Below are 143,215 nucleotides of genomic sequence, written 5' to 3' on the forward strand. Positions count from 1 at the left end.
ATATTTATGCTGGATATATCAACAAATACGTACCTTATAAATATATAAATGTATGCACGTCAAACTTACTATGACAACAAGCAGACCAATGGGATTCCGAGGCTCCCGCATGCCGTTTCTCCTTATAAAATGTACACAGACCGACCTACATAAAATCGCCAACATCCCGCCTCCCCCGCCCCCTTCCTTCATGAGGTCCGTATCCGAAACTCGGCAGCACCGTTACAGGTGATCAGTGGGGACACCACAGTGACAGGACCACTATAAAAACATTTTCCCCCGCCTCCTAATTCACAAACACCAGCCGGGTATGTTGCAGTTCAGGCCTCCCATCTGCAGGCCAGCTTTGTACATACCAACGCAGCAAAGATTTCCGAAACAAATGACGATGACGTGAAGCAACAAACGAAGACAAAAATAATAGGACACACATTACACACAACAAATAACATCCCAACATGCCTGCATGTTCTAACCAAGACACAAAACTTATCTTATTACTATCAGTCTGTATTTAAACCAAAATAATTTACCTTTTCTTAACTATCCTTCAAAAAAAAACTGCCAAACTGTTACCTTTTCCAGAATGAGATACAGGTAAAAACTTTGGCACAGTGGTGCTGCTCTTGCTGAGGTCCCAGAAAAGCTAAAGAAAACAATATAGACCCTTCCCCCAGACTCAGGATCCACCAAGGGCACGATGTGTCCCAAAACGTGACGGCGATGGCCCCTGAGCACTCGCAGTACACGATGTGCCTTCCAACTGAAGTGCTTATCAGTATTACAGACATACATCCTGGCACGGACGCTCTTATCTGTGATAACTACAGAAGAAACTGAATAATTAAATCCAAAGCAGCTTAAATGACTGGGAATGTGCCAGTAGAATTATAATATAACACAGGAATCAGCGCTTTTATTTTCATTATTTTCCTTGGGCGGAATCGGCCGCGAGCAGATGACAACCTCACTGACCCATCACCTTCTTCTGAAGACACCTCAGAGCGGCAGCTCTTCCAGCTGCCAGCATGACCTCCGACACAAAGCTTTCAGAGCGCGCATGTCCCATCTGAATTTACTACTCCAACAAAGCAGAACAAAACAAAACAACTCTACAGACAATGAAGCAGAACTTCGCAAACCACTTTGTTCTCTCGTCGACATTTTTCCCGAAGGAGACAGGACGTGAAAATGCGGATCGCTGCAGTCCAGGAAATATGGCTTCTGATTTATGGGTCAACCATACAAAAAAGTGACCATTTGGGCACCTCCTCAGCCAAGGGAATATAGGGGCTCAAGGACAGACCAAGTGACACCATTACACCCCCACGGTGTCAATGCCCTTTCCATCTATAAACATCACTAGTCTAGTAATTCTTCCCCTGACAAAAACACACAACCAACCCCCCCCACCCCCCCCCCCCCCCCATTTTTCCGACAGTGATGAATTCCTTCCAGAATGGAAGTGAAAGCAGTCTTAATATCACACCCTCCCCTGGGCTGAACTCCAGTGGATCGCTGCTGATCTCTTGATTCCTCCTTCCATGACAATCGTGACGTGTCCCTCCCCTTCTCTGATTTGCTGTATCCCTCATCAAAAATCCCCAAGATGTCCCTGGCAGTGGAATAAACACACGTCACTCAATACTGGCAACCTCAGAGAGCTCCTTGGGGACTTATTCAGGTGAACTCAGCTGCTCTAAAATATCCTAAGAGTGAGTCTGGCCACAGGTCCCTCTCATGGAACAGCCTCCCCCTTGGCCAATCACAATGAAATGGAACAAGCTACCCATGATGCTTTGCGGCTACAGTACCCACACAATAGAAAGCTGTTTTTAAGTCATGGTGGTTCATTACAAGCAGGGAAAACAAAAATGCATCTACTACTTCTCTTAACAGCTGGTCAGTCTCTAATGGAACTCCTGTGAGGTGTTGGACGGTATTCATCTTCTCCACAGTGGCCTTATGAGCATTGCACATAAGCTATAGGCTTCTAAAGTAAAACACTAAGGTACAGACTTTACGAAAAGCAAACTTCAGTTTGCACAGAACTTCTCACGCCAGTGAAGCGATGTGATTTAGGGATGCCACTTTCGCGTCCTTGCTTCTCATGGAAATTGGTAAGCTTCTGGCGCCCCCTGGGGGCTGTGCTGTGAAACACAAGTCAGGGCAGGAGCAATCCTGCCACAACTGCTATCCAGGAGAGGAATGGGGGAAGGGGAGCGCAAAGGATCTTCAGCCACGGAGGGTTTTCCCTAAGCTCTGTCTTCTGCTGTCCCTCGCTCGCTCTCTTTCTCTCTCTCTCTCGCTTTTTGCATTCTTCCTCCAACATCGACGGCCGAAGGGCTACACCTCTGTGGAGAAGAGAATGCTCTGACGCTTGCTGTCAGGTGTGGGGATGGTCTCCAGCTGCAGAAAGTAGAGAAGCACTTGGACCTGGGACCGAGAGGACAGAAGAACAAGCGTGAGTAAGAGTAGATGCAAGAGGAAGAGTATTACAACCAGACTTCAGAATAGACAGACCCTGCTATACCTGGGACATGACCTCCAGCGACCAGCTGTCACTCATGCTAATGGGCTGCGTGGGATTGGCTGGGATCTTGCTGTCCTTCTCAGAGGGCCGGAGCAAGGTGGGACCAAAGACAGTGGCCAGGTTGTGCAGGGACATCTTGTTGATGCTCTCTTTCTCAGCCACCCTTGCGGAGTTGGGAAAGGGGGAGACAGAGTCAGCAAGGGTGTACGAGCCAAAATATACCTGTGAAATTTTGAGTTATATATTGATTTGGGTTTATGGATTGTAGGTGCAATAGGTCTTGTGTTGCTGATGGAGATTATTTTGTAATTATTATTTACAGTGATATATATATATCAGATTAAGTTCATGCTTGTGCCTTTGTGCATTAATAAGTAATTAGCTGGTCTGTGGAGGACGGAGCCCATGGCCTTTTGACCTCTGTCTCGCACTTTATTTTTGAAGTACCTCAAAAACACTTTGTTACACAGAAAATTTTGCATGTACCGTTATATTATTTAATTTATAAAATAGTTTTAAGTTATGCGAGTGGCTGCGTATTTCTTTCCCTTTTCTGCAGATCAGATGTGAGAGAGAAAGTGTCAACCTAAGGTTCATTTTCGGGATTGGAACCTACGCAGGGTCTCGAATGACAGGGGGAGACAAGAGATCACACCATCATGAAACCAAACCCTCAGTCCACCAGAAATGACCAATGACTGTGCATTCCGGTAGCCGTGGGGAACAAGCCAGGAGAGGTACACGAAAGTCTGATGCCTCGAACCTCTTAAGGTGGTCCAGCAGGAAGAGGAAAGTGACCAGGTTGGGCTCTGGGAGTGACAGCAGCAGGTTCAACATGCAGCTCTCTTTGGCCACGCTGTCAGACAGAGCTGCAGGAATATATGGGAATATGGGGGGGGGGGGGGCAGAGCAAATGAGACACATGCACAGGTGAGACAAACACGAGGACACGAACAGAAAGGTCGTTGCAGGTGACCTTAGCTATTACACATTACTCTCAGCAGATTATAAAATTATAAGTGAAGTACCTTAAATTCACAAACCTACACCTACATGATGCCGGCGACGGGTCAAACGAAACTTAATCCTGTCATTCGGGACAAAGGATGCAGCAAAGGACGGTTGCCTTAAAACAAGCAGTTCATTGGCTATTCCAGGGTGGGCGAGACTGACCGACGCCCACGGCGAAGTTGGAGTACAGCTCGTCGGTGAAGAGCGGCTCCGGAAGGTCCCGGAAGTACAGCTTCAGGGTGCCGGCGATGGCGTTGACGTCCATCTCGCTCATCATCACCGACACGTCTTTGTTATCTGAAAAAACGGGTGGAGAGGGCTGGATCAGTGATGCGGAGGGGTAGCGTTACCATGCCGACTAGCGAGCTGCCCCAGTGAAACCTAGCTGAGCTTCACATAATACGGAAAAAACTAAAATTAAAGCTTCATGTGCCATTTGCACAAGGACACTAAAATGCTTCTTTTGGCATTTCCCATCTTGTTCACCCTTTTGAGACATAAATCCCAAATACAGCTGAGAGTAAAGCTTGGGGTTTGAGTGCAGGGTCAGGCTATTTATCTGGCACTCCTAGAGCATTTTGGGGGATTAAGGGCTTTGCTAAAGGACCCAGCATAGGTGTCACTATTCCACCAATGCCGGGACTCAAACAGGTGACCTTCTGATCATGGGCGTAGGGGCCCAAAGCTGCTGAGCAGCACAGAGCCTCCCATAATATAATCATGGATAAGGTTGGGCGATGTCTACCTAACTTGTATATGACGATGTCAGATTGTAGAGGAGGTGGGTGCAACCAACCAGAGAAGGCAGGACCAATATATTTAATTGGTTGGTCCCGCCTCCACTAGTTGATTGGACACCGCAACTCTACAATGTCATTGGTCATCTCTCTGAACCAATCACTTTTCCTTTTGCCCTCAGAATATTTTTGTGCAAGAAAAATTTTGGGGGCAGCGTGTGGGTCAATTGGGCAAAGCCTGTGTGCCTGTAATTACAAGGTCGCCGGTTCAAACCCAGCCTCAGCATGTCTGCGGGTCCTTGAGCAAGGTCCTTAACCCCCAGCTCCCTGGGCGCCCCAACAGGTGCCTGCCCTTCGCGGACAACTTACTCTACAGAGAGCAAGTTGAGGGAGGCGTAAAGACAATTTCCCCACGGGGATCAATAAAGTATCGATTATTATTATTATTATTATTACTATTACTATTAAGAACTCCCATGAGCTAATCATAAGAACATAAGAACATAAGAAATTTACAAACGAGAGGAAGCCATTCGGCCCATCAAGCTCGTTTGGGGAGAACTTAACTAATAGCTCAGAGTTGTTAAAATCTTATCTAGCTCTGATTTAAAGGAACCCATGGTTTTAGCTTCCGCTACACTAGCAGGAAGACTATTCCATGCTCTAACTACACGCTGTGTAAAGAAGTGCTTCCTCAAATTTGTTTTAAAATGTTCTCCCACTAAGAAGCCAAAACAGCAAGGCTAAACACCAGATGCTAGTCAGCGAGTGTCATGTTCATATACAAAAACAGAAGATGTAATAACAAGCCCATGTAGGGTATGAGACTAAAGAGTGACACAGAGAGCAAAGAGCAAATGTGAGCTGAGGATGGGCTTGGGCTCAGGACTTCAGGGACGCTGCATAAATAGATGAATGGAGACAGCACTCACTGGCGTCGAAGGCGGCCTTCAGGGCCTGGATGTCAGTGGCTACTCCTGACACGCGGTAAATGCCCACTTCCTCCATGCCCCTGCGTTCGATCTCCTCCAGACACTGTCGGACAATGTAGGGCACCTTGGAGTGCTCCCGCCTGGAAGGAGTACACCAAGAACAATCAGGCAACAGCACGACCTTCTGCTTTACCATCGTGCCCAGCTCCCCGTAACCACCCACTCCTTTGCAAGTACCAAGAGAGTAACCAAGACCACAAGCTTAATGATGCAAACTCTGCTGGCCCCAAATTCAACCATGAGAAGCCATTAGAGGCCCCTTCTGGCATGTCATCCTTATCGCCTAGGTTGGCTCTGCTCCGAAATCCACTCTCATCTCCTCCCCAAAAGCCGTCGACACCATAATACCTCAAAGGCCATAAGTAAGAGCTTCAGATGAGCAGAACACTTCCACCCTCTGATCCAAAGAGGGAAGAGTGGTCTGCTTCCCCCCATTCTCTCTTGAGATATTATAGTGAATGACACACGGTCTCAGATCTCAGACCGTTTAACCACAGGTAACTATGTGGGACTTTGAGTTCCATATCCCTCAAAGGAGCACGGAGAACCATGATCCACCCTGTTCCCAGCTATAACAGACTATTCTGTCCCAACCAGATTTTAATACTACTTTCTGAGTGGCTATGGCTTGGAAATGGGAGAGTCGATGCACCTTAGCAGTTCCACAGAGAGCAATACGTCACAGGTGAGATGACGATGACACTCACTTGGTCACCACGGAGATTTTCACCCCGAACACGCCAGCCTGTTTCTGTGACGACAGCCTCTTCAGACTGAACTCACGGCTAGTGAACTTCATGGAGAGCTTCACTTCGATCTAGGAGGGAAGCAAAATCATGCCATCGTGTAGCCAGTTTGTGCATTTGTGCGTGTTGTGTGTATATGTGCATTTGTGCACCCAGTGCTGATTTCCTGCTAATGTGTTTAAGCATGTTTACATGTGTTTAGGTGCTGGACTGAAATTGCCCTGGACGGCAGCCTGTTCCTCCTGTGCGTCTGAAACCACCTTACTCACCCCGTTCATGGGGACCACTGTTCTCTGCCAATCCTTTCCTTGGAGGCTCTGGGGGTCCAGCTATAAAAAAAGAGAGGTCAGCCACCACAGAACTCAATGCAGCGTGACATTTCATGAGCTGGATCTAATTTGATGGTTGGTTTCGTAGACATAAAATGACTAAAACGCACATTAACATTCTCTATCAAAATAAACTATGTATTAATAGCAATAATAGGATATATTTAGGTTGTGTTCAGGAGTTCACACCCCGCCCCCCCCCCACCACCCCCGCCCCAAAGATCACTCAGGTGATCAAGCGTTTGTTCTCAGCTGACCCAGTTTCTGGGACAGTTTAGCCTCAAAATGACACCCCCCCTCCCACAATCCCAGCGTAATGTAATGTCCAGGAAAGCTTCCAATTCCATCAAAATGTGAAGCCAGCAGCCATTAAAATGTGAATTACACAGCTCTGCATAACACCCCAAATCAGGGGTCAAACACCATGATGAATTCTGATGGACATTTTTAGCAAAATGCAATGTTTACCCCAGAAGTGGCGTTTCAAATCGAGGCTTACACAGTATTTTTTTCTCAATCAGAACATTCTGCCACAGACACAGACGGGTCTCGCCACAGACACCTTTGTCCGGGTATGGACAGGTTAACGACCCCCCCCCCCCCGTATGTTAGTACATTACCCACTTATCACATGCTGCCCAGATAAAAGCTACCACTCACGTACACAGCCAGATATTTACAAATCCAATCCAAGTCAAGCTGAAAAACCTCAGCTCCCTCTGCATCCATCGCCGTGGGTCACACCCAGACTCAAACTCACCGGCAGCACATTTATGCCTTATCAGATTATTATGGATCCCATTTTCTCCTGGTTGAGGGACCAGGGGGTAAAGGGAAGCAGATGGTGTGACCTTCATATGACAGCTAGCCAAGGGAAAACAGCACGGAACAACCCAGAAACTCACAGAGGTCAGTACTGAGGTCAGGGAGTGCTGAGGTCAGTGGGCACAGGGGAACCCTGGTAAATGGTTTAGCCAGAGAACAGTAGTACACTGTCTTCACCCCGATGTCCCAGAAGGCTGTGCGGTGACATATTCCGCACCCCGTACACTTACACGTCACAGCGAGTCAGAACCACAGTCAGCTTCTCTCCTGTCTCCCCCAAAACCACACAAATGTTGACACTCTGAACCCCCCCCCCCCCAACCCCCAGACCACACGGGCACCAGCGTCGCCTCCCGTTGCCCCTCCTAGTCCCCGCTTCGCCACTTTACCTTGCGCCTCCGCAGGACATCGCGCACACGCTCCCAGAGCCTCAAACCTGCAGCCGCACCCGGCCCCTCGGCCGCCACAGAGCAGCTGCTGCGCAGGCGTGCGCAGACCCCACCCTGTGTCTGCTCTATGCTCGCCATGGCCTCGGACCCAGGTGGTGACAAAAAAAAAAACGTACAAAAACGATAAAAAAAGAAACTCTGTGGCCCCCGCAGTTCCTCTAAAACAAATGTGGACTAATCCAGAACCTGGACCTCCTGAGCATGCGGTCACTCCAGCGCCGGTGCGTCAGTCTGTCCCGGCTGGCTGGCTTCATTCCCGCAGTGTCCTCCCCCCTCTGCTCCTCCGCAGCCCCTCAACCCCCTCACCTCCCCCCGGAGTGTAACCGCTCTATTGTTCGCCGTCCACCCACCCTCCATCCCTAATCCCCTGCTCAAGTTGGTGTCCAAGCACCCCAGCACGTGCGCACACTAAACCAAGCACACAGAGGCACGCTCTGCTCACCCCCCCTCGATAGATGCTAAACCGCTTACTCATCCCCACCCTGATCATGTGCCTCGGGGCAATGAGATGACCCCCAGTTCATGGATTTGTTCCTGCCGAAAACACGACTGACAAACAGAGGATGGGTCCACCTGAGCCTCAGAAAAGACCGACCCCACCTTGCACTAGAGTTGCAAAATTCTGGGAACTTTCCAATTAATTCCCATACATTCCCATTAATTTCCATGGAAAGTTAATAACTTGGGGTATTTCCAAAATTCCCCATCTTAACTTCCCATGGAATGGAAAGTTTTTGGAAATTAAATTTAAATAATCTGCTGTTAGCATGGCAGCCAGGGGCAGAATCCATATGTCCCTTCGTTGTTTTGCCCTTGAGTGAAATACTAAACATACACAACTTTAGTCCAGAAAGATATCACCAGAAAAAACAGCTATATTAAAATTCACTTCGGATTTACTCAAATAAAATCAATTCCATTCTGAACATAAGTAGCAGGCTACCATATAAATATAAGTACTATTACAGAGCTTCATTAAAGATCTTCAGCTCCCAACCAGAGGTGGAGATTTCAGGTCTATAGAGTACAAATCCAGACCAGGATTTTGTTTCAACCAACCAGATGTGTTTAAAAAGTCACAGAGTACTCAATTGGTTGGTTGAAACAAAATCCTGGTCTGGATTTGTACTTTCTGGACATGAATTTTCCACCTCTGTAACGGATTACTTTTGTGAGTAATTTCCCCAACACTACTGCTATGGATTCTCAGGGATGTTTACTGTGAAAAGCCAGTAAGCCTGAAACGGACGAGGAAGAAGGCCACCCTACCAGGACCTGCCCTTTTCCCATGATCCTATCTGTACTCTCCCCATCGTCCTTGTTCAGACGGCTCTTGCTGTAGCACTTCTCATAGCAAAGCAGCCGCAGCGTCTGCGATCCCTCCAGTTCGATCTCGAACTCCTGAAGGCCAAAGACAAGACTCCGACAGTAAGACTCAGTGATGGAGAGGCAGAAAAACAGAGGTTTGGTGAAAAAAAGAGAACATCATCTCGTGTAACTGCTATAATCTGAATCTGGTAGCTAAGGGAACTGAATTGCAATTTATTAAGCAGTCAAAGAATGCAGCGGATTCATGATATTTTGAATATAAGACCTTTATTTTGTAAGTGATGGTTCCAGGCGATGCTAACAGCTAATCACAGAACATGACAGCAATATTCCAGCACATTCACTGAGTGATGGTGGCACTGAACATGAACCTTTGGGATTCGTCTTCATCTGCGATGGGGACCTAGTTTTTCAGCACATATGACTGCGAATCTCACCTCATTCCAGTTGGGTTCGGTGGTGTAGCGGTAAACCCGCGTCTTGGCCTTGTTCACAAAGTAGCCGAAAGAATCAACCTCCAATGTGCAGTAGAGATCTGGGTGGAAAGGAAGCCATCGGCACAAAGAGAAAGGTCCTCAGAACGTCAAATAAGAAGGATGTTTCACATTTAAAATGTTCAGATAAGATCTATGTGGAAATTCTAGGAAGATCCAGATTCATTATGATCATTTTGGTCCCCTAATTTGTACTGTAAGGCGAGTGGCAGCTTACTTAGGCTCTGCTTTAGGCCAGAAGCTGAATGGACGATCACGTTCAGAAACCCATAGAGTCCAGGATCATCGTCATCTAGGCACAAGGATGGAGAGAAACCAGGTTAAAATAAGGGACAGGGATGCGCGAGCAGGAGCCGAAGGTGCATCTTCCTGCCCGAACGGAACGCAAAGTGCCCCTGTTTTGAGGTCTTAACAGCCTCCTTTCGATCACCGACGATCACATGCATTGCACTAAGGGACCCCCCCCGGGTGGAGCACCTGCTCCTCCAAAAGTCTCCGCACAGCCACGATAGGGGAGACAGACACGCAGGTAAACATGCACATGTGAGCGCGCCAGATGCTCTCCCGTGTTTCACACAGACTAACCCGGTTAGAACCAGGAGGACTGACTTGTTAGATTGTGATGCCTAAACTAGGCCATTTGTCTGGCGCTTTTTCTATCTCCAAATGAAATGAAACACCGCTTTGATCCCATGTATAATAAACATCACGGTAGACAGAACATCTCCACAAGAGAACACGTGAATTACAGATGCATGTTTGTGAGTGTGTGAGTGTGTGTGTGTTTGTGTGTGTGTGTGTAAGAGAGCGAGAACAAACCAGCGAAGATGCTCTTCCAAAGCAGGCAAGTCCCCACAAAACGAAAACTTTTTAATCATAAAATTGAACAAAAGGTGCTTTTAATTTAACGACTTGCATTTGTCCTTTGGGCTCTGCTGCCATGGGTTCAGGAATGTCACGCCGCACTAAAGCGACAGGGGAAGGGAAGGGAAGCAGCTGCAGCCCCAGCATTCATGCCGGTGTCTTGGCCCCTCGCAGTGATGTGTGGGAGTCCTGGCTCTTCTCTAAAGTGCTCTCTGCTTTCCCACTCATCCTGCCACCTACCTTCTTTGTTGGCGGAGAGGGGGATGTGATGATCGGTCTGCAGCTTCATGCATGAGTTGGTCAGCATCTGCAGCTCCATCGAGGACAGCGAGAAGCTTTTGAAACCTGCTAGAGCGACATCCCAGGATTCCCGGTTTAGGTGCGTAGAAATAGAAATACTAGAATGGTAACACCTTTACAGTAGATCCGTGTCTAACATAGTTTCACCTAGTATGCTTCTTACGCTGCAATCTTTCTGAAAAATATGACCCAGCTTCTGATCCATTCTATACTGCTGGTAGATCATGACACATTCATACAGCCAAACAACTGATCAATCTGAGGCTGATTAATTTAATCCGCAGAGAATAATTAATGAAAAAGGCCGTATTCAGGGGACGAGGCCGATGTCCATAAAACCTCACAAAGGGAAATGAAGGGGGTTTAACTATAAAGCAGTCAACTTGTATCTGCTACAAACGTAAGACAATTTAAGTTTAAGCATCACAGAGCAAGCACCAGTAACTCTGCAAGATCTGCAAGGATGCCGAACCAGAAGACGCCCAGACAGCTTCATACGATCGAGAAAAAGGACTGGATCTCTCTTGTGAGCTAACCGACAGTCCCAAGGAGACACCCACACTTCTTCTGCTGCTCACGGATGGTCTCCCTCCACTCCGCCCGCTCGTAGTCTGACGAGATCAGGAACATGTAGCTCTGGAAAGGCAAAGCACCCAGTTTAGGGGCCCCGTCTGTCCGTCACTGTTACGAGGATCCTGCTAAAGCGGGAACCTTTCTTGGCAATTCGGGGACAATGCTCCGCTCTAAGGTACAACAGAGATTCTCACTTTGGGGTACAGGGTAAGAATTTACGTCACTTTTGGCTCAGATGTCTTGCCATCGGCCTTTAAGACAGACTAGCAAGATATTCAACAATCACCGAAGCATTATAAAAGCACAAAACAATACGACTGCTGAATAGGAAGGTATTGCAGTTGCCATGGTGGTTGCCGTGACGATGTCGACGCACCTTGCCGTTGCGATTGTGCACCCGCAGCGCCATGTTGGGCGAGGCCAGCAGAAGGAGTGACTCCTGCTCAGACAGTTTCTTCCTCAGTCGCTCAGCGGCCTTGGTACCCTTGTTGGCCCTCTGCAGACATGCACACACACACACACACACACAAACCAAGGAAGGACACACATTAAATTCAACAAATGGTTTGATGCAAACTTCATCAGCCTATAATACCCAGCCATTGCCTCCTGAAATGGACCCCGCAGGATTTCACCTTTCTCTCTGTGGTAAGATACTCATAAGCTTCCTGTCACATGGTTAGCAGCTTAACTCATGCCACGAGCGCGGATGTGGCGGAGGGCTCTGCCGGTGGCACACCCCACGCGGTCAACCCGGGGGATGAAACCCGAAACCCGTACCTTCTCCCTCTGGATCTCAGCCCTGATCTGGGAGATCTTGACCTTAAGGGCGTCAATCTCCTCGTCCGGGACCTGCGGGATGGGCGGCGGTTCGGACTCGTCGGCAGCCTGAAAGGTCAGGTCAGCCAGGGGGATGTACCACTTGCAGTCATATTGCTGACTCTTCCTGCTCAGAGAAGAGAGAAAGGGAGGGAGATTGGAGCACAGCATACCCAGAGCTGGCAGTGCTGAATATGGGAGAAGACAGACAAGAAAACAGGCATCAAGTAGACAGGGGGGAGGTGTAATTAGACTGCTGAGAGATTAGTGTGACTGGAGGTGGCTTTCAAACGGTCCCCCCCAGCACCCACAAAGGGCAACAGTTCAGGTCCCCGATAGGGACCATGTGCTTGTGGGACACACTCCAGAGAGGAATAAAACACGATGACTGAAAAAAGACACCCCCCCCCCCCACCAAAAAAAAGAATAGCCCATGGCACTGGGATTTCGGGCACACGTGAGCGGGGAGTTCCTCTCCCACAAATAAGGGCTTCTATGATAAAAAGGTGGATCCAAAAAGACTCCGAAGGCCAGGAGGGGGAGCCACTGCTCACCTGATGACAGCAACAGGGCCTGATGTCCTAATGGAGTCCCCCCCCCCCCCCAATCTATCTACATAACCCACGGATCAATGCTTTCTGACTTCAGGCTCATATGACAAAGGAAGGGGGGTTGTATTGAAGAAATCAATCTTAGAACGCAATGCAGGGGGGTGGGGGGGGGATTAATGGAACTATGGCCAGATGGCTTATTTGTACTAAGACTCTGCCTCAATGAGGGTTAGGAGGAGTGGCTGTCAATCAAATCAAGACTATGGGTGACATGACAGTTGGTCCTGATTGCAGGGGCTATGACAGGAGTAAGAGAAGAGGAGGAGGGAGAGAGAAGAGGAGGAGGGAGAGAGAAGAGGAAGGTTTCCATTTTACCCGCCCATCTGCTTCTTCAGCTTGGCGCAGAGCAGCAGGTCGGTGAACAGAAAGACGTGTCTCAGTTTTCGGTTACCCTCCACCAGCTCCACCATGAAGCGGTCCTTCAGGAGCTGCCGGTTCTGGGGGATCCAATCAGGTGTCCAGTTAACCCATCAATCAACCAGCCCACCAATCAAGACCATGCGTGTCATGGATTAGTTAAGAGACTTGAAAGAACATCACCACTGTTAGCATATGAAATGCAATGTGAATCTCTCTGCCAGAAATAATTACCTTAAATTTAGATCAAAACAAACATGATTTTGCCTTTAAGTATTTTAAATCCACTTCTGTCAGGCAAAGAGAAAATCAGCTTCCAGAAGCTGTCAGCTCAACACTGTATAACATTAAAAATTAAAACCATTAATTATTAATAAATAAGCTCTTGTTCATCTGTTGAACAATTCATCTTATAAAACCATTTCAGGGGCCTCCTTTGATAAAAGCTACAAACGAGAGTCTGATTCACAGCCAGCTGCCAGTAGGGGGCAGTGTTGCCTTGGTGGACACAACAAAATGCCAGACATCTAATGACAGATTCTACAACAGCTGACCGTCTACATCAGAATTCCTTTTTTTGCAAGACAAAAGAAATTTTGCTTTAGCGTGCTTGTTAGTCACGACGTCCTAGGAAACTGAGGGGCTGAATATTTTAAGAAAGCCACTTTTTAAAGCTAACATTCCTATTGCCTCCAAACACACATCGTGTATCATGTCTGGCCTTTTGCAGGCACTTAAGCAGCTGGGATACAAAGGATGACGTCATAGCTGCTGTCAACCAATGACAGCTTAGACGGCCCCTGCCCCCCCGCATCGCAACCACAAAGTCATTACCTCACACAGTAGAACTGATGCTGAGAATTTGTTGCGGGGGTGAATCACACTCGCTGTGGACAGACAGTGGCGGTGTACATGCATGCACGTGGGTTCAAAACAGAGGGCACACAAGGCATCGATAATCCCAGCCCCCCCCCATTCCCAGAAATCCCTGGCAGGCAGGGGCAGGGCAGGGATACAGAGAATCCAGCATTAAACCTGTGGGCGTCGGGGGTCGTCTCAGTGTAAACCTTTCCAGGCTCTGCAATTGATCCAGAAGATTCAGAGACCAGTTGAGGTTATTCCTATACTGCACCCCCCCCCCCCCCCAGACAAAGAAGGGAGGAGGAAAGCAGTGGCCTTCCTGCCAGCCACCAGCATGACATGGTATCCCAGCAGGCTGTGCTTTTGTGACGCATATATAAGATTGTTTGTTTTTTTTGTTTTTTTTATGTTGCTAATCTGTCTTAAAGGCTGATGTGAAGAAGTCTGAACCAAAAGAATCACTAAAGTCACTCTGCCTGATGAGAGATGCTGACAGGTTACAGGAGGGGGGATGTCTGGGGAATAGAGCCCAAGTACTTCATGCCTCATTTTATTTTTTCAGAACTAAAACAAAAACGTGTTTTTCTTCTGTCCATCAACAATCTCCCTCTACATCCAGACCCACATCGGCAGATCCAGGCCCGAAGCCATTTTGTACGAGGCCCGCCAGCACGTCCCCACTCAGATCCCCGTGACGGTAGCACCTAGGGTCTGCACCCGCCGAGACAATCACTCCAGCTTACTGTGTATCATGTAGGAAAAAAAGATGAAGCTTGTCAGTCACTGTAACACAGGACCTCAAACCACCCGCGAGCAGTTTTAGCTTAAGACGGAAGCCAACATGTGACCAGCAGCTTGTGAGGTCAAATCCCAGAGATGATGTGTGCCATGCAATTGAGCAGGGTGTTTTGTAGACTTTGGTAACCCATGTGGCAACACAGGACAGTTCAGGATGGAGCCTCCCAGGCAAACAAGCGGCAGCTTAACCGCAGACTCCGCTGCCATGGCGATGGGCACCAGACCCCAGACTGCCTCCCTTTGTCAGTCTCAGATGCTACAACGCTGGCCTCTTCACAGCCCTGCGTGTGAAATACAATAAGCAAAATAAAAAAATGAACTGAAATGAGCCATGTCAGTGAATCAGTTAGCGAGGATATCAACACCAGCTGGGGGGGGTGGGTGGGGGGCAGGGGGTTACGCTCTGAGTCTCTTGGTAATTGTCTAGCGGAGAGTGGCGTGGCTATTGGAGAAGCGCCCGGTGCAGGCAGAGGGCAGCAGCCGCTTTAGACAGCATAGCGGATCAGCGTCCAGACAAACAAAAGCTCTGTGTAAGAACAGGAACCGCGGCATCACCCACTGCGACCCACATCCCGGGCTCTTTTTTGGGTCAGAAGGCGCAGAAAAGCACCCTGGGAAATGTAAGAGCAGCCAGCATGAAGGGAAATACTCTGCCCCAAGGGGGGCAGCTGACTCCACTGCAAAATGAAGCGGGGGGGTCTATTTAATCGCATCCGTTATTTAACACAATAACACAAAAGAGGTTATGGGGCTCAGTCTCCATGTAACAATTTATCTGAAAAGTCAAATCTCATCCGGGCGTGTGTGTGTGTATCTCTGTGTGTGTGTATGTGTGTGTGTGTGTGTGTGTGTGTGCGTGTGTGTGCCTGCACTCGAGCTTAATAAACACAGCAAGAGGTCATGTGTGCAAATTAGATGGGAAAAGGTCAAGTATGGAAGGCGGAGACATTCGATGAATAGGACACTGAGGGGTGAAAGGTCAATGCAGGGAAAGAAGAAATGGTGGGGTGGGGTGGGGGGCTCAACCTTGATGCCCAATCTGTTGCGGGTTTTCTGTGCCCCTCAACATTTCTGTCCCCAAACACAACAAAATAAATTAATCAACCCACATATTTTCCACCGAGACAAACTGTTTGAGAATCTCGTGTTATTTATTCAAAGCACCGGTTCAAATATAAAGACAAAGAGGTAGATTCTCCCAGGTGCTCAAATCAAAAGAGTGTGTAGCTGTGCACTTTTCTCACTCGAGCCCGGGACACAGCAGCTGCATGGCGTGTGCGTGACGCTGCGCAATGTGATGATATTCATTTCTGCACTCATGCTAACAGCTTGTGGCTTTTCTTTTTGTCCTGGGGCCATTCCAGAAAAGAGGAAGTTGCCCAACTTAACAACTTAAGCCACGCGTGCTGTCCAATAGGAGGAGAGATAAGTGACATTCCTATTGGACAATGCTTTCGTTTGGCTTATCCGGCTAATCAAAAATATCCTGCTTTGGGGAATACCCCCCAGGAGTGTATATTCTTGTACATAGAAAATGTTAAAGTTAATGATGCATCGGTTGATGCTGTAAATACACAGACTACTCCGTGTTCTTATTGGTGCAGTGCGATTCGGCGTGGCACCTATTTTTCACGTGGGTGGTAAGCGGTTCTCAGCAAAAAATAGACAGTTAAAAGATCTGTTGATAGTCATACTGACACCTTTCACTATAGCTTCATGTCTAGGAACAAACAGCTCGGCATCCTGCCCACAGCCGGGCCAGTAAAAGCACTGCAGCGTCCCCAGTGTCATCTTCACTGCGTAGTGCCCAGCCCTGATGGCTCTGCTCCGACTTCAGCAGGACAGGCGCAGGCTCCAGGGCACCAGTAACTGCAGTGACTCCCCTGCACTGGCGATCGCCAGCACCTGTACAGCAGGCCCTCATGCTCCTCCAGGATGTCCCACTGGGAGTGGTAGGTCTTGGTCCTCCTGTCCGAGTCGCCTGCCTTCGTCCAGCCACTCCGTCACCATGACAAGCACGGGGTTCGCTGCACTGCTCCACGATGAGCTGCTCCACGACGAGCCCCCTTGTCTGGCACTGTGCAGGGAGCGGCCAACACTGCAGTGAAGTGGTCCCGCTCCTCTGCCTGGCAGTGGTGGCAACTGCTCACAGTGATGGAGAGCCAGCAAGACAGAGTGTCTGTGTCCCAATGCAGCTTCCAGGGGTGATGCTGGACCTCAAAGGCGAACTCTGCCAGCGGCTCTAACTAGCAGGCCAGCTGTCCCTCGGTGTTGCAGAAGCTCTGGAGCCAGGTAAAGCATTAGATTACGCAGTAATTGCACTCCAGTCTACTTAGCGTTTGGCTGAAGTATGCAGCAATGCGCTCCCCTTCGGGCCCTGCCTGTGACAGCACTGTGCCTAGCCACTTGTTGCTTGCATCCGTGTCCGGAACAAATGGAGGGTGAGGTACCAGGTATGCTAACACAGAAGCATCGGTGAACACCCTACAGATTAAAAGCCATGGTGCAGGCATCCGTCCAGAAAAAAACCCCACTTCCCTTCTCTGTAAGAAAGTGCAGTGGTTTTGCAACGCTGAAGACATGGCCTAGGAAGTCTTCGGAGAAAGAAACTTCCAGGGGTTCATCCATAACCCTGCCGGGTGGATCACCACAAATAAAGCATTAGGTTCTGCAAACCCCCGGTAAAATCGGTGGCAAGTACCAGCAGATCGTCCAGGTAGACAATGCACTAGGTCTGAGGGACAAGGGACAGAACACATTCCATTAGACTCTCCAAGGTGGCTGGGGCATCACACAGGCCAAACGGCATGACCCAGAAGTGCCACAGTCCGTGAACAACAGTAAACACAGTCTTGGGGCAAGTATACGGGGACAGTTCAATCTGCCAGTAGGCCCTCTAGAGATCTAGGGAGCTAAACCACACTTATGTAAAAGTTTATATACAAACAATATACATTTTGTGAAGCCTGACATATCATATATGGATAGGATTCCTTCTTTGTCAGTTCAGTCATCAGTACTTGATGAAAAAACACCATGAATCAGTTTCTATGCCGTCAAGCCCTGGCTGCTGCGCTGCCATAATTCCTGGATAGTCTGTACCATCTCGGGAGATGGCCTTGTGGAGTTGCAACCATGTCTCTGCTGGAGACCATCCCTTGGGAGCTGTGGGCTACTCTCCTCCCCTGCTACACGGATGCCTCTCCTTCTCTATTCTTCTGCCGCTGGTCTCTGACTACCATGTCTGTAGTGAGGTAGAAGGCTGCCCCTGGCACATTGATGGTGGCCCCCCAGGCGGAATAGCAAGTTTCATCATTGCTCATCTCCTCCTCCTTGGCGCTCTCCACAGTGCAGGCCTGGCTTCAGGGTGGATTAACCGCTGTGCCTAGAACTTCCACGGCCACCTCCTCTTGCTATAAAGCCCCCATCGGTGGGGATGGCTTCAGCAGGCATACATGTTGGCACAGTTATCCCGGGGAAAGCGCCCACAGAAAAGCATGGAGGACCATGGCACATCTCTGCCAGTCCACAAGCTGCTCCCTTACCCTCCCCATGGACTGTCACCAGCTGAAGTGCCACTCCAACGCCGAGTTCTTTGGGACAGAGGCTGAGGAAAGCCTGCAGCACCTCTCCTTCCAGCCACGTCACCAGGAGGGACCACCTTCTCTCCGGAGGACCACCCATCAAGCCACATCATGAGCCAGACCTGGATCTGGGAGCCAGGGGCCTTTCCCCTTGTACCGGCCTAGTTTCAGGGGAATCTTCGCCGCAACTGGCTGCGTCCTCGCATTGCGGTGCACCCAGTTGTGGCACTGTTGTTCGAGCAGGCGGGGGGGGAGTGCTACTGCCATCAGGTCATCCTGGGAAGGCACAGCACTTGGTTCCTGAGGGTCTCCTCGAGTCTGCTGTGCCCCTTTGCAGGTGTGTTCCCAGAAGCTCTTTGATTTCTTTGCTGAACTCCTGTACCTGCATCTCGAGTTCTGACACCAGAATGGCGCGAGTATTAGACTTCATCCACAGAAAAAATGCAGGAAAGCACAAAAATGGCTTTTGCTGATGTATACCAGTCACTTTAACAACACAGACACACTGCCCACCATGTTGGCCGCCACAACTACCCAACCACACAATGGGCATGCGCAAGCGCACGCGCACACACACACACATGCGCGCGCGCACACACACACACACACACACACACACACCATTATTAAGCAATAACATAAGAGAAAGAGTGTGGTTGTAATAGATCACGACTGTGATTTGATCGTAGGCATGAGGCAGGTCTAGCGTCACCCCTGGAAGCTGCATGGACGCAGACACCGTCTCACTGGCTCTGCATCACTGTCAGCTGTCGCCACCACTGGCAGGCAAAGGAGAAGGTCCAGCTCACTGCGGGGACGTCCACCGCCTGCACAACACATGCTAACTACATACAGCTACTTTCATTATTTACATTTGGCATTAGTCCTGCATGCCAGTTTGTCCGATGAGTACCTCCCAATACAATATTCTGTCACCGGATTCTTCCTTTCAAGATTATCTAATATATCCTCCTGAGACCCGAGGAAAATAGTGTCCTTCAATTGTAGGTTATTTGTCTTTGGAGGAAATAAAACATCTTACAATTTAGATTTTTTCAAATTTATTCTTATTTTAATTTCACAGCATGTCCTCTTTAGTGCAAAACAAGAATAAATACGTTTCCCAACATCATTGAAAAAATAAATGCAAAAATACAATGTCCACTACAATGGACATAAATGAATAGGTCGGGTCTCAGGAGGATATGTTAAAAAAATAAAGTTTACCGCAGCTTCTTTTGCATGAGATCTACATGCATTCTCTGAGACAATCAATCTTTGTCATCCTTGCTGTTTAAATCGCTCATAGACAGGTTTGTGAGACACTTAGCAGTCCTTTTTTGTTGTCTAAATATTGCAATATTTATCACAAAATTTCACATCGCGATACTTGAAATCCAATGTCGTGCAGCAGTAATGCTAAGTATGAAATACTAACTACTACAGAATTTCTGACAACATGCTGCATTCAGCATGAGAAAGTAAAGCGATGCACAAAGTACCAATACCAAATGGGGCAGTAGGTAGAATATAGAGAATCCTGCCTCAGTATGTGCAGAACTAGCATGTCACTGCAGAGACAGCCAGTGTATAACAGTGTATAAGTGCATAACTTAAGAACTTTTTTTATTTAAATGCCTGATACCCCAAAGTTATTAAATATGGTAAATAAGAACACAAATAGCAAAAACATGTTGCCATTTTTATTAAAAATTTGATTCAAATTAAAAACAGAGGGATTATCCTGACCTGGGGCTTATAGTGAAGAATGCTAAAATGATTAAATTTGATGACTAGTATTGTTGAAAAGGTGGCACTCTCGTCTTTATGCTCAAAACATTTTTCAATATACATTGACCTACAGAATATATTTCTAAATTATATACTGAAACCATGAACTTCACGACACAGAGCAGTAGATTTTTTTTCAGTCCATTTATATTTAAAATATAAACAGCAGGATATCTGGCTGATAACTAGCTAGCTAGTGTCTGTTTCACAAGAAGAGTAAAGTAATAAAACTAATTTAAAAGAATCAAACCAGCAGGGGGTAATAACAAAATGCCACTGTATTATTTTCTTTTTTTCTCTTCTTCGTCGTCCCAGTGCCCGAGTTTCTTTTGACCGTTTCATTTTCTTGACAGTCTCGCCAATTCAGTGACTGCGGAATGACGCGTTATTCTAATGCGTAATGGGGTTTGCGGAAGGTCATACTGGCAACTGATGTCATTATTTCAACCGTGCAGATAACTGCAATGTCACGGAACGTAGGCACAGGTATTCCTGCAGATTTTTCCCACTCGCTCATTTGCGCCCCCTAATCAAATGGCTCCCAATTCTATCAGCTATGTCGCTTACAAGGACGGGCTGGCCCTGGTGCTCACGGTTCCGAGCGTTTGTCTGTGTCTGTACCCAGAATGCCCACACACTCCAGAAGCTTCCTGCCAGAGGCCTGGGAGACTGAGAAGCTGTAACAGCAGACAGATTGATTTGCATTTTAATTTATCCCTCCCCCCATCCTGACAGCCCTCCGTTTCCCTCCTCATCCCCTCCGTTCCTCCCCTCCCCAGGGTTTTGGCTGCTCAGCACAAGCTAAATCGCCTCATTTTCTTTGAAAACAACCCGCCTTCTCCACTCCCAGCCTTTAGCGTCCTGCTGCCAGGGGGTAACGAGCAGGGAGCTGGGCAGCGAAGCTAATCGCGTCAGAGCTAAATACTGAGCAACTCTGGGGTCTTGTCAGGTGAGATCTTTCTGGGCTTTGACAAATAAACTTAGTGGTAAAGTGCTTGGCTGTGGAGCAGGTGCACGTGCACATGCACACCCACGCACATGCACACCCACGCATGTGCACGTGCACACCCACGCACATGCACATGCACACCCACACACGTGCACACCCACACACACACACAAAAGGCAGGAGAGTAACCCAAATTCACACAGTAGCTGCCTCTGACACCCATGTCATTGCTGGAACCATCATTAAAAGAGAACAAACCAATTTTTGGACAATAAGTTTTAATTGCCATAAACTGGACCAGGGCAGTGCTCAAAAAAAAAAAAACATTCAAGAACTTTGGAGCCAGAATTCCAAAACAGACCCTCTGCTACCTTCACAATTACAGTAATAATGGTACTGACCAGCCAGGGCCAAAGACACAGAGGAGCAGCTATACAAAAATGCCATAACACATAATGCCTTTTATGCCATAACAGTATGCTGACCAGCCTTTAGTCACATGAAAAGTTTCTCCAATCAAAGCGGGTCTTTCGTTACCGAGGACACACTAAGTGACGATCAAACCGGCGCCCTTCAGCTCTAAGGTCGGTGCTTATCGATGTCAGAAATCCAAAACTGCAACTCATCCAGTACAGTCAGCACTTGGTTGCCATAGCATCCATTCATCTGTTGTGTTAAGATGTACAGATGTTTATGACTAAAATAAACATAAACATATAAAATCAGCATTCCTACATTATTGAACACTGTAACTGGATTTGTAGCTTCTGAGCTATAATCAGATTTGGATGGGCTCTGCTGGTTCCTTTCATGTTTGGGAGATTAACGAGTGTTGATGAGCCCCTCCTTGAACACCATCATATCAGGGTGATCAATTATTCATGACTTGTTTACGGCTGCTTGGCTCAGACTGCAACACTGTAGACTGGTGACATGCGGCCGCCCCCCTTACCACCAAGGGATCGAACCCCAGCCACCTCGCTGAAAACCTGGCAGGGGGGCTGGCGGTGGGGGAAGGGTGTACATGAAGCAGAGAGCCAGGTCGTAGGGCTGCTTGTCACAGAATGGCCGCCTCCCCCTTTTCCAACCCTCCCGGGAGACCAGTCTGGAGGAATGGCAGCAGGAGCCAATCAGCAGCTCAGAATCCACAGCACCAGCACACATTCGCCCGGCTCCCCAGCAGGAGCCAATCAGCAGCCCCGGCACCCCAGCACCAGCACACATTCGCCCAGCTCCCCAGGGATCCAATCAGAATTCATTCCAAATCAATTCGGGGAACAAAACCTCTGTGCATCACCAAATGCTCATTTCAATCCTATTTAACTAAAACTCTTAGACTTAGGAGATGGAATCCTGAGTGATCAGTTTCCTTTGCTCACCACACACTCACAGCAAGCAGTCAAGAAATTGTGATTGGGTGTTTTCACACTGCAGAAACGTTTTTCAGGAACCAAACCTATTTCTGGAACCAGGAAACTTTGTCGTGTTCACTCCGCAGGAACTCGGTCCGGATTGTAGTTCCTTGGAGGCAGTTCTGGAACCCTTTTTTGGTCCCTACTCCAGACTAAGTACTTTTTGTTCGAACACAAACTACTGGGCAGGGGATTACAACAACAAACTTGCTGAATGGTTGATTACAAGCACCAGGGCTAACTTGAGGAGTTATGCAGGAGTACAGGGAAAAGTTATAGAAGTAGCGGAGTAAAAATTGAGCAGATGGAATTATTTTTGCACCTCAATTACATTTAATGCATCAATGAAAACCTTTTTGCTTGCATCTCTATATTTCTACATCAGAAAAATCAACTGATATTCGATATACTTTTGTCTAGTACAGCCGGTGCTGGTGGTGAAATTTACTATTAGCAAAATAACGTTACATCGTTTTTTATTATATGTAAAGCAGAAGGTCAATCTGCTGGCCAGATTTAATAAGAATGTAACAGGTCATATAAATAAAGTATGAATAAAAGGCTGTGTCCTGTTTTGATCATGACTGATCTCCTCAATAACCAACAGAACAACTTGTTCATGTTCCATTGCTTTGGGGTGGTGGTGTAGTTTTGTATAAGATTATGTGTTAATTCTACAAGCTTTTTGAGTCTCTGCTGCTTTTTTAGCATAAAGCTTCCAGTTGCAGTTGTGCAGTGTGAAAGCAACACATGGAAGTAGTCAAGAGCGACAAAAGTTCCTGATCAAGACGACCAGGACCTTGTAAACAGGGGCCAAGTTCTATAACCTTGGTGTGAAAGCGCCCGTTATTTGTCCAGAGGTGGACATTTCAGGTCCAGAAAGTAAAAATCCAAACCAGGATTTTGTTTCAACCAACCAGTTGAGCATAAAGAGTAACAGACACAGAGTACTCAACTGGTTGGTTGGAACAAAATCTTGGTCTGGATTTTTACTTTCTGGACCTGAAATGTCCGCCTCTGTATTTGTCGATGGTGAAGACCCAATCGTAAGATTTCCCCAGCTGGGATTGAAACCGAAAACCCTCAGGCGTGGGGAGCAGCAGTGTCACCCGACTCACCTCCCCCTTCTTGACGGTCATGGACTGGCGCCGGGGCGTGATCTCCTCATTGATGCTGGACAGGAAGTTCTGGGAGATGCGCAGGGCGTCTTGCAGCAAGGGGTGGTCCGGGTGGCTGGGGGGCGTGTGCTTCAGTAGGTCCTGGGCCAATGACACGCGTGACACAGTTCAAAAGCAGAAACCTCCGTGCTGACATTTCACCTTCAGTGTGGCTATACTGTCATAGTGAGGTCATCGCACCCTAAAGCAAAGTACTTAACCAAAGCGCTTCAGCAAAAAGCGGGAAAAATGCATAAAATGTGAAGTACGTGAGGGAAGGATGATGGTGAGTTAGTGCAGGAAGCCAGGAATGTCGCAGGGCTGCTAACCCTTAATCATTTTTATCATATAAAATGCAAATGAAATATAACGGCAGGAATTTAAAATTCATTTCAGATTTTTAACTTGCAAAACATGGCTGGCAGACAGACAGACAGACAGACAGACAGACAGACAGATAAAGAAACGGGTGTGACTTTGCACTCACGTGTAGCACCAGTGTGCTTCTGGTCACTTTGTCCACTGGCTTGTAGAGGAGAGCTGTGGGGGGGGGGGGGGGGGGGCGGGGGGTGAGAATGAGGGAGAGGGGTTGTACATCAACCAGGCTGGCCCCATATCAACACTGTGGGTGCTACTGGTTATCTGAGCCGCCAATCATATCACTGCACGAATCAGAATGCTGAGTAATTTATGTATTTACAGTCTTAAGCAATACATCATTAACTTTAACATACTCAACATACAAGAATACATACTCATGGGCAAAGATGGGCCAAAGTTTAATGTTGTGTAATTTGGGTTTGGCCCTTTTTTTTTGCCCAGGTGTATAAGTGAAATTACTAGTAAATGGATACAGAATTTCATAATAAATGCAAAATCTGAATGCATCAGGGGGGCTGGCTGGGACTGACCTTCCAGAGTGCTCTTGGTGGTCTGATCTCTGCAGTCCTTTGTGGTCCTGACCTTGAGGTTCTGCGGGGCGAGATGCTCCGTGAGCGTGTCCATCGTTTACAGCCACCCATGACTTGCGTATGAACCCAAGCATGAATATTTCTACATCTGCTCTGAGCAGCCACAGCTCTCCAGCCCACACTGAGGCTGCTGTCAATCCCATACGGCAGCTTGGAAAGGAACAGCCAGTAGTGATCCAGCGTGGGGGGTGAAGCCCGTGCATCACAGTCTGTTTTGCTGATCCCAGTTCATTGCTAGTTTCACCAAAAATGTGTACATCTGGCTTCAAAGCAGCCAAGCCTATATTAATACCTCCACACCAACACACACGCACATTATGCAAAACGATATTTGTGCAGACTTTCCCTGGACTCTCGGATCAGTATAATTCGATTCAATTGAATTGCATTAAAATCCAATTCAATGATTCAATTAATCATCCTGAACTCCAAAGCACCATAACAGATTAAATCTGGCGAAAGCCACGTCTTGCGGAAATGTCCCAACATTTGTATTTTTGAGGGTTTGCACGCCTCAGCAGCAATGAAACATTCAATAACAGCTGCTGCATGGCATTTTTCCACATCGTCCGCAATCCACCATTTGTATTCAGTGACCAACAAAGATTTTCATAGCGTTTATGTTATCAGAGTTCCCCCCCCCCCCTCTCTCTTGCTCCTTGAGTGGGTTGAGGCGCAAATTTTTCTGGTAATTGTAGAAACACCTTGAGGCACAGTGTCCAACAGGAAACATCAGGAGACCTATAAATCTCCACCCCCACCTCCTTATTTCTGGTCGCCAAGGCGATAACTATCGGCATGGCAACACCACAGAAACAGGGGCTGCAGGTGAGAGGGTAAACCTTGAATGCAAAGGGGGGGCTGCTTTCCCCCTCAACTCCCAGCACGCCAACAGGACGACTCAGGCCCTTGAAGTCACTTTTGCACTCACCAGGTGGTCGTTTAGAGAACCATTCAAATTTTATCTACTACAGCAAAGTACCATAGATGTGCATGATAAGGTAAGATCAGGGAGTTCTAATTCTTTTTTGTTAAATTAGATGAAACGCTTACTGGACAATGATCTTCGCTTGTCCTTTAGATCTTCAAATTTGAGATGGAAGTTTTGGGCTTTACGTCGGGATCACAGAATGAGTCACAGATTATACATCCCGTCCCATTCCGGCCTGCAGTGACAGCAGCCTTCCCAACCCAACCCTGCAAGACCCAGAGGACGGTTCTGCCCCACAGTTCTTCCTGCTGTTACCTCCGAGATCTCGGCAAACTGCGTGTTGGCCTGGCAGCACCTCTCCGCGGTCTCCACGGCGACCGTGTAGTTATCCACAAAGGCGCGGTAGAGCCCCAGCTGGTTGGCCTGTAGGGGCACAGAAGTCAAAGTGCCGATAGCCGTTGGGAAGCCATTTTACACTGGGGCAGATGTTTCTCCCCCTATAGGAATATGGTGAGAAGATCAGCTGTGCTCCATCCATCATTCAAATATTAAGTATAGTGTTGAGGGGGCTCTGATATGTCCCTCGCAGGATGTCGTACACAACAACAGGCTGGTCACAGTGGCTGTAATGTTCGACCTAACAATTTTATATCTACATCATTTATCCCACTGCGAAACCGCGTGGCAGCCAAAGGATTTGTGTTCGCAATTAAACAGCAGATGCGGATGTTAAAAGAAAAACTTAGATAAAACGTGTGAGAAGTACTAACACTGAACAACATTCAGTGGCATAAAAGAGCAGAGAATTGCTATTCAACCAGTACCCCCCCCCCCCCCCCCCACACACACACACACACACAACCAGACAATCATGTCACCATGGTAGCAAAGAGCGGCTCCTCAGCAATTAATTTCTGTAAACGGCAGCTCTAAGTGCGCATTTGAAAGTTTAATCTCGGCTTTCCAAACTGATCGGTATTATTAGGCGGCAGAATAATGTGTCATCTTAGCACAATCTTAACAGCCTAATCAAGCACTTTGCATGAATATTTAAGAAGCCAGAGATGGGGCGAGAAACGATGATGGTCCGGGAAGAGGGATCGGCCTGGGTTAACCCACACTGACCCGGCTCATTGAAAGTAGCTTCCAGTGAGGTTTCGAGTCTTGCCAGGTGGGAGGGGCCAGACCAACTGAGGACCAACCAATCAGGAGCTGAGATATACTCAGGAACGGTGAGCCGAAGATACTCCGGGAGACAGCTGGGCCCGGGGGACCCAGGATATACGAGTCTGCTTGACAAATATGCTTACAAGTGAAATGAACCATATGTACCCTAATGACAAAATTTACAGGGCCCCACTACACCTGATGTGATCTGTAGCTCTGCTGGTTAGGGTTAGTGGTTTGAGTCCAGAAGGCCACAGGTTCAAATTCCATTGCCACCCGAGTACTGGTGTCCCCATGGGCCTTGAACCACAGCTACTCCAGGCTGCTCTGTGACACTCATTTCTAGGTCAGTTTGAGCAAAAGTATCTGCTACCTGTATATAAATCTTTACAAAAAATACTTCTGCACATTTACAGGGGAGCCGCCTCTGAGCAGGACCATAGCTTCTCCCCACAGAGGCAGACAGAATATCGGGGGACTGTCACGCACGTGGCAGTGGGCAGTCACAAATACCACTGCAAGAGCGTCAACCATTCAGACAATTTAATTCTACAGTCTCCTATGCACGTTACATTATAATCTCACAGTTTGAATGGGGAGCATTTCAATAAATGGCAAGTTCGCTCACTTGCGTGACATAAAACGATTTGCTCTGATCTTTTAGGTCAGCCAGAGGGCAGCAGGGACATGAAGGACACCCTATCGACTGTGAGGTGTCCCTAAGCTAAGGAAGGCCAGTAAGCATGTGTATAATGATTTAGCCAAGCTCACCGCTGAGATGTCACCTGGGACAGGAAGCACAGCCAAAGGCAAACTGCAGGGAGTCAGACGGAGGTAGAGCCCTTACCAGCTTCTGGAAGAGGTCGCCCACCCGCTGGTGGTGATTCCACTGCTGCACCCTGGGTAGGAGCCCATCGTAGAACTCTCTGTGGATCTCATAGAGCTCAGGCACTTTGAAGAAGATGGTTTCAATCTGCTGGATGGTGAGTACTGGTTGGGAGGTGGTGGCCGCTGCCTTCAGAGGCTTCATGGGCTGTAGTGGGAGGGCAAAACATAAGACAAGGGGATGAGTGTGTGGGGGCGGGGCATAAGGGGGTGAGTGCGTGGGGGGGCGGGGCATAAGGGGGTGAGTGTGTGGGGGGGCGGGGCATAAGGCGGTGAGTGTGTGGGGGAACGGGGCATAAGGCAAGGGGGTGAGTGTGTGAGGGGGCGGGGCATAAGGCAAGGGGGTGAGTGTGTGAGGGGGCGGGGCATAAGGGGTGAGTGTGTGAGGGGGCGGGGCATAAGGGGTGAGTGTGTGGGGGGGCGGGGCATAAGACAAGGGGGTGAGTGCCTGAGGGGGCGGGGCATAAGACAAGGGGTGAGTGCGTGAGGGGGCGGGGCATAAGACAAGGGGTGAGTGTGTAGGGGGAGGGGCATAAGACAAGGGGTGAGTGCCTGAGGGGGCGGGGCATAAGACAAGGGGTGAGTGCCTGAGGGGGCGGGGCATAAGACAAGGGGTGAGTGTGTAGGGGGAGGGGCATAAGACAAGGGGTGAGTGTGTAGGGGGAGGGGCATAAGACAAGGGGTGAGTGTGTAGGGGGCGGGGCATAAGACAAGGGGTGAGTGTGTAGGGGGCGGGGCATAAGACAAGGGGTGAGTGTGTAGGGGCGGGGCATAAGACAAGGGGTGAGTGTGTAGGGGGCGGGGCATAAGACAAGGGGTGTGTGTAGGGGGCGGGGCATAAGACAAGGGGTGAGTGTGTAGGGGGAGGGGCATAAGACAAGGTGTGAGTGCATGAGGGGGCAGGGCATGGCATAAGCGTGAGGGGGAGGGGCATAAGACAAGGGGTGAGTGCGTGAGGGGGCAGGGCATGGCATAAGTATGAGGGGGAGGGGCATAAGACAAGGGGTGAGTGTGTAGGGGGCGGGGCATAAGACAAGGGGGCGAGTGCCTGAGGGGGCGGGGCATACGACAAGGGGTGAGTGTGTAGGGGGCGGGGCATAAGACAAGGGGGTGAGTGCCTGAGGGGGCGGGGCATAAGACAAGGGGGTGAGTGCCTGAGGGGGCGGGGCATAAGACAAGGGGTGAGTGCGTGAGGGGAGCTACTTTGGGGTCTGAATTTGGGGATGTGTTTCATGCAATTTTAACTAATGGAAAAGATGACAGACTCTGCAGTCAAATCAGCATCTGCTGAAGAAAGTCGCTGAAGAGGTAAGAGTAGATGGGTTCTCTGGATGGGATACCAGAACATCACAGGGCACCACAAACACACAAAGGGAAATTTAAAGAAACTGATTCACCCAAAACAGCATGTTTAAAGAGAGAGCAAATCAGTGTACCAGGATGAGCTCACAACCATGGAGATCTGAAGCTACAGAGACAGACCAGTAAGAGAACAAGGTACGATTCCACCATTCACCAGTAAAAGCGCCTCCAGGTGACTGAGGTACGTCTCCTCGCTGGCCAGAATGCCGGACAGCACCCACTTTCGCATCTCCAGGCCCTTCTCCAGGTCCAGCTCGGTCTGTGGGATGAGGGAGGGGGGAGACACAAGGCACTTCATTTATGTAACTGTTTAGTTAAAAAAAAAAGGAGGGGGAGTGGAGATGGGTCATGTGAGCAAACCTCAACAGCACCTTACATTAATAATGTCCCGCATTGTTGTGTAATTCCTGATTTTGAGTTTTTTAGTTTCAGATTGAGGTCTGAGTGGAGAGGGCCTGGGCAGTGATCAGCAGCCGCGTCTTTAATACCAGATCAGATCATCTCTCACATAATCGATCCCCGACAAACTAAATTATCGCTGCGAAGAACAAACACAGAATGGTTACTTGTCTTAAAAAGAACCAAGGACACGCGAAATATACTCAGGTGAGCAGCTGATGTTAGGGAGCACGTATCTGATCTAGCTGAATGATTAGGATGGTAGGAGGACTTTACAGGCATCTTCTCATGCCGGAGAACAAAGATGGGGGGGGGGGGGGGGGGAGGAGAGAGAGAGAGAGAGAGAGAGAGAGAGAGAGATATCCTCACTGCACAGCGCCCTCCCCACAAGGCCAGGGACACACTTCCAGCACAGGGGTGTGCTCAAGCAGAGCCGTAGCATTTAAACTCTATAATGTTCACATAAATGCCCAGGGTAGGGGTGGGGGGGATTTACACTCCTCCATAAACCTCCTGGTCATCAAGAAGCAATTATGCTTTTTTTGTTGCTCTGTAGGGTAGATGAGGAAACCCTCAGAAGATCTCTCATCTAGCTTTGTCAAGTCAAGGTGAGATGGAGAAGTAACACTGATTAACTGCAATTCCTCAAGGCTTAATGTCAGAAAGAGCCCCGCCCTGTCATCCTGGGCCCCGCCCCTTACACAGAGCCCCACCCCCTCACTCAGGGCCCCACCCCACCACAGAGCCTCGCCCCCTTCCCCAGATCAAGTAGGTAGAAGGTTTAATCTCCTGGGGTGAACTGATATACTTCTGTTCTTTCACACAGATACAGTCAGACTGAAACGAGCGTGTGGGTTTTGTCAGAGGATGCACAGACATATTTGAATAGTTTGTCTGAAATAAACGTTTGAGGTCCGTGGTGAGTAATATTCTGAGCAATGGTATTGTCATGTTCCAGCATCAACGCAGTATTGGATCAATTATATTGGCCCCTTGGGACAGAGACTCATATAGCTGAGCGAAATAAACTAAATTAGTTCAGAGTCTAAGGGAAAAAAAAGAAACTCATCTAGAAGGAGATGATGAGTTTTTTTCCCCCCTCCCCAAGAGCTCGACTTAGCAATGGACATCTCGCTCCAGAAAGCGATCTTTTATTCATCGCCATTTCGCTCCAAAAATGTTTGTGAAGCAGGGAAGAGACTCATCATGCCGGCCCTTCTGGATAAGGATCGGTGCTAATAATGACTCAATTTATTTGGCCCGCGATGAAATTGAAAAACAATAACAGTAATAATAAAGTGGATGGGAGCAGGAGAGAGAAAGCAAGTCTTCCAGCAGATAACTGTAATTATAACAGCCACTGATGCAACGTGAAATTAGAGCTTCAGGACTGGTGTCAGATTGGCTCACAGCGTTATCAGCTGCCGGGAAGTGGAAACATCTAGAAGGTCTCCCAGGACATCCTGGTGGAACAGGGCGTGTAATTTGATTTTATGTCACTTCTCATATTATATATACGTAATATATTGTAATTCATATACACAGACATACATAAATATGTACACATTTACAACCGATGACCCAAAACGTTATGACCACTATAGCAGATAATGTAGAGCTATACAAAACAGAGCTTTATGTGCTGTGTGTTGAAATGCGTTACTCCTGTAAACATCACCAAAATTATCTGTCACTTGTGCCACAGTAGCCCTTCTTTTGGTTTGTACTACACAGGATAACCTTTGTTTACATCTCACATCGATCTGTCCTGGCTGTCCATCATGTTTTCTTTTCACAGTTTCTTCCCCTCCTCAGACCACTATGAGTAGGTACTCACCCCACAAGCTGTGCTGTTTCGAAGATGATGTGGCCCTTGTCAAAGTCATTCAGATCTTTACCCCCACCTATCGCTTCTGCACCCAACATATCGTCTATGAGTATTCAGCTTTATCTTACGGTCTAATATATCCAAGACATGCACCATTTTCACTTGACAGTCAACATTACTCGCTTCAAACCGGGCTGGCTGTTTTGGCTCATCAATGTATATTTAAATGACACACACATATTTGAATGTATTGGTTCCGATTTCGGGTGATCAAAGTTGATCCACATTTTAGAAGAGGGAGTGATCAGAATCTAATCTGGTGGAGCCGATCACTATGTAACTTTCAAAGGTATTATGACTTTACCTTTAAGGGCCTCCACAATCTAGTTTTAAATAGGATCCTATCTACTGAGCCAGCTTCTCTATGATGAATTGATTTTCTACATGACCTTTATTTTACTGACCTACAAAAATAAATCCATTAAACTGTTTGGAAATGTGCACTGCATCAATAAAAACTACTTATAAAAAACTAATTTCCCAGTGACCAAAAAATACTTTTACAGAATGTTTCCATTCTGTCACCTGGATTTCTTTTACAACTTAGTTCTTCAATCAATCTCGCCGCAAAAAGTTTTCAGCTCTAATTAACAGTCTGATTCATTACGATGTAAAATTCTGGACAAATATACTGAAATGGCATTTCAGCTACTTGACAGCTTATCTAGTATTTGTACATCTAGGGTTATTCCTCAAAGTGAATTCCTAGTGAGGTATGAATCCACTAGTGCTCATTCCAACCCATTCCCTGACTTACCCAGTACAATTATTAGTTAATTATCTCTGCATCTAAGTGTCTCTACTAATTATCTACTACTCAACTTCAAAATGCAGCAGAGAAAGGCGCCCTCACCGACTTGGAGGACTCCAGGGAGCCTGAGGACAGCGTGTCCCGACTGCTGCGGCTCTTGGAGCTGAGGTGGGGGGAGGAGGAGGGCGAGTCGTCGATGTAGGGCATCATGTCGTGGTGGCGGCGCTGCTCCTCGGCGCGATCCGCGTCATATCCGTAGCTGGGCGGCGTCCCGCCCAAGGAAGAGTCTGCAGGTTCGGGGGAAGACTGCTTTAGGGGTCGTCGCCATCCCATACTCACAAGTCTCCATGGCAACAGAGAGCCTTTTCGGCCTCCCTGAGCAACGGGTCCTACATGTTTCCAAGCGGATTTTTAATTAGCGGCCGATTCATCAGCGACGGGAGGGAGGGGTGGTGGGGGGTGTGTGACTAAGTACCGGAATTGTTACGCTTCAGTACAGCATTTAGGAGCTTCTAGGCTGGTCAAGAAGCACCAACGCCAAGTTGGCCTCACCCCATTACCGCCCCCTGTGCCCCGATCCGTGCGTTACACTCGCCGGCTGCTGAGATCGGATAGCAGCACGGCATGAGAAAAAGGGCTTTTTTAGAGGAACAGCAGGATAACGTTTTTCTGGGTGGTCAAGCTGTACCCCCTTTCTCAAGGCTTCCCTGATCCATCTGTAGCCCTGCTGCATGGCAACGGGGGGGGGGGAGAGAAAACAGACGGCCGGTCAGCAATTAGCAAATGCAGTCTGACCACCGTCAAAGAAAACGGAGGGTCATCTAATGCAGATTAAGCAGCCACGTTTGGACAGTCGACGATGCAGATGAGCCTCGGTGGGTGTGTGTGTGTGTTGGGGGAAGACGCTGAACCCATGCGGAGCTGACTTTTAAGCAGGCTGGCCCTGAAACAGGCCCCCTTTCTTGGTCCCACTCATCAATAACTTACGGACAAGAACATTTTCCTGGGGAAGGCAGGGCTAGAGAAGAGTGGCAACTGGACAGCGTAACTCTCCAAAAAAGGTCCAGTCAGGTCCATGACAATCACCATAACATACATTTAAACTCTTAACCTCCAAGGAAAAAAAGAACCAGGGCAATAATGAATAATAAGACTGCAGTCTCAGCTGTAACTATGTACGTCCTGCTACCCAGCAAGAAGTATTGCCTATAACAGTGTTTCCCAACCCGGTCCTCGGGGAACCCGGGACAGTCCACGTTTTTGATTACTCTCAGTTACCAGTGCACCAGTACCAGGTATTCGGTGTTCCTGATTGGTTGGGAGCTGGGAGGGAGCAAAAACGCGGACTGTCCGGGGCTCCCTGAGGACTGGGTTGGGAAACACTGGCCTTGTTAAAGACGCCATGCAGGGAACAGGAAATGCAGAAAAGCATTTTTCCTACGATGTGTCAAACTTTGTTGGTCTCCCACGATTCCTCTAGGGAGAGTCGCCCAGAAAAAGTGGGATAAACCTAATAAAAAACAAAACAGACGCAGAGGAAGGCCTGTATATCCTCTGGAAGGTCAGCCCAAGTGCACAAAACCTGAGTTTCCCGTGATTAAGCAATCCTCCGACAAACCAGAGGTCTCTAAATTAGGGTCAGGGCATAAGTCAAATTCAGACACAGTCAGCACAAAGACACTGGTCCAGTGGTCGGACTGACAGGTAGGCCGCTCTGAGGAGCCTCGGGGCACCGGCACAGCCAAACGTGTGCCCCACATCTGACCACTTGGGGCATGTGAGACTGCTGAGCAACGGTTATTATCAGCATGAGACATTTCTGTCTGTTTCCTTCAGCAGCCTTCACATCCCCATCCAAAATAAGCCCAGGCTGATATATACTGATATACAGTCTCACAAATGCAATAACGCCTTGGTCACCTTCACAGGCTGCTCACTGTAAGACTGCTCGTGGTCTGCTTTCCATACCCTTGGGTGTCTCAGTTTCACTCCCCATCTGCTGGATCCAACAAACCCACAAAGACCGTGTTGAGATATCCAGCTCGACATCGTACTTAATATCCCGACACAGACACAGACACAGGACCCCTTGCCCTTGACCTTATGCGACTGCCATAAAACACAAACACTCCCAGCTGTCACTTGTGCCTGGCACTGCTGCTAACTTGCCGCCCCTGTGGAATCTCACCAAATGAAGGCAGGGTAGGCGTAAGCCTTACACGCCCCACCTTCCCATTACACACTTTTATAGTTCAACGCGTGTCCAAGACCTAAGCTGCAGCTCCCACTCTGTCCTGTAGGGGGTGTGTACCTGCACTTATCGTCCTTAGGGGGACAATAGGCAGTGATGTTCAAAAAAACACAATGGCAATAAATTATATGATTGATTGAAATTGAAAGAGAGGGCCATGGCCCACCAGCTGAAACGCATGCTTGGTAGGAACACAAAGACAGAGATAACAGATCAGCAGACAATGATCATGGAGAAGCAAAGTGATGTCTTTCCAGGAATCCAATCCAGGCACACAGTTTGCATGCTCTCGCTGTGTTAATTCCATTTTAGGAGGTTAGTAGAATCACATGCCATCACAGATTTAAAGGCTCAGTTGTGCAACGCTGAACAAGGCCCGAGGCTTCCTCGTGACGCCTGCGGGGAATTATTACAGAGCAGGGTAATTTAAAAAAAATGACCACATCCCAGCAGCCCTACTCTGATTGGGTACTCAGCTGGGTGGGCGGGGCTCCGGGTACAGCATCTAGCAAATCACCCAGGCGCTGTGTTTATGAGTCTGTGGTGTACTGTTCAGTTTGCCTGACACTGAAAGTCTATCCCTCGTCTGCACCCAAACCCCAACAGCATGAAGATAACAGTGAATCGTAACGTCTCTAAAGAATGAAACGGCCCGACTTTCCCGCTCATCCTCGCGTCGGCACCTTTCGTCTTCGTTTCTCCTTACATGGTGCCATCTTCTGAAAACTAATGAAGCGTTTTATCGTCACGTCGAAGGCCAAAAGAAAGACGGCCCCCGTGATGAAGACATCAGACCAAGAGTGGAGGTCTCTCCTGGTGACGGTGAAAGAAACGACCAGTGATCTCAAAACTAAGGGAGCCAATTAAAACGTGTCAGGCCACCACATAATCACCCATGCAGGGGAACCTCCAGGAGCTGCAGCCAAAATCTCCCCCAGGGCCAATCTGCAAATCCAGGATGGTGGCCAAATAAGACCATTCAAAGGGTTCCACTGGTGTGTCAATGCTTTTGTTCTTCCCATAATTTAAACCCAGAGTCACCTACATTTGAGGGGGGGGGGGAGGGGGGGGACAGAGACTAAACAGCAGCTACTTCAGCTTATTCCTTCAAAAACAGAGGCACTGACAGACTAGCAGGACACACACTGCAGACGCAGCTGCTTGTAGCCTTCTGTCATGATGCCCATAAAGTATAACCTTGTTACCGTCCATGTGCCACATGTCTAATTTTCACCCACAGTGAGAGAACCAGCACATGTAAGCAGCCTACTGATGCATCCAGGTTCGCAACATTAAACACAGTTGAGAAGTATTTGGGTGTTACCATCACAAAGCCAAATCTATAAGCCCTTGATTGGTTTAACAAAGATCCAAACTGTTTTTGGAAGATGAAATCAGGGACACATTGATAACTGTAACTAAGGTTGTGTAAGGTTTAATGGTCAAGTCACCTAACCCTACATAGGACTGTCATTCAGCAACATGCAATGCAAGCATTTAACAACAGTCAACGGGACCCACATGAACGCTGAGGCTTAGGGGAGTTTATAATGCAGCGAGACCCACTAGAGGTAATATGAAGGAACAACTGCATCTCCGGGATGCAGAGATCAACACAAGGAGAGATGCTGCAAAGACCCTGGGCTGCTGAACCGATGCAGACAGCTGATGGCCAACTGCACATGAAGATCACCTGGCTAGAGGATGCAAGACAAGAACAAATGGGTGTCCTCCATTCCCAGAACCCATCTAAGAAGGATACAGATTGGTTGCTCATAGACATAGAACACTGGACAGAAATCCCTTGATGGATGACTTCTTCTGGCGACGTCAATCGGCCATTTTGGGGGGGAGGGGGGGGGGCTTCCAGACCGGTCCCCGACCTTGAGCCACAAAATGCAGCATGACCAGGGAACTGAAGGGTTGCCCTTGAGCAGAGCCCACCCCTGTCTGTAAGTTCAGCCCCCCCCCCCACCTGTGATTGGTGGAACAGAACACCGTCGGCTAGGAAACGAGATGGGAGCCAACGCAGAGGTGGCAGAAGCTCGACTGCACCAAGGGAACAGGGGCTCCTGCTGCCACCAAAGAAACAAAACATTTTTAAAACCTATTTAAAGGGGAAGAGCACAGCCCACAGGGACAGGATCAGCACGACTACGCATCAGCAAGCACAGATATAAAGGAGCAACAGACAACCAAGAAATGCATTTCATGATGGTCAAGAGCGAGGTGGTGCTGGGCTTACTTGGGGATAAGGCTAATTTCACAAGCCCATCAGGACCCTGACTCTGTAATATGGCCTGGGGGGGGGGTCAGGTGTGGCTCTGAGAGCGACCTTTGCCCCCCAGGCAGCAAAGACACACACATGCACGCAATTCCCCACTTCCCATTACACGCTTTCCATTTGCATGTCTCTTAGAAGCCACGTGTTTACACACCATAGCCACTCGTAGCCAGTTTTGTTTCTTAAATCCAAAGCAGTCGACAACTTTCTCCATTTACACAATTTAATACTTCACAGTATTTGCCCCAACAACTGTAATACAGGCTATGCTCAGGCTATACGTTGGTTCTCCACCACCACTGTACCTCTTCCTGAGGTGTGGCACGGTCCACCAATCAGGAAATCAGATGCACTAGCTACACTCGGGGCCCTCGTTTCCAAGCCGGATCCAGTCTTGATGGAAGATGTGTGAAGTGGGACATTCTGGCAACCTTCATGTCCACCCCATAGTGACACACATAAAGCAGCTGCAGGAGAAACCAGGGGACACACACTGACCTCCCCCCTCTTCTGTATCAGCCACAGAACACTCCCCTACCTGGAACTGCCTGGCCCCAGTCCAGGGGAAGGGCAATAGCTGCTGTTTGGTTACTGCCAAGTTCTCAATTAATCTGTCATATTTTAGGAAAACTGACTGCAAAATACGCTTTGGATGGGTATTTGTACAGCCAACACACATCTACTTGCTCATTTGTACATCGTACAATTAATAAAGCTTAGTAACTGTATTCAATTAATAATTATGATTAGGAGTAATCTGAGGACTAAATTTAGAACTATTTATAGTTTTAGCTTGTAAATCAGGAAGCAACAAATTCATCTGAATTATATGTGACACTAACTAGTATGAAACCACCTGATTTAAAAAAAAAAAACATTCCTAAGAAAGACCTTGAGAGTCCTTGGGCGGAGAGTTTGTGATAGTCCTCCCAAATCTAACGAACTCAGATCTCGGCAGATTATACACACAGGCAGTCGGGTATAGCGGTGAAAGAGAGCTAGTAAGGTAACAAGGGCTACTGGAAGATTGTCGGTCACGGTCAAGCCTGGTAGCCAGCGAAATCCACTAGGCACAGGATTTACCTAATTAAATTTTCTGATTGGACTAGCTGGACCAGCAAAGAAAGAGTTCTGAAAAAGCGCAGGATTGCCATTCACAATGACCAGAACGAGGACCCGAAGCAGGACTAGGAGCTGGACCAGGAGTAGGAGCAGAACCAGGACCAGGACCAAGACCAGGACCAGGACCAGGACCAGGACCAGGACCAAGATCAGGACTCCACTCCCCAAGGCAGCAGGAAGGGGCTTTATAGAAGGGTCAGGGAGCTGCCCCAGTCTCTCGAGATATACATTTAGCACCATTTTAAAGTTCCTAGGCATATGACTGTGGGGGGGATTAAGGGCACCTGCACGTACAATTCTGGTCACGGACCACGCAGCCTCTGAAGCAGTCTTTCAGCACATAGCGGGCAGATTTATGAGGAGGGACTGGAAACTTTGTGTTCAGGTCTTTGCTTTCTGGCAGACAGAGCGGGTGAGACATCTAGGAGAGCAGCGGCTGCATTCCCTCGCAGACACGCTAAAACTTTTTCCCTTTTAAATCAGTTCCGCAAATCTGGTGTTGTTACAGAATATTTAAAGCTGAGCCTTTTTAAAATCTAAATACTAATTAAGTACTTACTAAATAAACTAAAACAGAACGCAGTATACCTATCTATCTATTTACTGTTATGTGGTTGCATAAAAATTAGTGTAATCAGATATTGAACCTAAGTGAAAATGCCCTTAAAACTTCATTAATTAATGTCTGTTATTGTTACGATTGTTGTTTCTGTATCCCCCCCCCCCCCTTTTTTTTTCCCTTCACGGTACTAGGACGGGTGAGTTCGGAGCAGCCACACTCTTTGCTCTTGAATTTAATGCAAATTAAAGTTGTCCTCCGAACAGGGGGGTGGGGGGGTTGTGGTGGTGGGCAATTAAAAAAAAAAAAAAAAAACTTCATTCATATATCAGCTTCATCTACCTTAATTTTACAAAGCCTAGGACTTTTGCACAAGGTGTATTTCTGCCCATATATTTCTTGTTTGTTTTGTTGTGCATTTTCTATTTCCAAGGCCGACTGCTTTGAGTTTTCCATCCTGACGCCTGGACGCCTTCCTTGCTCTAACCGTATCTTTTCTTTTTATTACCTTCCAATTTTGCTTACACCTGCACCAAAAGGCACAGCTGACTGGGAACAGCCAGCATCTTTCACAACAGTCTGTGCTGCAGGAGAGTTTCTATGATCTCTCGCCATTTCCTTTCAATTAGCCCAGTCCACCGGCTCGTTAACGTCTGTAAGAACTCACTTGTAACTGCAGATTGATTTGAATTTTTAGACTCACACACGCGTGCATCCCCAAGCCGCACACAGGAGTCCCCTCTCACACGCGCGTGCATCCCCAAGCCGCACACAGGAGTCCCCTCTCACACGCGCGTGCATCCCCAAGCCGCACACAGGAGTCCCCTCTCGCACGCGCGTGCATCCCCACGCCGCACACAGGAGTCCCCTCTCACACGCGCGTGCATCCCCACGCCGCACACAGGAGTCCCCTCTCACACGCGCGTGCATCCCCACGCCGCACACAGGAGTCCCCTCTCGCACGCGCGTGCATCCCCACGCCGCACACAGGAGTCCCCTCTCGCACGCGCGTGCATCCCCACGCCGCACACAGGAGTCCCCTTTTAGCCTACCCATAACTTCAAAATTTTCCACTTCCTCCATGACCTACCATTTTAACAAAGGATAAATAACTCAAACTCTGCAGTCACTTTCTAAAACATTTTATTCAAAATCATATATACTTGCCACATTTGTGCATTCTGTTTGCATTCCATCATTGTGGGATTTGGATCCTGAACGAGTTGAGATCCAAGCTGCCTGTGTTGTGCCGGATGCAGTTTTGGTCACACGGACCAAAGTGGTACACAATACAGAAAAAAAGCAATGTGAAAAAAACTAAGATCTGTCACAATGTTCTTGCAAATAGCAAGCAATGTAACTAGATCTAAATTTTGTAGAATCTATGCCGATGATCTGTATACTCTAAGCCTATGTTGGAAGCTATTGTAAACAATTTTTCCCATATCTCAGGTTAATTTGTGTTACTGCAACAAAACTAATGATTTCATCAAAGTTTGACCTAACATGAAATTATGTCTATTGTAATAAAGCAATAAATTTATGAATGTATCCTCACATAATGTGTGACATTACAGAAAATTCAAACTTGAAACACATCGTACAGAAGACTATATGTTGTTCATGCTGTTGTCTAATACGCCATTTCTAGGTTGTTGGCAATTCCATACAGACAACACTAACATTGTATGTATATTGGCCAGTGTCAATCAAAATGTTCAGTATATTAAATCATTAGCACAAATTGTGCCAAATGCCTCATCAAGCATGGCTGGACAAGCTTAAAAGAAGAGACCTTTCGCTCACTGTCTGGTTCCCCTACAAAAATCTCTCCTGCACCCTTGTATATAAGTGACACCAGAAGCGACGGCTACATCACCCCCAGCCCACAGAGACAAGCTCACTCCACAAGAACAAGTAACCAAACACTGAGAAGATGCTGGTCCTGGTAGCGCCGACAAACAGGAGAGTCGCACAGCCCAGGGAATCGTTTAATCTCCGAACCGAATATTACATGGTCAGCATTCAGGCAAAACACCCCCCCCCCCCCCCCGGCCACCGTGCACCCCCCACTCGACCCTTTGTGTCTTTAATCCGAGGAGTCTTGTCGCCTAGGTTACCTGAAATACAGGAAGGAATCCTGTAATTCCTGCTTAGAGAGCAGCACAAAAAGGGGGGCTGATTTCGGACCTGCAGCACAGACAAACAGCTGAAAGGGGAAAAAAGAAAGAAAGAAGACACCACCCTTAAGGTTACGAAGCAACAGAAGTCGACGATCTGTTCTGGTGTTATGGGCTGGATCCACAGAAAAGCAGGCTCACAGGTCATGTGATGCTGTACAGCGTGTGAAAAAGACAGCTGAACAGAAGAATTGGGGTAGGGGCTCCATCTAAGAGCCTAGGCAAGGGGGTGGGGCGGGCTTGGCGGGGGGGGGGGGGGGTCAGGCACAGAGGTCACTCAAAAATGATCCATTCCCACCTGGTGAACTGGCGCTAGAGACAAAATCGCTAGCATTTCCCACCTCAGCAGGATGGTGGCGCTATACAGCCTCAGATAGAGATGCAGGCATAAGTACAGAAAGCCTTCAGCAGCGAGCCAGGTTCCTTAGCCACGCCTGCCGGGGGTTTGCTCTGTGGGTCAGGCCCTCCAGCGACCGGGGCCCCGGATCTACCCCTCAAGTCCTCAGGCCCCAAGCATAATAATTAATGGACTGAATTCAGCCTTTTAGAAAGGCTCATTAAGATGGTTTATTATTTCCCGGGACGAGGTTTCTTCCAGAAGGATGGAACAAGTGTGGAAAAGCTTAGCCGAACCACCAGTATTGTTATGTAAATTGATTTTTTTCTCACCCCCCAGCCACGTGTACAGCGAGTGCGCAAAAGCCCCCCTAATTAGGAGGAGATTCTCCTGGAGGCTGGTCTCTATGACAACAAGACCCACCCCCCTTCCTGGCATGATGGGCAGGGGTGTACAGCTGTTTAGAGGCTTCTTGCCCTGAAATAGAGGTCAGGGTCTCTGATACTCACCAGCGCCACACAAAAATGCACACACACACACACACACACGAGGTAAACAGGAGTGCATGACAAGCAGAATACATAACTGCTGACTACATAATCACACACATTCCAATTAAGCATAAAACAAAACATTCAGGGTAAACCAAAGCAATAAATGCAAAAGTCTAAAGTTACAGCAGTATGCAAAAGTGCCTCCTTAGCACTAGTATACAGAGCCATGTGAAATGTGTAACTGGACTGAAATGAGCTCAGCACCCCCTACACACACCTGATTAGTTGGCTGTAACAGTCACATGTCCACACCACCAGCCAATAGCACTGCCTTTCACTCACGCCTACACTACCAGCGGTATAATCAGACAAAGAGACCCCAGAGCTCCATGGCGACACATACGGGCATTTCATAAAACAACAAACCTTAAAGCACAGCTGGCCGACGACGACCATTTGCCAGGGTTACATATTTGCTTTCTCCAAATACAGGATTGCAAACTCAATCGAAGATAAATTTCAGTGACTAAAAACAACACACTCAGGCATTTTAAGAATGCAATTAATCCACCTGTAACTTAAAGAATTCGGGATACGAATCGTCCACAGAAAGCATGGGCCGACTTAGGCCAGCTTCTTATGGAGGGGCTCCCACCTTGAGGGTACAGTCCAGAAATCCAGCCCTATAATCCCCTTTCCCACACATACATATGTCACTCATTGAGTCAGTTCAACCACTTGAGTGCTGCTGTAATAGCATTATGTAACGATGATTCAACAGAGAGCACAGGCAGACTGGGAGGGGGCAGGTTCAATAACCTGACAAACAGCTCTTACCCAGCGACAGCCGCAGGGACGGGAAGCAGAGGGGACCATCCTGATCAAAGCATCTTCCCACATCAGGGAAAATGGGACACAAGACTGAAGACCTCCATCAGAAAAGCTATGACGGTGGCCTCAAGACTGACTGACGATCCAGACTAAGCACAACGATAAAACACAAAAAGGTCTAAGTACAGAAAAAAGATGTGATCATAAGTACAAAATAGGGAGTGGCCATGATCGACCAGGAGGGAGGGTCGGGTGACCATGATCGGCCAGGAGGGAGGGTCGGGTGACCATGATCGGCCAGGAGGGAGGGTCTGGTGACCGATCAGTCAGGTGGCCATGATCGGCCAGGAGGGAGGGTCGGGTGGCCATGATCGGCCAGGAGGGAGGGTCGGGTGGCCATGATCGGCCAGGAGGGAGGGTCGGGTGGCCATGATCGGCCAGGAGGGAGGGTCGGGTGGCCATGATCGGCCAGGAGGGAGGGTCGGGTGACCATGATCGGCCAGGAGGGAGGGTCGGGTGGCCATGATCTGCCGACCATGATCGACCAGGAGGGAGGGTCGGGTGACCATGATCTGCCGACCATGATCGGCCAGGAGGGAGGGTCGGGTGGCCATGATCTGCCGACCATGATCGGCCAGGAGGGAGGGTCGGGTGACCATGATCGGCCAGGAGGAGGGTCGGGTGACCATGATCGGCCAGGAGGAGAGTCGGGAGACCATGATCGGCCAGGAGGAGGGTCGGGTGACCATGATCGGCCAGGAGGGAGGGTCGGGTGACCATGATCGGCCAGGAGGAGGGTCGGGTGACCATGATCGGCCAGGAGGAGAGTCGGGTGACCATGAACGGCCAGGAGGGAGGGTCGGGTGACCATGAACGGCCAGGAGGGAGGGTCGGGTGACCATGAACGGCCAGGAGGGAGGGTCGGGTGACCATGAACGGCCAGGAGGGAGGGTCGGGTGACCATGATCGGCCAGGAGGGAGAATCTGGTGACCATGATCAGGCAGGATTCCATTCACCTGCCATCAGTTATGGTAACTTTCTTTGTTTTGTTACCCGCATTACGAAGATTATGTGTTACGTGATCCTAATCCGAAATCACCAGCACCAGCAGAACAGTGCCCCTTTGGTCCCCAGCCCCTCCCCCACTGAAAAAAATACCTCTATTTCCATAACCTTTGTGTTTGTACTCCCAACAAACCTGTCACTGACCACCCTGTCCCTGAAGTTCCTCCATCAAAATAAACCCCACAATACATAACTACACACAAATCAGACCACTGTACAATTTTAAGAAACAGTGAGTCACTTAGGCCCTCAAAGAAGAGATTCTCATTTTAATACCTAATCGCCGAATACATTCGCTTTCAATGTAAACCCCAAAAAAACCACACAGCCATTCTTTGTCTGTGAAAACTGTTTCTTTTCCCGCCTCCAAAGGAACGAGAAATCAAGCGACGTGGAGCCACTGCTCCGAACAAAGGAGATTTCCCTGCGGAGCCAGATTCTATAAAGCATGTGGAAAAGACCTACATGACTGAGTCTGGGGCGGGAGGTCGTTTTAGGGAGGGTGGGGGAGGGGAGGGGAGTCACGGGGGGGGGGGGGGCAGCTAAGGCAGCTCAAAGACGATCGAGAGATAGGCAAGCCCACAACACGTGTGTAGATGGTGTCTCTGTGACAAAGATGGTGTGAGTCGCCAACAGATGAATGAAACACACGAAACACCACAAGTCAACAACTGAATCAGCAAATGGGTAACAGACACACGTGGTGCCTCTCTACCTAGCATGTTTATATCTGGTTCCTTGTAAAGAACCAGAGTGAGATATGTGACAGGGAAAGAAATTATATGATACTCACACCCTTGGAGTGAATGACTCATGCACATAAACACTGAGTGAAGGTTCAGGCAGGTAAGATAAGGCTTTGAAAATTAGATATAAGGAGTACAGACACGATGACTGGAGGATTTTGCCTCCCCCGGGGCATGCAAGGTACATCACTTAGTATTCTGGTGTACAAATCAGCAATATATAAAACAAGAATGTTGCACAAGTTTCCTCGGACGTGTTCATCTGCTAAGCTACCCGATAAATAAATCATCTAAACGGCAAAGCGAGCACCACGCTGAGAGTCAAACCAGCGTGCTGGGAAGCCGACCGTGCGGACAGAATCCATCGCACTTAAATTCAATCTGAACCAGCACACGAGTCGGAGCCCGATAACCCCACCTTGGTTAGGATGATGGATTTCGTCCTAAAAACAAGCTCAGGGGAGCCGTGTGCTACAGTGCCATATGCCGAAGCCCAATTTCAGGGAAATCTGGAAAGGTTATTAAACCTATAATGGGTACAATATACAAAGCTCCATGGTTTTGGAACATTATTTGAGAGAACAATGGGGTTAATTCACCAACCTATTCTGAACGTTCATTAAAATATTTCTTTGAGGAACTAATCTTGATGAACGTTGATCACATCTGCAGTGGCTCACCTGGATACACACTGTCAAAGGTTGTTGGCTCACTAGATTTGGTCAAAGCTGTGATCCTCATTAGAGCTTAAAAATGAAAACCTTCCCCAAAAATCCATCCCAGCAGGACTCTGTGGGTCCATCGAGAGCCAGAACCCAAATGGACACAAGCTGGTCATTTCACTGCCAACAAATCAGTGACCATCAAGCAAACAGAAAATCCTGAGATCCATGAACTTCGGAGAGGACGAACAAACCAAAATGTGACAAATGCGTATAAACGTATTTTAAACTAATTCATCCATGTTTGTACTTTGCATCATTGTAAATCGCAGCATCCACTTAAAAATCAAGAAGACTGCATCATCTTAAAAATGCGCTTGCATCCAAGACCCCAGAAATGTTCCTGTTTTCCCCTAAATTCCAGACACCCTGTAAATGCAGACTGGAGAATCAGGAAATCTCCACAGGAGAGAATGACTTCTGCCTACTGTAGCGTCATAAATCACTTACAGGCCTAATCTACACTTCAGATACGTCGGATCGGATTCCGGTCGCTGGGGATCAGAAATAGAGGCATTTATGATTAGGTTATTACTGGAATTAGGCGACTGCTTCCAGACAATTAGTATGGTCGATTACAAAAAGAAAAAAAAAAAAACAAATGAATTGACGCTTCAGTGTCACATTGTTTGAGAAACTTTAAAAATGTGGGGTTGGCAAGAGGCATTGAAATGGCACAGCGGAGGAATCCTCCGCTCTCTCCTCCTCTAAGCCACAGCAAGTCATTTATTCATGCCACCCCCCCCACCCCCCACGTCGCAAGACACTGCCACAGGGTGCCCCCCCCCCCAGCCCTAACGTTACATTTACCCTTCATTAACCAAATGCATTTACATATTCAGAGCACACATCCAGAGGAATTTCCATCAAGAGGAGACAGCGGGGGGGGGAAGGGGGGGGGGCATGGACCGGAATGTCCGCAGCCTGCCTCACCCCCCCACTTTGGGCTGCTATGACTAAGAGTGGGAGAGTCAACAGAGAGCGAGAGGAAGAGAGTGAGACAGAACGCTGCCTGAGCCAGCTCTGTGCAGCCCCCACCTCTCATAACAGTTCCCCTGGAAGATGGCACCAGGACCACCTAACTGACATCCATGGGGAGGATGCCAACCATGATGGTTTCAGGGGAAAAAAAGACCTTTTTGCATCAGCATGCGCTTCAGTTTTGGTACTGCTTTAACCTGAGAAAGGGGGGCCTGGAACAGACAATGGAAGAAGTTTGGGAAGCCCCTCCAGCACGGGGCCCGGTCCTGGGGAGACCAGGCGTGTTCTGGTCAGAGGACGTGGAACCTTCCTCTCACAGCCTTGCGCTCGCTGGATATTCAGCCCAGAGACAAACGATCGTTTTGACACCTGTCAGAGCAGCGCTACATTCAGTCAAGAGTTACGACCGCCAGCATTAAGGGAACGGCGGCCAAAAGAAAATCGAAAATATGGAAAAGACGCACAACTTTGGAAACTCCCCCATCCGCACGACAGAGCCATAAAACAGAGCAGCGCACAGCAACACGGGCCGATCCAAACAGAACACAACCTTATCTCGCATTCTGGCAGACAGACAGCACGGTGAGAGACTTTGGGACCGCGATGCAGTGGTGTGGAAGCCTGAGGGCCCGCAAGGGCAGAGACCAGGGTCTCCTCCTGACCCTGGCAGCTCTCTGCTAGGTTAACACGAACAATACCCCCCCCCCCGACGTGTGCGCTCTAGTAATCCCACCACAGGGGGTGGTGTGCAAATGCACCACTGGGGTCCCACATTGTCACCAGACAGGCTGAAAAAGTGCTACATTTAAACATAGGGACCATGCAGTACAGCACGGCGAAATGGCGGGGGGGTGGGGGCTCCCATGTCCTTGAGGCGCCATGCTCACTGGCGGGGAGAAATCCCCCCAGATCCAGAGCTCTGCCTCCTCATCATGGACAATCCGCTCGGATCAACGCGCCGATTCTCCCCGGTAGGAGAATGACTGCAGCTTCCACCACATTTTTCTAAAACTGCCTCATTTGTTCGTTATCTGTGTCGAGCGGCCGTTTCCCACGGAGTATCTGTTCAGTCAGCTTTCTGGGGGAGGAGACCAGGGGCAGAAGCCTGGGGTGGGAGGGATGGGGTGCGGTGAATTTATTGATGCTGGTAGGACCTCATAAACCCTGAAAGAGGAGAGAGTGGGGGAGGGAGGGTATTTTCTTACATTTCGTTCCTTCCATGGCTGCATCCTTGCCTGACTGACTCCGACCCTGTGGATCCGTCAGCGTTTGTCTGTATCGAGAGGAGACATTCGCAGGGTCCAGAAAGGGCCATACAGGCGGGGAGAGAAGGCACCCAAAAACGCAGCTACATAAAACCCAACTGCTGGCCTGAAACGCGTCGGGCGAAGAGGCAAAATTTTAACTGAACCTTGTGAGAAAAAGCGTTAAATGAAAAGTAAATTCATCGGCCTCATTCATCAAAATCTAATTAATTTCTAATTTAACCAAAATAATTTTGGCTCTAGTCCCTCACCACTTCAAGGAAGAAAAACACCCTGCTCCCTCAGGGTGGGGGGCGTGTGTGTAAATGAGGTTCCTGACTTTTGGCTTACTGGAGCAACGAGCAAGGCTGGGGGTCCCCCTGCAAAGATCAGCTCTTCATAAAATATACCCCGGCCTCAAAACCCAACACCCACCCAAATGCTCCCCCCTTGATGTCGGACATCAAATATCTATCCATATACAACAATTCCCATTAAACATTAAACCTCACTCTAAACTAAAATTAGGCTTTGGCCCGACCTTAAACACACATGGGCATAGAGAATGTTTGGAAGAAGTTGCTGAAATCCAAAGTGCCTTGCGGGTAGCTCCGGTAGGGAGACAAAGCAGGACGGACTAAAGAGCCTGTGAGGAGAGCCTCAGGTCTGCCCCGCTGGGTATGTTCATCAAAACTTGGGTGGAGGCCCCAGAATGTTCCGCAATTTTATGCTCCAATTGGAGGGCATCTTCTGTTAACGATGAGCAACAAGGTGCAGAATGTGTTCAAGAAACTGCCCCTGAGACTTTGGGTGTGAAGGCAGGAACACGCGTCGTGATTGATGTTCTGCGCAGTTCCTCTGGCCAACATGAAGCTCGTCCCTCAACGGGGCGGAGAGAAATCCAAACTGAAACCCGGAGGCAGGACCAAGCGCAGCCGTCCAAACAAAAACCAGCAAAGATTTGCACAAAGGGACAAATTTACTATGTACTCAGCTCTGCTAAATCCACACACTAAAACCTTTCATACCACCCGTGAAAAACACCCCTTCCTAGGGCCCTTTCCCATCCTTATGAGCCTCGTTAAGGCAGAACCACAGCACAGTTGAAATGCTATGTCAATTATTTAAAGCCTTTTAAATATTTCATCATTTATCATCAAAGTATATTATGAGACGGCAGAACGGCCGACGGCGCGGCCTGCAACAGCACTGCAGGTTGGACGCGTGAGAAGCGGCCTGCTCGGGAAACATGGCGATGAAGATGTAAGAGGGTAGGCCTGCATCGCAGTCCAGTCAGGCACACAGACAGACAGGCAGCAAATAAACACAACCAGGCCAAGAGGTACAATGTTCATAGTTAACTGTCTTTTTCTGTGTATCTGAGAAGTGCGAAAGCAAGGTGTGTAAAAAATGTACAGTAACAGACTATTTATGGTGAAATAAGATCAACCACAGCCTACTGCAACCAGGTTTACAAAGAACAGGGAGGAGGGTCTCCTGTATCTACACCGATTCTTTTCCTTCCTCTCGTCCGGCTCAGAGGATGCTGGGCAGGGTCCATCCATCAGTGCCACCGGAGGGGGCCTGAGTCTCACAGATAAAGGCGCTTCGCACACCTCCGAGTGCGCGTCCAGCGTGACCCGTTTCCCCCTCCCTTGCCAGGACACCCCTCCCTGTCCCTTGATGGTTTAATCATAGCCCTGCCAGACAGTAAAATGCAGCAAACTCCTCCTCCCTAGCCATCAAAACTCTGGACTAAACCAGAACTAAGCAGCAGTTCTTAACCAAGCAAATGTCTTTCATATTCCAACGCTGCTTGGGAAAAGGCAGCACAAGCTTCACCGTATGATTGACAGCAAATGGCAAATGACAGGTTGCTAATTAGGCTCTAGCCACGCCCCCCTCTCCCACCGCCCCAGTTACTACACCTGGACGTGCGAACGGCCCACAGTAGCTGCGAGCCCCTAAATACCTCTAAATGATGATCAAGTCAAGATCATGAAGATCTCCTGCACCCACACAGGCCTTGCCGAGCTGCTTCACCATCTGCACTAGTACGAGTATGAGTACAGGATCATTGAAACGTTTTCTGTTCACATATCCCAGCATGCTCTCCATTTTTGAGATAAACGCATACAGTTAAGAGTGGAGCTTGGGTCAGCCATTTATCTGACGACCCTAGAACATTTCGCGGGGGTTAACGGCCTTGCTCAAGGGGGCAAAGGCGGGGATGGGATTTGAACTGGCGACCTTCCGATCATGGACACACACACAGACCCAGGCTAGGGCTACCTACTTCATCACAAATCGATAACAATAACTGCTGTAGCCCAGCGCATTCCTGAGGTAGGTTATCTCCTTGCACACCGGCATGTTCATAACCACTTGGGAGTATTAGTGGTCAAGAAATGCAGGAAGGAGAATTAACGGTATGAACTCTGGCCCAGTGAGCCTCATGTACGTTCTCTTGATCTCCTTCCACTACTCTGCTGGCTTCTTTGTTCACAGGTGCAGGCTGTCGGCAAAAGTTCGGCAAACAAATTACAAAAGATCCTACACCGGACATTCTCTCTTGCAAAAGAGGCAAAAAAAATTTTTGCGAGAGTTCCGTTTAACAAATTCCCGTGAGATGAAATCTAACAACCAGGCTGCTGTTAGCATCCGACTGTAAGCGGTTTTACATCTCCAGTTCATCACTATCACCTAGGACAGCTAACAGGCCTATCTGCTTATTGACAGAACCATCAACTGCAGCATCATCCAGAGCTTCAGGACCTGCACTCTGTTCAAGACCCAAAACCTTCATCTGTAGAACAATCTTTAAAAATGGTGTGAACTCCCAAAACAAAAATGCACATGCAACATCAAAGACTACAAAACACTCACAGCTGCAAGAAACCAGGAGGCCACTTTGACCAAAGAAAAAAGCACATTGACCTGAAACGATAGCCAGCCAGTTCTGGTTCTGAAATATGGAAATACATCTATTAACAGATGCTTCTGTGAACAGACGGCATCCAGTGAGACACGATGACGGGGAGAATGGGTTCAGATTCGGTAACGGTAATGGACCATATTGGCAGGTCGGAACCTTCGCCCTTGGAGAAGGAACCTATGAAAACAGCTTCTATCGATGCATATCTCATTAGCAGCTCTAAAAATGTCACACGTCGGCTCTGGTGGTGATTCTGTTGATAGACATGGCAGACAGAACATCTGATCTCGCTGTGTGTAGCCCACGCCGATGATCTGTCGAGCTCGGAAGGTCTGCAGCTGGTGACTGTGCTCTTTCAGACCAGTCAAGCAGCAAGAAAACAGCAGTGACCTACTTCACTTCATGCCCCAGCTCCTGACGGCCTGACATGACTTCTGCACCAACAACGGAAAGATTTATAGCCGCAACAGTTCAAACCAACACAAAGCATGGCCTAAAAGCAGTGTTCCTCAATCCAGATAGCCTGCTTACCGGGGGCTGGGAGGGAGCAAAAACGGGGACAGTCTCGGGGTCCCAAAGACCGGGTTGAGAAATGACGCCTTACAGAACGGGCCACTCGATAACACAATCTGTCATGTTCGCGAGGGTCAAGGTCCAATGTGTCTTCTGCATACACTCACAAGCTGGTGGAAGTTAAAGAAGGAAGGAGACTCAAGTACAGTCTTGAAGGGCTTCATGAGCAAGACGACATCAACTACAGGGGATAAGAAAATGGGACGGCGGTCTTTTGAGATGCACTGGCCTTTGAACGATTCCAGGGGTTGAATTGCGTCACTGGAAAGCAGTGGTGCCCGTCATTTGCTTCGAATTGTGGTGCAGTGTCAACTGTAACTCAATCCGAAGAAAAGTCTGCAGCCCAACATCCCAGGCAGGATAATTCATTACTTCTGTGCTTAATTCAGCTGCTCAGGATTCAGGCCAAAGCGACTTTATGATGCGAGCCATTTAAATGGGCCAATGCGGGTTCTGCACACAGCCACTGGTGGAGTGAGTCGGGAGGGTGTGAAGGAATCCTGGGACAGACTGTCAGGTAACAAGCACCAGTGTCCATTCTGTTTGTGTGCTTTTTCACTTCTGCTGATCATGAAGATATGACAGCTTGTTTTTGTAACCCCCCCCCCCCACCACTTCTATGAAACTTCTCTCCACCCACATTAAAAATAAAGCCTCCGTTTCTTGCCCCCCATCCCTGTGTTACAAGGTTCCGTGTCGCCTGCCTCTCACACTAAATCAGAACCACAACCCAGTGACCTTCCTTCAGCCGCTGTGCCCCCTGCTGCCCTCTGGCTTCCATAGCGGAGCGTCTTTCATGTATATTTAAAAGAATAACCTGTTCCAGCATGTTCTGGGCATGCTGTCTCGCCTGCTGTCCTGCCCTTCTGTCCGGTGCGCTCGCTCTGAATTAACAACCTCAGCTGTACCAGAATGCAAATTAAGTAACCTTTTGGAGAACAGCATGTGAGGATGGAAAACACAATTTAAAATCATGTGAAGTCAGCCTCTGACGTACTAAATTTAACTGGACAGGTCCGATCAGAAGCTTTCAGAGTGGATCAATCCGATTTAGTCACTCAGACAACAAGAGCAGTAGAGATGGCGTAAAGGTGTTTTCTTAAGGCACCGGTGTATTTCATTAGATCAATCTCCAAGCCCCGCATTACACTGTACTTCTATTCCAAACCTTGTTTAGGTTCTTCACTGAAATAAACAGGCTTGCTTGCAAAACATTACAGTGATAAAACACAATGGCTAGCTATTTGTCTTATTGAGTATCCAGATAGTAAACAACACAGCAAGTGATTGTCAATTGTTTTGAATTGTCAAGCTATTTCTAAATTCATACTAGAGCTGCTTTCCCCAATAAGTACAAAAATGGCACTTTACCTCCAGCAGTCCGCTACATGAAATAAAATTCATAGTGTATAAACCGACTGATGTTTTCATTTCTTCTCCAGCCATATGACTGGGGCAACTCTGACGTCTCAACGACATAGTTTATAGTCGGCAGCAAATCTGCGTTTAGACTCACAGTCCACATGAAACTGATTATACTGGCACGTCACCCATCAACATCACCTAACCTGCCCCCCACTCTCCAGAAGGGAGAGGGGAGGGAGATCCAAAGTTCACTTTAGTGGGAGCAGAGGCGAGGTGAATAACTTACCTCACCTCAACATGCGAGGACTACGACCTAAATTTAGCGCCAATAATTTGAGCAGCACAGGTCACTAATCAGCAGTTCAGCAAGCCTTGTAATTAGGAAATTTAAATAGCTCTAGGTGGTCGCAGAGGCACAGGGTACGGATGGGGGCAGTATCAAGGCTCAGTAATTGTTCCAGTCTGGGAGGCAAGAAGGTGCCTTCGCACACTGAATGTCTTATTAGCCATGCCCAGTGTTTCTCAAACCAGTTCCCGGGGACTCCCAGACAGTCCACATTTTTGCTCCCTCATGGGAGCTGGGAGGAAGCAAACATGTGGGCTGTCTAGCAAGGAGCTGGGAGGGAGACAAAACATGGACCGTCTGAGTGTCCCGAAGACCGGACTGAGAAACACTGGGCTGGTCGAAGGTGTCATGGAGGAGCCCAGATACCAAATGTGTATCACAGGGACCAAAACCAACAGAAGGCGTGAATGAGAGGCTCTTTAAGAAGGTCTTGCTGCATTTCAACAAACAGGACTCATGGTAACGATGCCAACAGTTTTCCGGAAAATGCCGGGGGTTCAGGGGTCTCTGTCTCAATACGGCTGTGCCCACACAGCCACAGTACTTCCCAGAATTCCAACTGGGTGTGACAGTCATGGCAGGGAAAGGAAAGGAAGCCAGTAAATAGGAGTGGAGTTGGGGGTGGGGTGCAGTAATGAGCAATTCCTCAAATTTTAAAATTGTGGAGTAAAACCACAATGGGTGCGGAGTGATGGATGGAGCTGGAAAAAAGGATGTCAGATTACAAAAATTCAAAAGCTGATGTATCTATGACAACCAGAAGCATGATAGCTAAGGTCTGAAAATAGGCTCAGAAAATCTGAGCAGACAGGGACCACCTCTTCCTGGCTGAGATGACTGATGACCTTCCAGCGGCGCTCAAAGGACGGCAGATTGAGAAACTTGGCTCCTGGGATGTTCCTATAGTCCACTTGACACATTTATGTCATTACAGCCAGTTTCTTGACAGTCAAGCGAAAGTCTTCTGTCGCACAGAGCCCAGCATCACAGTGAGACACAGGAAAATGATCCACGTTCATTTGTCACTGAATTCTTTAAACAGCCATTAAACTATGAAGCCAACATCTGCTCTCATTCTATTCCTTCCATCCCTTATGCGTGAATCTGCATCTATGCAACCAAAAATAAATCTTTACAGTCTTTTGTCGAAAACATTCTGACCTGCCCGTAGTGGCAGCTGTCAGAGACACGCCACTCTGTATCACTATTTCTCCACAATATTTTGAGGAAAAATCTCGTCTGTTCGTCTGAGACTCTGCATTCTAAGGGTTTCCACCACACTCCCTGAAGCAGCACTTAAGGCCACTAAAGCCCAGCCTGACAAAAAGGGGAGGAAAAAAAAAAAAAGATAGCCATCGACCGTCTTTGCGGGCGGGCAGGAGAGACACCCAGTATGGGTGACAGAGAGGGGCTGAAATGCTGAGCTGGGAATGCCAGTCGATGTGGGACTGACGGGAGCTTTCCAGCTAACCCCACCCTTGACAGCAGAATCGGGGAGGGGGGGTAGAGTCCTGGGAACCCATCCGGCATCGCGTCCTACCACAGAACTCTGGCCTGACTTTTTTTTTTTTTTTTTAAATGCGGACTTCAGCTCACTGGCAGTCAGTCCAGACTGCCCTCTGTCAGGATAGACCCAAGCCCCCCACTCCCCACACCCCTAATAACCCTGTCCAGAATAAAGGCGGGAATATAAGTGAATGGAAGGACCACTTCTTTGTGGTGTACATTGCCCTGAATATGTAAACCGTGATAGCCCACTTCCTCTGTGCAGAAATGCACTCCGCGGTGCTAAAACAGCCTGCCTGTGTTCTTTGCGACTGTACATAGCTGTATATAATGTGGATAGCCCGCTTCTAGAGCACCTGTTACCTTTGAAGTGGTTCTTCACAGTATTTTGATAAAGCTCAATTCCCTCACACACGCGCTTACTGAGGCCAGACAACAGGTCATCAATCGTATCGATCCAAGGATCTAAGCAGATTTAGTTCAGGTTACAGCTAATCTGCCAAAAGGCTCCACCCAGAGACTCCTGTCCCAAAAAACACCCCAAAGACAAAATCAATGCCTTTCCCACACTGGGTGAATAGCCCAGAGGGAGACAAATGTAACCATTACCCGAAGGCAATGACACACGGCCTTACAGGCTGAACTGCACGTTGGAAAGTTCAGAGAAAATAAATCTCACAAATAATCCAAGGAAAAGATTTTCAAGTTTTTGAATTACATTATTCACAACGGGGAAAGTGACTGAAACGTAATACAGAAATGAGTGATACACATATCTATGCATATTTCATAATATTGCTTTTGTTTTGACTCCTTGTATTTCACTATATTTTGATCATCATGAATGATTTATTTAGGCTAGATTTCACTGTGTCTCTTCGGAGAATCCTTGGGTACCGCTGGTTTGATTTTGTGTCATATGAGTGGTTGCTCAGGGAGTCCCGAATGAGGCACATTACCTGCTTTGTGAGGGAGCATCAGTTACAGCGCTACGGCCATGTGGTGTGTTTCCCTGAGGGTGATCCGGCTCGCGGGATCCTCACTGCTGAGGACCCAAGTGGCTGGACCAGGCCAAGGGGACGCCCACGTAACACCTGGCTCTGGCAGATGGATGGCCATTTCCGGAGGGTGGGACTGGACCGCGTGTCTGCCTGGGGGGGTATCCAACCAGGATCCCGAGGTGTTTAGTAATGCGGTAGGTGCGGCGACGTGTTGCACCAGTGCATGCCCCCCAACCTGATCTGATCTGATTTCACTTAAATCCATCAAATGGGCTGGACTCACATCACCGCAGAATGGGAGTGTAATGGTTCACGTATTCGACACCAAAATTTTTCGGTAAGGGTCCTTCGGTTCGGTACACATATGTACGGAACAAATGCAGCAAATGCGGAACCTTTGTGTGTTTGTGTGTTTCCCGGGGGACATTCAGAAAGGGATGGACGAAGCCGTGTCACTAATACTCACTATGCATGCGCACGTACGTCCTAATGTGAAGCTGGAAGCTGTTAATGGGAATATAAGTACAGCACAGGTATTTTTTAAAATGCTGCACCATAATGAATATTTATTTTATTGCTTTGCATTTTTTTTTTTTTTTTTGAGACAATATTTGTGTTGCACAGTTCAAATATGAAGCTGAAAGCTGCTAATGTGAATACAGTACAGATCAGGTACCGGTAATTTTCTAAATGCGCACTTTAACGGATAACTATTTTACTTTCATTTACTTGACAGAATATGAATTTTGATTTGCGTTTAAGTAAATCTTAGTTTTTTTATTAGTAGGTTGCAGCAGTACTGATAGAAGCTTTTTATTTAAGAAAGTCATACAAAAGAAGCAGTTTATGTTTCGTTTCTTTAACGGAAAACGTGCTGAACTGTGACTTCAAAACCGAGGTACGTACCAAACCGTGATTTCTGTGTACCCTTACACCCCTACCTCAGAAGACGGACACGTGAAGGCGATGTGAAGGTCTCCCCTACTTTTCCACGGACCACCGGCACTCAGGAAGTTCTGTGCTACAAACACGTTCGTGGGCGAGGACGGCGGAAGGCGGACGACGGCCAGCATTTCCCAGCTGGAAAGCATATCTGTGGGCACTAGGAGTGTGTTGGGGGTGGGGGGTGTGGTATTCTCTAATTAAACTCCAGAGTAAAGGGGAGGCTGTCTGGGTCTGCCCCCCGCAGTGAGGTTAGGGGGGCAGAGCCTAAAAGAAACGCTGGAAGAACCAAGCTTCAGAGTTATAATTCAGAGTTTAATGATTCTATGAGAACATCCATTTTATTTTTAACACACATTTAGAACAATGTCATTCTAAATGGAAAGCACACAGATTCCAGTTTAAAATGATATATATATATGGTCTGGGCCGCATCTGAGAAACTAAAATCACAAGTAGTCTGCGAACCAGATGTACGCCTTGAAGAAGAATCTTCAAGAACATACAGGAACATTGAGGAGTGGACAGTCAAGCGGGAGATCGGCAGCGAAAACAACAGCTAATGACTCTACACAGAGGCGCATTTCGATGTTTTGGGTGTAATTTCACAGGCGGTGACTTCAAACAAGCACACGGCGACGTCAGCACGTTCTGTGACTGTGACGGGGGGGGATGAAGCACCGCCAAGAGACTAAGTGACGGCAAACTTGTGACAAGGCAACTCTGTGTTTAGCGCACAGCAGAGATTCGCTGCAGCTAAAGGTGCTACGTACGTCTCCTCGCGAGCAGCACGAGCCAAACGAGCAGAAACCGTTATCCTTCCGTACCAAAGGAACGCCGCCCGCTAGTTTCGAAAGGGGTGTCAGACAGTCATAAACTAATTCTTGCTGCTATAGACCTTTCAGAGCTGGGCAGAGAATAGTGGGAGGGTGCTGGGTTTGTTATCGTACGGACACGCTGGCGCTGGGAAATGGACAGAGAGGCACGGCATCTCTCACACGAGCAGCAGTCGTCCGACACTAGAGGGAACCACAGCTGCCCCGTTCCAGCTATTTAAGAGCAGAACACCTTCTGGACATGTCGAGTCAGGCAGTTCGCTCAAGTAAGGGCGTCACTAAGTAGGACAGACAGCAGAATCCCAGAACCGAATCGAGTGCTGGATCCAGGATTTCTTCAGGAGACCATTTTTTGGACACCAGAAAGGAGGCTAAGACCATTTACTTAGGGCTGTCAGGTAACAGAGCCAGGCTAGACCCAAAACTCGAGCGGCTCATCCAAACAGAAACCTCTTTGCAAGTGAGGGAATGGCCAAATCAGACCCAGACTGTAGCCTTCTAAAGGCAAAACGGCGTCTGGGAAGCTAGGCGTGGCTGGGGGAGGCCAAGAACAGAGAAAAAGAATGAGAGACAGTGAAACTGGAAGCCAGATTCCTCCCGTTACAAACCCACCTATCTGATTCTCCCAATGCGACCTTCTCTTGGACCCTAACACGCTATCCAGATGGCCGGGCCTGGGGTCTTCCAAGTGCTGAACATTTCCATTCCCTTCTCCAGGCCTTTGTGTTGCCCAGCCCCAGGCTGACAGTACGGCAGGTGAAAGAAACCTGCGAAAAAGTATGTCATTCCAAAAACTGCAAAGGCTCCAGGTGCAAATGCGAGTTAAAGCCAATCAGCTACAACCGATGGCTCCACACCGCAGACCGTCCTCCATTATCCGGAAGTGTCAGCCGGGGCTCCTCATTGTTCCAGGCCCTGTGACATCCCAGTCGCTGCGCAAATCTCAGTCACATGAATAGTCATGACCAGACTGGCCTAGAGTGTTTTTTTTTGTTTTTTTTTTTGTTTTTTTTTAATGATCTGGCAGTCAGATGTAGCCTAAGCATATCGACAGAGATAAAAAGCACGGTCAGACAAAAACAACGGCTTATGAATATTCAGAAGTGCCCACCCTCATCCCGACTGCTCAAGTTCAATTTCAGACGGCAGATAAACTGATAAAGGATCAGCGGGCAGGTCCCCTGGGTAACTGGCCACATCCCTGGTCGCTGCTCCCTGGTCATCCCACCCTGGCCGCAAAAACAAAGGACCAGCTTCTTGCTGGAAAAAGTAAAAATAGAGCAGCGGGACGGGACACAGCGTTCCCATTGAGCTTCGCGAAACTGCCCTGTCCGACCTGGATAAGCGTGTTAAAGAACCACCAGCAGCCTCAGAGAAAAGAATATGTCCAAAACTGGGACGACTGTAGGATTTAGGGCCTGCTTATGAAGGCAGCACATGACGTGACAGGCATTGGCACGGAGAACACGTAGCTCTGCTAGCCGTTAGCTGTCCATTTGCTCAAGCTTGTCACAGGACGCTACGTGAACAGCGGCGTAGCAACAAGGCGCGGGAAGAGCCTCTATCACTTCTCTGATGCTAACCAATGCCCCCAGCAGCAAGCAGACACCCACTGATCCCTGCGAATGCAATGCTTTCCTGGCTTTTTCGAAGATCTCCACTCCTTGCGCAAGTGGCTGCCAAATTTTGGCTCCTTGGCTAAAGTTCCCCAGAAATCAGGGCAGCCAAAGAAAGGAAACAGTCACAACAGCACAACTCATCCCTTCTGCTAGCCTTTGCACCAGTTTAAGCATCTTGGAACAGGAGAGTTTACATTTATTGTCGTTTATGTTGAGTTTGATGAAATTGAAAATGCAGGGACCGAGATCCGGAACCGATACGGAGGCCTGAGGGTTTTCTCACCAGCCCCTATTAAGTGAGAAGAGGAGGAGGAGGAGGAGGAGGAGGAGGAGGAGGAGGCGGTGGCAGAACAGTCCTCTAGTTAATTCTGGAACCATCCGTTAATCTATCAGAAACCTCCTCCCCGCCATCTGAGTCTCTGAACACCGTCTTGGGCTGGATCCAGAAACAGTAGGCCAGCGTTAGCCCTGTCAGGCAGCCCAAGCAGAGGCCGCCAAGACATGTGTTTTTATTTTTTCCCCTCCATATTTCATCTTTCTCAAGTGGATTATGTGCAGCTAATTTCCTTAAGGACGTTGCGGATCAGAGCGAAGGGGCAGGCGTGAAGGGGAGACCCCACAAACGCACCGCCCAGCCAGCTCTGCCGGACAGGCAGTCGCACAGCGTACCCAGTGCAGGACCAACAGCTCGCTCCTGGGAATTTTAATAACGATTAAACAGCTTGGTCTCGTTTGAACATGTTTGTGCCCGTGCCTCTGTCGGGTTTACAGAGGAACAAAAGAACAGCGATAATGAGCATAAGAAAAACAAAAGCAGTGAGAGGATCAGAAACTGCAGGGTAATTACAGCGAGATCCCGCAGCCCCGCTGTACGGGACAGTCCCTGCTTTTCCAGCTGTCCTTCATGAGGAATGACACAGCCACAAATGTAACGAACGAGGAAGTGGCGAAAACTTCTTAAGTACATGAAGCAGGCGGCTTTTGCCTGGGAACCTCACTCGGCGTCTGAGGGGACGGGAGGACACACTTAGAGAGGAAAAAAAAGTGCTTTTCTGTTCGGCTGCTTGAGGTTGTGAAGGTGGCCGCGACGTGACGAGAGCCAAAGCGGAGGCGGGCAGTGAACCGTCTGACCTGGCACCGGGACGCGCTTGGCACGTCCGCACAGACACGCTCATTCTGAGGCAGTTCAGGGATCCCGGCCCCATAAGCATGCTCAGTAAGGGCGTACTCACACTTGGCCTGGCTGCCTCGTACCATGTCTGAACACGACTGCCCCCCCCCCTTGCTGGTCTGTGCTCACACTGAATTAACTTAATGTCCCAGGCCCGAGTACGATTTCGTCACCACCGTGTGACTTTTTGTGTTGGAGAAAACAGGAAGAAAAGCAGCATCGCACAGCTCAGTAGTGCATGATTAATGTCCTTTTTCTGTGGCTAATTTCGCTTTGGCTGCGATGACACGCGGCCCAGATTTATCGAGTATGCAGCGCAGGGATTTTCATTTACGTCGTGCAGCACGTGTAAAGTTAGTTGCATATTTTACAAAATATCTCTGGAGTTTTTGTGTGTTGCATCTAGTTTTTTGTGGACACACCCGTCAGCACATTTCCAGGAAACACTGCACCTCTGCCATAAAACAAAGTGATCCCTTTGCCGCCATGTTTGTGAAATAGCCAGTTGCATCACGGGCGTCATGTCTGAATTCTGTGCTTGGGTGCTTAGTGATCACACTAGATGCGTACCGTGCCCGACTCCAACTGAACCGTGTCTCGGCCCACCTCTTGAAGCGGGCCTGGGCATAGTTCTGCGTACCGTTACCAGTATGGCGGTACGGCGTAGCCAAATGAACTGGACTCTGGGGTGATATGGGCAGCTAAGACAGTCACATGGGTTGGTGGCGTCTAGCGTGGCTGCGCACCAGGGAGAGCTTTCAGACCCAACTATCCATGAGCTGTCCAACAAACTTCAGCCTCCCACCTTGAAGGTGCCATAGACCTCGGGAGAGTTGAATAAGGACAGTTTGGTACATTGAACTGATTTACCATTAATCTCAAACACTGTTGTTCCTTTCTTTCAAATATAAATCCTGCATATGTAAAAGAAAATGGTAAGACGGGGTGATTCAAAAATCCTGCACTGCTATGTATGTAACTACCCCCCCCAACCTTCAAGCCCAGTGAACCTGCACAACCTGAGACTTAAATTCTCTCTCGAGGGTCATGCGTGCCGAGTTTCTACAAGTGCACTTAGTGAGCAAGAATTGATGTAAGGATATTTATTACCAGTAGGATGAGAAGGTACGTACCCGTGGTTAGCAGGGGAGCAGCAAACAACATTACAAAGTCTGTGATACTGACATTGACTAGGAGGCTTCTGTTCTTCCCACAGTCTACTTTTGATTAACATCTGATTGATACCGAGGTTAAAAAACATTTAAAGCATTAGCCCAAATCCGACACGTCGCGTTTATAATGCTACGGTCATGCTAATGTTGCACCTCAGCTGAAGCAAGAGCATTTGCTTCTGTAGAACGAGTACAGTCTAAAATAACGATAAAATACAGTATAGTAACTATGTTACTGCTTTATCAAGTATTATGTGCTGTATATAATTATATGTGCTATTCTGTTATACAAGTGGCAACGCAGTAGGTTTGTTTATACCAGCATTACTGCAGAAATGTTGACGTAACTAGGCGGCTCGAATTTTTCAGCTGCGGTATAATCTTACGGCCCGCGGTCGTAAACGTGGTCCTTCCCTGACTAAAACGTCTTTATGCGCCGCATGACTAGCGATATTGGGTCTGCGTGAGCCATTGTAGTGCCGCACTGTAAAGCAGCCAATCAGAGCAGAGCTTATCAACATATTACTGAGCCCACCAAAAAAAAGCCAAAACAGCCCGTTTCATTCTAGGCCCAAATGGGTCTGTAAAACCGTTTCTGGGCATTTTTCAGACTAATCAAGTTCACATACCTTCTATATAGACCATTAACAATTTAAAATACTGAAAAAATACATTTGATAGTACCTTGAAATACTGAACTTTAAGTCTAACTCTTGTGGTTATTGCTCCATGGAAATACAGTGAAATATATACACATTGGCTTTCAAAGTGTTCACCAGTAGCTAATTAGGGAGGGGGACCCGGACCCAGGGTCAGAAAGAGCCTCTAAAGAAGGGCTGGCAGAACCGTGCTGACTCACAGCTGGGAGTGGAATGCGCCCCGTTTACACATTTTGGGCCCAAACACAACCACAGGGCAGTAAAAGACACACCTACCCAACCCCAGAGCCTGATACAGTGCCTCTCACCATGATGGGAGTAACCAGTGAAATTAACTCATTTACCATGGAAAAAAAGCTACGTTACTATACCTCCGCTGTTTGGGAAACAAAAATATCCTGCCTGAAAACATCTTACAGCCAAATTTATAAATCACAAGCGATCCAAAAAGAAATTGATTCCCAGGTAACAAAAAACCCAGACAAAGCACCTCCCCCCCGTTCCTCTGGTAACAGGCATACCTGGGCACCCCCTCAGCAGGCGCGCACAACCTGCTATGGAGGAACAGGGAGCACTTCCCCACCCCAAACATCACATACCAAGCCTCTTGGGTTCGCCTCAGGTAGGCAGGAAAACAAGCCGACCAACTGGAACAGAACAGCAGCAGAAGCCAACAAACTCCATCACCCTGGACATTAAAGGCCTGCAGAGCCTCTCTCCTCCATCTGCTCCTTAACACCAAAACAATGCCGCATCCACCTTCTTTTTCCCCAACTTCCAAACTTCTTTTCCCCCTTAATTACCCACACAGTCCTTTTCGAAGTTTGACTGAACCGTTGCCATGGAAAAAGGCCTCCATCCTTGGGACACAGTCACCCGTCACGTGGTTTCCTCCTCATACCAGACTCTCGCCCTTAAAACGACAGCCTTTTGCGTTCATCCGGAGTAAACTGGCTGCTTATTGTACCCAACATTACAAAGCATATTAAGCACTCAGAGGAGAAAGAATGACCTAAGAAACCATATGCGGGTCTGAAAGAAATGTTTACATTTTAATTAACAGCGACTACTACTTTGGGCCGTGAGCTGCACGCCAGACCGTCTGGACGTGCTGCCCTGCGCCCACCATCACGGAATGAAGTAAAACAACAGCAGCAGCAGCAACGGTCGCAAACAAAGAGGTCCCTCTGCCAACCACGGCCTCAGGGAGCCGCAGCGTGATTACAGAGCGAGTACAAGCAGCCCTGTTTACACCTACGGCAGCTACCGTGGAAACCAGCCAGGAGGGGGGCCGCCAGCGCATGGGCGGAAACCACCGCACGGAATAAAGCAGCTGTCCTCCAGGACCGATCAGGTGGCTTTCCATACCACGCCTTGCCAACGACGACATAACATGCCAGGTTAGCACCATCCAAGCCAAAGGGTGACGGGAAGAGGAGAAAGTATCAGACAACCGATTTCCATGGCCGCAAAAGTGGGGCTTACACACCGCTAACACAAAAGAAACAAAACTCTGATGTCAGAAGCGAATGACAGGTTTAAAAAAATTCACTTTAGGTTTCACCCCAACTGCTGAACAGTACTGACAGGGTTATTACAGTACAGTTAAGTTTACACAAAGTTATTCAAATCTTCGTACTACATAATACTACAAAGTGTTCCCGGAAACCGCCAGCAGTGCTAACAGGCCACAGGTGTGAAAAAGCTAGTAAATACTTCACTTCATCATCATCATTAGCTGTATGTATTAGCTGTAAGATGGTTACAACACACGTAAACACTAACTCACGGAGAACTACATCTCCTACTGGTTTCTGCTTCCCAAAAACCTTTAAGCGAACTCTAAGCCAAAGTCACATTATGCTGAGACTTTCCAGACCATCCTTCCTGCTACGAAGCTCTTAATAAAGTGTAAAAGACAGTCATCTGCTGCCGTTCCCTTCCAAGCAGGCTCAGATCTTAGTGGAAAGGGTTAGGGTGCATACTGTACGCATGAGGCGATATGGCTGCAGTCCCTGACACCATCCCAACAGGTGGCTGCCTGTTCTACTCAGCGTTCGAAACCACAGTAGACATTAAGAAGCAGACCGTCTTTGCGTGGTTAGGCTGAGTTGACCCGATGCCCACCGAAGCCCCCCCTATACTGCCCCCACCCCATAGCAGGAGGTGCCACAGCTTGGCTTCATGAACAAGACCAAAGAGGGAGATGATTTCCACGAACCTTCTCCACGAGCCGTTACCGTGATTCGGGTGGAGCTTGGGAACCCCTGCTGGAACACCTGATGGTGCCGTCCTTGGGTATGTTCTGGATCATTCCTGACCGTCTCAGACACACTGAACACGTCTCTGCTCACTTTCACCAGTCTCCTCTAAAAATACCACAGCTCCAACCCAGAGGATCTCGCATATCACACAGATTCTCAAGGCAAAGCAATCCAGTCAACAGGCAAATTAACCAATTTAAACAACCAATTAGGATTAATACGCAGGCAACAGAACTCTTTCAGAAATAAGTGATTCGAAGTGACAGACTGGATGTGAGTTCCCAGCGCAGCGATGGGAGAGTTCATGGACCATTGAGGGACCTTCTCTTAACCCGCAGGCTAGAGAAAGGGAAATTTTATTCCCAGCAATGGATCGCCATGTCATGAATTAAGCGCTTCACAACAAAGCATAACAGATTGAATAGCACCTCTTCAACGTGACCCCCCCCCCCCAGCACAGAGACAGCACAGTAAAAACAAAGGCTGCCTCTAGAAAGAAATGCACCCACTGAAGTTTACCGAGTAGCCAAAGAAGAGGCTTCTGATTCATTCAACAGATGAGTCTGCTTGCTCAGGCACGTGCGTGATGCTGAGGATGTCTGCGCATCAACAGCCCATTAGCAAAAGGCTGGAGTTCTGGGAAAGGATTCTGAGGCCATTCGCTTTGCTTTCAGGAGACCGCTGACCGCAAACGGCTACTTATTAATTAACCGCGGCCCTCAACCCACTGCATATCTACGGCCACAAGGGGGAGCATGCAAAGCAAAGCCACAGCTGACTTTGGGCGAGAATGTTCAGCAACAACAGTCTGGAAACCCAAGGGAGCGGACCAGCTGCCCCCCCCCCCCCCAACACAAAGCCCCCCACTGCTCTCCCATCCGATGAACCTGCGACACTGATCTGTGTTGTCACACACCCTCACCACAAGGACAGACCCACTACCTGCCTGCATCCCACCCAGAACCTCCATCTTTATGCAGCTCTTGCAGACGTTCCATCAGAAACTGGAAACAAAGACTGTACACTACTACACCCCTAAAAGACCCCTAAAAGACCCCAGCACTCCCGCAGCTCAGCTGCAGTTAAACAACAGCTTCAAAAAAAATTAAAGGAACTGATCCATTTATCACTCAAGGAGTCTAATGTCTAACTCCATTTGGAAGCTGGTCTTCCTGGTAGAGCTACAGAAACAAACCTGCAGTATAAAAACAATAGATATAGTAATAAATCAATCACTTAAAAAGTAAACATAAGAATTCGCTAGAGGACCAACAGTGATTCAGAGATGCTTGGGCCAGAAAAAGCTTTCTATTCATGAAAAGGGCCTTCGATTTCTGTGAGGCTGGATGCCCCTCGGTGTTAGCCACTTGATAACAGGACCCCTCCTCCTCTCTGAAGGGCCCTGCTCTTCCCGTTGCACCTCTTACTCCCCCCACAATCAATCTCCAAACAACAATAAAAACAGGACGAGCGCTTACCTACGTCTCCATGGAAACTGTTGTCATGTGAAGTCCTGCTGGACAGGGTGCAGTTACTATCGTTGGGCCAGATCTGCCCGGTTTTCCTAACGCCCACGACGGCCGCCTCTGACACCAGGACGTGGTGCTTGTGACGCTTCTGAGACTGAGGGGTGGGGGGGCTGCTGCTGTCCAAGGACTGCTGGGAATTCTGGGATGGCGAGCGGCTCTTCTCCCGCGTTGGGAAGGGACGGTGGGCAGTGGGGCTGGGCGACACGTGGCTGGACTGGCCCGAGGAGAAGTCCTCCTCGCTGGATGTCAGGTTCTCATTGGAGCTGCAGTCAGGCGTGTAACCGCCGCCGACGTCCTCGAAGCTCCTCGGTGAATAGGACCTCCGAGGCCAGGTGGTGGGAGCCTCATCCCCGCCCCGGTCCCTCTGGCTCACGCCCCTCCCGTCCCCCTCACTCACATAGACGCCGGGGTAGGGCTGGAATTCAGTCTGCTGCCAGGGCGGCTGGTGTGGCTTCCCCCCATTTGCGTGGACCAGTCCCTCTTTGGGATGCCGCGTGTCAGATTCGGCGTCCTCCCCCTCGGCCTCGTAACCGCCACAGTGGCCCTCGGCAGAGCGGCCCCGGTGCCCAGCCCTGCGGGTCTCCGCCGCCGCCCTAGCCAGCGATCGCTGCCGCTCGATCTGCACGGCCTGGCTACCGTGTGCATCCTGGACTTCGCGGTCATTGGCTCTCGCCAAGCCCCTGTCTTGGTGGTACTCCACACTGGAGTAGAGAGGCCGCTCGGCAACCCCCTTCCCGTCCCCATATGCGGGCCAATTGGCCCTCTTGGCCCGCTCAAAGTTGGACCTTAGAGCCGCCACACCTAGACCCATGCCGGACTTCTCTTTGATGGGAGGGTCGGGTGGAGGATCCTTGTCGCACGGCATGGAGGGCACTGCCCCCGATCTGCGAGAGGACACCCCTCCCCTCTTGGAGGGAGACAGTTTGTCCATTTCACCATCCCCGAAATACCGACACCTGTCCATCTCCGCAGCAACCACTGGGAGGTGTCTTTCTCCCGCCAATGTGGGTTCAAGACTGTCGCCATGAGAGGAGGACCTGCGTGGAGCTGGGGGGCAGGGCCTTGGCCTCTCCTCCCCAACAGGGTGGAATCTGCTTCGGTCCCCATGCCCTTGCTCCTGGCCAGGGGCATGGTGCGGTGGCTGGGGATCAGCGCCGGATGGGCGCTCGCCGTCACTCGGCTGGGACGCCCCGCGGAAGCCCCAGCGCTGCCGGTCGTAGCTCTTCCTCTCCTTGGCCAGCAGCGTCTGCAGATAGATCATGCGGAAGCGCTCCTTGTTCACCTCCATCTCCAGCCGTCGGATGGATGCTTTGCACTTCTCCAGCTCCTGCTCGATGCCCCCCACGGATTTCAGTTCCATCTTGGGGGGATCAGATTCGGGAAACTGTGCCTTCCATGCCTCCACAAAGCCTACCGGCTCCACCATTGTTGATAGTCCAATGGTACTTGTTCTAACAAAACAAATATTATTATTTCACAGCCAGTTATACAATTGGGAAATTATATTTTTCGAATTCGTCCTCAAATAAGAAATAAACGAATACAAGCAAAACGTAAATTCAGAAGGGGGAAAACAAACAGCCTACCTCCGTTCTCAAGCTATTCCACGGATCGTCTTTTAGTCAATCAGAGCGTCCATACTAATGTTTTCATCTCAGACGCTGTCTGTAGTGGCCATTTAATCGGTGCCAATAACATCAAACGTCAAGCGATTTGTTAGTTAACAATAGAAGACGCATAAAAATTCCGCTGAAAGACTCCGCGCATTCTCCGCTTTCCCGTTACCGCGGAACACCGAATGAAATTACAACATAAACAAGACCACAACAACAACAAAACAAGAGCAAGCCCGGAAAGCCACAATGAACACCTGCCTCACACGACGAAGGCTCTGGCAATGCAGCTGCGAAAGTAACGCGGGGCACGGTCCCCTCAAACGGCCGCGGCGGATTATTTCACATGCGCAGGGTCCTCATTCATCAGGAGGCACAGATAACATCTCCAGCAATTCCAGCCTCCTCTATTGTACTAAACGTCCAAAAAAGAAAAGAATCGCAAGTAGAGGTAAGGGGGGGCAGAATGACTTAATAGTCAAGTATCAGATTTGTCAAAGTGATGCCCATTTTTTGCCCCGCTTGCTATCGGGGGGGATCAGCCAGTTATCCCATGTTTGAGCCCCGAAACGTCAGGCGGCGTTTGCAGCGCAGATCCCCTCAGTCTCCTCGCCGATGACCCTCTGCCTTCTCCCCCATTCACCCCCCACTCCGGCCGGCCGCTGCAGGAAAGGGAGGGACCAGCCCGCATATGATGGACGGAGATTTCACAGGTTGGTGTCGCTTAAAGAGACAGGGTAAAAACTACCTCGCACTCAATTTTTCTATCTCTCCTTAAGAAAAAAAAAAGCTACGCAGAAAGGTGTCATATCTCCAGTGTCGGTATCGCTCACACCTCACGTCATACCCCCAGCTCTTATAAACAGTCCTTCATAATGACAATTTTGACCTGACAGTGGTGGAGGCGCAGTTTTTTCTGGATAAGACGCCGCATACTGCGTCAGTTTTGTCACGTTAGATTTCAGACTGCAGATTATGCTTATCTTTGATGCCTATAATGCCTGTGAATTGAGTCTCCGAGTTAAAAGGCATCATTTAAGCTACAGCATATTTCACCTTCTTTTGAATATTGCAAAACCTGACAGCCTTAACGATTCGCAAGAATCCAGTAGCCTACTCGAAATGTAAGCTAACCCACTTCTAAAAAGTATATAAAACTAATTTAACTTAAACAAAGTGCTATTTTCACTTCTTCCAAATGCTTATGCTGTTGAAGGTCTCGTGGACTGATGTCACACTATTTTAGAAACCCAAATACGTAACATTAGCAAAATACCATTCATCACACTTAACAAGTGCATAACAACATATTTTGTTAATCACAATAGTTTTAGAAAAAGGGTAAGTCGTTTTCTAAAATTGCAGGTTAACCCAAAAATGATTCTAGTCCGGCGCTTAAGTCCTCGGTTCAGGCAGAGAAAACGCGCTGCTTTGTCGCTGTTAAGTAACACAACGGCGCCGCCTATTGACTGCAATACAAGCTAATTACTTAGCAGCATAAGGAATCAGATAGGCCTACACTGCGACACCATAAAATAAAAAAAATACCACACAACGAATGTACTTTTAGAAAAGTAATGATGTGATGTAAATCTAAACAATTTGAAGTTATCAAGTCATACAGTTATATTAAATTACGTCAGGTATATATCAATAATTTGCATTCCTTCTGTGTTCTTCTTGTATAAGATTGAAACAATGCACCTTTCCAAAATCCATCCATCCATTTATTTTCTGTAACCGCTTGTACCCAAGATTTTAATCAATTTAAACAGTACTGAATATATGAAGTGACAGTGCAGATTTAAGAATTGAGTGTTCCACAGCCTATCTGATTTTTTTTTCTTACTGATGCAAAGCTCAGTAAATTAATATTAGGCCTTTTTTGCCAATTGATCTTAAAGCTCGGATCTCACGCTTTCGTGTTCAGAAAATCGACTCCCTTGTATTACCAGTGGAAATTAAACGTTTTTTTCCAATTTGTAATAAACAGGGACATTGACCTTCATAGTTATGCAACACACGACCGTACCTCTTTCTTACAAAGAAGCTAAAGACTCATTCGTTGTGAGAATTCATCGACTCATTTAGTTACGTAACTTGAGGGACATTAGATGAAATAAGAGACAAATTGGTTAAACGGCAGCAGTGATCACTAGAGGCAATTACGCCTGCGGAGTCTGCGAAGCTGTCGGGATGTCAGTCCCTCGCGGCCGCCTAGTGAATAGCGGAAATGGGGATTGCATAAAAAGCGCAAACGCTATCTGCACCCTGAAAGGAGCACGTTTAACAAGCTTCGGCTTTCACTAGTCAAAGAAAAGATTTCGAGGATTTCGTGGAAGCCTGCCGACATCCGGCTGTCAGGGTGTGCCTGCCAAACCAAGTAACCCGACGCCAGATAAGTCTGATGTAGACATTGATGAACCCCCCCGCCCCCAAGAGAACGGCAGTCCTGTAATTATACTATATGACCACTAGGTGGCACGTGGAGATCGCGTCCATCCAAAAGGATTAGAGCCGCACGGGGAAGTAAGCACTGGGTCGTCAGAGGCAAGGAAAACGAAGCAGCCGCCTGCGGAGAGAACCGACTGTACTGTTTCAAATACGCTGCATTATAAACTTGGAATTTGGATATTATGAGTTACAGTTGGAGTGGCACAGTGATTAGCGTTTGAGTCTCTGCCTTGGCTGCATGACTCTGTGTGGTCATGGGCCCCCCACAGTCCAAAAACATGCTAAGGTGAATTGGAGTTGCCAAATTACCCCAGAGGTGTGGATGGTATGTCTAATGGGCTGGTGTCCTATCCTGGCCAATTCCCTACCTTGTGCCTGTAGCTTCCAGGATAGGCTGCAGAGCCCTGCGACTCTGCATTGGATCATCGGGGACAGAAAATGGATGGATAGATTAAAGTTACATTATAGATTCATTATAGATTCAGTCTGGAATACTGACATTTTTTATGGTCACTTCAGGAAGTACGCACCCCTCAAGATTTACAGGACTCCAGTGGAGAAGGTCAGTAGGTGCCGGTATCTTGGGCTGCATAGGTCTGCGCACCTGACACGGACCCCACACACATCCACCCCGGTGCAGACAGGTTTATTTTGTTATCCTATTTTGTTATCCTGCCGTGTTCGTTGCACTGTCTGGATTAGGGGCAATTGCATTTCACTGCTGGTGAAATGTTAATATGTGTGCCGAATAGAGATTCATATTCATATATGACAGAATCTTAATTATACATGTATATTTAGAAAGCCACAGTGTAAATGACAAGCGTGAAAGCAATATCCAAAGAGCATCAAGACAAGCAGATAATCAGTGAGGGTGGTCAGTATAAATAAGAGTGGCCTTTTGGATATTATCACTCAGGTGTCCGGGGTCTTGGGGTCCTTCCATGAGGGGCGGGAGGGATTCCGTGATGCTCAGGGGACACAACCTGCAGGATCTCTCATGCAGAGGAGGCAGTATTTAGACCTCTGATTGAACATAAATGAAATAAAACACACGTGCATGTACACATGCAGAACATACATGCATAAATGGTGCATATGTAAAATAATCGACGGAAAAGCACATTTTAAGGCAGATTTTGACTAATAACTTGAAAAATCTCTAGAGAAAAAGAGTTTATGCCGTGTTGGTATAATTTCATAGATTCATAGATGCGTATTTTTGCACATCTCCATAAGAGCACCAGGAGAAGCGGTCCAACAAAAGTTATAGCTGCCTGACAACACAGGTAGCACTTGAAAAGTTAACTGCAGGCCACACTAGGCTGAGAACAACAAGGGGAGGCTGGAAATATGAGGCAGGCCTCGACCTGTGGAATAATGTGGTGATGTAGGTGATGTGCAATAAGCTAAATGCTACATCCATCTTCTCGCTGCTTCTTCAATGAAGTGTCACAGGAGTTTGATGTCTCTGCCATCACAGGTGAGTCAAACCCACCAAGGAGAATCAACAGACAGGTGATGTGACAGTGTCCAGCTTCTTGCCATGGTTGTACCGGGACTGACAAACGGGCCGTGGCATAAATACAGAATGCAGAATGGCTGGGTTGCTGTTCTAACTGACCCTGGATCAGCGTCTGTGGCCTTTGGAAAGTGAGTGGGTGTGGAGTAGTATGGGCCGCCGGCTTGCATTTCAAGGGAGATGGTCTTTGAGCCATTCATTTGAAAATAATCCATCCCTGAAAATAGGTCACAAAATGTACAAGGCGTGAAACCAGATTCAGCAAAGATCGCTAATGTTTTGTGCTAATAAATGAAAATAATTCTGTGTTTTACATCAATCCAAAGACATTTTAGTAACCTTTTCATGACCATTTCATAAGTGAATTCAAGCTGCTACAATTCTATACATTCTGGAGCAGCCAGTTAGAACTAATCCATTAATTTTTATAAACTGCCTGTTCCCAGCATTGCTGCCCCAATGCACCATTGATGTAAACTGTGACGTCGACATAAATAAAATGCCACAGCAGCTGTATTTTCTTAAGTACTGTTTTAAACGGAGAACATTTTTCAATGTTTTTAGATGTATTTTTTGTGCAAATTAACCCAGGATGTGTGGTCTTTGATAACAGGTTGTCGAGAAATGTACAAGTCTAGTTTCTGTCCCTAAATAAGTAATTTGCACCCATTAATAAACCTGTTTAATTGTTCCCTAGTGAATAGTCAAGCTGAATGTAGAATACCTGTGTGAGCCTGGGGAGATCCCTTCCATGCTGCCCCCTGTCTCACCCAGTGTGCCATCATCACCTTTCTTTATATAAACCCTAATTCCCATCCCTAACATGTTTGCACCGAAGCTCCCAAAAGCTCCGCCCTGGCATCACGATCCCGCCAGATTCTGGCTGCTCTGGCATCTCCGGCTTTCACTGCTGCCGTCTGTCGAATGTCTCTTCCGCTTGGAAAGTTGTTGGCCTAGATTTAAAGACTCAAAACGCCGTGCGTATTGCCCCTGGGTTGTTTGACATCCCATTCTGATTGAGCGGACCTGGTATTTGCCACGTCATTCCGTAACTGTGGGCATTCACAACTGTTTAAATGTATTATGATTTTCTTTGAAAGGCCCTCGGATGAACCAGGTGAACGATTCCTACTTGCCAAAATATCATACTTGCGGTTTCACCTTTCCAAAAAAGGGAAAGATGTGGTTCACTGGCTTGTGGGCTCTGCCAGATTTAGGCTCAATATGGGAAGGGGTTGAAGCCAGGGAAATTCTTCTAGTGCAAAACTAAAACAAGGACATTATTCAAAAGCAGGGAAACCGCGAGGGTTCACAGACAAGGAGATTTTATGTTTTAATTCGAAAAGGGATAAAACAAATATTTTTGACAATGATCACAACTCATTCCTTTAATTATGCTACATATGTTAAGAAGGAATCATTTATAAATATAAGTGTTATAAGCTTTGACCTAAGCTACAACGTAGATGTAGCTACTATATGGTCATAGTCATCATTAACTAGGACAGGTTAAGGAATTTACCAAAGGACTAGGAGACTGTAGGATCCCAGATCTTCAGTGTGTATCTGACTCAATGAAGACTTAAGTATATACATAAATCTTTTCTGCAAAAGAATTACAGGAATATGGTATTTTAATAATTCAAATAGTTCAGAACATCAGTTAAAGCAATCTTTGCTATTCAGGAATTCCTGTAATTCGGTTTCTGAGGAGGGGGGAGGATGCAGCCCAGTGATGGATAACTTTAAATTTCAGTGTGGGGGTCAGGAGGGAGGTTTTCAGGATACTTATAATTTTGTAGAAAAGAACTGGGGGTAAAGGATGCTTCGGATTTCAGTTATTTTGAGACTAATGCTTATTTATACCGAAGGAGGTCGTAAGGTTGCATTCCGCTATGATGCCTATGCAAAGCTGCAACTTAAGATATTAAGGCCGCCTCTCATCTCCTATTATTAGCCTGGGGTTTGGCGTCATGTATTACGTATCGCACATACTTTTAGCCTTGACGACACTGAGTATAAGCGCCTAAGCTTACCATTTCCCTTGGGATCATTTGTTGAGATAGCAAAGGTTTGTTTCGTCAGGATATGTGACGCATAAAAAACGTAATGACACAATTAACACTTACAGTACACATCCACATTATTAACCACTCTTTTTGTGAATAGTAGCGTTAACATTCATATAAAGTAAATAAATAGGGCTGTCACTGTCATTTATATTAATATTCGCATAACCTACTGATTAATTTAACGATTAATCGTTAATATAATATATAGCTATTGGCCCGAGTCAGGAACCATTCCTGGACAGGCAGCACACTTAGTCACACATAAGGTCAATTTAGGTAATTCCAGTTTACTTAAGTTGCACGTTTTCTGACTGTGGGAGGACACTGGAGGAGATGGTATAAACCCACGCACACATGGCATGGGGAGAACTGGAAATTTCACGGACACAAAGCCACGGTGTGCGGTGGCAGTGCTATCCCCTGCGCTACCGTACCGCGTCGTAGATCTGCATTATAACATCAACATCGCATGTCATGCACATTGCAATTGTCACTTCCAAAGAACTGCGATAATCTCCTGAGTTAAAGCAATAAGTTACACCTTGTGTATAGGAAGTCTGTCATAGGAAACAAAACTTGACTAGGTCTGTAATTTTAATGATATTTCCATTTCACGATTATGTAATACATGTTAACGGGAAAAAAAAATCAGTGTAAAGTTTACTGCTCCTGCTTTAGCACCTCCATGTGCTCGCCAGTCTCCTATAATCATTCTGGTACTTGCTGCTGGTCTCACTCATAGGCTGTGTAGAGCATTCGTGAGAAATTTATATTGATATCGAGCAAATGCAAGAGATTTGTTGGCACTGATGGGCACAATTTATGGCAGCATCACCAACTTGTTTGACAGACTCTATTGGTAGATAAGATATATCTGGTCATAGTTTATTCTGGGTCATTTCTCACCCCTTTTTTGGTTTATGATTCAGAGGTCATCCCAAAAACTCGCACCGGCACTCCATTGATCAGGTTCCCCACCCCTGAGCTAATTTAAGTCAAACAGATGACAAATGTAAGCTAGGCTACTCCAAGAGGCTAAAGGGAACACAGTCAGTGGTTAAAGCAGAGAGGGGGGGGAGCCCTCAAAAAGTAATTTTTATTTGATATTGGTATTCTACCAATCACATTGTTATATTGTAGTTGAATTTTTCAAACGGCCAAACGTAAATGAAGATGTAAATGAAGTATCACTACAAGTAATATTCTTGCTTATTCATTCATGAATGGATGGACTGATGCAGTTTCTGAGAAAGGCCTGCTTTTATTTCCCCCATTGAATCTGATTAGCTTGGAGAGGTATGGGGTGCTGGGACTGACTGTCTGCACAGTATAGGCACTCAAAAATCCATTCTTTTGTCTGAATGTTTTCATTTTGAGAATCAACTTTAATGTTAAAATTAGGGCTGTCAAAAGTCGGATTCCGAGTCGGATTCCGAGTTTTGAAGCCGGAAGTGACGACATGCGCGCTCCTGCTTGTCGGAGATCCGAGAAATGTCTCGGAGCAGCACAGAGGGTCCCGAGTTCCGAATCCAAGATGGCTGCGCCTTTTATCAACAGAAGGGAAAGTTGTAGTTTTATACTGTTTAAGCAATACTTCTCATTTGTGGCTCATTAAATCGGTCGCACACACTATGCCGTCCAACTTATCTGTGGACGTGTTGCTACGGAGTTTTAAACGTAAAGCACCGCGCGTAATATGTTATCAACTGATATTGCTAACAATGGCAATTAACTGGGCTAGAATCAGATTTCATGATTAGTCGGATTATTTGTCGGATTTACGGTAGTTCGGGCTAATTGTAAGTGAACGAAGATAAAGACCATTTAAACTGAGGTACCTTAAATCCGACAAGTTGTCCGGCTAACCAGAAAATCTTGCTTTTTGATATGGGTCCATGGTATATTGCACTTCTGTGGCAGATGGATTGCACCCGACTCATATTCAAGATGGTCAATAAACATGTTAAGTGCATATATATTCCCTTTTTTCTTGAGTCTGTTTGCTCATGCAAAATGAAATGTGATTAATATAGATTAAAAATGAATTATATTTAATCGTGATTGATCTAAATTAATCCACAGCAACCCTGTGATTAATCTGATTAAAAATTTTAATCGTTTGACAGCACTAGTTAAAATACCTGTTTTCATCGGGCCATTTAAATGTTTATTATATGGAGCAGGAAATGAACTAGGCTACTACCAGCCGGACCGCCCATTGGGGTGGATGGGGGGGGGGCAGAGGGAAATGGAACGATCGATCTGCTGACACACACAAAACCCGCTCAGCAGACGTGGACTGGCCAATGTGAAGTTTGGAAATCTTCCCAGGAGACTGGTCTTGTGAGGGCAGGTCTTTCTACCCCAACGCCTGTGTTATATTAGCTATATGATTGGCAAAATATACCACAGTGGACCCCCCCCCGGTCAGCAGTAAAATATCAAATTGGAGCTGCTTGACAGCAAAATCCTGGGTGCTTTTTGTTGCCAGTCCGCCTCTTGCTGCTCTGCAAGTTTCATTGTCAAGGTTGGGTCAGCCGCTGTACAAGCCCTTATAGTTCCTACACCCATGACAGTGCATAATACTTGATGATGATAATAAACAACTAGGCTGTTTTACTGGTTTGTGTATTTATAGTACTGTACTTTTTAATCATTATTTTAGCCAGTGTTTCTCAATCCAGTCTTCAGGGATCTTTTTTGCGGAAGCAAAAACGTGGACTGTCTGGCCGGCGAGCTGAAAGGGAGCAAAAAGGTGCACAGTCAGGAGTCCCCTATGAGCAGGTTGAGAAACACTGATTTAGGCTATACCATATAGCCTAGGTATATAGTAGGCTATACTGTCTAGGTTTGTGTAAGTACACTCTATGATGTTCTCAGAAATGACAAGACTGCCTAACGATGCAATTCTCAGAATGTATCCCTGTCATCAAGCGTTGCATGACTGTATCGATTCTGGTAAGTGAAACTACACTGTAGATAGGCCTATATATCTCTACTTTATATAGGACTGTGTATTTATCACTCCATTCCTGCTTTTACTATATGTTACTGTTATTTTAGGTTGTTTGTGTTATTGGGTATGATTCGGTCTGGGAATGCTCAAAAATGTTTCCCCTATAAACTGATGGTTATTGCTTCTTCGATTGACACCATTTCGGCTTGCGAGAGACTTCATAGGAATGTTCTACTTTCTGATAGCACCAGTGATGCCTGTCCGCAAAGCCGCAGTTTTACACCAGCAGTCTCACAAGAGCAGTATCTTCCCAATGGCATTCAGCGCATGCATATACCCTGGTGTATAAAACACTTTGTTGATCTTAGCAACATTTCAGTCATTTTTGTGGTATAAAACTGAAATAAACGGTAATGTCAACCTTGTTTTTCATTAGGATCCAGGGGTCGGGTGCTACTGTCATATCTAGTTTGCTACAGCATGAAAATATGTATGTTAAAATTTGTTTCCTGAATCATTATGTATTTGTATCATACATGACATCCATCTGATAATAACATTTAATCAATCTTTGGTAGCACTTTACTTAAGGGGGCACAAGTAACTTAGTAACTCAGTCACTACCCAATTACAAATCAAACTGCTATAAATACATAAACTGATATCATTGATTAATGATGACCAAACATGGGATCTGTATGTAACTAACACTTACTTACTGGATAATTATTGATTGATACTTCATTGATCCCCTTGGGGAAATTGTCTTTATGCCTCTCTCAACTTGCTCTTTTTTGTTGAGTAAGTTGTCTGCGAAGGGCAGCCACCCATAGCGGCACCCAGGGAGCTGGGGGGGGCTTAAGGGCCTTGCAAGAGAACCCACAGACATGCTGAGGCTGGGTTTGAACTGGCGACCTTCTGATTATAGGCATACAGGCTTAGCTCACTGAGCCACACGCTGCCCAATTATTATAAAAATGTACTACTACATTATTTGTGCCTTAAAGTAAAGTGTATTTATAGATAATGTGTAATTTTTTAACTTATTCGGTTTCTTTCGTAATATTGATTGACTTTACTGGTATGTGATATCAGTACTAAATAAGTACAATTTACAGCGGGGTGATATATTGATAAAATATCATTGCCCTGCTGGCTCTCCTCTGTGAGGCTTCCTGATACGTCCCGTCTGCCAAGTCCTCCTGCCTCTCCTGTCTCCTCCACAGCGTCACGCTTGCTGCCCCATGTTAGTCTTGATATTTAAGTATCGGTTTCATCATCCCCAGTCCCGTCAGTAACATCTGCCCGTGTCCTTCTCTGTACCAATCCTCCCGTTTTTGATCACTATCAGTTCTGTTTGTTTTTCCCGCCCCTGTTAGGGTGACCAGATAATCCATGTCGGGGGGGGGGACACGATGAGCTAAGACAGGGTTTATAAACTGCCATTTGTTTTAAAGAGACCTGGATTTCACTTAAGCACTGAGTTTTTGCTGTGTGCTGATTGGTCAGTCTACTATAATCATGCACGTGTCACTAATGTTAAGGTGAAACAGCTGGATGTGTCTTTCAATCAAGGAAATAAACCTGTCAGAGCACAAGAAGAACTGAACTATTCAACCAAACACAGGAGCCTTTTAGTTTTAAAGTAGTTTATGAAAGCTGAAGTAGCTCATAGCGTCCCCCCCCAACATGGATTAGGTGGTCACCCTACCCCCTCTCCAACCCCTGTTCAGTTTCCCTTTTAATAAACCCCCCGTTTTTGCCCCAAAGACCTGCCTAATAGCCCTTCATCGCGTCTCTCATGACACTTCCCTACATGTAACATACTAAACTCCTGTACTGTCTTGTTTCATTCATGGGTAGTGTGTCCTTCATGTGTCCTATAATTATTAAAATGGGTAACTGAGTACATTTGGTTTCAGGTACGCTTTAGATTAACATGTGGGTTATAGGTGAGGCTCAACCTGTTCTAATTAAACGAAAGGGCAATTCAGGTAAAGGCCATGCTTCTCTGATCTCCAAATAAATCATTCCGCTTATGGTAACTAAATATAAATGCGGTATGTGGGGGATCTTCTGCTTCAGAAGCATTTTTCTTTGCACTTATATAAATGACGCGTCCGGCGCCGCTCTTCATGATGTACATCCTGTTTAAAAACCAAATACGTATTTATCATGTTCCCAGATCTCAGTTTTTAAGGCGGCTTCTGACACAGCGGCATGATTTCATGCTAATTTAAAACACTGCTGGGTCCAGAGGACATGTGTTTGGGAAAAGAAAATGTTCATATTTTAATTTAGAAATGACTCAGTTTAACACTGCGGCACCACCAGGGATAACAGGGTGCATGATGAGCTCATGTGCGAGAGACAGCAGCCAGAGTGAAAAGGAGATTTTTTTTTCATTATGGGGGACAAAGATTTCTGCCTATGGTTGGGGGACTTTCACCGTAAGGCCACGTGTGAATCCCCTTTCTGATCCCAGGTCAGTTCAGAGACTATATAAGAAGCATGGGTCTACAGCAAATGAAACGAAATACCCTCACAAGGCCAACAAAGATGCAGCAGTGAATTATGTTCAGGAGGAAGAAGATCTGGGAACAGTGTCAGATGACTGAGTGACACATATTGATGCACGCTTAATTTAATATGCACAATCGTGCATTTTTCTGATGCTAATGATTGACGTGATTGACGCTCATTTCTGCGAATGCTCAAACTTGTCCTCCCTGTGTTATTTCACCCTTCTGAATTAAGCTTGTAGGCCAGGGGGATGAAAGCTAAGGCATCCCCATAGCAACCATGATTTGGCAGCGCTGCGCTGAGTAGATCTTATCGTTATCATGAAATTCTGTTTCCCTTTGTTTCCTTTGCCTTAGATTTTATATCAGGGGTTAATCGTTTTTGCTCCAATAGACCCCTTTAGCTGTCCTGTGAAGACTGTGGCCTAATCCCTCCAAAATTTCAGTTAAAGGTTAATGAAAATAAATGGAAATTTCTGTCGCATTACTGTTCACTGACCCTCTGACCTCTATGCATGGAGGCCAGGTTAAGATCCCCTGGTCGATATAGTTTTTTTAACTCTGTGATGGACTTGCATCCCCTCCAAAGTGCATTTTGCCTTGTGTCCTATGCTTCTTGCAAGAGACTCCACCTCCACCATGAACAGATGCAGTACTGTGCAAAAGTCTTAGCCAGCCGAAGAAAATGATGCTTAAATGATCTTCATGCTGGTGTAAAGCTATGATATTATGCCTGTCAAAGTGTGTTAGCTTAGCCATTTCAAACCCTCTGCTAAAATCACCCCAGCATTCGCAGCCCCCATCCACGTCACCCATGTATTTTAGACCCGACCACTAACAGACCTCGTACAGCTAATCAATATCTCATTGACTTTTTAAAACTAATTAAGTTAATTAATTAAGTGAACTGAGGGTGAAATGTAACAAATACACAGAATGGCTGGGGTGCCCCTGAGGAGAGATTCGGGAACCAAATCGCTGTTCTTCTAGCCGTCCAGCCAGGTATCGGTAACCTTTTAGAGAGCGGAAGACATTTTTACTGGTTTTCATTGTTACTCATAATTTGCATGTGTTCTAATGTTAAATCGTGTGTTTTTGTTCAGAGCAAATGTGCACTTACTACCCAGATAAATAGCTTTAAACATTTCTTTAGATTTTTGCACAGTTCTGTATGTAGTTATGGATGTTGACAATAGGTTACCATATTGTTCCACTGAAGAGCGTACCAATCCATTTTGCCTGTGCTTTCATCCATCGATTTTCAATGATACCAGGAAGCACAGGGCACGGAAACACTCAGGCTGGGATGTCAGTCCATCACAGGGCACATACACACTTCAAATAATTTAAAGCAGTGGTTCTCAAAGGTTTTTGCACTGCGAACCAATTTTTTCCATGCCAGCTCAGTCATGACCTTATATCGAGTATAGGTCTAAATTAACACTATGATCAATCACGCAGTGCGCTCTGCAGTTTATGCCAATCAATGCATATCGCACAAATCTGATTGCCAGTGAATTTTAAATTAAGCATCTGTGGTTTGGCTTCTTGGACTGGTTGAGTGTTCAGTAGTTTTGCGCTAAGCATTTGCAGACCCAAGACCTGTTTATATAGGTTAATTCTAGGATTGTGAGAGGGAAATCTGATCGTGGAACTTGCTGGTTTTAAAATGCTTACATATCCGACTCTGCCTCATGACCCTTTCAGAACTTGCAGTGACCCACCGTGGGTTGGATCACTGATCTAAATAACGTTTCACACGCTTGTGAGATGGAAGCAGTGACGTAAGCAAAATAAGTTTTTAATTCTTGCAGTGTGATCCTGCCGTGACCCAAATTTGGATTGCGACCCATGGGTGGACAATCCCTGATTTAGAGACAGTGGTTAGCTTAATTGCAGGAGGGAAACAGCACAATCATAGGGATGACATGCAAGCTCCACGTAATGCAGAGTCAGAGCTGGGAACAGGATTCACGTCCCAGCAGGATGGAGCTGGCAGGCCTGCTGCCGGAGCCACCTCTCTGTTTTATCAGCATATTAAGCAGTTTGAATATAATGAGGCAAAACGCTGTTTCTCAATCTGATCCTCAAGGACCCACAGACAGTCCATGTTTTTGCTCCCCCTGGGAGGGAGCAGAAATGTGGACTGACTGGCAGGGAGCTCAGAAGGAGCAAAAACATGGACCGGTTGTGGGTCCCCGAGGACCGGACTGGGAAACGCTGAGGTAAAGGGAGCATCATGAGGCAAAGCAGTGGCATTACGCTGCCACTTTACTGCTGGGGATCTCTCCTCGCATTGTGGGTCACTGCAGCCCCTTGAGAGTGGTGATTCATGGATCGTCAAGGCTGGAGAGCCTTGTGCAATCCCTCCCTCTCAGCAACATCAGCCCCCCATGAACAGCAACAGGGACAATATCATAACGAGGACATATTCCCTGTGGACTGTGCTCCTTGCTAGGTCCTTGTTCACATATTTTTCTATTTGTTTTGTTTGTTTTAAGTGAAGTTCAATGAAATCATAAAAATGTAAAAAAAAAAAAAAAGTACTAACTCCTATAGAGGGAAAGAGCCACATTCTGAGCTGTGGGTCAGAAATCTGTTTATACGGCATAACCTTCGGTGACTGGGGAAAGTCCCTCTCCTCTAATTTAAGACCCTGTAGGAGATAAGATCCTGAATTTGCCATTATTGCTTCAACCCAGAGGGTCCAACTATACTGTCAGTATTGAGTGTCATAACACATTTGGTACAGAGGACACCGCTGTTCTTCAGATGTGACCCATGGCCCAGTACACTGTAGAGTCAGGGAGACTGTGAGCAAGTGAGACCTCTAGGCTGCCTCCAGAGTCAGATGAAGAGGCACATCCTTACTCTCATCGTAGGAGTCGCCTTGCTGTTACCGATAATCTGTGGAGTTGGCCTTAATTTCTATACCATGTGTCTGTTGATGTCGAGCTGTATTTTGTGCACCACCAGACACTGTCACTTTCAATGCTCCTGCAGCAGAAATGAGGACAAGTGGCCTCTTCGGTGAGGAGATCCCAAAGAGCACTTTGTTCAGACAGCACATATATTCAGTTAAAATGGTATTGTGTAAAGCTGTGGAGTATTCAGATGACAGTGTTGGGGAAACCACTCACAAAAGTAATACATTATAGAGGTGGAAAGTTCAGGTCCGGAACATACAAGCCCAGACCAAGGTTTTGTTTCAACCAACCAATTGAGAATTCTGTGACTGTGACTCTTTATGCCAGGGGTCTCCAACTCCAGTCCTGGAGAACTACTATCCAGTAGGTTTTCTATCCTACTTGGCTTCTGATGAGTCACACCTGCTCCTGGTATTTACCTGAGAACTAGTGTGGCTCATCAGAAGCCAAGTAGGATACAAAACCTACTGGATAGTAGCTCACCAGGACCGGAGTTGGAGACCCCTGCTTTATGCACAACTGGTTGGTTGAAACAAAACCTTGGTCTGGATTTGTACTTCTTTGGACCTGATCTTTCCACCTCTGTCTTTAATGGATTACTTCTGTGAGTTACTTCCCCAGCACTGTCAGGTGATGTGTTTTCTTTTTATTACATACAAAAAATCCATTATTACGTAAAAAAGTTCCATCAGCCTGCATTGGATATATGGTTGGATGTATGGAGATGTGTCATTCTTCATGTGTGCATGAGTCGAGGCAAGTTTAGCAAAATTAGGGAGATTAAATATGACGGACAGCCATTTTGGCAGCAACACAAGCAAAAACACAAAAGAACAAAACAGACTTTTGCCTTATGAAAGGGCTAGCGTTACATACAGGGTAAGGCATCAGGATCTGGACACGTTCGCACATGTTTACCTACCTCAGGACATCCACACCTCTACCTAGCTTATAGACGTCACACATAAGTGTACGCATCATCGGGTTTTTGACAGGTGCAGTTCTGATGTGTGGCCTTTAACCCTGGAACACACCAAGTCGATTTTACGGCCGTCGGGGCATCAGTGAGGATCTGTGACGTCCCCTCATGCCAGTGTGTGATGCGATCGGACACGGTTGGTCGCCGTCGACACCGTCTTGGCTGATTTAACATGTTGAATTGGTGTCGGAGTTAGTTGGTGAAACTGAACTCCCCGATTGAGCTGTATGGCAACCGTCACCTCCAGTGGTGCCAATGTGTTCCAGTGCAAATTTTCGCAATAGACGCAGCCAACATGAGCGTCGGTCCTTGCGGATGATCGTGTTTTGCCATCGGCTCGGTGCATGCCCAGCTTTACACGAACTCATTTTTTTTTTCAAGAATCAATAATCTGTGGAGTTGGTCTTAATTTCTATACCATGTGTCTGTTGATGTCGAGCTGTATTTTGTGCACCACCAGTCACTGTCACTTTCAGTGCTAATGCAACAGAAATGAGGACAAGTGGCCTCTTCGGTGTAGATTTGAAAAGTTCACCGTTTTCCAAATGCAGCACGGAGCCGAAGAATAACAGGAGGGGCTGATGTCTTGCATTTTTGTTTTCCTATTTTTTTGCAGAAATCAAAGAAATTAAATATGGACGGTGACTCAATAGTGCGTGAAGCTCTTGGAGATTAATTGGTGTGGATTCAATTGACAATTGACGCTTCTCTAAGCGCAATAACTCACACTCATTGTGGTATCGAAGCTATCAGGAGTTAGATCCGTGACACGTCTGCCAGACTCTGCCCATGTGCCGGGTGGCATCAGCAGAAAGTCCTGATTTTTATCAGGATGGCCATGCCCCACCACATCTCGTCTACGGTTCATCTTAAAAAATAATCCATGATTTGTTTTTATTATTTTGAGGTGGGGTGGCAACAGGGGTGACCACGTATTTGCCGGTGGTGGCCATGGCTGCTCCTTAGATCTGCCCCTGGAGATGCCCAGAGAGGAGCCACCTGAAACATCCATACCACTGCAGACGTTCTTATGGGACTGGGCACGGAACCACGGCATCAGGAAAATGTGCAAACTCCACCTCCTCCCACTCATTAGAGGGCCACAGCAGACATTGGTGTGACATAGCATCACTACACATACATTCATATTCATTTATTTATATAGGACTTTCGCCCAAAACGACACGCGCATGCGACAAATAGTCCATTACAGACATACAGCTGTCAAGGAAGCAACACATACAGTATGTTTAAGAAAGTAAGGCCCGACAGGTACCAATTTACTTATGTAGAGCTAAGCAGGGAAATAAGAGTAAAATTTACGCATTTCCCTCAGATGCAACAGCAGTAACATTTAATGCGAGCATTACCTAACATTATCTGACTATTTCAATATCCATCTTCCTGTTCCAGTACAGGGTCGCACTTAAGCTGGACCCTGGCCTGTGACAACCTGTTGTGAAGAATATTTATACTAGACACTAGAGGGCGCATGACTGTTAAATGGAATACAGTGCTGAAATGTTTATCATGTTTCAAGTTAGTGTTTAGATGAAACTGGTTGCATGGAATGGGTTGAACTCACTTATCAACCTACAAAATTCCTACATAAATCTTTAATAAGAATAAATATGTCGTTACTTGTAATAATAACAGTAATAATAGATATCTGCCATCTGGCAGGGAATATGTGTTCTTGACAAACAACAGACTCATAATCACCTCTTGCTTGGTCCATCTAAATCTCCCTTTCTGTAAACACCATTTTGCTGCCAATGTCCGCTTGTATCTAGTTATGTTTTTGAGATGAATACACCTTTTTGCGTGCATGCAATTCTGACTCATTCCGATGTCTCTATTTCAGCAGTTTCTAGGCACACCATTTACATTACAGGATTCTCCTCGTCAGTGAGTATATCACCCCAAACGAGCTTGATGGGCCGAATGGCCTCCTCTCGTTTGTACATTTCTTATGTTCTTATTTGGCTAGTTATTTTCTTTTCTAGATGTACAATATGCATCATTTTTATTTTTTGTTATATTTTATCCATCCTGTTCTTATTCTTTGTTTTTCTTTCTTTCTTTAAGTGCTTTTCTGTGGGTATTGATCATTTGCTTTTTGGTGTTAGAAAAACACATCCGGGTAATTTCAATTCTTCTGTCACTGGACATTAACAGAAATTGCACTGGAAGCTGCAGCTGTAGTAGAATTGCAATAATTATGTATTAGTTGTGTCAGGTGTTACTGTAGTTTATACAGTAACTGATGGATGGTGTGTGACAGGTTATGATGCTGTGCTAGTGATCAGAAGGTTGCAGGTTCTACTAAATAAGTAAATGTATTTTAACAAGCAAAGCAAGGCCCCAAACCCACAGTTGCTCCAGGAACTGTCTGACCATGCATTCAGTTGTATGTCACTGGTATATTATCCATAGGATACTAATGCATATTGCACTGATTGATCACGCAATGACTAAATTATAAATTCCTATTTAAAGTTTCTCTTCATAATTAATATAGAAGCTCCAGTATTTTGTACATCGTATGTGTTTAGATATAAATCTAGTCTGCATAACTTCTGGCAGACCTCAGGCTGGAACTGCTTATTGTGTATCTTTTGGTTACGTTACAAATCACGATTACGCAAAGTTGTTTTACATGGGTCTGTATCTTTTGGTTATCACTGAAGCTGCAGCACAAGCCTTTACCAACCTTTTACACTTTAAAAATCACTTGACTGCGCCTTCGATGACATGTTGGCTGCCCTCCACCCCCTACTTGGCTCGATACGTCCTTCCTCAGAACTGGCCCAGAACGCAGTTTTCACTTGAACCAAAACACAAATGAAACACTGACAGCTTAGTGTGTTGACCGAATCACATTAAAAAATTGTATCTATCACAACACTAATTTCCCCCTATTTTACCTGCACACGTTACTGTTTGCAGTGAAGGCGACAGCGCGAATTTTTTACGTTTTACTTTATTTAATGAATATGGTTTAAATTATGGGTATATCATATGCTGTTTGTTTCCAAGGGATTCGATTACTGCCTAATTTCCATAACAGCTACTGTATCCTCAACAGATGCGACCATAAAAAAACACAAAATTATACCTACATACGGATCCCAACACGTTGCATTGCCGACTCGCCGGTTATAAATTACCCTGAACACTTAAAAAAAAGAAGACCGAAAATAATATTTGAGTTCACATGATCTGGCCTCTTGCTTTTGACATGTTGTGGCTAAGTTAGATGCACTCCTGCATATTAGATTTCTTCTTCTTCTTTAAGGGTCCAAAGCACATAGTGCTTATTGTTGTTAATAATAATAATAGTAATAATAATAATAAAGAAGAAGAAGACGATGATACGAGTAACACTTTCATAAACCTTATGCATGTTTCTTAAAAAAAATATATATGGGGAAACGAAGACGATCAGCTGATCCCAGTCTTTTCAAAAGGACCAAAGAGAGGAAGGGAATGGGGAGATATCCGGGCTGGCTCCAGCCAATGAGCGCACTCCACATGCGAGCAGCAGCCGCTGCGCGAGGAGCGGGGCCGGCCGGGCGGCCCTGAAAGCCGATTGGCGCTGAAGCTGGGAGCCGCTAGTGGAGGAGCACGCGAAGGACGCACGTCCGTTCCACCGTAACCGCAACGCAGCGCAGCCAGTGGCATTGACGGCGGGTCTCTCACAAGCGGCGCTGAAAATTCCCCGGAGTGGTGGGGGGCGACAGATTCTTCACTCGGAAAAGCGGCCTTTCTGAACCCACCCTGGTTCGTTGGTGACAAATATGCAATTTAAACATAATTTAATTTCTGTGTAATCCTTAACAGAGCCGGCTACAGATCGAGGCGGGACCTTCATTCTCCACGATTCTCTCTTCACTAGCGTGCCAGCCACCTTCTGCCGGGAGTGTTTTTTTAAATGCATTTGTCCGTTATTTAACAAAATCTTATCGGGGAGGATTTTAAACCTGAAAGATCGCCAGTTGAAAGTGCAGGAGTTGGGGAACCCTGACATAAAGTGAAACTGTACCGGGTGAAGACTGTCCGCCATGGAGAACGCTCACACAAAGACCGTGGAGGAGGTTTACAGCTATTTCAGCGTCAACGAGAGCACGGGTCTGGCCTCGGAGCAGGTCAAGAGGCAAAAGGAAAAATGGGGGCCCAATGGTGAGAGAAATCTTTCCATGAATATCAACATATGGGTTATTTTCGTTGTTTTGGAAGGCACGGGGGTACGGTACCTGCCGGCATGCCGGAGAGTACGGGAAAAAGTGCTTACGTCATTATGTTGCAACCTCGTGGGTCTGAGGGGATCGCCTTTTGCCGTGTCTGGGCACACAAATCTTGAAATAAATTTAATCGGGATATTTGTAGCTCTTCGTCTGGAAGTGGGGGTTATATCTGATTTTTTTTTTGTTCTTTTGGTTCGAGCTAACCCGCTTCGTGGTTGTGGAAGCCGGCATAGGCCTCTCAGGTTTCACACTGTTATGGTGCTACGGTGAGCTGACTCTGGCGTCCTGGTTACCACTCCCGACACACGTCAGGTGTGCTCCGTAGTATCTGTAAGTGGCGTTAGATACCGGACACACGGCGGTGGTTTTAGGTAGCTAATCTGATTTTACCGATGGGGTTAGTATTGTGGGGGAGGAGGGGTTGCGGCCCACCTTGTGTCCGTGAAACACGGCTCACTGAGCAGGTTGTGATCATCCTCCCCAGCCTTATCACCCCAAGCCGCTCAGGGTGACATTGATCAACGTCGCCCGAGCAATGCGGCGCTAATCTGACACTTTTGCAACGCACCCCACTTTTTCCCCGTTGCGCACACGACACTCGCATCTAAAGTAAAAGGTCTTTAATCCGACCGGGATTACGTGTTGTGGCTCTTTACAGTAATTTTGCCGCGTATCGCGAAAGCACACCAGCGTGCCACAGCTCGCCTTAAGATTGGGAAACTACAAGAAGTAGCTTTTTTTATATTAAAAAAAAAAGTTCTGCATTCCAGCAGCTCTCGCGTGCAAATTACCTAATTTCTACAACGACACCCTTCTGCCGATGGCAACCTGTTAAGTATTCCCAGCCCGTTGCTTGCTCTCTAACTTTTCCGCCTGTTTCTTTCGTTTCTGGCATGTTCTTTGGATCTTCTGGCCCGCAGAGCTGCCAGCCGAGGAGGGTAAGCGATAAATATGACGCTAATTGATGTATATCTTAAATGCACCCCCTCCCCCAGACTGACAGTTCTGCCGCTTTGCTCCTTCTACAGGGAAATCTTTATGGGAACTCGTCGTTGAACAGTTTGAAGATTTGTTAGTCCGTATTTTACTCCTGGCAGCCTGTATATCTTTCGTAAGTATGATCCTATCCGTGTCCCTGGTCTGAATGACATCCGCCTGTTTTCTGCTTTTATAAATGACCTGAAGTTGCCCAGGCTGAATCCTTTCCTATAGTACAAACACGAGTAATGCATTAACTTGAGTAGCAACTGATGCGCAGGACCCTGTTGAAATAATGATTGTCATTATGTCGTATTGGGCATTCTGTGCAGACTTCATTTTTTTTCTCAATTTTATGTATCATTTTGCTCACATAGTGACAAAGTGTGGTTGATAGTTTTCCTTTTAGGATATTGTGCAGTATTTTTCAGTTTTTATGAATATCTTATTACAAACATTTTGATATATAATTTACTCTTGGAGGCAGAAACCTGTAGTATTATTCCAGTCTAGGTTTCGCTTTTTAGCCAGTTTGTGTTTCATTACATAAGCACACTTTAATGTGGGAATTAATGAAAATAAGCAGTGTTTAGCCTCTGTTTCCCCAGAGAAAATGGACCAGACTGACATGTACTGGTCCAGTTTAGGAGGAAATAAGGCAAATGTTTTCACTTAGGTTGAGGATGAAGCTGGGGTTGGATTAGCTCGGCTAGACGAATGTTGTCATACATGCTGTTGAACCGTCTTGGGTTACGTTTGAGTGTGTTGGGGGGCCATTGGGGGTCAATGCCAGGCGGCCTCTCTCGGAATGGTGGTGACAGCTGTGATTGAATTACCGCCTGTCATTTGCCTTTGCACGCGCTTAAAACATTTATCAGTCTGCTTGGTGGGTCGTTCGCTGGTATGTGAGGGCTGCTGTCATCAGCTTTTTAGCTGTGCGGTCGTTCCAAAAAAAAAATCTGGTAGCTCTGTAATGGAAGTGACAAGTGCATCAAGGAAAATAAACTAGTATAAGAGTAAACTAGGCTGGAACTGCTTATTGTGTAGTTGATGAGGTGGGATATGTAACCCATGAAAAAGGAGAGGACCACACAGTGAGTGTCTGGGATCTCACACGCTGGCCTTTTGCTTTTTTGGTAACGATATAAAATTGAATAGTAATTTTATTAACTCCCACAGGGAAATTATCTTGGCCTACCCCACCTTGATCTACATTAGGCATGCAAAACCAAAACTAATGAGTTCATACTTTGGGGTCACAGCGTAGGGTTAGCCAGCGTTCAGCACCCCTGTAGCTGGGGCTTAGGGGCCTCGCTCAAGAGCCCATGCACATGACTGGTCTGCTGGGGCTCGAACCGACAACCTTCCAATCACAGGTACTGAGGCTGAGCCACACACTGTCCCCAGCAGTTGCATGTCATGCTTGCAAGTGACACTGGTGGCCTTGATCCCTCCTTTTTCTCACCTTGTCACAACTTTGTTTATCCCATTATGGGCCACTGGCACGCAGGAAGTACCTTTTTGATAATGGCCATGACACGGCCACCTCCCAACAGTTGTAGGTGCCCATGTTGGCCTTGCAGACCTGTATCTGCAGTAGGGCTATAGATACCTCTTCAAGTCGTACAAGTATGAGAGACTGTGAGGAGCCTCTTTCATGGTGAGAGGTGATCAGTGAAATGAGACTTCAGTTTATCGTTGGTTAATTTGTCCCCCTGACAAGCAGGGGCTCAATGACCGTTTACAGTAATATTGTTTACGCTCTTCTTTAAAGCCTCATTTTCTTCATCAGTTGTTGGTTGAGTGTTTTGTTAGTCTGGTGCATGGTTCCGACCAGTGCATGACTCTTTCACACTGCTTCTACTGCACTTCCCAATGTTTTTAGTATTAATGTCTTGGATTTTTTTTGCTTGCATCTACGTGTGACACGGTTCGATCTGACCTATGTTAACTTCATCTGCTTCTCCCAGGACTGTCAGTTGTGGCTAAAAGTCTATAACAGGCAGTAACGGATGAATGGGTTGACACCTTGGTCTTATCATAGTTGGCAGATCGCATAGTGGTAGCATCCAGCTCTTGTATTCATCCCCTGATGTTGCTGTCTGTTATAGACCTTGATTACTCTGGCTTTAATGTGTAGTTCTTGTGAATGGGTGCCTCCCAGCTTGTCAGTCTCTTAGTTCTGGGTCTGTGTGTTCTTAAGGGGTGTCCAACGGGGATGATTTGGGTACCCTCCCCCAATTTAATCCCCAGTTGTGCTGTTCAGTTGAAGTGGTGAGTCAGTGTTGCCTTTGATCACCCTGCCCAGAGTAACTTCTTTTCACACTCGGTTTCTTGGGATAGAAGCTGACTTACTGTGATTCAGGTGGCTTTTAAAGACTTGATAGTTGTTTTGGGTGTGACCAGTTGTCATTGTTGATGTCTTGTGCTGCTTTCTCTTTGTTTGTTTTTTTTGGGTTCCTGGGAATGTGGATGTCGTGGTTTGACTAGTCTTGAAACGTGAAAAATAAATAAATGAAAGGAAGCGAGACTCTCATGGTGTAGGTCATGCAGGATTCAAAGTCCAGTGATGCGAGTTTTATGGTGGTTTGTCAGCTCGACATGGCCGTTATTCAGTCAGAGGAGGTGGGGAGGGGCCAGTAAGGTGGCATTCGTTGTTCCTCTAAAGATTCTCACCTTCAGGGCATGGTAAGTGATCTGTGATTGCCTGAGGAAATGTTATTACAGTACAATCCAGTTATAACGGACTTCAAGGGACCTGGCAGAACAGTTAGTTATATCCAGAGTTGCTGTATGCCCAGAACACAACTACAGGACACCATTTCCTCATGCCACACCTCAGCAGACAGACTTGTGGTATAGATTATACCTGACCAGATGCGTGTCTATTAATAATCCCGACTACGTACGTATCTACGGTGGATATCACCGGCACGCCACACGCCTTGTAGGTCGAACTGCATGTCCATTATAGCCGAACAACACTACAGCTGTATACCTGTTGCTCTGCTGTTTGAGATGAGTGTGCTTTGTGGTTCATCTTTGCCCCAGGTTGGTCTCAAGGTAGCGCTGGAATGGTGAGGGAATTGCAGAGGAGACTCCTGGATCTGAGGGTGTGGTGTGAATCTCGCTGGCACTTGAGGATTCGTATCGTACTCTGACGTGCCTGGACGTGTAAAAAAATCACTTGGAACGACAAAATTTACACACCCTTTTTGGAAAGGGAGACTGATGTCGCTCGCGTTGTGAGGCAGTCTTGCTGCTGGGACAGATACGTTTCGTCGTCAAAAGGGAGCTTTTGACATGAGATGTTTCCATGATGAACATGCTTGCTGGTTGTCGAGTGGGGCAGCACACTACCTACCGACATGGTCTTTACAGCTGGGAACTTGTGTTTACCACAGTGACTTCTGAGTGACTGGATTTTCGGCGACTGCTCATGTCCTAATAGGGACTAATGTGAGATCCACCCCCTCCCCCACACATTTGACATTGCTGAGCAGAATTCGGTTTGGGTGCACGCAGTGTGTGTCTCTCTCTCACACACACACACACACACACACATCGCTGGCTCTGAAATGCAAATGTCGTGAAATGAGGCCTGGTAGTTTTGTGTCTAGGGCTGCAGCTATCGATTTATTTTAGTAATCGAGTATTCTATCGATTATTCCATCAATCAAGTAATCGGATAAGAAATACTTTTGTCTTATTAAAGAGCAACAGTAACTTCAAAAAAGAAAAAGATAGACAGGTCTCTTAAAATGAACAACTCATGGGTTTCCTTTTTAGGATTTTTAATGATTGAACTCCATACAAATGGCAAAAGAACTAAACCCTTTTTGGTGCATTTATGTAATATTTGGTTTTCTTAAATGCAAAAATAAGTAAAATAATGTCATAAAATTACTGAAAAAAGGTATACATATATCTTAAACTAAGGCATAAATTAAAATGGCCTTTACTCTCTATTCTTGTACATTTATAGGAGGCATAAAAAAAGTTCTGACAGGATTGTATCTCCTGGATGAGGTAGGAATGGTGTGTGCATGTTCATGTGTGTGTGTAAGTGAAGGTGTGTGTGTGTGTGTGTGTGTGTGTGTGTGTGTGTTACAGAATGTGTGTGTGTAAGTGAAGGTGAGTGTGTGTGTGTGTTAGAGAATGAGTGTGTGTGTGTGTGAGCCTTTAAAGGAGCATGTGGCGGTTGGATAATTCAGTGTCTCAAAGTTTTTTACTGGCCCAAGGCTGTTGGGGGAGGGGGGTGGCTAATTTTTATATAATATTTATATTATGTAATATTATTCATATTAATCTAAATCTGCAAAATAATATTATTAGCCTTGAAATAGATGTAGTTGAGTACACCCCACGCTCCCCTTTAGACTCACCCCTGCATGCTGCAGGTATCACTGCGACAAAGTGTGACGGCTGCTGTCAGCCTGCTGCAAGTTACCAAATTTAAATATTGTGTCAAACTAAGCTAACAGTTTATCTGCATACAAACAGCTTCTATTTTAACTTGTATAGCTTTACTGTAGCCTTGCTGCTGTGGAAGAGAAACGGCAGTGAATGGGAGCAGCTGAAAACGTCACTTTTCACCTTTCAGCTTGTTGAACAGCTGGTTTGATTAATGACTCTCGCCAGCTCTTTACCAGTAAACCTTTAGTAGCGATCACAAGCACTGCTGTTGTTTTCCTTCACTCCACCTGAGTTCACCATCTCTGTAACGGAACCGTCTCTTTTCTCTTAGTGTGTAGACAGGCTCCAGCTCCATGTTAATTAAACTACGACAGCATCATTTTCACTGCTGTTGTGTTATCAGTGTTTTTGTTTTTGGAAAAATAGGGGCTGCTTGGGCTGAATCTTGTTATACTTTTTTATTCACACATGCCCGTAAATACATTTCTATCGCAGGTCTATTTTAGCCGCAAATGTGAGCGAAACACTCGCGCTTACCTTGTACTGGTTCCGCTCTGTGGACTGGATGCATAGACTTACCTGTTGCAGGGCTCAATTCACAGTTAATATTTCCATTAGATAACTTTAATTTTGATGTTATGTCCTTTTTAATTCTGTGTGTGGTCTTTGGTGTGTGAGACACAGTGCTAACTGCAGGCTTGCTTTCCCGTCCTCCCAGGTGCTGGCCTGCTTCGAAGATGGCGAGAAGACTATCACGGCGTTCGTGGAGCCGTTTGTTATCCTGCTGATCCTCATAGCCAACGCCATCGTCGGGGTGTGGCAGGTGAGGTGGCTCCTATCATTGCTTCTCACCCATGCCGACTTGTCCTTCTTGGTGCCAGGGCTGGTTGTCCTCTTATGCTCAGTCTGTTTTTGCTGATTTGGCTTAGTAACCGTTGGAAACGACGCCAGGTTGCTTTTTCCCGCAATGAGTAATTAAACCCACCTCCCAGCTTGCTTCAGTGTGGCGGTCTTCAGTGATTGTTCACAGAACTACTTTTACTTTTCCCACTATACGAATGTTTTTTAACGGAATGTCTAACTGTAGAGCCATCAGAAACAAGCCTGTTTCAGAGCATTGTTACCAAAACCAAGTGCCTGGTTTAGATGTTTTTGTTGCCAATATAATGAATTAGTTTTAGAATTGCTTTGTGGGTGATGCTGTGGTGCAGTGGTTACCGTTCTCACACCTGGCATTAGGGTTTCAGTCTCTGCCATGGAGACTTGAATGCCCTGTGTCGTCGTGGGGTTTTATTCAGGTACTCTGGTTCACCCCCCAGTCCAAAAACATGTTAAGTTACCAAATTGCCCCATAGGTATGCATGTGTGTGTGTGCCCTGCGATGAGTTGGCGCCCCATCCTGGGTTGTTCCCTGCCTTGCTCCCGTAGCCTCTGGGATAGGCTCCAAACCCCCACAAACCTGAATTGGACAAACGGGTACAGAAAATGGATAGATGGAATTACTTAATCTTAACTTCAGGTATGGTTACTCATGGTGTTGAATATAAAAAAATGTGCAGTAAAGCTATGAACGGTATGTAGTGTGAACATGAATATCTTCCTAGCAATAATTATCATTATCATATGCCGTCAAAGTCGCTCCCCCTTTTTCCCCCTCTTTGATCTGACATGTTTTTCTTGAGTGTGTATAAGGACTTGGCAGTTAAATGTTTTGGCCCGTTGGTTCATCATCATCTCCTACTACACCCACTTTTTTCCTTTGCAATTTAGTGTTTTTGAGATGAGATGGGGCAACAGTAAGTTTGTCTTCACAGGGAGACAGTAGCTATGGTAATCATTGAGTTTTGGGTAAGGCATTCGTTCGTTTACCTCATTGCTGTGAACATAGGATTTACCACAAAGCAAGAACATGCTGTCTCAGTCCTGTTTCTTGGTGGTCTGCTATTCTGGCTGCTGAGGTTGGCTGCATTGGAACTGAGGTTTGGGAAGAGGATGCAAGCTTTGTGTTCTGGAATTCATCTCCGATGTCTCTGGCAGGGTCATGCCGTTGTTAGACATCCAGGTGTCTCTTAGCATGTAGTGGAAGTTCGGTTGTACTTAAAGCTGATGCTCTCACTTGGGGTTTTTGGTTTAGGCAATAGGCTGTAGTTACAATGGCAATATTGGCCCACACTTACAAAATTACCCAGAAGTATAAATGCCTAATGTTCTATTGGAATGTACTGGACACCACCACCACCGTCACCCACCCCAGTACTTGTACAGCCTATGGATCACAGTCCATTCTTTAACCAATTGACGAGGCTGAAATTAACATCCCCATTTTTGGGAGCAGCATTTTGAGTTTTTGAGACCCCACTGTGGAAGGGAAACTGGAAAAGTGCCAAATTAGATCATCAGTTTCACTTTGTGCTTCCATTACATCTGCATGGCCCTTGTGGTCTGAATGTTCTGCATTTTGGCTAAAACAAAGCCATAGATAAAATGCAGCTCAAAATTATGGTGGGCAGCTGAAGGGGGTCTGTCACTGCTGGGCCAATATTGGCTAACTGGCCTAGAGGCCCAGAGGATTGTATGGGGATGTGCACATCTATGGTAGGAGGGCCAGGTGGTCCCTGTTGCCCATTCGACCCATGACTGATAGAGACCAGCCTCCTAAGGGATGAGGCAGGGTAAACTGTAAGAGAGACTGGCCTAAGGGATGTGGCAGGGTCCACTGTAAGAGAGACCGGCCTCCTAAGGGATGTGGCAGGGTTCACCTTAAGAGAGACCGGCCTCCTAAGGGATGTGGCAGGGTTCACCTTAAGAGAGACCGGCCTCCTAAGGGATGTGGCAAGGTCCACTGTAAGAGAGACCGGCCTCCTAAGGGATGTGGCAGGGTCCACTGTAAGAGAGACCGGCCTCCTAAGGGATGTGGCAGGGTCCACTGTAAGAGAGACTGGCCTCCTAAGGGATGTGGCAGGGTCCACTGTAAGAGAGACCGGCCTCCTAAGGGATGTGGCAGGGTCCACTGTAAGAGAGACTGGCCTCCTAAGGGATGTGGCAGGGTCCACTGTAAGAGAGACCGGCCTCCTAAGGGATGTGGCAGGGTCCACTGTAAACTTTAACACTTGCCTGAAACCGTAAAGCCTCAATGGGAAATGTAAGATGTCAAAAGCCGCTGAAAATAGGTCTTGGAACTGGGTCGCTGGGTGCATCTTGGAGGTGTTTTTTAAATGTGTTGCTATGTAACCAGCTTCTGGTAAGACTGTGTAAATACAGGGACCTCCAGATTGTTGTGGATACAGATGTGCGAAAAGGGAGTTCTAATAGAAAGATGTAAATCAGGTGTACTAAGAGTATTGAGGAAGGCAGGAAATTGTGCAACAACTGTTTTTCTCTCTCTCTCCCCCTCTCCAAAACACTAGTCTGTGTTGTATAACAAAAATCTCAACATATGGGAAATGTAGACTCTTATGAAGTACAGTTGTAGATCTTAATTAACCCTCAATTCCCTCTCCACAGCATTCCAACATAATTTTTTCCCATATAAAGACATGCTTTAAGACTAACTTCTTGGAATATTAATTTGAGAGGGTGCATCCTCGCCCTTCAAGGAATCTGTCCAAAATACCCTGATGGGCTCTTGAATCAGTGCCTTAAGGGCACTAGAATTCCTGAAGATCTGCTGTTTGAGTGGGTAATAGGGATGCTCCTTTTGACCGTTTAACCGTTAACCGAAATAATTAATTTTGACCGAATATTACTATCAGTTAAACGGTTTTAAAATGTTTTTATATATATTTTAATTATTAGTAGTAGTATGAAGTTTTGTGGCATCTCAGCTGAAGATCGCTTTTCACATTCTAAATACACTGGGTTTGAATCGGCGACTGTGATTACAGGCACACAGGCTTAGCCCACTGAGCCATGAACACAGGTACGAGCTTTGCTGCTGAAAATGGAAACACTGGCGCAAAGCTTCAGCGGCAGAGACGTATCTGTGTGCTATATTGTAGCCAATCGGTGTAAACACTACCCAGACATGTGCTCTTGTTTTATTTCGGTTACAATGGGTGTATTCACATATTTCTTTATCCAATACTAACTGTCGGATTATCATGTTGTTATCATGCGAATAGCGCGATTTGCAAGTGGGTGGGTGATCTGAGCCGCTTCGAGACGCAGACGCTTAAGTCAGTCACTCTTGTTCTTTCTATTCGTATCACGAAGCTATAAAAATATATTTAGTTTCTACCTATATATATATTTGAAAAGTAGACCGTCCAAGGTTTCTGAGGGTGTTTTTTAAATGTGTATATGATAAAACCTCGCAGAGTTATTTAAATGGTTTGGCGAAATTTCTGTCAGATCCCGCCGGCGGGACCGCCGACCCCAGAGGAATTTAATATTCTAATCTAATCAGTTAACGGTTAATGTTCGGTTAACGAATGGCGGTTGTCGGTTGGGAAAATTAATCGAAATGAGCATCCCTAGTGGGTAATGCATTCCTCAGAACATACAAACCCAACCGGAAACTTTACTGTAAGCCAATACTTTTGAAGGTAACTGTTACAATTATGGACCCTCTCGCATGCAGTGGTGTCTCTTGCTGTGTGACAATCCCTTATTTTCCCGATGTGCACTGTGAAATTCTGTTGTTTTTTTGTAAACTTCATCAACCTTTCACCTGACCTTTCAGTGCTCAGTGGCATTTTTACCTGTAGTTTGTTTCTGGAATTTTCCCAGGAAACTCTGACAGTATCTGAACACTGCTTAGATTTGTGGCTTTTTTTCCCCACCCCACTGATGGATTGTGGTTGACTTCTGGAAGCCCTTAATTCTGTAAGGCTCAGTTCAGGTTTTGGTTTCACAGGGAATCCTCTAAAATGAAATTGGAACTGTTCATATGAACATGATGAATGCTCTTATCTTTGACATGTTCTCTTCATGCTTTAGGGAAAAAACACTAGTCATTGTTTGGTCGTGAGGCTTTTCCTGCGTGTTCTGATTCCGATAAATCAATTAATTGTCCCAGTGTTAAATGTTGTTTAGAAATGAAAGTTTATTGATCGTTGAAAGGGTGTACTTGCATTAATATGCCATTATCATTACATCAGTTGAAAATCGTCTCACAACGACAATATTATTATCGCAATAATTCCTGGGACAATTTATCGTCCAGCAAAATTTATCGTGACAGGCCTACCTATCTTGAATTTCCATGTCGAAAGAATGTAGCAGTGGTCATTTTCAATGGTGCCTGACTCACCTTTTCCTTATTGTCTTCAGGCTGTTTGTGCCCCTGTGGTAGATTGTCCAAGATAGGCTTCCGATTGTAGCGTTTTTCTCTTTGCCAAGTTGAGCTGGTTTGGCAGCAGAAGAGGACTCTTATTGGGGGTCCCGTACCCCTGGGGGACCTGCTTTATTTCAGCATGTCTCTGCTCAGCTGCAGCAAGTTATAGAAAGGGTTAAGGTCCCTCAAGTTCATTGCACAGATTGAAGGTTCCTGCTTCACTTGACAAAACATGGCAGCTAATTATTTTTCTGCCTGGGTAATTCCTCATGCCGTCAGATGCTCGAGACGGGCAGATTTTTGCAGGGGTTCAGTGTTTTTGTCTGTTCAGCTGACTGCTGGAAACTAGAGCCACAACAGCAGCTATGTCTCAGGCTGAGCTTTTGTGTCCAGGCATTTTTGGATGGAAACTGACTTTGGTAAGACTGGAGTTAGAAATCCTTAATTGGACCAGGAAGGCACAGAACTTGAAGAAAACCATGACTTGTTTTTGGGGATGTTTACTAATAGTTGCTGTTTCTATCCCTCAAAGGTGGTAATTCCTAAACGCCCCCATAAAGCAAGAGGGGCAATGATGATAAATCTATTTAAAACGCTCTTTTCCACTGTATGATGGCAACCATCAGCCCATGCATAGACAGCAAACTGTCCTCCCTCAGCAACCAGCAGCAGCTGCCCTCCCCAGTAAATACTGGGGGAGGCATTTAAGCCTCTGGTGGGTCACTGTTTGTTGTTAACTCAGCCTGCTCTGTTGCATTGTCTGGGAGCTGCATGATCATGTCAGGCTCTGCCTGCAGTTTGTCATGTCATGACGTGTTCTGCTGTGTGACGTTGTGGTTCCTGCTATATCGGGATCCTGATGTTAATCAACAGTTGCCCTTCAAGTTGCCCTTCGAGGAATATCGGATGGCCAGTGCTTAAGCAGCTGTCCTGTTTATAGAAAACCAAGGCAATTTTGCGTCCAAGGCTCCCAGTATGTGTGTGGTACATTTCTCCCAGCAAATGTGGCCGTTCACATGTACCTGTTTTAATGCTTACGATGAGGTGGATGGTTGGTTCAGGTCTGACCACACGGTCCCCAGCCTCAAACTGGCAGAGGCCAGGAACAATCCCCACATGGTGAAGTCTTCCCCAGAGCTGCTTTGTGTGTGTGGGGAGCGTTCCCATAGAAACCAGGCCAGCCAAACAAATTGTTGGCAGCATGAGGCTTTTTTTCCCTCTTGTGAAAAGTTCAGTCCGAGGTGCTGTAGGTATGAGGGGACAATGAAGTCACTTAATTTCAAATGTCAGTAACTGCTGGAGACCTTGGGAATCTCACACTTGTATTTAGTCCTAATAGCTGGAAGTTGCTTTTTTTTTTTTTAAGGAGTCAGCATCTGTAACCCCTGCCCAGTGGTGCCAGTTTGTCTCTCTGCTCTGTCATGCCTTTTGCCTGTTTTTGCTTTATTTGTTATTGTTACTTATGTCCTGGGCTCACATGGCACCCCCCCCCCCCACCTTGCTCTCACTCTTCAGGAACGAAACGCAGAAAATGCCATTGAAGCCCTGAAGGAGTATGAGCCCGAGATGGGCAAGGTCTACCGACAGGACAGGAAGAGTGTGCAGCGCATCAAGGCCAGGGACATCGTGCCTGGTGACATCGTGGAGGTGGCAGGTGAGAGGTGCCGTCCTGATGCGGGACTTTCCATACATCACCAGCTCGGAAATCCGTGGAATCGGAAGATGCCGTGTGTCAGACCCGTGCAGGACACTGTCTTAAGCAGTCTTCAGAAACATGCGGGTCGGTGCTCCGGGTTCGCAGAGTGTCTGTGGTTTTGGGTGGGTGGGTGGCACCAGGGTCGTCCCCTTGCTTTTTGGCTGTGGTCGAGTTTACACAAACGCAAAGCTGAGAAGCTCAATGAATGAGTAGGGGCCGCATGCTGACGCAGCACAGATCCGCGGTTCTGCTCCGGCTCTTTGCGACGTTCTGCTGGCACTGACTCTCAGCCTTTGGGGTAACTGCCGTGCTGCCCGCCATTAGCAAAGGCATTGGGATCGTCCCGGAGATGTGGCAGGGACTCGGCACAGGACGGTAGCTGAGCCTGCGGACAGATCTATCGGTCACCCCATGACTTTCCTGGTTTTATGGGGCATGAATATTGATAAAGAAGCCGTCTCTCGATAGCCGGTCATTGCGCTATAAACCCCTTGAGGTTTCATAAGAGCAAACGCGTAGCCGGGGACAGTCACCCTGCAGCCGTGAGCGCAGAGTGTGGCAGCTCTGAGTCACCACACTGCGTCCCCCAATCACCGGCCCTTTGCTGTCTGAATCGAGAGTGTGATGGCTGCTGTAATCCCCTGAAGCTGCTGCTGTACTTCCTGCCCGTCTCCTATTGGTTGGAGCTGCCGTGTACTTATTGGGTCATCAACTCGCTTCGCCCCCCCCCCCCGGCACACGCAGCCCACTGCAGCACTCTGATCTCTCTCCCGCTGTTCCCACGGGTTGCCCAGCCGGGTTCTGTTCGGTCTAATGGTGCAGAGCTGTCCCTCTTGCGGGAAATTGGGACCCAGACGCTCATGAGCTGCGCAACAAAAGGCTGAGCTCTGTGGAAACAGGATACAGCAGTTAAACTTGGGTAGATTGATAAGGCAAACTGTTCTGCCAGCCGAATGGTCGCTGTCATCTCTTGCACCCTCAAAGAGAGTCTGCCTTTTGTACCACCGCACGTCAGCAGCCCAGACTGACCTGACTGGGCCCTCCAGCAGGAATGTGAATGGGACAGAATCTGTCGTCTGTGTAATATAACATACCTAGCGTTCTGTTTACTTGTGTCTGAGGAGTCTTTAGCGAGGCCTGCCGGGGCTCGACTGGGAGACTTTGACAGTAAAACGGCATGAGCATGTAGACAGGAGGGGGACACAATACAGCAGGGCTATTCAACTCAGGCCCTCGATTCCAAATCCAGGCCTTGTTTTCAGTTCTTCCAGGTAGTAGGTTTAATAATTACTGATTCTGATTGGTCAGAGGCTTCACACCTGGCTCACAGGTGAAGGAAGGCTGGAAAACCAGCAGGACTTGGCCCTTGAGGACCGTGAGTTGAATAGCCCTGCAATACAGCGTGAAGGAACAGGGAAATTTACACCGACAATGCATTAAAAAAAATCCCTGTAGGGTATTAAAGGTCAAAGGGATGACCTGACTTTAAAATGTCAGCCTGAAGAATACATGCCGTAATCCATGGGAACAGCCTTCTGGGATTCGGCATCCCAGCCCGGCCGTACGGGCCGATCCCTGTCGTCGTCATCTTCCTCTATTCTCATGTGAAAAGTCTCAACGGACACCAGCCCCGCGGCTGTGGGCCAGTGCTGGGGGCCACGTGTCTTTACTGAGAATTGGGTGCTGCTTCCTGGTGCCAGGCCAGGGTGATGCAATGTGACCTTGCTAGGGTGCAGCGTGCCATTGCTGCAGGGAGGCTGGGCGCTCGCCAAACTTAAACATCCCAGAAACATGCTGCGCTGATACGGCTGAGCGTCTTGAATACCACGAGCACCTCAGCTCGGGTCCGAGAGGCCGGGCATGGACGTTCGGCGCGTCTAGTCGGGTCTGTTGGACGCGGCACTGCATCAATTATCAAGCCCCATTGACTGCCACAGGAAGTGTTGTGTAACTCGAGGGGAAACTTGCACTCCGCCAGTGCTATAAGCCCTCCCCGCTTCCCCCTGTGCTCTCGCCTCGCAACCACAGCTGGCTTTCAAACAGAGTATTTTTAAATCTGAGGACAAGGCACAGCTGCATCTACTGACTCGCTGCATCTGGCACATCAGCCCCCCCCCCCCCCCCCCCCCCGAAATGCTAGAGCCGGTGTCACTGTTCTCCAGGCTGCTCTCACGGAACAAGGCTGCACCCATATCGACGTGTGACCTTCAGGAAGCCCGCTTCAGCTTCTGGGGAACTTTTTGGAAAGGTTTTTGGGAAACAGTTCAGGGGGCAATAAATAGAGATTTTCCCTGGGTGTGTTTCTGTAACTCCGGAGACAGGTGCCCCCACACATACCCCCCCTTCTTGTAGCCTTGTGTATTGCTCATGTACCCCATAATCCTTTGCAGCTTGACCTTCCTCAGGGCCTGTATCTATTGGTCAGCATAGATTTTTTCCCAGTATTTGACCTGTGAAACCTACCAATCAATCACCTGACAGTCTGACTCACCAGTGTCCCATACTTCCTGTGCTCTGTAGTGCAGCAGCAGTGACGCACCTTGGTGACACTCCAACCCTGAGCCCCCCCAAGTAACATAAAGCAGATCAAATGTCCACTCCGAACCATTTATGTAAGACTTTTAGGTAAAATATCGTAAAAAAACAAATTTGTCAGAATCTCTCTGACAATTTCCTTACGGTTCTGTCATTCCCTGTTAAAGCGGTAAGAGGTGTGACATCAACTAGTTATATATTCTCCCACAAGAAATGAGCAAATCTGAAGAGAGAATCTCACTCTGATGCATGTAAACGGAAAGAGAGGCCGGAGGAATAGCAGAGGAAAGACCCAGAACTATGTCTGTTTGATCCTGTATGACAAACTTGTTGCTGGCCTAGTAAGTCTGAGGGAGTCATTTCAACGAATGGCACTAATGTTAGCTCTTCAGAGGATACATTTACTGCCATCAAAATTTTATTATGCAGCAAGATATTAATATAATGGGGGCCCTGAGCATCCCCAACCCCAGAACAAAACCTTTCCCCTCCCCCTCACTCCACTATATGTCACTTCTGTCTCTCGCAGCCCCAAACTGATGAGGGTTTATTGGTACTTTTAATTACCAGTTTCCCCTGATGTTATTGGAAAGAATGAGAGAGATTCTATTTTGGTCTCCTGCTGGGGTCTAATTGCACTTGCAAAAAATGTTGTATGTTTTGATTATTCCTCTATGAAACAGGTTCCCACCAAGTTCAATGCTCTGCTTTTTTTTTTTCTTTTCTTTTTAAATTGGTGTACCGGTTTTTGTATGTGGGGGCGGAGGGACTGTGATTCTCTGTTAAGATTCCATTGACGATTGTGCCTCATTACTGGGACTCAGAGACCGAAATGATCATGTAACCATATAAGGCACAGCTGAACAGTGCCTGTCCCCTCTGACAGTGTGGTGCTTATGTGAGACTCTCACCGAGTACAGGAAGACAAGCCCCCTGCGCCCCTTATCGCGTGCCATAGGGTGGTTCGTAACTGAAGCTGAGTCAGTGCTGGTCACAGCTCAAGTCGAGCCTGCAGAGTCGGATCCATACAGCACATTGAGCTGTGGGTCTGGCCTGCTGACAGGTCTTCTGACCCCTTAGGGCCGCAGGATTCTCTGGTCTCCTCTACTTACTCAGGCATCCAAACTTTGTACTCTGAGACCCAGTCCTCCATGTCTTCATTAGGTTTTTTTTTTTTTCTTTTCTGTAAGTAGGTTTAGAGGTAAAATTTTCAGGTGACTATTTTGTATGGATACACTTCTAAAAAGTGGATGAAGGTGGCAGGGAAAGATTTGGGGGGGGGGTGCAAAAACGGGAGAATGCGGAGGATGGAACCAGGGTGGCAGGGGGCTAGGAGATCACAGTGCATTTGTATAGCAGAGTTGTGGTCTGTTAGTGTCCCCAACTGTTTGCTTAATGGCTAATTATTCCTCATTACATTCCACAGGAAGCACATCACCTTTAACACCTGCTCTTTATCTCTCTCTTCACCCCAGTTGGAGACAAGGTCCCTGCAGACATTCGTCTCACTTCAATCAAGTCTACAACGCTGAGAGTGGACCAGTCCATCCTGACAGGTGATTGGTTGGCTGCTTCCTCACTCATCAGTGCTTCTTTGCTGTCGAACTCTTCTTCCCCTAATAGTCTTGGAGACTCCAGATTTCTCTCGTAACCCCACAAAATATCACGTGAGCATTTCAAGGGTCAGAAGAACAAGGTGAAAGCCCTCCTTCATAAAATGGAATGACAAGCACCTGTCCCTCTCTTTGGGTTCCCTGGCAATGGACTGATAAGGGTAGCTTGCTTAAGGAGTTAATGTGATGTGCAGGTGCCATGTAAATGCATGTATCAGTCTCAATATGATGCTGGCTGACTGTTAAAATATGTAGCTGGAAATAGATGGCAGCTTATTTTTAGAGTGATGTGACGGGCAGATCCCTGTGTGGGTGGTTCATGCTAATCTGTTCATTTTTAGCTTGTTTTCTTTGGTCATGCAAAATTCAGTCCCTGGTCTCCCTGCTACAGCCTCATTGATATGCACCCAGGCAACACCCGTCCGAGTTGCCCCTCTGACACGTTTCTGATTTGCTTTCGCAATCGGTGCCGCCGCTCTCTTGCGTGGACCGATGACGCTGGGATTAGCGCGCTGGCGCGAGGGGAGCGGCCGTCCTCTGTCCCGCTGTGCCGTCAGCGGGAGCCGTGGCTGGGGCCCAGACTCGCACGCTGAGTCACTGCGAAGTCAGGAAGGTTCTTTGGAAGCACAGAATCACATTAGTGCAGGATTCATCCCTTCATTTTATTTGACTCAGATGTGTAATTTTTTGGTATCATAGCATAACATATATAAAAATACTTGCAGCGTCCAGCTCAAAAATATCTGCACAGGCGCATCAGCTGAATAACTGAAACTTCAAGCACTAACTCCACCGCCACATTTGGGGGGGGAGGGGCTTCAGGGAAACCTCCTCCTACTGTGGGAATGACAGGACCATATCCTCTGGGTGACCCAGTATGAACCTGAAACTTTCTCCTCACCACTTCATTCTTGGGATATTCATCTCTCATGACAGACTGTGTGTAGATATACACACACCACTGTTAGAATGTGCTGACGGTCCTGGTCTCTGAGACATGGATGTAAGCAGTCTATGTGAATTTAAGCATGATGTCCTTCAGCATTTCATGGTGTGCTAGTGCCAGAGGGGCATCAGGCTGGCTTGTGCCCACTCTTCACAATCTCCTTTCATCACAACTTTTCAGGAGAGTCCGTGTCTGTCATCAAACATACGGACCCTGTCCCAGACCCCCGTGCGGTCAACCAGGACAAGAAGAACATGCTGTTCTCAGTGAGTATCTGCAGCCCCCCCCAGCCCCTTTCCCAGCCTCTGCTTGCTTCTGCTGTTTTGGCCATTATTGGTAGGAAATAACTCCAAATGAGCCATGATTGGTCCACAAAAACAAGTCCCGCCTCACATTTGAGGGAAGCTCCGCCCAACCCAGTTCCAACTTTCTCTTTTTTTTTATTTCCCCCAGCCTGCAGCTGTCATGAAATACTGATCAGTGCCCTCAGACTTCTGCAGTGTCGTAATTAGCTGTCACACAGCTACGTATGAGAGAAAGTCAGCCATTGAATCAGAGTCCTCAAGCTGGTGTGGGAGACATTAAAGCCCGAGAGTCTCTCTACCAATCACCTGTAGTATCCAGAGGATGAGGGCTGTGAGGTGCTTGCATGCGGCGTGGTACGGCCTGTGCTCTAAAGGCAGCTTATTTCTGCAGCCGAATGCAGAATCCTTCTGAGGTCAGCCTGTATGTATGCAGGCTCTTTTTGCAGATAAAGGACGTTGATATTTGGAAATTTTTTTAGAGGCCGGGTTGCTCATCTCGGGCCCATTGGTCTGCCTTATGGGGTGAGGGCTTCCTGTTCGCGGTATGCTCACTTTAACCCAGATCTGCGTTCGCCCTGCCATCGCTCCGTTCTTACTACGCCTGCTGTGAGCAGAGGCAGCAAAGCACTAGTGAGAGGTTATTACACCTGTTTCTGTGTAACTGTTATTTCACCTGTTGTCCCCCCCCCCCCAGGGCACGAACATCGCCGCAGGCAAGGCGGTGGGTGTTGTGGTGGCCACGGGTGTGAACACTGAGATCGGTAAGATCCGCGACGAGATGGCCTCCACGGAGCAGGAGAAGACGCCGCTGCAGCAGAAGCTGGATGAATTCGGCGAGCAGCTCTCCAAGGTCATCTCGCTCATCTGCATCGCCGTGTGGATCATCAACATCGGCCACTTCAACGACCCGGTCCATGGCGGCTCCTGGATCCGCGGGGCCGTTTACTACTTCAAGATCGCGGTGGCGCTGGCAGTGGCGGCCATCCCAGAGGGCCTGCCCGCCGTCATCACCACCTGCCTGGCGCTGGGCACTCGCCGCATGGCCAAGAAGAATGCCATCGTGCGCAGCCTGCCCTCAGTAGAGACCCTGGGGTGCACCTCTGTCATCTGCTCCGACAAGACGGGCACCCTCACTACCAACCAGATGTCTGTCTGTAGGGTGAGACTCCACCTGTTTGTTGGGGGAGGGGCTAATGTGGCCACACCCCTTTTAAAGAAAATCTTATAATTTAAGCTGTTTGTCACTCGTATATTAGGGTTTGACTATCCTGAACTAGCGATAAGCAGCCTGGGTCACCGAATGATGCACTATGACAGTCCAGAAAGACTTAGAAGCACAAATTGACAGTTGATTAGCTATGTCTGTAATTTGTAATTGGCGTTCGCTTAGCACAGCCTGCAGTCTCTTTACTTGTGGAAAAGGAATCGTTCTGCTGCCATCTGGAACGCCAGGGTGTTTGGTAAACGGGTGCAGATGAATCATTAATTTTGCTGTATGCCTCGCACTTGTTGTCTCTCCATCCCGCTATCCTCGCCGTTCACCTCTCTCCCCCTGCCACTTGCAGCAGTCTGGCTCCTCCTCCACTACTCCCTCCCTTCCCTTTCCTTTTTTTTCCCTCTCATCAGTATTCAGCAGTCAGGTTACTTGCAGTTGTTACATAACCGACCTTGTGTTGGTTGGGCCCTCTTGCTGAAAGGCTGGCTGCCCCCTCATTAGATGGGGGGGGGGGGTGGCTTATTAGACATTGGCAGGATCTGTTGTGCTGCCACCTTTTGAACATCCTTGGAGCTGCTCTGCATTTTGTCTAACTTTAATGTGTGGTTAGCCGTCCTGACGCTCAGTTGCTAATACAGCAGCACAATCTGACTGACCACCTGAGTTGGGGACACACCCCCTGCTGTGGTATGCATTTATCCACCTTGGCTGACGTGGTCATGCTTTGAAGTCCCTTCAGAAGCCATGGGGAGGGCATTTTTTTTCGGTGATGTGGTTCTTTTGTTATATGGGGCATTTCTGCGGCTCGTGAAATATCGTCCATCAGAAGGACCTGCTGACGTTGATTGTGCACTGTTATAATTCCAGTCAGGTGTTCCTGACAGAAGTGTTTGCTTTTGTCAGCCTCACACTGAGACTGCCCCCTCCCCCCACTTCCTCTGGCCTTATAGAGTGGCGGCCATGCTGAAGCGCATCTGGGCAAACTATGGTGTTGTCTGCTGCCACCTAGTGGGTCGGCAGCCCAATAGCATTACATGGTTCTCAGACTGTTTGCTTATTTTCGTCTCAGCCCTTCTTTCTGGGGTCGTTACCAAATCTTAAAAATCCAAAACCGAAACGATGCAGAGAATTTAAGAGTTCAAGTTAGAGTCTGTCTCATGAACCCAATGAACACCTGGGATCGGATTTAGGCACCTGTCCCCCCCGCCCCCTCCATGCTGAAAACCTGCTTTCTTCTTTGTGTTTCTTGCAGATGTTCATCATAGACAAGGTGGAGGGCCAAAGCTGCTCTCTGAGTCAGTTCACAGTGACCGGGTCCACGTACGCCCCCGAGGGGGAAGTGTGAGTATCGCCGCAGCTGGCTGCCCCCCTCCCTCCATCACTCTCTTGTTTTTCTTGGTTTAACTCTGAGTAGATACTGGGCTAACTGGTACAGAGCCTGTCTCTCAGCTTTGGAATCTCTTCTTATGGATACTGGTCTTCTGTCATTTTTCTGCTACCCATCAGAATGTGCTACCTGGAGGGATTGTGCATTCAGAGCCAGTAACATGTAGTGGATCCAAATCTGGAACACCCACCCTGAATTTTGGGCCACCTTACATCAGCCTATATTGTAGGATTACAGTTGAGGGATTGTGGTTATTGTCCATGTACTGAAGAAAATTAAAATGTAATTATGAATAATTTCACTAATGCAAGGTACATGCGTGCCTGTTTTTGTGAACTAAAATAATGCTAGTTGGTTTGCATTCATTGATTTCCATATTTATGATGAATTCAGTGTCATCTTACAAAACTGGAGAACTATTTGGCTACTTTGTTGCGAATCAGTAACAGTCATCTGTACTTGCATCGAATATTCCTCTTGATGTGGTTTTTGTTTTCAGCATTTCACTAACCACCATCATGAGAAGAGAACTTCATCTCACAGTAGGGCTGCTCGATATCACATAGCAATATAATTGCAATTATATGGCACATGTGCAATAATCACTAGGGCTTTAGATGACAGGTGTTAACATTTGGGTGGATGCCAGCTTTTTGGTACTATACAGATGTTTGCTTATGCCCACAATTTGATAAGCAGATTAGTAGTGCACCTAAAATTAGTCATCTATGAATTCAGCATATCCTTATCTTTAGTAAACTTGTGGGACTTTAAACTGCAAAGTTCCACCACGACACCCAATTATTTTTGTTTTTGCTATCTTATGGGCATCTCAGTATGCATCTCAATATTTTAGGCATACTCTTAATCTGCCCGTAAGTAAACATCCATATAGTACCAAAAAAATGGCATCCGGACACATGTTTCACCCATCATCTAAAGCAGTGTTTCTCAAGCTAGTCCTTGGGGAGCCCCAGATGGTCCAAGTCGCTTCCTCCCAACTTTCAGGGTACTGGGAGAGAACAAAAAATGTGGACCATCTAGAGGGGGCTGAGGACTGATTTGAGAAACACTGATCTAAAGCCCTGGTCATTATTGTGCATGTTCCATATAATCACGAGTACATCGCGCTGTGATATCATGCAGCCCTACGTCACAGCATGTTCTGTGTATGGTAGCAGAATCTGATATGGCAACAAAAAAAACAGTTATGACCACTGACAGCTACTGTGGGTGTCGACTTTATAAATAGACTAAAGGAGGTGTTTAACATCAGACAGGTTTCTACTAGATCTAACTACTTGGACCGTGTTTGCTAGCTAGCCTCTGGTAGCTACTAACATTGCACCGTAATGCAACCAACTAGCGTTTTTGTTCCACTGTAATTGAACATAAACTGCACTTAAAATTCCTTCTTCAGCTGTTCATTTGGAAATCAAAAATAAAACGAGGTCTAATGTGACAGTGTAGGTTCAAATGTGACATCAATATTGTAGTATCTACAGCTCAGCACATCAATGTGACATCATCTAGTATCTTCAGTATTTTAAAAGAAAGTGCCTAATGTCATGGTGGCATCATCTGTCAATGGAAGGAAATTCTGACAGGGCAGCAAAAACTGACAAGACTCCAGGACCTGAACACCAGATAAGCTGTTCCATGGTACCCTGGTATTAAAAACCAACACTAAAATGTACAGATATGTATGATCTTATTGGCAGATATCAGAATGGCGTTCCTGTGAAGTGCTCAAAGTACGATGCCTTGGTGGAGATGGCCACGATCTGTGCCCTGTGCAACGACTCCTCTCTGGACTACAACGAGGTGCGAGTCAGGTCTGAGCGCCGATATGAAGTCGGAGCAACTCTTAGCATGTCTCACAAGAACAATCTGCTCATCAGTGATTGGTTCAAAGCATCCGGATGGGATTAGTTCCGCTGCAAAATGATTGGTTGTTAAAACCGAACTAAAGAGAGGGTGTGTGTTCCTCAGGTCAAGGGCGTATACGAGAAGGTGGGTGAAGCAACAGAAACTGCCCTCACCTGCCTAGTGGAGAAGATGAACGTATTTGACACTGACCTCAAAGGCATGACCAAGATTGAGAGGGCCAATGCATGCAACTCGGTGAGTGCTTCGCCTGCAGTCCTTGGGGATGGTGCTTTCAGCCCATTTAAGTGTTTAAATGGTGAAGGCAGAGCTTTCTTCTGTGTCTATGCAATGGTTCAGTTTGGAACTAAATTTGCCCCCTTTTCTGTAATGACTTTTTCTGTCAGCCTTTTTTTTCTCTTGTGCTTCAAATTTGACTGAAAATTTATAGTTTTTCAAAAATGGATTGTTGTCAGGTGGTAAAACAACTGATGAAGAAGGACTTCACCTTGGAGTTCTCCAGGGACAGGAAGTCCATGTCTGTCTACTGCACCCCCAACAAAGCGCGCTCCTCTGTGGGCAAGATGTTCGTTAAGGTACTGTGAATCCCTTGCCTAGACCATGGCAGTTTCAAAGGCTGCGACCTCAAACCTGAAGTGGCTGATGATCGCACTGTCAACCAGAGTTACACCATGCTATAACTGTCCCCATAACAAGCAGAACCCATCTACTGAAAGCATCTTGTCTTTCTCGTTGGGGGTTCTTATGTGGTTGATGGCATAGACGGGTGTGAAATATTCATGTCCTGTTTCGGGAACAGGACGGGTCTTTGAGTAGGTTCTCATTCTGAGCATTGACACCTCCTAGGGTGCACCAGAGGGAGTGATCGACAGGTGTACCCACATCCGGGTGGGTAGCGACAAGGTGCTTCTGACCCAGGGCATCAAGGACAAGATCCTGTCGGTGATCCGGGAGTACGGAACCGGCCGGGACACGCTACGCTGCCTGGCGCTGGCCACCCGTGACAATCCTCCGCGCAAGGAAGCCATGGTGCTGGAGGATTGTGCTCGCTTCACGGAGTACGAGGTGGGGGTCTGAGCGCAGGACTGATCTCTGCCTGGTAGCATGGGAGTGGGGGGCGTCTTGTTGTGGTCTGAGGTGGTTTTGTGCACTAAGTGTTTCAGCCAAGCCTTTTGTGCCCATAACCCTCAACCCATAAACTGTTCCGCCCAGCAGATCCCTAATTTACCTTCCTGGTGAGAGGTCTGGCGTTAAGAAATCATGAAACATGAACCTGTATGCCTTGAAAGTTGTGTGGTTGCAGCTGTGCAGCTCTGAGTTGAGGGTAGTACACAGATGCATGCTGGGTAACAGAGTTCTATATTGAAACTATAAACTAGGAGCACCCCTATGAGTCTAAACATTGCATCATTTTTTATAGTCCAGGCATGTGTGAGTTAGTGGTGCTCAGGTTTGTGGGTGTTGCTGGTAAACTGGAAGGAAGTTTCCATAGTTACATGTAACCCGACTCCCCGCAGACGGACCTGACCTTCGTCGGCTGCGTGGGCATGTTGGACCCGCCGCGGTCGGAGGTGGCAGCCTCCATCAAGCTGTGCCGGCTGGCCGGAATCCGGGTCATCATGATCACTGGGGACAACAAGGGCACCGCGGTGGCCATCTGCCGGCGCATCGGCATCTTCGGCGAGGACGAGCATGTGGGCGACATGGCGTTCACGGGCCGCGAGTTCGATGACCTGTCGCCGCAGGCGCAGCGAGAGGCTGTGCTCAAGGCGCGCTGCTTCGCCCGTGTGGAGCCTTCCCACAAGTCCAAGATCGTGGAATTCCTGCAGTCCTATGACGAGATCACCGCCATGGTGAGCCGCCCAGCCGTACATGGGGAAACGGAACTGCATTCGTGTACGAGGATCACATGTCCTGTCCACGGTGCCCCTGCCTCACATGCCGTTCTCCGGTGTAGGTTCTTGGCCGCCACAAACCTTCACGAGTGTTGGCTTAGTTGGAACAATAGACTGAATTTCTCTCTGCTGTAAAATGCATCCAGCTTATCGAGACCGAATGAAAAGTCCCAGGAAGCCAATCTGCTCATGACGGAGTTTCACGCCCCTCCGTGCAGTTGCTAATCTCCTGGCTTTGCGCTCCATGTTCCCTGGTAGACAGGCGATGGCGTGAATGACGCCCCCGCCCTGAAGAAGGCGGAGATCGGCATCGCCATGGGCTCCGGCACTGCCGTGGCCAAGACCGCCTCCGAGATGGTGCTGGCCGACGACAACTTCGCCACCATCGTGGCGGCCGTGGAGGAGGGCAGGGCCATCTACAACAACATGAAGCAGTTCATCCGCTACCTCATCTCCTCCAACGTGGGCGAGGTCGTCTGGTGAGATCCCTCAACAAACGCCTCTTCCTTCTGCAAAATTATTGGGTTTAGGTTCTGTGCTGAGCTGTAGCACTCAGGCCGACTATGCCTGGGTGCTGAAGGTTGGCTGCCGATATGTCCTGTTCGAGCAGTATTTTAAATGTTTGCTGTTGTATGGATAGTGAAACTGCAATGAGAGTGGGACTTGGCTGAGGAGAGCGCTGTTTTGAGAGGATTGTCTCTATGGTGACAGCATCTTCCTGACGGCGGCCCTGGGCTTCCCCGAGGCCCTCATCCCCGTGCAGCTGCTTTGGGTGAACCTGGTGACTGATGGCCTGCCCGCCACCGCCCTGGGCTTCAACCCCCCTGACCTGGACATCATGAACAGGCCCCCCCGCAATGCTCGTGAGCCCCTCATCTCAGGCTGGCTCTTCTTCAGATACCTGGCCATTGGAGGTAATCTTCCTGTCTGGGTGCTTGGTGCGAGATGTTTGTGTTGAAGTTTTCACTCCTGTATCCTTTTCTTTCCCCATTCCTATTCTATGTCCACATTCCCCTTCTCGCTTCCTATGTGTTACAGCACCCCCTGCTGGTAGGCAGCGGTAATCCATGTTTGTGCTTCTACATTTTTTTTAATTTTTTTTATTCACTCCCAGGGTATGTGGGTGCTGCCACAGTGGGTGCTGCTGCTTGGTGGTTCATTGCTGCTGAGGATGGGCCCAGGATCACCTTTTACCAGCTGGTATGTTGGGTGCCCCCCCTCCTCCCCATAATGGCTACAATCTCTGTACTGAGCCAGAGAATTCATGCATGGTTGTTGAATATAACCCACAGTCGCTACCCGTCCCGTTTCAGAGCCACTTCCTGCAGTGTAACCCAGAGAATTCCGAGTTCAAGGGCCTGGACTGCAGGCTGTTTGAGTCACCCTATCCCATGACCATGGCCCTGTCTGTGCTGGTGACCATCGAGATGTGCAATGCTCTCAACAGGTTGGTGTAGAAGGTGGGGGGGGCCACCTGAAGTGCTTCAGAGTCAGAGGTCAGACTGTGGAAAATTAAGGAAGTCCTATCAAGCACCAAATTAAGCAGCAAGTTTACTTGTTGTATTACTGCTTGGGATCTGAGTGATTCAGCCAGATGATGCTGACCTTGAAATGACCTTCAGAGTGGGTTCTAGCTTGTGTGCCCGTGTGTGTTTTGGCAGCCTGTCGGAGAACCAGTCCCTGCTGCGTATGCCCCCCTGGGAGAACGTGTGGCTGCTGGGCGCCATCTGCCTTTCCATGTCCCTGCACTTCCTCATCCTCTACGTAGAGCCGCTGCCGGTAAGGTCTCACCTGTGGATCCGTGCCGACGGTTGTGTGGCCGGGGCAGTTGGGTGCTGAAGGGGCCCTACTGAAACGCCACCACACACCTATGTACATTGCTATGTATGCATGATGGTTAACCCCATTCAGCTGTATGCATTTGAAGACCTGTAACAGTGTGTATGAGGTGTAATGTAGTTCCGTATCTGAGTATAGTTCAAGTAAAATGTAAAAAGCTTTTTAAAATGCTACTTTTTAGCAGGGTCACACAATTTTGATATCAAGCAGTGTTTCACAACCAGAGCTGCAGGTGTTTCACAACCAGAGCTGCAGGTGTTTCACAACCAGAGCTGCAGGTGTTTCACAACCAGAGCTGCAGGTGTTTCACAACCAGAGCTGCAGGTGTTTCACAACCAGAGCTGCAGGTGTTTCACAACCAGAGCTGCAGGTGTTTCACAACCAGAGATGCAGGTGGTCCACGTTTTGCTTCCACACAGCTCCTGGTAGCAAAAACGTGGACCATCTGACGGTCCCCAAGAACCAGTTTGCGAACCTTTTAAAGCCTATTAGGAGCTTTCACACTGAAGTTCCAGAACTCGGTACCTGTTTGCACGTTGCTAGGCTGCCCGTACGGGGAACTTTCGTAGTTCCTGGCTGCTTGTCTGCCTGTTTATCACTTTCACGCCACACGAGAGAAACTGGGACCTTCAGGCTAAATTAGCATGGGACATGCAAAAAGTTCATAGGTTAAACCTCAAACAGTTTCATATGAAAGTACAACCCCCACCCTAAAACAATGGAGGATGAACAAGTCATTTGTTAGACATATGGGGGTTGGGGATTGGTGGCAATCAAGGCAGGACACAGCCTTTTATTTACATTTTACTTGTATGACAGTGACACAATCACGATTCTTTATTAAATCTGGCTAGCAAATCACTCTTATTTATTCAGTGTGTGGGGGGGCGGAGATTAAGTAAAATTATCTTTGGCAAGTTTGGCACTGGTGAAATTAGAGAAAAGTATTACGGTAGTTAGCATTCAAAGTTTCTGATGCTGCTACATGGAGACTCGCAAAAAAGTGTTTATTAATGCATTAAATGTGGTTGTGGAACAAAAGTATTCTATCTTCAGTTTCTGCTCCACTCCTACCATCATTTCCTCACATTTCCACATAACTTTTAAAGGGAACGCTGGTGCTTGTGGTCAAACTATCAGCCAGCTATCCCTGTAAGTGCCGCCTCAGTAGTTTGTGTATGAATGAAAAGTACCTTTTCTGGAGTAGGTACTAAAAAGGGTTCTGGAACTGCCTCCAAGGAACTATAATCGGGCCCAGTTCCTGTGACGTGAAGATGACAGAAGTTCCTGGTTCTGGGAATGGTTCTAGTTCCTGAAAAAAGTTCCTGTGGTGTGAACACGTCAGTCGTCAGCATGTTAACAGCACACCCTGTCTCCCCTCCCACCCCACCCAGATCATTTTCCAGATCACCCCTCTGAACACCACTCAGTGGCTGATGGTGCTGAAGATCTCTATGCCCGTCATCCTGCTGGACGAGCTGCTCAAATTTGCAGCCCGTAACTACCTGGAGCCTGGTAAAGAGTTGGAGAAGCCAGCCAAGGGCTGCTCACTCTCCAGCTGGACCCAGGGCATCTCCTGGCCCTTTGTGATCTTCACCTTCCCCCTGGTGCTCTGGATCTACAGTACCGACACTAACCTGTCCGACTTGTTCTGGTCTTGACTGACATAAGTGTGTGGTTCTCTGCTGTGTGTGTGTGCGTGTGTGTGTCTGTATGCGTGTGTGTGTTTCCATGCACGTTAGGGTGGCAATTAACATGCACCCAAATGCTTAAAAATAATAATAAACTAATTGGTAATAGGGCAAAACAAGAGCCCTGTTGATATTGTACATGTAAGCATCCCATCGCTTAAGGGCGTTTTGATTTCATTTTGAGAATTTGTTCCTGTTTTGTTTTGTTTTTGGTATTGCCTTTTTAAATTGGTATTTTATAATCTGGGATTATGATTTGTCCTATTACCTGACATCTTGTTTCAGAACAACTGTAGTAGCCCCTTTACATACAGGTAACATATTTAAAAATTGTCCAATGAAATGTACAGAAATGTTAACACTATTTTATGCATTTTTTTTGTAGTTTTGGAAGGGAGGAAAGGGTGGAGTGACTGAACAGAAATGTTTACGGTTGTCTTTGGTCTGAGTTTTGAATTCTTAAAGTTTATGGATAAACGATGGAGAAACCAGTGGTGATTTTCGGAATGGATGTTTTGAATGCATCAACTAAAAAAGGAAAGGTTTCCTCACACGAATGCTGCATGCTTTCTGTTCCTGCATGAATGAACTTGTGCGTTTTCATCCAATCAGATGTTTTTCAAAGTGCCCCCCCCCCACTGTGCTTATTTTCACACTTCTCACTTTAAGCCAGTTTTTTTTTTCTGCACTAGGCAGAACGCAGCTACCTCAGTTCAATATGGCTCATTCCTCGCCCCCACCCCTCCCCCCCTCAGCCATGGAGAAACTGGCTCTCATTGCGTTTCATCCGATATGTGCTGCAGGAGGTCTGCCCCCCCCCACTGCTTGTGCAGAAAAAAAAGGTTGTCCTTGCTCATGGTTTAAAATGGGCTCCTGTATGTTCTCATCTGTTTATTTTCATTCCCCCTTGGGCGGGGGGGGTGGCAAGGGTTAGATTCAAAAGCGTCTCATTGAAAATGTCAGTGTCCACCATTGAAACAACATGAACACAACGCATCTCCGCCTTTCCCTGTCCACCCCCCCCGCCCTTTCTAAGTGTACCCTTCGGCTTGGGACCGAAGGGTCTTATTTGTGATTGTTTCTTTAAGGAATCATACGTGCATTTATATATATCTATACTTGAATATACATTGATACATACTGATTGTTCAATCAGCAGAGCACAAAGTTAACTCTGGGCCAGTCCGGGCTCGGTGCCCTTCTCCAGGTCGAAAGTATGCCAGCCGTGTGGTAGAGCAGTCTGTAAATCTGTACATACTACATTTCACCAAATAGTACAGTACCTGTTTATAGGAGTCTTGGGGCATCTGTGCCACCCCGTTACACCCTCCCCTAAGGCAGGGGTCAGACCACCTCAGACCACCTTGCATGCCCTGTGCCGGCGCCCTTCCGGGAGATTTCTCCAGTGGGATTTCCTTAACCCAGGCTACCTGTGCTCTTTCCCTTCAATGCTTTCCAGTGAGATCCCTTAAGAGTGAGTACCCCCTTCTGGCATGCCCCCCCCCCCCAAAACACACACCAGAGCTTCAATCACTCCAGCGCCCCCACCCTCACCAGAACCCTGTCTGACTTGCCCTCCTAGTCCCCCCCCCCCCCAGTGGTTTACCGGGAAGCCATCTTTGATTTGAATCTGCTTTTTAAGATGTAACACTGTAAGGATACATGCTTGGTTTTAGTTGTGCTCGAGCCCCAAAAGTCCACCTGCTTGAGCTGAGGGGCTAGATGGGAGCAGGTGCCTCTTACGGCACTTGTCTCTGTGTGGAATACTTAAGTTCACCCCGAATGTGCAGTAAGCCATGTATCTGGCTTAGTTTAAACACTCAATAAGGCCATGAATCCGAAATCCCCTGAGTTATGGACAGGATTTGTGTTGTGTAGTTTACATAGCATTTTAGATTCATGGGACATTCATATCAAAACATGTTATAATACTAACACAGGGCAAGCCACGTTTCCACATGCTACCATTAATTCTATATCACTCTCCCATGTTATGGGCTGACCCAAGCACAGCTAGTAGTTTCCAACAGGCTGATTATGTATCTCAGACCAATTCATCCATACCTGTCCCTTTTCCTCGTTTCATGTCTTCATTTCTGACTCTGCTTTCCTTTCTCTCTCACCTTCTCCCCACAGCCAAGGCCTTGTAATCCACCTCCCTCCACTAGAACCATTTGCAGAAACTGTAAGGTTTTTGTTTTTGTTTGGTGCACGTGTTCGGGCAGCTCCACCTCTACAAAAGGCCTGCATGTAACAATGAGCGAAGAAATCGGAAATGTACCTACATTTAATATGCGTGTTTTAAAATGACCAAGAAAAAGAATACTGTGAGGTAGGGAAGATGTTTAAAGGACAAAATGCGTCAGCTAGAGAAATAAATGTTATCCTGTATGTGTAATCACAGTCCCTGGAGATCGTTGCGGCATGGAGGCAAACGCGCTTGCCCTTCGCCTTCGAGTCGAGATCTAAGGAGTTTTCATGCCACCTTTTTAAGATTCTTCTGTGTAAAATGTCATAGTTTTATATAAATGTATAATATACCATAATGCATGTTCTGCAGTTGTAAGTAGCTGAAATATTTTAGCAGAGTTTCTACATTAAAATAGCTATGTACAAATATCGCTCAGCTCAAGTAGAACAAATTCTCCTTTAGATACAAGCGGGCAACCATAATGACACCGGTCAGTTCCATAATCAGATACTTTTCCTAAGGAAATCTTTTTTAGAGGTGTGCAAAATGACGAAGTAGACCTTTTTGTTTTGTTTTGCACTGTAATAATGTAACTTATTTAAATAAGGCGCTGCGGTGCGGTGGAACTGTGATGCGTCCGTCTCGAAAGGAGCAGTCCGGCCCTTTAACACCGCGTCCGAACCATGACCTATTGTATATACCAGCGACTGTTCATTTCCGTGCTGACGATTGTAACATGCATCACATGAAACGTGGTTTCAGGTAAATAAACCAATTAAACATGACTCTGCATGTATTTTCTGTGTCATGTGCTGTACAGGCAGCCTTGAATCTGCGTCTAGAATCGTGAGACATACAGGTGAAGTTACCAAGGAATTAGTACTGAAATTATACTTCGGACGCTCCAACTGAATGACGGCCATGTAGCGTTCTTAATACTTTAAATTATGAGATGCTTAAATAACCGTGAGAATGTGGGTCCTTATTTTTAGTGGAAGTAGAAAGTATACCGTGTTTGGGTGAATTTCGTTTACTCTTGAATTTTATCTCTGGCGAGGTGCGCATGCGCACACGATGAACCAAGTACAATTTGAAGGCTATTTTTTATGTTACTCTTAATGACGGGTTCCTTGCGTCCTGTTTCATACGTTAACTTCCTTTTCGGGGTTTAATAATCGTGAAATGAAGCTAAGGATAGTAAATGTTTTGCCAGTGATATACGTTTACTAAAATTGTGATATTTGTACGTGCAAATATTTCCCCGAGAAATTGACCCAAAATACAAAATGTATGCACTGTTTCACAAAATCAGTCACTGTGCCTTTACGTTGGTTTCTCTTGGCTTCGCAATATAACCTTTCTAAAATTCTTTTAACTTACTTTGTTTTCAAAGTGCGTGGATACATGAATGAAAAGTATGAACGTTAGTGAGTATAACTACCCCAAATATAGAGTAACCTCATGTACTATTACAGGTAACCTCTTTGCCCAGCAACTCCGGTTTTAATGGGTCTTTCTGCTGCTGTGCGGTGCGTTGCAAATGTATCAGATTTTCCTGCATTACATGTGATACCGACCTTCTTCCTGTCTGTGTTTAATTGAAAACTCAGTCTCTGAGTACATTTTCAAAGTCAAAATCAATTATTTGTCAGCAAATCGTTAGAAGAAAATCAAAAACCGAAAAATACGTATCAATGTCTGGTGGAGCTGCCTTTTGCTTCAATAACAGCTCTGATGCAGAGAGGTCTTTAGGGGTTTGCAATGGAAATACTAGCAAGAAGAATGAATTACAAATGATATATATACACAATCAAACCTCATTGTTCTACAGAGGGTTCAGCACTTTTGCAAGGCACTGTAGGCAAGTGACTCTAGCTTGTGTCCAGTCACTTTGAAAGGAGGGAATTCATGTGCTTTTACACTGGTATGTGTTTTCTCTAAGTGATATTTCCCTCTAAGAGACTAAGTACTTTCTCTCTTCTGATTAACATGCAGGTTTACTTATGGCATCTAGTTGCATGGGGTTGTGGTTCTGAACAGTTTTGTTCAGAGGTACATAGTTCAGTTCGCCCCACTGGTAGACAGGTCCACCACCAGCTATATCGTTTATATCCTACCATCAGCTACATGCCGCCTGTTGGCGTCGGCTACATGCCTTTAAATAAAACGCTCAGGAGTGATAATTTCATTAATTATAGTTTCCTCTCTGGAGCTGTTTGATGCCAAAATAAGTTTGCATGTAGATCTATCTTCAGAATTTCTCCCTTTTCCATAATTGATTGTCTAGTACAGGGCATGGTAGTCTTGTAGCCTTTCCCAGTAAATGCAGGGCAGAAGGCAGGAAACATGGTCAGAAGGTCACAGGTTCAGATTTCAAGAATTGATGGTACCTTTGGCAGGGTGTCGAAGATTAATCACATCCTCTGCAGTTAATCTACAGAATGTCAGTGTTGAAATTTCCAAATGCATACTCATATCTCGTGCAGGTGTGTTTGTAGAATAACAGTGGAACTTTAGCACACCTATACTGTTGTCAGATAAGAGAATGAAGTATATTGATCATGAGCATCAAGCTTATGGGAGTTTTGCTTAATGTTCTGAGGGCAGAAGGAAAAATGTTTGGTTCAGAGAGAGAACCAATCCGATTGTAGAGGTGGGCCCAAGCAACTATAGGAAATGAGAACATTTGTGTAAGAAACTCCCATGAGCGAACTGCAACCAGTACGACCGTGTGTTTGCGGCATCCATGAGTGCATGTTGGGTCAGGCATCTGTAAATGTGAGCTTACAAACATGCCCCAGTTGAAATGCATTCTAGTCAAACCCGGTTCTAACAGACCCATCTCGGTGATGTAGTCTTCACAGGCTCACTGAACACGATTTGTACGAGTATCTCAGGTTCTCTTCATTCTTCTGCTTCTGTCTGTCCTGTTTCGCTTATTTACCGTAACATGACTAATCAGATGAAATAAATATCTAAATATACCAACCTTCTGGCCTGAAGTGTATGTTTGAAATAGTCTCACAAAGGCAGATTTACAGTCCTGATATTGTTTATTAAAAAATTACAACCAGGAAAGTCACAAAAGCGATTTAAGCAACCCCACAGACGTTTTAGGGTTATCAAAAAAAGGGTAGCATACGGTTTTAAAAGAATACTTTATTCCATATTGAGGGAATGCTTAAAATCAGTCAAATGAACCCAGCTTGGTTCCACAGCCTACAGGCAAGGCATTGGACTCCCGGATATGTATAAAAATCATCTGGACGGGACAAGTGTACCCACTTAGCTGATTAAAAATGTATCCAGTTTTTATTACTGGCCTGGAGCAGAAAGACTTTTGTTCATGAACTGTTTCTTCACAAAGCAAAGCCACCACTGTGAGGATTTAAAAAAAAAAAAAGTTAGATGCATTATACATAATTTTTACCATTTTAGGAGTACTTAACATTTAAACTTGGTGTTATGTCCACATCCTTGTGCTTATGTACTGCTAATCAAGTACAGGTCATCGTCGACTTAACACCACGATCAGTACCGATTGACCGGTCTAAAGTCAATTTGGATGCAAGTCAGCCCTTTATTTTATATGCGAAATGTGTGTATAGTATACAGTATAATAACATTCTAACATCCTTAAGTCATATTGCTTGATGCTTTTAACCTTTTTAAATCACCATTTTCTTAGTTCATTGCTGCCAGCAGTTGGGGCAGAAGCTGAGATACACTCACGCTGGGCTACACTATTTCCGGTCTCAGAACAGTCGTATAGTCGATCAGTCTTAAGTCGCATAGGTTGTAAGTCGACGACGACCTGTACAGGGTGACGGTAACCCTGCAGCCTATCCCAGAATGCATGGGGACACCGTGGACAGGATGCTAGTCCACAAGGCACCTAAGCCATATCGTTGAACTACATAAGGAAACTAGCATAAACAGAGAACATACCAGCTCCACACACTGACTGAAACTCACCACCCTGGAGGCTTACTGTGTCACCATCCTCTATTCTTCAGTGTGACACAAATAGTTCACAGTAGATAACTAATGAGAAATTGAGAACTGAAGCCGTCACGTAAATTAACCTGCTCCTCAACCTGCCTGTGAGCTGTGAAATAATAGGAACTCACTTTGCTGGGCTTGTCCGTCTGGGGATCGAAGACGCGTTCGCACAGCCGCAGGCCCGTCTCCTGCCGAACCTGCTGCAGGTAGGCCCTCATGGTTTCTGTGGGTCAGCATGGGGACAGTGATCAGCGTTGCAGCACCTGGCCAGACCCAGGACACGTTCCGCCAGCGAGCCAATGAAGGAGCCCAAAGCGGTCTGTGGCCAGTCAGGCCCTCGTGTCCACAACAAGTCTCACCGCAGGATAATGGAGTATTTCTGTGTGTCGTTTATCCAGTGTTTCTCAAACCAGTCTTTACTCCCCACGAACTCCCAGGGAATTGAGAGAACAAAAACGTGGAGCATCTGGGGTCCCCGTTGGACTGGTTTGCTGTAAAACTGCATGGATCTAGACTGAACCTCCCAGCTCCAAATAACATGCCTCCCCTTCTCCCCCCCAGCCATCATCCCCTTACCTTCTTCCGCTTTCCCCGAGGGCTTGACGTACATGGCGTTCAGGGGGAAGCCGGGCTCCCCTGGGATGGGGAAGTTTGTGATGCCCAGCGTGTACATCTCCTTCTCACCCTGACTCCTGGAAGTGCACTGTAAACGAGACATACGGCTGACGGCCAGCAGCTCCCAAGTGCCCAGCGATTCCACAGAAAGGTCCTCATCTTTTTACATTTCAGCCTAAAATGTCCTCTGTATCAGGGGGAAAAAGAATTAAAACAATCAAATGAAACATGAGGGTGTGTGGGGGGTTTGCCCCTCTTTACCTTCTGAAATTTCTTCAGGCACTCAGAAATATACAGCGTGACATAGATCAGCGTTCTGTCCGCCTCATTCTGCAAAGGAAATGAACAAGTCTTCTTTAGACCCATTTATCATATGAGAACGGCTTCATTTTCTGTCACCACTATTCAGGATTATGGGTATTCAGAGCCTCTCAGAAACAACGGGCACACGGCAGGGAATAACCCGGGACAGGGCACCGACCCATAACACAGCACTCACACACCATTCACAAACAACTCGAGAACTCTGAAGAAACCCGAACTCCGCACAGAGCCAGGGCAGGGAATCAAACCCGTCTCCCCTACACCCCCCTGCGCTCCTACATCACCAAAATACATGCTAAAGTATCACTGTAAAATGAACAGGTACAAATCTACCAGATACTGAGAAAATAATGGACACACTACAACACAGCAATGACATGTCAGAACTATGAAAAGGCCTCGGTCACTGGAGACAGAAAAGTGGCATCAATCACACCTGATTCATGGAGCTTCACGCTTCCAAAAGTCATCACCATGGGCTAGAAGAACCTGCTACTTAAACTACCTCACAACTGTGCACCTCACTGCTGCCAAGTCATAAGGTGTGCATGTTCTCCAGCTACATCTAAGCTGCTAATAAGCTAAGGAATGAGCCCTAAATTGGTTTATAGCATAATATTTTGTTGTGTGCACAGTTGAACCCACTTTAGTCCAGCAGGTCCTCAGTTGAGGAGCACTGGTCTACAACAGGAGGGCTCTGGAATGGGGGTGGGGGTGTCGTCGTGCCCTTCATGGCTCAGGTACAGCCAGTTGCTTTTGGGGGGGGCGGGGGGGTGCTTGCGTTACAATGTTGCCAACTTTGGCGAGAGAGAGATGGTAACGCTGGAGTTAAAAAGCAAAACTATGAGAAGAGCGCGCGGCTTTCAGCGGGGCGTGTCCGGGCACGTAAGAGCGGGAGGTCTATGGGTTCAGACCGTGTCTCGCGTGAGCTACAACAGATTAAAGACCGAATCTGAAAAACGTGAACGGAAACACGAATACAGACTAACGCTACGGCATACCATCACCATCTTACTGCACACTCGAGTGAAATAAGCCGTGCATCTTACCTTGATTTCATAGTTCTTGAAGAAGACGTTAGCTTTGAAGTGGTATATGGCCTCATCAACGATGTCAGTCTCTCTGGCTAAAATCATTAAGCGATTAAATTAAAATCCTCTTCCTAGTAGCTAGTCAAGGCGGGGCAATAGCGCACCATTTCCAAATTAGGAAGCAGAAGATGATCTCTGAGGTTTCCATCCGCTACATAATTATACTATTCAAACTGGACAAGTAATAAAAGCGAGTGCAAAAAATAAATAAAACGAAGGAAAATCGACAGCTTTAACCTGACTGCAGTCAACTAAATGCATTACACAGAACGGATTCAAAAGGCTGCTACGTCGTTAAGTGTCCGTGTACAGCCGACATCTATTACTCAGTGTTTTGCACAGTTAATAGATTAAGGCAGACGAACGTACTCTCTTTCGGAGCAGGGCCTTTAAACTGGGTTTTCAGCGGCAGCAGAGCCATATTCCCCACCAGTTTGGTGTCGGGCTCCATCAGACTCGAATGGTAAGCCTTCACAAAAGGGGAAGTAGTGGATTAAAACAAAACGAACGAGCTTATTACAGCTAGCTTTCTTACAAATGCACATAATGCGTAAATAGCCTTTTTCGGATCTTAACACAGTTTTTACACAAACGTCGGAATTTTTTGCCGGTATGTTACAAGATGTTTATCCATTAGTCCTGTACAAATAATGCAGAAAATAATCCTCTCTGAAGCGCACAGTTTAAGCATTGTCCATTATAAACACGGTGTCGCGTGAATAGGCTCACTTACCGGCATTTTAAATCTTAGTTTGAGTATCTAACTCGGAATAATTGACCGTCGGCGTGCAGCGCTGCCGCTTCCGCTGTCCCACCCAATGCGGATCATACAGGAAGCAGACGGGGCGCCTCCTATAAAAACGCCGCAGTTCCCCGAAATGTCCACAGGGTGGCGCGGGCGCTCCTTTCGCGAAGGACGTCAATGCCGCGGCTTAAGCGTCAGCTATTGTGCCCTGGGGCCCGAATGTCTGTACACGGAAGCAAAAGACTCTGTACGTGTTTTCTCCTATCAAAGACATGCTGTTTTACTTGACTTTAATTTGCCAGTATAGATACTCTATATTTGTATGCATTTATGATGGTACCATCCAATGGTTTGGCATCCTATCCTGAGCTCACTCTGTTTTAATCTTTGTACTTCCCATGACAGGGTAGCTATGACTCTAGATTAGGGGTGCCCAACTCCAGTCCTGGAGAGCCGGAGCCCTGTGTAGCTTAGTTCTTTCCCTGTTCCACCATAAATGATTCAGCTCAAGAGCTGTGTGGTAATTAGCACAAGGAGTTGAATCAGGTGTGTTAAATGAGGGAAAACCCAAAAATGTGCAGGGCTCCGGCCCTCCAGGACTGGAGTTGGGCACCCCTGCTCTAAATGGATGAGCAGTCAATTAAAAATGCTATAGATGATACCCTTTGAAACTTTACAGAACAAACAAGTGTAAGTTTTAATTGAAAAATATACTCCAAACATTTACAGTCTTCCCAAGAGAAATGTGGTGCAATTCCATTCCATTGCTAAAAGCAACACCAAGGTCAAGCCTTAAAGAGAAAACAAAAAAAGACACAACAGAAATATCTACGTACAATGAATATTAAAATCGCCACAAGAAGTGTGACATTCTGTGTCAGGTGAATTTCTTCAATAAATTAAAACCTGTTGTCTGATCTTTGCTCCTTTCTTCCACAGTTTAGAGAGTGATTTGAGCACTTGCTTTTTCACCACTCTGACGCTGTTTTGAAAGCACATTGAAAGGCCCCTTGGTATCTTCCTCTCAGTCCTCAACTTTGTCTTGAAAGAACTCATCATAGTTCGTGTTGGTGAGTGGATCCTCTTCAGACTCCTGTAAAAGCAGCATGGGGAGTCGGTGGCAGGAAACTCGTAAGATCTGCTCCTTATTTCAGGAGATTGTTTCAGATTCGTCATAGAGCGTTCACCCCCACAAAGGCCATCATACTGGAACAGAATCACAGCCCAATTCATTACATGCAGCAGTCAGTCTGGTTACCTTAGGCTCCTTGAACTCAAGGTCCTCTCCATACTGGATGGAAAAGTCGATGTGCTGAAGGACGATGTTGATCCCTTCCTCATCTGTGCGGTCGAACGGCAGGAAGCGCACCATGCTATAGTCATCGATCTGCGGGCACACGCGGTACGTCGATGTAGCAATACTGCATTCTGACCACTGGATGTCGATAAAGAGTTATTAGGAGATCCAATAGAAGGTCAAGCACCCTGATGATTTAAGCTGAGAAATATTCCTTCCAAGTTGTCCATTTAGTACAAAATATCCTGAAGGCCGTAAGTCCACCAGTTCTATAAATCATCTCTGAATTCCCTATGCATTGTTTAACATTCAGATTTCAGCAAAGGAGAAACAAAATGCTCACACAACCTTGTAGACATCTCTACCTGCCCGTATTTAACACACTTTCAGAGGAGAACCTACCAGACCACAGATGGCTTCAGTGAGCTTCTTGAACTTCTTACTTCTCAGAGTGAGTGCTTTGTCCTCCATCATTGAATACATATCTGGGTCTAGATATCTATAACAAAGAAGGAAATATACCATTTTAAAATTTAAATTCAATTGGATGGGGGAGAGAGAGGCTCCACAGTTCTGATTTGCCACTGAAATCATAGACAATCACAGCGACACAACAACTCACTTCTCAATTCCCTTTTTGGATTTATTGCTGAGCAAGTCCATCTTCGTCATGATGTTGACCTGAGGGATTTCAAGTGACACCATGGCGCTCAGGGCAGCCATCACCCCAGATATGAACTGGGAAAGACAAACAGGGGCCGTGTTTAGTCCCAGGTGCCTTCAAGGCGTCTAATGCTCACACAGCCATGTTTTTACATGAACATTTTTGATTATTTGCTTGGTCTTTGCACTGGATGTTGTTGAAATGCTAAGTGGGGATGGAAGCGTGACAAGTGAGTGAAGAGCGCGTCAGCGCGAGGCTCCTACTTTGAAGGACTCCACCATAAACTGTGAGTCGACCAGGAAGACGCCACAGACCCGGAACTCCCACTGCTGTAGCTGCTCCACCAGCTGCTTCATGACGGGCAGGTGGGTGTACAGCTCGATCTGACCTGGGGTCAGACAGTCACAGGGGAGCGGAGCACCACCCAGCCCCACAGCGACAGAAGGCATTGTGTTCAGAGCTTGTCACTGGTCTAACATGGCGTAAACGTAATAAGCATAACAAGTGAGCTAATACGCAGGAATATTTACAAAAGTATGATCTGTTTTCTGGCTGTAATGTTGGAGTGCCACATGTTTATTTTTAGGTGGACTGAAAGGAAAAAAATGAACACATTTTGTAATATACTAACAACAGAGTTGTGTAATGCAGGAACAGAGAGTAAAAGTCCAGACCGGGATTTTGTTTCAACCAACCAGTTGAGTACTCTGTGACTATGACTCTTTATGCTCAACTGGTTATCTGAAACAAAATCCCGATCTGGATTTTTACTCTCTGGACCTGAATTACTCAACTCTAGCTAAAAATGTATATTTTCGTCTTTCAGTAATGAATTCACACTGCGTGCAAATGTCATGCTGGCCTGAAGTTATGAGCTGCATTCCTGCCTACAAGTAATTAAATCACATTTCTGTCTGAGATGTACCCCCATTCCAGTGTTATTCACTATTGTGGTAATAACCCCACTCTGAGGATTGTGAAGGCTCCTTTCTCAGGTTATTCCTAGTAACATTCCATGCAAATACAAAAGAAATACTAATGATACAACGACTACCGGTAATAATAAGGGGGAACTATTACTATTATTATTTTTATTATATTATTGCGGCGTACCGGGGCAATCAAACAGGATGTAGTCGTCTTCTACGTGACCCAGACACTCCTCCAGCCAGTCAAAATTGTTGGCGAAGTACTCCATACAGAAGACGAGTCCCCCGTTGGGGCCAAACCTCAGGGAGTCATCTTCCATCACGTCGTCCACCTCGATAAGCTCGCGGATATCTGTGAAAGGGAAGAGATTTACTATTAAGGTAAGCGCGCATCCGCTTCCAATAGCTAGTAATAAGTCTATTTCTATCCGTGGTTTACATATTTACCTGCCATGACCGGGTAGCTGAAGTGTTCAGCTGCAGGGTCTAGATTCACCACCTGTATGGAGCGGTTGATGGTTTCGGCGTGCTGTACCATGGTGGAGCAATAGGTGCTCTAGAATAAGAGTATATAGCATCAAAACATCTTAAGCAACCTTACGAGTAATACGAACAGCCTATCATACGGGATGGGACCCGCAGCATGTACGGATAAGTACAGTACTTAAATGTCGTCTACCTAGATATCTACAAAGAAATACTTCAATAACAGGGTAGGGTTTTGCTTCAGAACGTACATAATCCATACGATTACTTGGCCCTAAAGCTAATCAGCAGCTAGCGCAGACTAACAGAGATGTTATTATGGCGAGCCGGCTACTTACTTTCCCGCTACCAGCCGGGCCCATCACCAGTTGGGCGTAACGTGGCATTTTTTCAGAATAAAATCTTCTTTCTTCTTTTTGTAAGCAATATTCCCTTTGATAATCCGAGTATTGGTGGCTGTATTTCTGACACTGGCTAATCGTTACATTTTCCTATCTGACGCTGCTTCAGTTCTCACACCACGCTTGTTCACCCCTATAGCGTTCCTGTGACGTACGGGTTGAGATTTGAGCCAAACTTCATAAATCGCGCTTCGTAATTAAACGTATATAGAGGCTTTAATTCCGTAGAACTGACATCGACGTACTTTATTTAGGTTGTCAACTGCATTTTATAAGAGAAAAACAAAACTCAACGTAGACGTATTCTATACTCTTCGTTTTAGTCATTTTGATAAAATGTTATAATGTCTGTCGGTAGTCGTATTAAAATGCATTAAACATGCCAAAAAAGTTCATATTCAATCAGTTTCAGACACTAAGAAAGTATAGACTATATCATTTTGATATCTTGTAACATGTTTGGAGACGACCAATGCTCATTTGAAAACTGTTTGATATGTTTTATTTACACAGCTGTAGTAGGGCTATGCTTTTGACCCAAGAGAGGTTAGTAAGCAAAACGATTAAGATGATCATTTGTTATCTGTGTCGTAACAGTGGGGTCATCGTTTCATCTCCTCTTCAGAGGACAAGTCACTCGCTAAAGTGTATCAGGTACATTTAAACCTCACGTTCTTTCTGTTAGTGAAAGTAAGGAAATTTCGTTATTCCATCATTCATTACCATACGTATACAGACCTCCTGGTAGTCACCTTTATGTTTTTTTACTTCAATGTCAATTAATTCGCTACATATTTTCATGTACATCTCTAAATTACTCAGTTTTTAATTTGTAGGTCTTCATTTTAAAATCTATAATTAATTGGGAGTTAAGGGAATAAGCATCAAACCAATATAATTTGTCATCAAGGTATTAAGACTTCAATAAAAACCAATGCTTCACTGCAGGATTCAGGGCTGTGAAAATCCAGGAACGGAGGTACTACACAGGAAAGCTGAAACAAATGTATAATCTCACAAAATGCTTTCAGTGACTCTAAATATTTAGTCATATGTAATATTGTATTGTAATGCGCCCCTCCCGCCCAATCTGTACGGTCCCTGCAGCTTTACTGAAATCCAAGACAAATATTACTGCCTAAACCTTAACTATCACTTTCCTGAGTAACACACTAGAATGAGAGATAGATTTCCAAAGAGGTCGTCCTTTAATGGAACCATCTCCCGGTTCGCCACTCAAAAAGAAGTGAGATATGCAGCACAAACAGCACAAGGCTCTCTGGGCTGGTCGTGGTGTTTCTGAGAATTTCAAGCATAATAACGTTGTCATACTCATCGATAAGGTCAGTGAAATGTAAGAAATATTTTGTTTCAAATATACCCACGTTGATGTTATCCTGTAAAAATGCACAACACCATCAACAGGTTTCAAATCTCGTAAATGATTAATGTGATTTTATTTTCGGTAACAAAATAAGAGCCTGGATCTAAACCTTAAACTGGTGGATATTCACATGGAAACGAAAGATGTGGCACACACACGTCCTACTTTGCCAGAGCAACACATGGGAGACGATATCCGGGTCCTCCAGACAGTGTGGTAGACTGTGCAGACGCTGATGACATACAGGAAGTATTATACATTTTCATTAAGCCAGCAGATGGTTACGGTCCATCCTCTCAGGTTAGTAATGTGGAATGAAGGGACCCCCCTCCCCCTCCCCCCCCCCCCGCCACTGCAGCTTTTAGGACTTCTTGTATTCGATCCTCTCCACCTTCACGTCGTCTCCGATGAGCTGGTATACATATGTGACGACCGTGGAGGCCTGGATGTCCATTAAAACGAAGGATGGGATTATATTGCTGGGGAGAAGAAAAACAGCTCATGAATGTTAGTTAGACACACAGAAGATGGAGCCTCCTGCCCCAAGAGACATTCGCAGGTGATGAATAAATCCCGGCTGCAGTAGAGAATACCTCTCCAGTGCACTGTAGGCCCCCGTGGCTGAGCCGGGGTTAATGTAGAATTTGTTCTCGTTCTCAAAGGCTTCGAACTTATGCGTGTGACCCGAGATGAGGATGTCCACGTCCAGCTGCCGCTGGAGCAAGGCCAGGCTGGCCATGTCACCCCAAGGGATCACCTGATGCCCGTGGATCAGGCCAATCTTGAACTGGCCCACTGTCACCACCTTCTGTTCAGGGTAGTTCAGGTTCTGTGGGCGGAAACAGTGAGAACCACTTGACCTCACTGGCTAAAATGCACTCAAAACAACTCAGTCAAACTCCAGTCATGTGACTCAATCCACTGATCATTCTAACCATTGTTCCCAACGGCTTAGGCTGCATGCACACACATTCAGACAGAGTTGGTGTCCCAAGTCTGCAATGTTACCAGAACAACACCGGACTCAAGAGCATCTGTGGGGTTTGTAATTCATGTTTGTAGTTTGTTACCAAGGTGCACTGTCTGTCTACAAAAATTTCTTTAGAAAGGATTCTAACAAGAAAACAATGTATTGAACAAAATATGTCCAATAAATTACTTTTCCTTCCAGATCTATGGCCAAGAAAACATACAAGATAAAAAGCGTAAACCGTGACTTTTCAATGGTTGTAAGCTGCATGCATGAGCAAAGAAAAACATGTTTCTACCAAAACAAAACACCACATCTGACTGCTCAATACTGGTTACTTCATTAAAATGATAGAACCTTCAGCAGAGTACCTCTACTATTGAGTTTTAAATAAGTGCTGGTTTGGAAAGGCTTGGGGGGCCCCCACCTCATCAAAGTCGCCGCGGACGATGTGCACGTCACCCGCCAGGGTCTTCAGGTAGTCGTAGCTCTCCTTGGTGCACAGGTTCCCAGTACAGAGGATGTGCTGGATCTTGCCCGGAACCAGCAGCTTCTTGAACTTGGCTGGCAGCGTATTACAGCGGTGGGGGATGTGGAGATCTCCGAGCACCAGGACCAGCTTGGCACGGAGGTGGGGGGGGGTGGAGTGCAGGGTTCACTTTAACCAGCGGTCAGATGGGGGGACCCCATTTACAACCCAGGAAATAAATCCCCCCCCCACCCCCAATCACACACACACACACACACTAGGGCTGGGCGATATCATATCGATATTATATCGCGCACGTGTAATAATCACTAGGACTTCAGATGACTGGCGCAACATTTGGCCATGCACCAGCTTTTCGGTGCTATACGGACATTTATTTACGTCCACAATTTAAGCAGTTTAGTAGTATGGCTAAAATATTAATGAGGCTTTGTATGACGTCTAAAAGTCATTATTAGTATAAATACGGCATATCCTTATGTTTAATAAATGTGTCAGACTTTGAACTGCAAAAAGTACCACCACACCGCCGACGTGTTTTTACGTCGTTTATCTACAAGATCTCCTCTTTTAAAAGATGTTGTGGCTGCTCTTCTTCACCGCGACTTCAGTGCATATTGCACTGAGGTATACAAACCGTAGTATACCAAACCGTAGTATACCAAACCGTAGTATTCCAAAACAGTATTATATGGGGTGCTCCGCTAATCGAATTTAAGAAACAAAGCTTATACAGATTACTAATTTTTGGGTATCACAAAACGCATCTCATTAATATTTAAGCCATACTACTAATCCTCTTACCAAATTATGGGTGTAAATTAATGTCCTTATAGCACCGAAAAGCTGGCGTCCGGCCAAATGCTTCGTCTGTCATCTGACCAGGGCGGTGATTATTGCGCATGCGCGATATAATATCGATATGATATCGCCCAGCCCTAACACACACACACACACACACACACACACAGAATTGACCAAAGAGGGCATCACAAGCTTACTGAGAGTCACACACTGGGTTGGCATCCTGTGTTTAACCAAACACAGACTTTCAAATACAGGGACATTAAATTCCCATCTATATATACACAGGTATATACACAAAAGCAATATATTAATACCTATAACTCAATGCTTAATTGATACTGATTAGCTATACTCTGAAAGAGTTGAGTCCCTGTTAAAACATATGAATATTAATAATTCACTATAATTAGAGTGAGTTTCAATGGTTGACACCCACAGTCCCTCCTGCAGAAAACACGACCCTTTCATTTTAATGCCCCAGGAGGGCGAATCCGTGCTCCTTCAGGGCTGTAGTTTGCATCCCTTGTGCTGTTTTCCCCAAATCACGGCAAAACGTGACGAGTGCCACCAAACGTTAATGTTTTCAGGCTAAAGCTGAATGATACGTGTCTCCTGTTGCCCCAGGCTTCTAATTAAACCAGCCTCTCCCAACCCAAGTCATCCAGCAAAACTCCAGGCACTGAAGGACGACTTCCCAAGATCCATCAGAGAAGGAACCCAGAACGGCATGAGGGACTTGTGACTGGTGTGCCACTGAATTAAGAGCAATAAAACATTAGCTGTATGAAGTACAAGCCTCCCCTGATTCTCAGTTTGTGCATGTTACAGAATGCAGGAGCGCAGAAATGGTTAAAAAAAAACAAAACAAAAAAACTATTGCTACATGCCAGTTTTACACAATAAGATGCTTGCATCAGTCCAGCAGTGATATCAGTGCCCTGTTACTATGACAGCCATCCCCATTAGTCTGCAGAACAAGCCTCCACAAGCAAATGACCAGGAGAGAGATTCATGAGAAAGAGGAACACTTACTCTGTGACCAGCCTGAATGCAACGGAGAGGTTGATTGGAGACAGAGGGAGGGTATGTTTGGTGAAGCAGGGAGGGGGCGGAATGACATAAGGCATAATCAAAGTTTTAAGAAAAGAAAAAAGTGAGAAACATCAAATTAGCAAATCAAAAAATGAGCAAATTAATAAATGAATCAATCAAACAAATAAGACATGTTAGATATTGTGATGTTCAGCAGGGTTAGTTTTATGAATGTGAGTGAGAAAGCTTTGGTAATGCTTTTGTGGCATAATTATATTATAAAAATACATCCAAAATTTTGTAATAAGAATCTTCAGGGAAAATCCCTTATGCTTATTACAAACCATGTCATTCATTCTTCAGTGAGTTGATTTCCTATATGTGATAAATTATTCAACAACAGAAATTCCATTTAGATTAAATACTGCTTATACTGAATGATGAATGACAACTAGAATGACCATCTTTATCTGTGCATTTAAACTACACATTAACGAACGAATATAAAGATAACTGGCCCGGGTTGAGAACATTCAAAGTGAAGTAATTGTTGCTTTCCAGCCAGATGCGTGCCTGGTGTGGGTTAGTGTAAGCCGGCTAACGACGACCCTTGGATCGCCGAATCCAAGGAGATCGGCTGTTACCGGAAGCCCAGCTATGCACCGCGTAACAGACTGTAATTATTAAAATGAAGAACTCAAAATGAAAACAGAGAAGACGTGATTCCAGCAACGAACTTCTTTTTCTCCCATTTTCACCTGTCATGTGACCATTCGCCCATCTCAAGGCATCCCGTCAAGCTACGATCTTGCTAAGAGCGAGGGTTTAAAATATAACTACGGCGTTGCATTATTAACGTTCTGCACCCCTCACGCAATCACTGCAAGCATGCAAAGGCGCTTTATATTTATTCAAGGTAAGCTTAAATTAATGTTTTCGTCTTACCATGTTTATTCACCTAGTATCCCCTGTGGTTCAGGAAGTTGCGGCGCACAGAGTCAATGACGTATCACATCCAGTAACAGCTTCACCCAATGAGAGGCAAAATCCTCGCTGCAGCGAGCGTGCCAACGGTACGGGTCCTCACAAGGGACAAGCTTTGCTAATGATTCGGGAAAAACAGTAACAACATGATGTTATAATTTGTGGAATTATAACCAGAGATCGGTATACTCAGACATTTACATTTACCACACGACCCTACCCAGGATAAGCGACTGGAATATGAACAGATAGATAGAAAGATGGATGGATTAACGTTTACAATTACACTTCCAAGGGTGTACACTAGACAAATAACAACACTGCAACGCCCCCGCGCGGTACTTCGCAGTAAAATCAACTCTGAGGTTAACGCTAGGGGGCAGTGCACCCCGTGTAGTTATATATTTCCCGAAAGAAATGTATGTGCTGTGAGGGTAGGGAGGAATATGCTATAAATGACAGCTAATAGGAAAAGAAATCTTAAGCTTTATTAGTCTGTTTTGCCAAATCTTTTTTTATTGTATTTTTATTTTTTTTTTATTTTTATTGTAATATGGATGTTAAAAGCAAACACAAGTTGAATAAGCATCAATCATATAGCTTAAAATGTGGACATTAATATATATTTCTGTCTTCCATCTATACATCTTCCATACTGGTTATCAATTTTCTGTAAGAAAACAAGTAGCAGAATATAAGGATATGGTAATGTCATACTTGGAAAATCTGTTTGCACAATTTAGATTGCAGCAGTACACATTTGAGCTGTAGTTCTTATAGCAATGTTTTCCATGGACAGTGATTTTAAAAATGATAAACATAAACTCTGTGGTTAAGTAGGGCTCTTTCCAGTTAAAGCTCTTGACAAAGGTCAAGCCCTTTCTGAGCTTTGATGACCTTGAAAGGGTCACTCATGCATTTATTTAGTCTTGTCTCGATTACTGTAATTCTCTTTATGCTAGAATCAGACAGGCCTCTATTTCTTGTCTACAATTAGTCCAAAATGCCGCAGCACGGCTGCTGACAGCAAAGGCAAAGCAGGATCACATTTCCCCCGATACTTGCTGCACTGCACTGGTTACCGGTGCGTTTTCGGATTGAATTTAAAATACTAACATTTGTTTACAAATCTCTTAATGGCCTTGCTCCCACCTTTCTGTCAAAGCTTTTAAATAAGTATGTTCCACATAGGACCTTGAGATCAGTAGACCAAAGCCTTTTGCTGATCCAGAAATTTAGGCTGAAGCTTAAGGGAAATTGTGTGCTCGCAGTTGCAGGCCCAATATTGTGGAACAATTTGCCCCTGCAGATTTGGCAGGCGCCAATATTGTCCACGATTAAAGCTTGCTTAAAAACCCATTTTTATTCTTTGGCTTTTGATTCAGTATAGGAGCCGTCTAGTGGCATGATGTTGTATGTGTTTGTCCTCTTTGCATTCATGATTTGTACAGCATTTTGTGCCAACCTTGGTTGTCTGAAATACGCTATAAAAATAAACTGAACTTGAATTTTTTTTGCATCACCCAAATCATTGTTTTTAATTTGAAACACATCCTATACAGTATTGCTGTTAATGGTCACAAATCTTCATAATATTCCAATGGTGTGTAAATATAAAAATAACTAGTTTACAACTTTACACTGCAACTGTGCTATTATTTCTGTGCAAAGAATTGAAAAATATCACCCAGGCGATGTAATTCCACATTCTAACCCGTGATCTTCTATAATACACAACTTTTTTCTTTGCATAACTGCTTGAAGGTCTAAGGTCACATAATGTATGTAAATGCCTAACTGGCAGTTAATTTATATAACCCTTCCCATTAGCAGCTGAGCTAATGAAAAACCCCCGACTTGGCTCGAGAGCAATTTCCACACATCATTTGTCTGAAAGAGAGTGACGTTACCGTTTATACCAGGGGGAAAAAATCTGTCATCGCAATTTTACTAGCTGAAGAGAGTTGGTGGTTTGCGAAGCGATATTTGATCAGGCAGGTGTGTCACGAGTGTTACTTTTTTAGGAAATAAGGCAATCAGTTGGCAGAAGTATGAGTTTTATATTACATACGTTGTTTGCTCCTCCAGTGCATATATTTGACATGATCAGTGCCCACCAGCTTCATCTGTTACTAAATATTAGCTGCTGGCCTGTGGACCTAATTAATTTGGATTGCGTATTCATAAGATCCTCTCTGGAAGGGCCTGTGGTATACCCCCTAGAATGGCCCCATCCAATGACGCTTGCAGTTTTAGATAATAAAAAGACCCCTTGCTGAATCTCTGGGGCTCACCGTGACTGTACAGGCTAGTCCTGAACCCCCCCATAAGGGAATCATTGTGATGTGACGAGAAGGAGCATTTTCCCGGAGAATGGGACCACATGGGCAGCGTTTGGCCAACCATGACCAAACTCCCTGATACAAAATGGACTGAAATCACCCAAAAAATGCAGGCAGGCCACATGATCCAGCAGATGTTTACTGAGACAGTTATTATTTTCAGGTTAATCTGTTCAATTCTCGGCATGACAGATGAGTGCACTATTGCCTCACTGTGCACACATCAACACACACTTAAAACACCAGTTTTGTCCCTAAAGGCTACTTTGCATACAAAGACCCAAACATCACTCAGGATGAAACCTGTCAGGATTGATGCTTATGTGGAATTTGGGGGGTGGGACTAGTCACTGATAGGATATTTTGCTAGAACAAGTACTTGTGATTGTAAACTGGAAGAACAACTGTCAGGATATGAACCAGCAATCTACAGGATACAAATCCACATTCATAACCACCACACTGCCTGCTGAGTGCTTAGATGTTATCCTGTTCCTACCCAACCCCTAATATCACGCTCTTCAGCTCCATGAGACACAGATCCCTTAAATAAGACCTTGTGAACAGCCCAAGAATAAATAATACCCTTCTCCTCAAGTTCAGATCCTGCAACCTCCCAGCATCTAATTCAAATCTGTGCCATGCTGTTCCCCGACAGTGACCAGGAACGACACCACCTCGATTTTGTGCAGCAATACGATATCTGGGATTGTTCCTGTCAGTTGAGTCCCTCGGTGCTCGTGATGCTGGTTATTGTCCTCCTATCAGCTCTAAGCCCTCCCACTTCACAGCAGTTGATTTGTTGGGTAGAAAAGTGGGCGGGATCATCAGGGATACAAAGCAGTCAAACAGAAATGGGTAAGACAAACACTACAGTGAAACATTACTGTATATATATGTCCATCCATTAGTCCTTCAACTACTTACCTTGTATATGGTTACAGGAAACTTGGCGCCCCTATATACATGTGTAGGTGTGTTACATGGTGTGGCAATGAATCACATCAGTAAACGGTGACCTTAAAACTTGTCGACAATAAGCCTGGAGCTGCCTTATGGAGAGCCAGGGGGGCGAAGTTTGTAAGTAGCCGTGTTTGTAACGCAGCTCAGGGCCAGGACTAAACCTGCGGTGTGGCTGGCATTTCGAGCCGCGTGCCGGGAAAAGCAGAGAAGAAGCAGAGGTAGCTTTAGAGAGATGTATCGGAAAGGGCTAACAAGGGGCAATGCAATTATCACCCCCCTCCCCGCTGTCTCTCTCTCCCTCTTTGACGGTCACTTGTGTGCTGTAATATAAATCCGAAAGATTGGGGTCAAACACACGGACATATCATACACCCACATACACCTCAATGGGCCTTAGGTCCGCTCACATATTCAGTGTAATTCCACTTCTGTCGCTGTAACTGTATTTTCACTGTCGAGCGCAGTAACTGGTGGATCGTTGGGCCATCGCCGAGCTGAGCTTAGAAACAAGCCTTCGCTTTAGGAGCTCAGGTCACATGTTAGGCTATGAGGCTGCATGGCATGGCTGGAGCAGCCTGCTTCCTCTCCACATAGAGGTTGGGAGAACATTAAGGCCCAATCCCAATTCTACCCCTTACCCCTACACTTACCCCTACCCCTCCGTTTGGCGCGTTCATGTGTAGGGGTAGGGGTGTCTCAATTCTCTTTTGATTGGAGGGGTAGGGGTAAGCGGAAGGGCTAGATAGCCCTCGAAACGAAGATTTTTCGGGACCTCACTTCAAACGAAGGGCTAAGAGAAATTTACAACATGGCTGCCCACTCGAGCAAGCAGACCCATAAATGTTAAGTAATTTTTGCCATTAATAAGGATTTTTATGACATTTTTTCATTACATGTATATTACCATCAATCTTGTGTTTGTGTTTACGGTGATGTTCTGTAAAGAAACGTTTGAAAAAAAATCGCTAAAGTTTGCTTGCGGATAGCACTGATTGCACAATATTAGGAAATATATTTTTATGTCATATAACGTTACCCGGTAACTGACTGCATGTTGTAACGCGTTGTTTTGTTTTGCTTACGGCCATATGTGTACATGTAAATGAACGGTGCTTACACTATTCGTACTTATTGCAACATGACAACATTTTTGTAAATTATATTCTGTATAGGGACAGCTGAGGAAACCCGAAGGCTCATACGTTTTCAAGGTGAAAACGAACATCTGTTTTTAAAGTCCAAATACGGCGCAAAAAAACTTTGGGAGTGAGTAATCTTTACATGCTACGATGCTGACGGCGACATCTTGGAATTTGTGATAAACATCGGAGCATGTCCTCTGACGTAACGTTAGGAGGTAGTGACAATGGATGATGACGTATAACAGTGTAGTAGTGGTGTCCCATTTCTTAGGGGAAATTTTTTAACCCTACCCCTTTCCACTTCATTTCAAGGGGCAAGGGGAAGGGGTGAGGGGTAGGCAAAGGGGTAGAAAATAGAATTGGGATTGGGCCTAACACTGTTAGCAGAACCGGCACTGCAAGGGCAGACATGGGTGACCGTTCAGTGCCCGACGGTCGCACTGCACCTATGGGTGCCACCTTAAGGCAATTCCAGGAATCACCCATTACCTTAATTTGACCCTCCGATCTCATTTAAAGAAAAATGTTTTTGTTTTTTGGGCAGGGGTGGGCAATTTTATCCTCAAAGGGCCAGTGTGTATGCAGGTTTTTAGGATAACCTTTAGGAATAATAATAACTGATACTTTTATTGATCCCTATGGGGAAATTGTCTTTATGTCTCCCTGAACTTGCTCTTTGTAGAGTAAGTTGTCCGCACAGGGCAGCCACCTGTTGGGGCGCCCAGGGAGCTGGGGGTTAAGGGCCTTGCTCAAGGACCCACAGACGTGCTGAGGCTGGGTTTTGAACCAGCAACCTTCTGATTACAGGTACATAGGCTTAGCCCACAGAGCCACACACTGCCTAAGCACACCTCCATACCTCCAGTCCACACTTGAGCCATTTTTGTCCCCAGCCTTTTTGGACTTTAGACTTATTTAAAATGTGCTCTACATCCAGTTCATACTTCACCCTATTTCCGCCAAAGACCCCATCTTCTGCCCACATAAGAATCATATGGCTCTCATATGTGTGTCACACTGTTGTCAATATGTATTTTCTAGTGTCTTTCCAGCTGATCTCAAGGGCAACAAACTGAATCCTGATTACCAGGTGGCCTGGAGGTCCCATTTCCAATGTCTGTCTTTTCTCTAAGTAAGATCTAGAGCAAAGAGTTCCTAAGGTCATATCGCCTCTCTGCTTTGGAAGATGAGGCACCCAGTGTACCCTGCCTGTTTGTGACAAGCACTAGCTAAAAAATAAAAAAATTAAAAAAAAGAGATGCTTAGTCATAGTCTGACACAGCTGCAGATGCTGTGCCAGTTTTTAAAAAAAGACTTCAAAGTTTGTTGCATTATGACATCACAATGACATCAAACAAACACTTTAAAAACATTTTGATGAATTTGGCATGTCATACATTGGGGCTCTGTATCACGACAGGGCAAATGGATTTGTGATAAAACAATATTATGTAGTGTGCTATTTGAAACGATTCATATATATTCAGCTTCCATTGGGGAAAAACATTCAGCTAGCCAGGGAATTCCGATCCAAAAATACAGTAATGATTCTCTGGGGAGTTTGTTTCCCAGAGCACAAACAAGTCAAGCATGTGTTTTTTTTTACAGATCTATTCAAGCAATTTAAACAGTCATTGGACTGGACCAAAATAATTCCTGATCAAACCCTTAAACTTCTGAGCATAATATAAATTATAATTTTTTTGAACGAAGGTGCCTTAGGGGAGAAACCCAGACCTAAATCTGCCGATTCATCTGGATGGTGCTGGAAGGTGCTGGATCAGGATAACAGCATGATTTAAACAGCACCCTACCCAGAACCTTCCCCGTGGTCCGAGAACCACCTGCCCTGCTGCCAGCCTCAGCTGCCCCGAACCTCCCAGCCAGCGCAGTCCGGGTGCTGCGCGGCGCATTACGGCAACTTGAAATTCAAAACACAGCACTTTTACTCACCGGAGTCCGGCCTTTAGAAACAGGACTCTGAGCAAAACACTTTCGAGGGCAGCGGAGGCCGGTCAATGCCGGATAAACCAAGGCTGGGCGGCATTTCATAAAGCTTGGGGCAGCACGTGGAAATCCAGTGTTTTAAGATTAAAATGTAAACATGGATACCTTAGAACTGGCTTCTCCATGCATCGATAGTCCCCATAATGAGACAAATTGTTCATTTAGTGCAGGGTGGAGCTCTGTCCGTGGCAAAAGCAGGACCCTCACTCTGGGTGTTTGTGGACCTTAGAGAGCAGGGACTCCCGGTGTACATGTATGGTAACAAATGGAATGTGTAAAATAGGACATAGCCATGCTTATAATTGATCCCGAGGCAGAAAACAGAACTTGGTTGGCTTGTTTGGGAGAAGACGCCCTCAAAGGATCGATCCAAGGCTTCCATGGTGATTAATAACCAAGATCCTAAGGGGGCTCTACGATTGGCCCCGAATCACACCAGATAACTTAAGCAAACATATTAATACCCCTTCTAGTAGTACATGTATTCCTGCTTATTCACAGCCTCAGGAATGTGGCTTCTGATAATCTTGACAGGAAGAGAGCTGGAAGACTGGAGCTGGGGGTGGGGGGTTGCTGTTAGGCTAAGCCAGTGTCTCCTTGTCCGAACTTTGAGGCAGAACTCAGGGTAGGATTGTGGTCACCTCAAGCTCACGGTGATTAGCTGACCAGTGCACACAAACCCCAAAGACTACATTTCAGTCTTGACTTCCACCTGCACTTATGAGGCTATTCTGTACCCTTAATGTTTGTGTATGTGTTTAGAAGGATCTGGAAAAACATAAATCCAAGTCAGACTGTGTAGTACAAATACTATATCCTTTATTTAAATATCATACAGCTTTGAAAACATATTTACAGAAACTATTTTTGCATTTTTTTCTACCGTAGACAAAGGTGCCTCTCTGGTACAAAACCGACAGACATCAGCCGCAGAAGGGGGGATGGAGGGGGGGGGGGGGGCAGGAGGCAGAGCCGCAGCAGTGCCCCGGAAGCAGAGAGTCTTTAGAGGGCGCCAGTGATCAGCACCCGACTGCCATACCCAGGGCACACCAAGACGAGGGCATGGGAGGACGAAGCTGGTTTTCCAGGATTTTAAGGCCAACGTGTTCAGCTTGGGATTGCGCCATGGTCAACCCGCCCCCCCAAATCCCCATAGTCTGTAGGGGCAGTGCCCCTCCCAAACAGGGGCAGGCTGAAAATGGCCTCTGGGTTCATTCTAATTAAAGGAGTAAGATTATCGATGGTCAGCAACAATGAAATTTGCCATCATATTACATGGACCAGACCTGCTGCCAAATCAATCAGAAGCTCTGTTGCTCATTTTTAAAGAATAAATGAATAGAAGAAAAAAAACAAAAAGTGACCCAATTTCGTATTGTAGTGGCCAGACAGCGAGACGGGTGAAGAGCCCCACCCCTGTCACCAACCCTCTATGGCAGCGTTTCCCAGTCCGGTCCCTGGGGACCCACAGTCGGTCCACATTTTTGCTCCCCCTGAGCTCCCTGCCGGACAGCCCACAGGAGGGAGCAAAAACACGGCCTCTGTGGATCCCCGAGGACCGGATTGGGAAACGCTGCTCCATGGTTTTCCCATTTTGGCCTCATTTAGGATTTTTTCGGACTGCTCTGTCTGTACACCGTATTAAGTCAAAGATACAAAGGCCACGCAAATCAGATAACAATAATAAAATTTTCAAAAATAAAACAGCCGGACATACAAACATCACCAATCTCATAGGGAGATTTAAAAAAATAAATAAATAAATGTTTGGGGGGGTGACAAAGCAGCTGTGAGTCATCACACAATAGTACACTGCACACGGGGGGGGGGGGGGTGCATGGGCCTAAGATTCACGACACAGTGACACACGTCACACACAGATGACAGACTTCTTCATTTTTGCTTATGCATATTGCTAGGCTACTCATACTGACAGACAGTCGTATGGGACGAGATCCACACAGCCAATGTATAAAAGGAAAAAAAGAAAAAAATTTCATATTACAGTATTGCTTGACGTTTTAATCAAATTCATTGCAGAAACAGGGTGGCATCTCTTTGGTGCACCCGTGTCTTCATGTGACACATTAGCCAATGAATGGGAATCACATTTTGCCCGACACCAAACCAGGTTTGGCCAGGTTCTGTGGGACAAACCCCCACTCATCACAGCAAGGTTCCTGTTGGTGGAATTAACGCCCACACCTCTCCCCCTATGCCAATCAGCCAATCACTACATCAACCTGCTTCAGGGGGCAGGCATCTGTCAGACTGGCCAAAAGGCATAACCCACTATCTCACGGGGTTAAGTGGACTGGGCGCATAGAAGCTACTTAGCAACATGAGTTGTAGGGAATGGCGATTAGCATTGTGCGTGAGTGTCACACAATGCGTGTAACGGGGACAGCAGTACACCAGACAAAGTGGCCGCTTGTGTGAACTGAAAAAAAAAACCTCACACACACAACTGATCTCTCCTCGTCGCGGTTTATGCACATGTACATCACTATTCAGTTAAATAGTGAAATGTACAGAGAGCAAGAGTCCACAGCAAACACACATACGACCCCCACCCCGTGTGAAACCTGAGGGATACGATCACGCCTGAAATACCATGTGACCAACAGGTAGCTCCGCCCCACCGCACAACAGGCCGTCGACGTCCATTTTGTTCATTCGGCGTGGCAAAAGACTGATACTAAACATATAGTGCCTTTTTCAGTCATACTTGTTTTCAGCGCGTTCCGCCACAAGCGTCCACAAATACATTGACCTTGTGCGTTGCACTTTTTTGACCACACATAACAGCACGCCCCCTACTGGACAGAAGACAGAAAGTATGTGCTCCACATGCCCCCTGCGGGACTGGTTACCGTGTATAGTCCTTGGGTGAGTGGCATTTGTGTGCATTCGTACTAAATCTGAACATAATAACAATAACAATAATAGCAATAATAATAAAATAAACTTCCCTTTCGACACATGGTGTAGGATTCAAATGTTCCTACCCCTGAATTGTAGTACATGTACAATAAATGAACAAGTCCTTTTCTCTTAAAATCCCATCACGTTATGATTAAAGACATTATATACAGCATTGAAAAAATATTTCAAAAAACACGCTTAAATACACTCAGACAGAACTCTGCTCGGATAAGGGGCGTGGCCTCTGACAGGCGTACCCTAGCTGAGCCAATAGGTGTGAGCTGCCTATCAGCAGCTCTCTGATAGGATGACCTCATCTGCCCAGCGCTCCCCTCCTTACCACGTGTCGCATCTCCACAACTTAACTTCACCATTTCAACTGCAGCAAACACCCCCGCCCCCCATACTTCGAGGACATCCCCCGCGGGGGTCACAGCGGCCACCAAGCCGTGGGTACATTCGACTGATGCCCCCCCCGGGGGCCTTCACATGACACACTGCCCTCCAACCCCTCAGTGACCAGAGGACGACAAAACAAACAGCTACAAGCCCTATAACCCGAAACACTCGTTTTCACCACCTTAACAGCAAGTTTCACTGTTGTATCACTGTTTTATTAAGACGACATTTGACACAATGTCAAATCCAGCCCTAAGTCTCGCTGACGTCAGAGCAGAGGCAGCAGTGATTGGACGATCAGGGCACATGCTACGGTCAATGTCACAATTAGCTCATGATAGGACGAACACAGATTTCATTGATGAGGACATACACGAGGGGGTGGGAAAAGGTACCAGGTATGGGGGGGGGGGCGTTGGACTAGCTGCAAAGGTCCTTCCTCCGACAGCAGCAAACGGCACGATAAAATGGCGTGCAGGCGAAAGACGGGCCGCTCTTCCTGCGGAGTACTAGTCCGTGTACTCGGCCACGATAGAGAGCAGGACCGTGATGTCATCCGGCTTCCCCCCTGCAGGGCAAATAAATGGAGGAGAGAAGAGGAATGGAATCAGGGACCTGTGTAAACGAGGAGCCGTCCGGTCGCCCCCCGGGTCAGCCGTGAGGGAAGCGTCACAACTGCAAACCGTTGCCTAGCAACCTCAAACCACCTTGAAGCCCTGAGTGGAGGAATAAGCCCATCCCTTCTTCTCGGAGAGACTCACCCCTCACGTTAAGCCCGTTGTCGCACGCAAACTGCGCAAAAGGCGACATGTAGTTGGGGTCGTAGGCCAGCTGGTGGGCCTGTTCGGCGATGCTCCGCGCCGTCTGCTGGACGCTCTCGTAGTTCGCGTTCTGTGGACAAAACGGGTGTCATGAACATGAGCCGGCCGGGGGACGCGGTTCCCGGGCCAAAGCGAGAGGTAGCGGGCCGAACCTTGAGCTTCTTCAGCTCCTGCAGGATCATATAGTCGGGCATGTTGTCGAAGAGGCCGTCCGTGGCGGTCAGGATGATGTCACCAAGCTGGACATCAAATGACGAGCTGTCCGCCGCCTCCGGGCTGTTGGGGGGGCAAAGAGGCGGACGGCCGTGAGCAGTGCTGTCCGCGGATGCTGAGGATAATCCCTACACTATTAGCCTCTCGCCATCAGGCTGAAGGAGCCCCATAGGCTTGGGCTGTCACCAGCGCTCTGTGGGTAAAAGGCCGACTGCCAGACCGAAGGTGTCATGTTCAGGCCCTGGAACACGGCCATGACCCCTTCGCCTACCCGCTGAAAGATGGCGTGAACCAAGCAAAAAGAGATTTAAAGTAAATGAGGGTGATGGTATGTCGCAGATTGCCATGTCCACCAGGAGGCGCTGTAAGCCACGAGAAAGAGCCAGGACTGTGGTCTAATGCACAATAAA

At 46.6% G+C, this 143,215-nt stretch overlaps 6 protein-coding genes across 8 annotated transcripts in view; 1 reads left to right on the forward strand and 5 right to left on the reverse strand.

The window, feature by feature from the left end:
* Positions 1–1,425: 1,425 nt before the first annotated feature.
* On the reverse strand, positions 1,426–67,448 carry bcr (BCR activator of RhoGEF and GTPase). 3 transcript variants are annotated; one of them, XM_023808595.2, is made up of 24 exons: positions 66,197–67,448; positions 64,560–66,061; positions 31,978–32,162; positions 28,992–29,096; positions 27,438–27,623; positions 25,739–25,846; positions 24,433–24,493; positions 24,009–24,061; positions 23,483–23,623; positions 12,928–13,049; positions 11,963–12,128; positions 11,559–11,678; positions 11,170–11,245; positions 10,550–10,657; positions 9,663–9,737; positions 9,389–9,486; positions 8,892–9,023; positions 6,289–6,348; positions 5,981–6,090; positions 5,214–5,353; positions 3,707–3,841; positions 3,297–3,402; positions 2,534–2,696; positions 1,426–2,436 (listed from the first exon to the last, which is right to left on the reverse strand). In XM_023808595.2, exons 2-24 carry the CDS (start codon positions 66,034–66,036, stop codon positions 2,347–2,349), a joined length of 4,017 nt encoding a protein of 1,338 aa, XP_023664363.1. In that variant the 5' UTR covers positions 66,037–66,061; positions 66,197–67,448; the 3' UTR covers positions 1,426–2,346. The 3 variants fall into 3 exon arrangements, with proteins under 3 accessions (XP_023664363.1, XP_023664365.1, XP_072570312.1); XM_023808597.2 differs by having other exon boundaries at positions 10,550–10,654; positions 66,197–67,447; XM_072714211.1 differs by lacking the exons at positions 64,560–66,061; positions 66,197–67,448 and adding an exon at positions 63,039–63,127.
* Positions 67,449–85,183: 17,735 nt separating this feature from the next.
* atp2a2b (ATPase sarcoplasmic/endoplasmic reticulum Ca2+ transporting 2b) lies at positions 85,184–116,557 on the forward strand. The gene is made up of 21 exons (XM_023808641.2): positions 85,184–85,837; positions 86,823–86,840; positions 86,931–87,013; positions 92,015–92,119; positions 98,087–98,225; positions 102,278–102,358; positions 103,542–103,627; positions 104,361–104,825; positions 106,135–106,223; positions 107,991–108,093; positions 108,262–108,393; positions 108,612–108,731; positions 109,003–109,221; positions 109,674–110,009; positions 110,310–110,530; positions 110,763–110,965; positions 111,166–111,251; positions 111,365–111,498; positions 111,713–111,830; positions 113,285–115,055; positions 115,718–116,557. The coding sequence occupies exons 1-20, from the start codon at positions 85,720–85,722 to the stop codon at positions 113,549–113,551; spliced, it is 3,123 nt and encodes a 1,040-aa protein (XP_023664409.1). The 5' UTR covers positions 85,184–85,719; the 3' UTR covers positions 113,552–115,055; positions 115,718–116,557.
* Positions 116,558–118,806: 2,249 nt separating this feature from the next.
* On the reverse strand, positions 118,807–122,674 carry LOC111842229 (actin-related protein 2/3 complex subunit 3-A). The gene is made up of 7 exons (XM_023808642.2): positions 122,538–122,674; positions 122,174–122,273; positions 121,763–121,839; positions 120,651–120,719; positions 120,351–120,477; positions 119,903–119,997; positions 118,807–119,150 (listed from the first exon to the last, which is right to left on the reverse strand). Exons 1-7 carry the CDS (start codon positions 122,541–122,543, stop codon positions 119,088–119,090), a joined length of 537 nt encoding a protein of 178 aa, XP_023664410.1. The 5' UTR covers positions 122,544–122,674; the 3' UTR covers positions 118,807–119,087.
* Positions 122,675–123,221: 547 nt separating this feature from the next.
* gpn3 (GPN-loop GTPase 3) lies at positions 123,222–126,503 on the reverse strand. Its single transcript, XM_023808637.2, has 8 exons — positions 126,264–126,503; positions 125,887–125,995; positions 125,624–125,791; positions 124,774–124,898; positions 124,469–124,584; positions 124,249–124,345; positions 123,808–123,936; positions 123,222–123,642 (listed from the first exon to the last, which is right to left on the reverse strand). Exons 1-8 carry the CDS (start codon positions 126,309–126,311, stop codon positions 123,574–123,576), a joined length of 861 nt encoding a protein of 286 aa, XP_023664405.2. The 5' UTR covers positions 126,312–126,503; the 3' UTR covers positions 123,222–123,573.
* A 1,539-nt stretch (positions 126,504–128,042) lies between these two features.
* Positions 128,043–132,059, reverse strand: vps29 (VPS29 retromer complex component). Its single transcript, XM_023808639.2, has 4 exons — positions 131,955–132,059; positions 129,108–129,299; positions 128,304–128,539; positions 128,043–128,189 (listed from the first exon to the last, which is right to left on the reverse strand). Exons 1-4 carry the CDS (start codon positions 131,955–131,957, stop codon positions 128,072–128,074), a joined length of 549 nt encoding a protein of 182 aa, XP_023664407.1. The 5' UTR covers positions 131,958–132,059; the 3' UTR covers positions 128,043–128,071.
* Positions 132,060–139,242: 7,183 nt separating this feature from the next.
* The window catches only part of LOC111842152 (protein phosphatase targeting COQ7), a 13,719-nt gene continuing 9,746 nt past the window's right edge, over positions 139,243–143,215 (reverse strand). Inside the window, exons 4-6 of the mRNA XM_023808488.2 lie at positions 142,745–142,868; positions 142,533–142,662; positions 139,243–142,339 (exon numbers count right to left, since the gene is read on the reverse strand). Of these exons, the coding sequence (XP_023664256.1) occupies positions 142,281–142,339; positions 142,533–142,662; positions 142,745–142,868 (313 nt within the window). The 3' untranslated portion in view covers positions 139,243–142,280. The remainder of the gene's footprint in view (positions 142,340–142,532; positions 142,663–142,744; positions 142,869–143,215) is intronic.

The sequence above is a fragment of the Paramormyrops kingsleyae genome, chromosome 7, assembly GCF_048594095.1.
Source record: "Paramormyrops kingsleyae isolate MSU_618 chromosome 7, PKINGS_0.4, whole genome shotgun sequence".
Taxonomy (NCBI): domain Eukaryota; kingdom Metazoa; phylum Chordata; class Actinopteri; order Osteoglossiformes; family Mormyridae; genus Paramormyrops; species Paramormyrops kingsleyae.

Coding starts and splice junctions, on each gene's coding strand:
- bcr (XM_023808595.2), bottom strand. CDS start 66,036: ATGGTGGAGCCGGTAGGCTTTGTGGAGGCATGGAAGGCACAGTTTCCC. Junction 6,091..6,288: donor CAGTGGTCCCCATGAACGGG/GTGAGTAAGGTG, acceptor CTTCCCTCCTAG/ATCGAAGTGAAGCTCTCCAT. Junction 2,437..2,533: donor CGCTGGAGGTCATGTCCCAG/GTATAGCAGGGT, acceptor TCTCGGTCCCAG/GTCCAAGTGCTTCTCTACTT.
- atp2a2b (XM_023808641.2), top strand. CDS start 85,720: ATGGAGAACGCTCACACAAAGACCGTGGAGGAGGTTTACAGCTATTTC. Junction 108,094..108,261: donor CCTCTCTGGACTACAACGAG/GTGCGAGTCAGG, acceptor TGTGTTCCTCAG/GTCAAGGGCGTATACGAGAA. Junction 108,732..109,002: donor TGGGCAAGATGTTCGTTAAG/GTACTGTGAATC, acceptor GACACCTCCTAG/GGTGCACCAGAGGGAGTGAT.
- LOC111842229 (XM_023808642.2), bottom strand. Junction 120,720..121,762: donor TCAAGAACTATGAAATCAAG/GTAAGATGCACG, acceptor TTTCCTTTGCAG/AATGAGGCGGACAGAACGCT. Junction 120,478..120,650: donor GCCTGAAGAAATTTCAGAAG/GTAAAGAGGGGC, acceptor TCTCGTTTACAG/TGCACTTCCAGGAGTCAGGG.
- gpn3 (XM_023808637.2), bottom strand. CDS start 126,311: ATGCCACGTTACGCCCAACTGGTGATGGGCCCGGCTGGTAGCGGGAAA. Junction 124,346..124,468: donor TCCAAAAAGGGAATTGAGAA/GTGAGTTGTTGT, acceptor TCTTTGTTATAG/ATATCTAGACCCAGATATGT. Junction 123,937..124,248: donor CTGAAGCCATCTGTGGTCTG/GTAGGTTCTCCT, acceptor GTGTGCCCGCAG/ATCGATGACTATAGCATGGT.
- vps29 (XM_023808639.2), bottom strand. Junction 128,540..129,107: donor TCCGCGGCGACTTTGATGAG/GTGGGGGCCCCC, acceptor TTCCGCCCACAG/AACCTGAACTACCCTGAACA. Junction 128,190..128,303: donor GCCTACAGTGCACTGGAGAG/GTATTCTCTACT, acceptor TCTTCTCCCCAG/CAATATAATCCCATCCTTCG.